The 144,179-nt window shown below is 36.8% G+C and overlaps 1 protein-coding gene across 2 annotated transcripts; it reads left to right on the forward strand.

Annotated features, from left to right (window-relative positions):
- The first annotated feature begins 9,497 nt into the window (after positions 1–9,497).
- LOC131066831 (eukaryotic translation initiation factor 4E-2) lies at positions 9,498–100,525 on the forward strand. 2 transcript variants are annotated; one of them, XM_058001692.2, is made up of 6 exons: positions 9,498–9,735; positions 9,810–10,044; positions 28,515–28,686; positions 28,802–28,903; positions 99,965–100,030; positions 100,157–100,525. In XM_058001692.2, exons 2-6 carry the CDS (start codon positions 9,818–9,820, stop codon positions 100,205–100,207), a joined length of 618 nt encoding a protein of 205 aa, XP_057857675.1. In that variant the 5' UTR covers positions 9,498–9,735; positions 9,810–9,817; the 3' UTR covers positions 100,208–100,525. The 2 variants fall into 2 exon arrangements, with proteins under 2 accessions (XP_057857675.1, XP_057857674.1); XM_058001691.1 differs by having other exon boundaries at positions 9,503–9,735; positions 28,778–28,903.
- The last annotated feature ends 43,654 nt before the right edge of the window (positions 100,526–144,179 follow it).

Here is a 144,179-nt window from a genome sequence, read left to right on the forward strand (position 1 = left end):
TTTTTTACTTAAATCCAAAAAATTGGCATACTTTATCAATTTTAACACCTTCTAAGGTCGAACAAAAATTCAAATTTCACAAATCCATATTCAAATTTCAAATTTGCAATTCAAATTCCATTTTCCTTCCTTTATTAAATTTTCTATGCATGTATGGGGTGAACATTATTCTTGTTTGATCATTAATGAATATGGAGTTCTTATCTTATTTTTCTAATTCAATTTCAAGTTACATTAAAGATATTCATGATGTTCCCTTTCATACATATGATTATAATTTAGTTCTCCCTTTCATTCATAGATATGATTTACCTTCTCCCAAAATTGATCTCATTAATGAGGGCACATTGGTGAAAAAAGGGAATATGGACACTTCTTTCAAAGATCTCCCTCCTAAAGATGAATCTTTGGATATTTGTGTTCCTTCTTCTCCTAAAAATTATCTCGCTCATAAGGAATATTTTGTGCAAGAGGATAATATTATGGCTACTTATCCTAGTGATACCATACCTTCTTTTCATGATATTCCCTCTAAATTGGAAGCATTAATTCCATATGATAGTCCTTTTTCTAATGAGTGTCTTGAACATAAAGATACCTTAGAACAAGAGGATGATATTATTTCTCATCATTATTCTCTCTCTCCCAAAAATCAAGAGCCTAACAAAAATCAAATCAATTCCATTTATGTTCCTAGGAAACCAAGAATTCTTCCTGATTATCATGTTGTGCCTTACACATATACTAATGAGGTAGTTGATGAGAACATAAGTGAAGCATCATATTCTTTCTTAGTTCCTACAGTCCTCTTCAATTCAATCAAATACCCCATCTCCTACCAATGAATTTCCTAAAGAGGAACTCTTAGAGGATGATTGGGGGTCCTTAGATTACACTCCTACCTTTTCTAGCAAGTATGAGATGCCTGAATTTCACATTCCAAATTTTTCTCTTAACACAAATCTTGAAATTGATTGGGCCTCTTTAAACTTCAATCCAATTCCCCCTAAGAGTGAACCTTCTTTTGAACATACACATGGATGCAATGGACAAATGCTTGAATGTGAGCGACAAAATCATGAGAAATTATACTTTCCTTTGTCCACATCTTCTTCTTCTCCATTGTCTTGTAAACGCACACCTTCTCATTATAATTTTGAGTTACAACAAGAAAATGTGTTGACCAATCTTCTAAATTCCAAATCCATATCTCCTCTTCAACCTAAAAATTCTCAAAATTCTTCTCTTTGTAAATATCATCAAATCCATGGCCATTCTACTGACGAGTGTCAAGCTTTGAAAACACAAATACAACATTACATTGATTCATGCGTGTTAACCATAACATCTGAAAATCAATGGCACATTCATCATGATCATTTAAAATAACATTCAAGTTTCTATTATGTTGCTCCTCACTATGTGACATAGTTAGCCTAATTATTGGGGGCTCTTTGTCATTCGTGGTGGTACAATTTCAGGTGCAATCATACTTAGTGAGCAATGTAATAGTCTATTTATTCTTGCCTCTATTCTTGGGGAGAAAGAATAATCCTTTTCATCTTTCTAAGGTTTCACTACTTTCTTTATGGGGTGCATTATTCATAAACTTGATGTCCTTTTTGGCATGGTGTATTCCTTCATGTGAGTGCATCTTTGTTCCATGAATGGGATCTTCTCCTTGCTTGAAATGATACATCTATTATGAATAATCTTTATTTAGATAACCTTTGTGAACCTTCTTATTCTTTCTCTCTCTTTGACAATTACCTCTTATATTGTGTTATTCATAACTTGATGTCCTTTCTGGCACAAAGTATTCCTTCATGCGAGCGCATGTATGTTCCGTGAGTGGGATCTTCTCCTTGCTTGAAATGGTATGTCTATTATGAACAATCTCTTCTTAGAGGATTTTTGTGAACCTTCTTCTTCTTATTTCTCTCTCTTTGAAAAATTACCTCTTCTATTGTGTTATTCATAACTTGATGTCCTTTCTTGAATGGAGTTATCCTTCACATGAGTGCATGTTTGTTCCTTGGTTAGGATGTATTCCTTGCTTGTGATGGTATATCTTTTATGAGAAATATCTCTCTAGAAGCTATGTAATTCTTCTCATTGTCCTACACTTGGGGGGAAATTATCTCTCTCCCTCTCTCTTTCTCTAAGGATCCACTTTTCCCTATTGTGTGGATGGTGTGAGCTTTATTACTTGATGTCATTCCTTGTGAGAAATTGTTGGTTGTTTGCTCAAGGATTCTTTTTTATACAAGAGGTGTAAGTCCTTGATTACAACCTCTTTTCCACTTGGTAATTTACATCTATGATAAATTCACCAATCCCTCTAGGGGATAAAAGTGAGTCATCCCTCATCGAGAATCCCTTTCACCTAGGAATAGGAGGAAGGATTGCATGCTTGTTCTCTTCTTTTCTTTGTTCTATAAGATGTTATATTTTTATAAGACAGGTCCTCTTGGGGGTAGATGTCTTTTGAACAAAGATCTCTTCTCCTCCAAGGATCACCTTTACACTTACAACAAGACATCTCTTTTCAACTATCTTATCCTTGCTTGAAGAGTATTCCCTCTCTTGCTTGGATTTATGACATTGTTTCAAAACGAATATCTTCTTTGCGATGAAGGTAGGTATCCTTGTTATTATTTCCTTAAGATATCAACATTAGTCTATGTTGGCATCTTAAGGGGGGGGCACCCACACTGCTCCTTTGCACTATACTGCTCTCATGCATTGTACAGTGGGACATTCTTGGAACCAGAGGGCGACATCTAAGAGCAAGGTGTCATCACTTTTCTTGTACAGTGGGACATTATTGGAACCAGGGGGAAGCCTCTTCGAGCAAGATGTCATCACTTTTCTTGTATAGTGGGACATTCTTGGAACCAGAGGGAAGCCTCATAGAGCAAGATGTCATCACTTTTCTCTTGTAAAGTGCGTCATTCTCAGAACCAGAGCACGTACTCTTAGAGCGAGATGAAACCACTTTTTGCAGGCTGATTATTCTCGGAACTAGAGCACAGACTCTTAGAGCAAGATATCACACCTTTCTTGATACTTCTACTATACATTCTATACAGGTTGTAGCATACTTGAGCATAGACTCCTATGAGGTGCTTTTAACCTTACTTGCACACACGCACTTAAGGTTGAGTAGAATTAATGGTGTTCTCACTCTCCTCCCTTACATGGATCACCCAAACAGGCTCTGGGGGATAGATTTCCATGTCCTTCTCTCCATGGATCACCTAGTTTTAGGGCTGAGATGTCCATGGTTTTTCTCTTGTTCTCCTTTCTTCTCATGGATTACCAAAGTGTGTATTCATGTACCCTCTCTTCTTCCTCTCATGAACCCATGGTTTTTCTATTGATGGTTCATGGATGATGTCAAATTTTCTCTTTTATGTGATCGCTTGTGTTTATGTGATGGAATTGGTCTTTATGCCCTGATCAGTTGTTGAGACATCTGAGTATCGAGGTCTCTTCATCTAGTTGGTTTGTCGTCTCGTGTCTTGTCTTGTTGCGTGTCTTTTGCGCTTTATTTTTGTTTTGTGTGTCTTGTTCCTTTTTGTTTTGTGTGCTCTTGCATATGTTCGAGTGAGTTAAGATCCTAAGATTGGGGGCTTTGTTCCTCTTGATTAGTGATGTCTTATACTCCTTGTGGTATTGCTCTACATCTCTCTCTTTCTTCTACTTTACCGATAGTAGTGGCGTAAGCCATACTCCCATTAAAGTGGGGGAAAAATGCAGTGTCATAAAATTGTGCCTACTACAATTTAACCACATTTAGGTCCTCACCTCAGTGACAACATCTTCTTCCCCAACCAAGACCTATTTTTGCATTTTCACCCCTTGCTCCCTTCATGTTTGAGCCTCAAGATAGCCTCGGGACCCTATTCGGGCCCCAAGATAGGGTAGGACAGAGGCATGTCCCCCTTGGATAGGGGTGTGGTGCCCCGGTCCCACCCTCTTAGGGTGGCCCCAAGATAGGTCCCCCGACCCTATCTGCATTTCAGGATCCAAAATCTCCCCGATGTCGGCCTTTTATGAGATGAATTAATCTTCAAGAGGCATGTATAAAAGGGAGTTGGTTTTCTCATTTGCATAAGAAGGGATGGGAGGCAAATTTCAAGTGAAGGAATGATAAGCAAGCATAGGCGAAGATATACATCATCAAGCATTCAAGCATTCAAGTCTTCTTCATTCATCCATTGGAGCCATATAAAAACATTCATTTGAAAGTATGTCTGTGTGTTAGGTTTTTTTCATGTTACATGCCATTCCATGCAACACTTGTGATTACATTCAAGAAGAAAATAATTCATCATCAACAAGTTGCAGATCTACATGGTATACATTTCTATTATTTACATTCAAGCATTTGCAATTACTTTCTTTCAAGGTTGATTCCTCAACCGGGGTTCGACTGAGCCAAACCCCTATCCACAACCCCCTTTTCCTCTCTTTTCTATGTGTAGGTTGCAGGTGTGCAGCTATAATTGCAGGTTTGGGCTTCATTTGCAAAGACATAAGAACCCTTTTCGTTTCGCAGATTTTGTGGAGGACCATGTACATTCCTGCCACGGTCCCGACAACTTTTCTCCAAATTTGCAGGGCAAATCCATAATAATCTAATTAGCTCAAATCCAAAGTTACAACACGAACTCGAACTAGTAGCTCTTCATTTCACTCATTTTCTCTCTCTTTTCCACATATTCAACGAGTCAACTTTCTCATTTACAAAAGAGGGTAAATCACACTTCAACCCTTGCAATCCACTTAGAATTCACATCCTTGTTCCCCTTGGATTTGGATTTAGTGGATTCAGCCCCTCTTTTGAATGTAGAGTTCCTCCAAGTGAAAATCATCCTAGTGCCTTCCTTTCTCTCTCATAGGTGGGGAGTCACTAGGATCCACTGATGACTCTTGGAGTGCTCTGTCAAGAATTTCCTTATTGTATACCAAATTATGAGTTAATTTTGCAATTAGAACAAGTTCATTGACACATAAGACTAACTTCACTATGTATGTAACAAGTTGGATGTACCCGAATAACTTTATTCCACTACTCCTCTTGAATTTTATCAACATATTAATCCAGATAAGGTGGGCTATTGCTTCCAAAATATCTTTTTCAATCTTTTATTCTTATTTTAGCCATGGCTTGCTCATAAATCCTATGAACTACTTTATATTTGTCTGGAATTCCATGTTCCTCTATCTTAAGCTAAAGATTGGCCCTACACACTTTGTCAAAAGTTTTTTGAAAATCAATAAAGTAATGGAAAATTCTCTTTAAGTATTCCATATTTTCTAAGGCTAATGCAATGATCGATAAAGGAGTGTATAGGATTAAATATGACTTCCCTTTGTTCTCTCTCCCTCTTTTAATAGCTCAATTGCATATTTTACTACATGCTATCATGCTTTTGGAAAGATTTTCTAGAAGAGGTTTGACCATAATAGAGTAATAATTAGATGGGTCATTAATATCCTTGCATTTGTAGAGAGGAATAACAACACCAATCATTCACTCTATTAGGAAGTCATCTTGGGTATCGCCATTGAAACTTATTTAGATGTGTGGTGCAAGGATTTTTACCCCCATTTTAATACAACTTGCAACCCATTTATATATTACACTTTATCCCCTACCAATCCCTTTATTCGTTGCTTAATATCTTTATAGAGAAGAGCTTGGGCATTGTGATAATAATGGGATAAGTGCCTTTATCATGGCCCCACTCATAAAGAAGTTTCACATATTTTAACATTTTGACTTCAATGATATTATTTTATATTGTTTTCTTTTTCTTTCTGTCATAGATTCACAAAAATACCTTCAGGGGTTTGTTTTCTAAGAGAAATCAATCATTTCCTCCTTATGTTCATATGTTTGTCTTTTTTGGACTATATCAATTTCTCACAAGCCTTCTTATTTTCTTTGTTAATCCCAACTCTTTCAAAGATCTTTTAATAATCTTGCATTTTTTTTAATCATAACATGGATTTGTCACATAAAATTATTTCCCTTACAAGAATATATCAATATCCATTTTAAAATAGATTTTTCCCTCATGATATTCATATCATGCTTCAACTATGTAATGTTTGAGTCAAACTAATTGACCTATATTTATAAACAATAGCTTACATAAATCCATCTCTCATGAGAATGAATAGTCCATGAAACACTCATGGCATCTAACTGATGCTCATAGGGATAAAGCTATTAAATATCAGGGCAACTAAGAGTGGGGGTGAATCAATTGACAACTTAAACTTTTTCTTCAATTCTTTCACACATTCAAAATAACCAACAAAATTAATTAATGCGGATATAACATGAAAGCACATACACAAAACATATCACACAATGAACACCCGATATAACATTGAAAACCTAAGAAGGGAAAAACCATGGAGAATGTTAGTTCTCAATACATAACACCGGTTAAGGTGATTTTTACAAAAGGTGCCTCACTGTTGGAGGGCTCACTACCAAAGAAAGAAGAATGAAAAGAGAATCCACCATATAATTTGTAATGCCAAAACTGCTTCCGGTGCCACTTAACAACAACACACTTCACATATCAACATTAACCAGATCTCACACATATTCCATACAACAAATTTCTTCTTCATCTATTACTGTATCTCATTTAGATTCAACCTCTTACTTATATCATGTTAGCATTACACTATGTGTTGTCATTGATGTCAAATCCTTTGGTCCAAATTAGGTCCAGATGTGGTATGATGAGAAAAAGTGTTTGATTAAGGTTTGTTGTGCGCTTGGAGGTTTCCCAGTTTCACTGGATGAGTTTGGTATCTTGGAAGATGTTTCTTTGTATTATCTTTAGGTCTAGATTGGTTTGGAGCTCAAGGACTTGGACTAGATATTGAGGTTGTATAACATGTGGATGTATTTTGGGTCCGGCTTTGGTGATGTATGTAGCATGTTGATATGTTCAATGTGGAACAGTGTGATATGGTCACTTCTCATTCCTTCCCACCACCAGAATGTTTAGTGGAGACCTATTTTAGATTTTTGTCACAACTGACATTGAGAATTATGATTTTCGAAGACAACATTTATATGAATATAATTTGATGAGTTGAGATATGGCTTTTTGTGTTGAAGACATGCAAGATTGAAAGAATCCAATTGTTGTGTGAGTATAGTATTGTCGATTGTTGTTGGAATTAGTTCCGACAATACAAACTGTGGTTTTGTGGCGGATTCTCTTTATCTTTCTTTCTTCATCGGTAGTGAACCCACCAACAGTGAGCACCTTAGTAGTGAGCCTTTCAAGGAAGTGAGCCCGCCTGTAGTGAGCACCTTGTTAGTGAGTCACTCTTTGTAAACATCACCTTAACTAGTGTCACCTTAACTGGTGTTTATATATTGAGAATTAGCATTCTTCGTAGTTTTCCCCTTTTTGTGTTTCCCACGTAAATTTTGGTGTTTCTTGTGTCTAATCTATTTTTTGCATGCACTCACTTTTTGATAATTTTGTTAATAACTTTGGATCTATGTATTAAGGTTAAAATAAAATTTTATTTTCAACCGATTCACCCCTCCTCTCAATTTCCCAAATAATCAACATACTATCTCCAAACAACATAATCTTCTAAGTCAGCCAAACAAAGATCCAAAAGTAGGTCAACACTAAACATTTTGGTGGTGGGAACCATACCAAAACACACATCATCAGTTAGATCAACATGTTACATCCATCATAAATATCAGATCCACATTATGACTCAAAGAGTCATCACTCATTCTCGAATTCCAAATTGAATCGGACCCAAAATAACACTACCCAACTTAGCAACAAAAAGAATGGAACCAAGATACTCATGAATACAATCGATCAATATCATATCCGATAAGAAGAGAAATTCAGATCACCATCAACTCAATCAATCTGCACTAAACAACAACTATAACACATCTTTTAAAGCACCAAAGATTCCAACAATGCATCTTTCAGATCACCAACATAAGAGACTAGTCTCAAACCAATATGTTGACATCAATGACAATCATTAATGACAACCATCAACATCTTATTTGCATCAATCTCCCCCCTTTTTTATTGATGGCAATATCTATCAACAACAAACAAAACTCTCTTCGCATCAAAAGATTAGCGTCTTTGCACATCACATTTCTACATCTCATCACATCTCTCCCCCTTTGACATCAAGGATATAGGAAGGCATAACTCCCCCTATGAAAATTAAATTTGCTCCCCCTAAGAGGAAGCACCCAAGCACTAGTCCAGATAAGAATATTCAAGCATTTCGCCAGACTAATGCACATCTGAATGTACATCAGTTTAAATTGGGAAGGGGTAATACCCCTAAATTTTTTCGAAGATACTCAAAAGTATCCTTACACAACGCCTTTGTGAAGATATCTGCAACCTACTCTTTTGTAGGTACATACAAGCTTAACTTTGTTGTCTAACACCTTTTAGAGGGCTCACTACCCAAAAAGGCTCACTGCCAGAGGGTTCACTGCCCATAAAGGCTCACTGTCGAAGAAAGAAGAATGAAAAGAGAATCCACCACATAATCTACAATGCCAAAACTGCTTCCGGTGCCACTTAGCAACAACACACTTCACATATCAGCATCAACCAGATCTCACACATCTTCCATACAACAAATTTATTCTTCATCAACCTCTTACTTATACTGTCTCCAAACAATATAATCTTCTAAGTCAACTAAACAAAGATCCAAAAATAGGTCAGCACTAAACATTCTGTTGGTGGGAAGGAATGAGAAGTAGACCATACCACAACACACATTATCGGTCACATCCATAACAAATATCAGGCTGACATTATGACTCAAAGAGCCGTTACTCATTCTCGAATTCCAGAGCGAACCGAACCCAAATAACACTACCCAACTTAGCAACAAAAAGAATGGAACCAAGATACTCATGAATACAATCAATCAATATCATATCTGATAAGAAGAGAAATCCAGATCACCATCAACTCAATCAATCTGCATTGAATAACAACTATAACACATCTTTCGGAGCACCAAAGATTTCGGGAACACATCTTTCAGATCACCAATATAAGAGACCAATCTCAAACCAATATGTTGACATCAATGCCAATCATTAATGACAACCATTGACATCACATTTGCAACAAAAGCATCAAGACTTCTTAAGAGGTACTCATCCCAATACAATCATGACTCAAATGTAGATGGATAACAAGCAAAATAGACTCGATCTTATAAATAACTCCATAATTAAACATAAATAAAATAGCAATTTAAATGAACTTGATCTTATAAAAATTTCATAATTCATAATATTGAGATAGATGACTTTCAAAAAAAATCTTAACAATTTATCCCTAAATTTAATATAGACCATTCATTCTCATGAAAAGAAATGAATTTATAAAAACCACTTGTCATGAAAATAATCAATAAATTTCACTAAATAACTGAAATTCTTGAGAGAGCACTCAAGAGTCCTAAATCGAGCACTCCAAGAGTCCTAAATCCGAGCATTCGTCAATAGATTTCAGGTTTTTAAGAAAAGCATTTTAAAGCCAACACGACGATCAAGTCATTTAGTGGAGCGAGTAGAAATTTTGCAGCCTGGCCGAAGGGAATAAACAAAACACGAGGCATTTTTTCGGTAAAGAAGTCATCGAGGCATTTTTTCGAACCACCGGGAAGGTAAGCAATGGGCTTTCAATTTTCATTTGAATGCGAGGTTTTTTTTTCTTTTGTTGAGGGCCTCTATTTTGCAGGGAGGATAATGGAGGATGCGGCAGAGATAGGTGAAGCAGGTGCAGAGGAAGGAGAAATCGTGGAAGGAGGAGAGAATATTGAAAGGTCGCTGGAGGCAGCGGACTCTAACACACATCCACTCGAGCATTCATGGACATTCTGGTTCGATAATCCAAATGGCAAGTCAAAGCAGGCTGCGTGGGGTTCTTCCTTACGCTCTGTTTACACGTTCAGCACTGTCGAGGATTTCTGGCGGTATGCAAACCTCTACAACAACCCTAAAACTGGACGTTAAGTTTTCTCGCGATCTGCTTTCTTCCTTCGCGTATCTAGGTGCAGACGAAATTCTATTCATTACCAGCCCTTATATTCATTCATTCCTGAGATAACCTAAAGGGAGCTACGTAAAAACGCTGCTTGGAGTTCTGTTCATAGATTCACTTCTCATGGGTTTCCCTCCTTTCTCCCAATGGAGTGAGAGAATCTATAAGAAATAACTGGAACTGCCGATTCCCTTTGATATGGTAGAATAGAGCATAAATCCCTGTTTTGTTTGTAGCCTCATTCAGAATAACTTTCAAAATTCACCACACACTTCAACCCAGACTTGCAGGACCTGGTACATATTTAATTGGGGTCATCACCGTGGCAATAGCTTCACCCTACCAATAGATTATGCCCTTCTGATAAAGAATCCCTTTCTAGTGATTATGAGTCATAAGTCACTTTCAGCTGTAATAAATATCTTCACAATATCACCCCATTCCAAATATCAGCAAAGTCAATAACACCCTCCATCAAGACGCTTCTATCAAATTAGCGTCTTGAAATGCTTCGTTAACACAAATGAATCAACGAAGCCTCAATGTCAACATCTAATTAAGTAGTCATAATCATAGAAAGTTTTAAAACTCGTCACAAAACTTTACAGATCCAATTTTGACTTGGAATTGACGACTTGTGTAATGACCCCTACTGATATTGTGTATTGTAACAAGTGTTTGATGAAATGCCTATCAAACTAGGCAACTTTATTTCGAGCTGTGTTATGATCTTAATATCATATATTCCCAAGTCTAATAAGTTAATCAATTGTGGCATAGTTAACCTTAATATAAATATTAGTTAATACATTAGTCTCTTTTATCTAAAATGAAAGGGTATGTCTTTTAATAGTTAAGCCTCTAAATAAGGATGAGAACTCTCCTCCATAGCATCACATATATTCAATTCATATATTATAATCTAATTATTGAAGGTCACCCCTTGAAGTGGTATGCTATATTTCTGATTTTTACAAATATGTCCAATGAATATCATAACAAAGGGGTTTCAGAGCTACATTTGGGCCAACATTTTTGTTTCCATTATAATTTCCAAACTATTGTGAGTTTGGATCAGATTTTTTCTGGGTTTTGAGGTATGTATTAGATGAGCTCCCAGAGAACTAACTGTCTTTGAAGGTAAGTTTTAGGAGAGCTATTGTTGTTTTGTTGTTTTTCATTAGTTTGCTTTTTATAGGTCGCACTTTTCAGATTTTCCTTTAAAATTTTTTTTCTGAAAGATTATAAAAAATTGGATAGGATTAGTTCTTAGTAATTTACCATTAGACATAGAATAAATCCTTTAATTTAGTGTACAAAGTTTAGTCGAAAAATTCTTTAATTTGCTCCATAGGTTGCAAAGCTTATAAAAAATTAGGAAGGGTTAGTTTTTTAAAAGTTATTGTTATACTTACAATATATTCCTTAATCTAATGATCAAAGTTTGGTTCAAAATTAAACATCAAATTCTCTCACATCAAATGTTTTCCTACCTTAATAAATCTTAAAATGGAAACATAATGGAAGCCATGTCATATTTAGGATTAGAGCAACTTTCTCCACATACAAAATACAAGGACCCATTTTATTTTCTGCAATAACACTGTCCTACTCCCAACCGAATTTCTCAATATTTCCTTTGTTCATTTTGTCAAACAGTTTTCAAACATCTGAGACTGATAAGTTTTCTTTGTTGCAGAATTATATAAGTTTTATTTCTTTGTGATAGTGCAGCGTAATGCGATCTAACTACTTAACACATTCAGTGGAGATAGAATCAATAGTCGTAATAAACTGCAGTTCAATGGCTTCTCAGACAATATGCAGAAGAAACACAACTCTCAGACAAGAAGCAGTAGACTTATAACAGATTCTTGCTAATCAAAAGATAATTATGTTTGAGCAATTACAAAAATATCTCCCAACATTCACTGGCCAAAAAGGAAGAACAAAAATATAATTGCTAACCTTTCTCTGCAAATACCTGTCTGGAAAATGAATCATATAGTATTCAGACTTTCCAAATATTAGTCTGTAACTGAAGTTGCAACGTTTTAGAAATACACAGCAACAGATGAATAATATTTCCTTCCATGACCAGCACAAAGAATACAAAGCCAGTGGTAGATGTAGAATCTCCCTCAAAGTCCATGATTCAGATGAAATCTCTGAATTAAAGCCACACACTGAGCTTAATCGCATAAAATAGAAACTCTGTTGATGTGTTTTTTTAGGACACCTCGAACACAGAATAAAATACTAAGTATTCTATCCTCTCTTGAACAAAGAAATCTTGAATGCCAGTGTGATCAGTCAAGAAGACCCCAAGGTTTACAATGGGAATGATTGACTTAATTGTTTTGGATAGACTCGGGATATAAATGTGATATGTTGGTTTACACAAAGGGACTTACACAGTTGTTCTAGGATTTCAATCAATTTTTTCCTTCAAGATGACTTAGGATTTTGACAATAAAGCACTTTTGACTACTTCTATGAATGCTCTTTGAAATAAAATGCAGAAGGGAGTTAGGTTTAGGAATCTAATTTTAACTCTAACAATGCAAGAAATTATCAATGACTTAGTGAAACCAAATTAAACTTTGCTTCACCATTAGGAACAACTACGCAAAGGTGATGCAATCTTCTAAGGAGATATAACGGATTTTCAAATTGCTCACATACACATTAACACCAAAGATAATGCAAATCAATGATAGTAAAGCAATTGAACTTAAGCATAAATGGAGTTCAGTCTAACCATGTACCACCAAAATAACACATAGGTTCACCAAGTTTCAATGAGTTCTGTATTAACTTCGGCAATATCTCAGCAACAATTTCATGTAAGTCCCTTATTACAAATGAAGTGAGCAATCCTTATATAGAATGCATATTACAAATGAAGGGCCCAGATTGATTTGAAATCAATGGCCAAGATTATGACAACTAAACACTAGTTAGAGTTAGTTACAACCAACTAACTAATTGGTTAAACTTTATTAAAAACTAGCCAATGGCAAATGAATACCTTTCTTGGCACAAAATGTGAGGAAAGAAAACAAATGGCAAAATTCCATGCCATCTAATTCTTCAACAAACTTTCTTCTAGAATGATGTATCCCTTATTGCTTTCTCTAATAGCAAATTCAATGAACCTGGACACAAAAAGATCAACCTCTGTCATTTACACTTGGTATGATATCCAACTTGTATTTAATGACATCCAAGTCATCAACACGTGGCAAATGTTCTCTCCCATTCCAATTCTTGTCCTTGAAAGCTATCCACAAAGAACATGAATGAAGAAGCATTGTTCAAGTGATTTTTCACAGTAGGACTTGTAAATTTAAAAAAGTTATTTTGCACTTTATCTCTCAAACCTTCTACATTCTTATCCTCTTCACTAATCATCTTTTGTCCAAGCATCTTTGCAACTGCAACAGATGTCTTATTTTGAATTCCTTTGATTACTCTCTCTAGCCGAACACAATCATCACCTATCTTCTCAAAGATTTCCTTTTTTGCTATCAATGCACAACACCAATGGCCAAAATCATATATGTCCTTCACTTCTATCACACTTCCATCTATCGAAGTTTGCTTGGGAGTTTCTTTCAACATGCTCAAACATGGAATTGTCTTATCTTGTACAACTAGGAAATCTTCCCACAATTCTACCATACTTTGAATTTTATACATGAATGTAACAACTTTTCCATGTACTTGCACCACTTCTTCCACAAACTTACTGGCTTTGTCAGAAATGCTTTCGATCCATTCCTTTGTTTTCTTTGCTGTCACCCTCATTTTTTCAAAATTCTCAACTCATTCCCTTGGAAGAGATAATGGTGGGACAAATGTCTCATCCTCCTACTGAACGAGCTTCATCAAGTGCTCAGTCAGAGGGAGTGGACCATGTCGAGATGGTTTCTCTAGTGATCAGTTAGAGGACTATGATTCATGGGATGGAGTCCCATGATGTAGGCTGGAAGGCCTTTATGTTGACTCCTAGGTCATGATATTCTTGGATAGATGGATACTTGGTGAGCTTGGAATACACCAAGAGTGATGCAGACTCCAACCTTGTATTTTATGATAGGTCAAAGCATGTGGAGATCAAGTATCACTATGTTAGAGACATGATGGAAAGGAATGCTATTCAGTTAAGATACATTAGTATTGATGAGCAGACGACAAACATTCTCACCAAACTTCTCTCCAAAATAAAGTTGTGTACTTTCAAGGTAAGCTTGGTATGGTGGAGAATTAAGCCCTAGCTGAGATTGAGTCTCAGCATCATTGATTTGTTTGTATTTTTATACTAATGTATTCTTCTCTTTATAAGATGTTTATAGTGTAAACTCTGGTTAATGCATTTCTCTTTGAGAGAGGCTTAAGGTGAAAGCCCTTATCTCCACCTTGTTAGTTTTTAGTGATCAGATTAACAGTATAGAACAGAAAACCAAACTAAAATAAAGCACACACATAACACGCTTATACCCTGGGAAAACCTCCCTCTTGGAGGAAAAAACCCAGCATGAAAGATTCAAATCAGATTCTTATTATGAGCAGATTACATGAATCAGATTACTTATCTGATTTGGATGCAATCTAGGGCAGACTGAACCTAGCATATGCAGCTGTAGTGTGTCTTCAGGGAGAGCATAATATCGACATCAATTGAAGAGGGAGATCATTGAGGTATAGCGCATCACCTTGCCCAGCAAGTTGTCCAATGGATTCGCTCTCTAAGATGCTTGATTCGCTGACTGTTCTTGCATAAGGCTAATCGCACTTGATAAGGATGTTTGTTGTGTAGAATGAATCTTGTTTATATACAAGATTCATGTTCAAGTCTTCTAAGTCGGCCTTAACTAATTTCTTTATTAGAACAGAAAACCAAACTAAAATAAAGCACACACATAACACGCTTATACCCTGGGAAAACCTCCCTCTTGGAGGAAAAAACCCAGCATGAAAGATTCAAATCAGATTCTTATTATGAGCAGATTACATGAATCAGATTACTTATCTGATTTGGATGCCAATCTAGGGCAGACTGAACCTAGCATATGCAGCTGTAGTGTGTCTTCAGGGAGAGCATAATATCGACATCAATTGAAGAGGGAGATCATTGAGGTATAGCGCATCACCTTGCCCAGCAAGTTGTCCAATGGATTCGCTCTCTAAGATGCTTGATTCGCTGACTGTTCTTGCATAAGGCTAATCGCACTTGATAAGGATGTTTGCTGTGTAGAATGAATCTTGTTTATATACAAGATTCATGTTCAAGTCTTCTAAGTCGGCCTTAACTAATTTCTTTATTTTACATATTCACTTTGCACTTTGGCGCCCAATTTGGGGCCTACATAACTTGCAACTTGTGACATGTTTCCTGTTTGAGGCCCAGCCCTATGAAATGCTTAACCACACATTTCATTTAAGCCCAGCCCTATAAACATAAATGCTTAACCACACGTTTCATTTAGGAATACATAATGTGTTGCGTGGGAACATTTATGGGTCCACGCGTTTAGGAAATGGTCCTGTCATAATACAAGATATGGTTATTGGGCCCAGCCCATTACATGACTAATTCACATGCCACATAGAAGAATGGGTCCAGCCCTATTACTTAAGTTGAATTCTAATGTTGCCTTCGACAATCAGAATTCAACTTTTATTTTTCTACCTAGTTACAAAAGCAACACACCCTCTGATATGGTTCATGGTGGAAGTCGTGTGTGACGCCATGACAACATCACGTGAGAGAGTCCGTGATGATTTTCTTGTACTTGTGTGTTTACCCTCTGGATGAGCCATGGTGAATATCATTGTGAGGTGACAATCTCACAATGATGAACACTTGTGCATCTCACCATCATTGTGAGGTGACGATCTCACGTGATATCTATGCACGTGAGGTGATATCTATGGATATGCCATAATGGTTGATATCACATGAGGTGATATCTATGGATGAATCATGATGGTTGATATCACGTGAGGTGATATTTATGGATGAGTCATGATGGTTGATATCACAGTGAGGTGATATTTTTTTCTTTCCACATATGGATGTAGCCATTGTGGTCAATCATCACAATGAGGTGATGTAACTTGTAAAGGTTAAGAAGGATTCCTCCCTAGCTAAGAGGGAGTGTTAATGATGTAGTGTCAGTAGTAATCCTTCATACTGATTGAGACCAAATACGTGAATGGCCTATCAACTTTATATATTTGGTAATTTGATCACTTAGATTTAGTCATACTTCTTGCCTTAGCCGATTTCTAATATTTATATCTATTAAGCAAATTAATGTTAATTAGAGTCGTTATTGATAAGTCATTATTAATCTAATCAATTTTATTAAGCAAAGCAATATAGTAGATGATCGCTTGTTATTACCAATCGCTGTGTTAATGAACAAGCGATAGTGTTATAACTGTTAAAATAATATTAATATCTTCTATAATGGTCATCTTCTATTTTTAGTGGTCATCTTCTATTTTTAGTTGTCGACTCATTTAGCTTTTTAGTTAATTAGCTTTTAAACTTTATTTAGCATTTAGCTTTTTCTTTTTAGTTAATTAGCTTTTAAGCTTTATTTAGCTTTTAAGCTTAATTTAGCTTTCACGCTTAATTTAGCGTTTAGCTCTTTAATCTTTTACTTTAACATTATGTTTTAATTATAGAACATCGTCTTGTAACCTTTATATATACGTGTGTATATCGTTCAATGTAATCATCCGATTATTGAATCATTCATTCAATTTATTTTTCATGGTATCAGATTATTTTTCATAGTATTAGAGCAGGTTGATGAGATTCTTTAAAGTTTGGCGATTCTGGAATATTTTCCAGATTTTTTTAAATTGTTTTTTTATAAAAAATGATTTTTCTTTTTTTAAGGCTTTTTGAGGGTTTTTGGTTTGTGGGCAGGGTTTTTTTTGTAGGTTGAAAATTTTCCTAGGGTTTTTGCAATTTTCGACTGGGGTTTTAACCCTTCAGTTCAAGTCGAAATTTTATTCTGGTTACAGATTCTTGATGGGTTTTTCGAGATCTCAACTGGGTTGTCGTCATATTTTCTGGGTGCACCGTTTTCCGTGCCTTGATTTTTGAGCTGTCGAATCTGCATTCTATTTTCAGATTCTTGGTGGGTTTTTTGAGAGCTTTTTTGGGTTGGTATCAGATTTTTCTGGGTGCCTCGTTTTCCGCACCTCAAATTTTGTGCCAGCAAATTTGCCTTAATTTAAAAACAGTTTGCAATTTTTGCTATTTTTGTGGACGTTGGGATTTTTGCTATTTTTTGGGCACCGTTTATGGTGTTTTAAGTGTGCAGAAAATTTTAATTTTTGGGTTTCTTCCAAACCTCGAAATTCGTGCCAGAATTCTCCTATAGGGTTTTAGTTTTTTCAGCAGCTGCTTCTATTTTGATTTGTTTTAAATCAGATTCTTTTGTCTCTTGCTTTCACTCGGTTGGCCTCGTTCAACCTCGATTTCCATGATGGCATCTTTGACCAACATCATGTTGGAACACAGTCAGAAGTTTAGTGGCCTCAACCACAACACTTGGAAACAGTGCATGTTCACGATATTTGAATATCGTTGCCTTGATTAGATTGATTTAGGCTAGACCTTGTCCTACAGGTCTCAGGGTTTTCACGATTTTTTTCCTGAAAAATTGTCTGTCGGTTTTCTGATTTTTTCCACAAAAAATCATGGGAGGGTTTTCACGATTTTTCCTGAAAAATTGTCTATCAGTTTTTTGATTTTTTCCACAAAAAATCATGGGAGGGTTTTCACGATTTTTTCCTGAAAAATTGTTCACAGGGTTTATAATTTTCCCTTAAAAATTATCTCATCTGTAATCTGTGATATTCGCGTAAGATTTTAGTTATCTAGGTTTTACCCTTTTTTTCCACAAAAACGATGATTTGTAACCTCAGATTTCTTGGTTTTTCGATTTTCTCCTCAAAATCGTAAATTCTCTTTTCGAGGGTTCCTATTTCAAGGTTTAGAATTTTTTCCTTAAAAATTATTATTTGTCATTCGCAAAGCTTGCGTAGGATTTCTAGGTTTTCACGATTTTTTCTTCAAAAATTGTTTGTTGGTTTTTACGATTTTTTCCTCAAAAATCATCTGTAATATGCAAAGTTCACATGAGATTTGTGATTCACGAAGTTCTCTGATTTTGATCGATTTTTCTCCTCAAAAATCGAGCTTTGTTGTAGTTAGTTTGGGTCGCACCTGCCAGGGCGTACATCTGCAACCATGATATCTTTCTGTCAGTTTTGGAGTTGGTACTCTTTTGCAAAAGGGTTTGCTGATTTTTTCCTCAAAATCATTGTTTCAGGCTTTAGTAATTCGTGTGTGCCAGATCTCTAATTTGCGTGTGAAGGCTACATTTGCTTGGATGGCTTTTGGTACTCTTGGTCATTTACATTCTGCAGATCCTGGGAGGGTCTCCGTAGCAGCAAAGTGTTCTTTGCATCTGTGATCATAACACCTGCAGTGTTTTCTGTAGGGTATTGAGTATGATGACCATTAGGGAGGGTGTTAAAATAATATTAATATCTTCTATAATGGTCATCTTCTATTTTTAGTTGTCAACTCATTTGGCTTTTTAGTTAATTAGCTTTTAAGCTTTATTTAGCATTTAGCTTTTTCTTTTTAGTTAATTAGCTTGTAAGCTTAATTTAGCTTTCACGCTTAATTGAGCGTTTAGCTCTTTAATCTTTTACTTTAACGTTATGTTCTAATTATAGAACATTGTCTTGTAACCTCTATATATATTATATATGTGTGTATATCGTTCAATGTAATCATCCGATTATTGAATCATTCATTCAATTTATTTTTCAATAACCCGTCACCCTAGGATACGATACTTTATGAGAAGTCGTATCTCCCTGAGGAGATATGACTCTCGTCATGATATAAAGAACATAGCAATCATAACAGATAAAAAATAGATATATCCGGCAAAAACAAATCTGTGTCAGACCGAATCAAACAGTTCAGAAAGAAAAATTGTAGACCGTGGATATCAGTTTGGTGATAGACAACAGTAAACCAAGTATAGCAGATTGGATTTATTTTAGTGCAGTTCGATCATTGTATTCAAGGTGAATCAGATTGGGTATAAACTATAGTTCGTGGTTCTTTGATATTCTATCTATTCGAATATCATAAGATCAGATCGTATTACTGAATCAGATCGAATATACCTTAATGTAAATCAATATTGCAGAGTGATAGTGCATCAGGTGTAGATCATTATCTGCAGATTAATCTTCATTCGTGACAAAGCAAATTCCTTGTGGGAGTTGTATTCGGTTGTGGCAGATCATATACAGCTGTTCAAACATATATATAAGTCAGATTGAAGATTATATATATTCTATCAGTATCAGATTGTGGTCAAAACATAAATAAATTTTTTAAAATTACCTGCCTATTATAATATGATCAAAACTCAACAATTCTCTTCTTTCAACTGATTTTTCTTTTCTTGCTCTTTTATCAATCTTTCCTTAATGACTTTGACAAAGTCATCTAGATCTTCAACCTCTTGCTTTTGAGTTGTAAGTCCTAAGTCAATTGTCCCTACCTCACATTCTTCAAGAATGATGTCTTCTTTTGCCTTATCAACTTTTGAAACTGCAACTTGCAATGTGCGAGACCTTGAACTATCTCTTGTGATTTTAGAGAGTTTCTTTTCTTTCTTCTTCTCCACAGGTTTACTTATCTGCGCTAGAATTTCATTTAAATCGTGCATTGGTTGTACTTCTACCACTGCCTTCTTCTTCATTCGCTCTTTCAACCATTCAGGTATGGTGGATTGTTCCATGGCTTCATCCAATTGTTTACTTTCTTGAATTCCTTTTAATGCTGAAATCATTCCTTCGTCAAAATCTTCATCTGGAATGGGAATTTTTGGATCTCCCAAATCCTCAACTGGTATTGTTCTTGGTTCAATGAGACAATCCATAATAGGAATGACAATATCCTGTGAAGACTCATGTTCTTGATTTTCTTGTTGAATAGATTCTAAAGATGCATCCACATTTTGCTCTTCATGAATTGGGGATCTTAACTCAACTTCCTTTTGTGATTCATTTTCAGCAACTGGTGTCATATTTTTATCTCTCAACAAGCTAATTTCTCTTACTGATGAGGTACTAGTAGAAGAATGAGTCATATTCATCCTTTGTCTCTTCTGTCTCTCTTCTTCAATTGCATCCTTTTATCCCTTTGCTCTTCTAACTTGAGAACTTTCCTCTACATCTTTCCTTTTCCTTGAATTTTTGCCCTCTTGTCTGCTGTAATCTCTATCAGTGCTTTCAGTCATTTCCTCATCATCAGATGAATGTTATTCCGAATCACCCATCAGTTCATAGGTCAAGGAAGTATTTCTTTCTTTCAATTTGTTGATTGTTTGATCAACTCACCACCTTGTATAATTCATAATTGGTCTCATCGATGTAGATAAGTTTGATATTTTAGGATCAGACCAATTAACTAGAGGAAGTGGCTTATTCTTTTCCTCTTCATAATGGACTTGGGCACAATTTCCATCATCTTCAAATTGATCGGGCACGGGGAAAAACTCATGCTCTAATCAAACTCACTGATAATCTAGACCACATCCTTTTCCTGATCTTGAACTTGTCTTCTACTTTAACCCAGTAATCCTCAAGATCAACTCCGTGCCTATATTTTCTTCCATTTATCATTTTAATGTAATAGTAGGGATCAAAATTAGACCTTGACCTATAGAGAGAGAGAGAGGATAGAATTGCATTTCTTCATCAGATTTCTCAGTTGCTTGCGCCAAAGGACACGACTCAATCATCTTCCCAACAGCGAGAGGAAAAGTTACTCCGGTGTAATGCTTGCTCCTTTGAATTTCGTCGTATGTAGACAACTACCTTGTGACCTCAAGCAATATCATATTATCAGTGGGTTACCTTGGTAGCGTGTAAGGACTTCCTCCAAATCCTTGAACTTGGATATATGTGAATTTGGGAAATTGAAATGTAGTATGAACAAAGCTTCTTCACTAAATCCATAGCTTCTTGTGTTAATCTTTGATGAGTGCCTCCTTGTAGAGTTCTAACAATGTACATTGAAAAGACATTATTTGCTCTTTCAAAATGAGATTTCTCATGTAGATGCAATTGTATGTAGCAATCATACACTGACTTGATCTTTCTTATTTCCAATTATCCCTTTACACATCAATCCTTTGTACTTGTAACTTCTTGCTAGCGCATAGACAACGTATGAACTCATGTAGAAAGACCAAGTTCCAAGTTTTTCAACTGCTCATCCAAATTATCACTGATTATTTAGGCTCAATTTATCGTCTTTACTCCTGATGTGATTTCCTCAATGTAATAAAACATCCATGGTTCAAAATCAAAATTTTGAGGGGTTCCCATGACTCGGTTCAACAAAAGGACAAGATCTCCATACTCTTCGTTGAAATCAATGCGCAAGAGTTTCTTTGGCATCCTAGAGTAATGATTCCTTGGCTTTTCCAACCATTGGCTGTTAATTATCTCCACACAAGATTCAGTATTTGCCTCATAAATCTTCATTGCATCTTCCTTTGATTTGTAAACTATGGACTGATGATTGGGGATTTCAAATGCTTTTTTGATTGCTACTTCACCAAGATATGTTAACACTCTTCCATCGGGAGCCCACATTTTCTTGAGGGTTGTAATGTTTTGCATGCTCTACCATCAGCTCATTGCATTGTACTGCAGGGGGGAACCAGCTGCTTGCACAATTCCATTACGCATCAGTCCTTGTTATTGTTGATGGTAAGCGTCCATCAAGTCCATACATACACTTCTTGAACTCTCCAATGTCTTCATGTCCAATGTTGGTGTCTACATGTCCAATGTTGGTGTCTCCAACCTTCTTCCATTTCGAACTGATCTTGGGGCAAAAGGAGGAGGAGGAGGAGGAGGAGGAGGAGGAAGAAAGTGAAGAAAGAAGAAGAGAGTGATGAAAGTGAAGAAGAAGAAGAAGAAGAAGAAGAAGAAAGTGATGGATAACGCTACATGGTTGCATCGGTATTGTTTGAGGTGGCCTGTTGCCATGAAGAAATTTAAGGATGAGATTCTAAGGTTCGAGATCTTCGCTCTCAGTTGCACCAAAGATAGGGACAAAGAGATGAGTATATGAAATTATTCCGTGGTCTTAAGGATGCGATGGAATTGCTATTGTCTACATTTATCAAATTATTGGCAGAAGCTGAAAAGGTAGAACAAAGTGTGATGAATGCAGATATTTTTGACGTTGCAATCAATCTGAGTCTTGAGTGTGAATGTTGAGTAGGATTTTTTCAGCCACTATTCGCTCATGGAACTCTTCTCTTGTGGCTTTGAATAATTAGTTTAAAGATATCTGGCTCGACAAAGCATGACAATTTCTTTCTATTGTTTTGTTGGGAAGTTACAGTTTTGATCAGTCTGTTTTGGCAAAAAGTTACCCTTTGTCTTTGATGTCAAAGGGGAAGAGATCTTGGTGATAAGGGGAGAAGTTTCTAAGACGAAATATTTTTGTTTTGCCTTCAATGACAAAGGGGGAGATTGTTACACGTGTCTTTGTTGTCATTGATGTCAAACCTATTGTTGATGGTCCGGTTGTTGGTGGTTTGTTTGGCTATTGGTTTGATCTGGATGTACTGTGATGATAGTATGGATGTATTATGGTTCGGTAGTATTGTGATGTAGGTGTTGATGTTTCATGGTACGAAAGTGATGTATAGTAGTATTGTATGGTGTAGTATTTTGCCTAGCAGTTTTGTGTTCATGATGTTTGATTGTATTTGGTTGCTGGTTCAGATGTCTATCTGGATGATTATATGCTACAAAGTTATTTATAAATTGATGCTATGATTTCTAGATGGATTAGGATGATGACATGAGGCATTTTTGGAGGAGCAATGTTCCTTGTTTGGTCCGGAAGTAGTGGTGTTAGCTCTGTTGGTTGTTATGGTGAACAGTATCATAGTTCAGAATATGTGTTTGTACTAGATATGTTTCAGATGGCTTTGTTGATTTTTGCAGAAATGTTTTTGGTAGCTTGATTTCAGATTCCTAGTTGATTGGATAAGTTGATCCTGGGTGACATTGTTGGCTATAATCAGTTCTAGTATTGTTTTAGGAGTGTTAAGAGGAATGCACTGCTTTCCTCGTCTTGATATTGCTTTGAGGATGTTGTGGAATAGTTGTTATTATTCCTAAGGAGTTGTGTTTCTTTTGCGGTGGATTGTTTATTCTATTGTTGGGTCTGGATTAAGATATCTTGCATAAGACAAATTGGTTTGTACCGTTTTGGGTCCGTGCGGTTGTGCATGGTGTGTATAGAATTCTTTTTGGAGGATGAGCCGACATGATGTAGGCCCTTACACAATTTTGTGCATTTTGCATTTGTTGTATCAATTGTTTTGGGTTGATGTTATGTACACGTTACATTTCCTTTTTGGCCGACCTAATGGAGATTATTGTTAATTTGGTTGATATATACTGGACATATTAGTTGTGTTTGAGTAGTAGAGATGTATGATGGATGGATATTTGAGATAGGAAGAAGTATGGTGCGAATGTGAAGCGAAGCATTGGTCCGGAAAAATTGCTAAGTAGTTAGATGAGTATTGATTTGTGAACTGTTATCTGCATATTAGCAGATGCTTTTTTCTATTCAGTTCGATCTATTTTTCATCTTGTATCTAGATAGTTACTTTGTATCTTACCCTAAAGAAGTGATCTTCAGTTGAGCAAGTCCTTCTAGTGTATCTTGCCCTAAGGTAGTGGGCCTTACCTTGCAAGTCTGTCACAGTGAGCTCCCAGGCCTGTGGCCTAAAATATTGTAAACAGTTAACACATTGTGAGATAGAATCTCGCCATGGTTTTTCCCAGTTTGGGTTTTCCACGTAAAAAATCTTGGTGTTCTTGTGTGGATGCACTTGCTGTTTCTATTGTTTACTTTCATGCACATTGGTTTGGATGGATGTTATGGTTTAACCAGTTTGATTTGATCAAGTTTTATTGTATGCTGATTCACCCTTGGCCCTCCTCTCAGCATCTGGTAGCGTTTAACGACATTCTCACCATAGAGAGGATAACTATCTGCGCTTACCTTCTCTAGATTTACAGACTCAGAATTACACAAGACTTTAGACTCAAACAACAACTTTTGACACTAGAGCATTTTGACCAGAGGGCACATGGCCAAGAGGAAATTTGAGTCAACAATCAATAGTTCAGACTGAATTGCACACATAATTGACATCTGTTCCATTATCCACTGTTTCTTTTGATCCTTAACGAGAAGGATAAAAGTTGTTACCAACAAGCTATTCTGATTGATAATATAGAACCAAAAATATTTTGAATTGGCTCCTAAACTAAATAATAGAATAAAAATATGTTCTCACACAAGCAGGCTTTAAAAGATGAATACGTTTCAATGTCCCCCCTCACGGCTCAAGTATGCAATTATTTCCTTGTTACAAAATTTGTTGCAGTAATCTTTCCCCAAAACAGTTACAAACAAAGAGGATTCCAAAAGCACTGATTCTAGAGCAATCTTTAAAATGACTCAAACTTTTGTTCGAGCTTATAATTTTGTTTGTATGTCACTTTGATTCCACACTCTCTTTTGGCAATCAGTTGAAAACTCTCCTGCCTTAATAGATTTCCTGTGCGTGGGAGACCTTTGAAATTTGATAGTTGCAGGCATATAATTGACCAAGCTCCCTCTAAAACAAGGCATGATTTGCAGTAGAGCCTAAATCTCTATTGGAACTCTGCTTAAATGGCACCTTGTCACAACTGCTTTGTGGCCATTTGCTTTCCCCTTCTGAAATTTGAAAGATGTCGTTGGGTAATTAGTTTGAACTTTAAACATTATCTTTGTCCAACAGTATAGATACATTGTTCTTATAGATTAACAGTTGCAGTTGATTGGTAGAACATCATAAATATGCACCATTTGATTGACTGATATTCCACAAATGTCTAGATTATGCCACATAGCCCTTAGGTACTCCTTTGATCAAGCAACTTCAGTTCATTCGATCCTGACTGCAGTTGACGGTCATAAAGCTTTTTGCCTTCAAGATCTACAACTTTGGTAGATTGGTGAATCACCCAAATGAACACCACTTTAGTCGACCTTTATACTGCAATTGATCAGATTGTGACTTGTAGATAAGAGATCTATGGTCAAGATTTTTGAAATACTGGTCAAAATTGCAATGGAACAAGGCTGAATGGACATTATGGCTCTGCCAAATTTTCCCCTTGGACCCTATGTGGCATGATGTCATTTGGTCTTATAGAAATAAAATTCCTGTAGAGTTTCCACAGTCATCCTTCAGCCAATAGGAAACATGCCACATACCCTTCAAATATCCTTCACTCTGCCACTTTAACTCGATAAACAATATGCGTAGTCAATGGTTGAGATGCTTTACCATGAAAATCAATAGTATTAGATTTGTGGAACACCAAATTGTCAGATGGTATAATCTGCCAATGTATAGATAATCACTGGATTGTACCAACTTGTCTGTCAATTGATGGCCCAGATTTGTTTCTTACCCCAATCAACAGTTGTGACAGATTACCAAAGCATTGGGCAACTTGATCTACGAATAGACTAAAGTTCATTTAATTCAAATAGATGGCTCAAATATGCTTCCTTTATGATCAACAGTTGTGAGAGATAATAGGAAGAACCCACTAAAAATCTGCCAATCAGCTGTAAGTCACAAAACTTGCCACATTGCTTTGATGACGGAGTCAAGAACAAACATGTCACCACATACTTATCAGAGAATTCCACCTTGGATAGCCTCAATCTGATAAAACAGTTGTTTGCAGGGGATTGGAAGATATTCATGTCACTGCCAAGTCGATTCACAGATCCACTGAGAATCAATACCCAGTCACCCCCCCAAAGGAAACGAATCACTTACGTGAAGCCAAGCTATGTTAACCAGTCAAAAAACAAACACATCAAAAGGGCATAGGCTAAGGCAAACTTTATGACGTTTACTTAAATTAATTTTGGAACAGGACTTGGTGGAAGCAACAAATGAGAAGCTTTGCATTAGGCAAGGATCATAATCACAACACAAAACCATAATAAAACTATCTGAGATTGGTTGTCAACGGGGCATCTATTTCTAAATCATGAAGGAAGATTAACATCACACTTAATAGAAACAAAATTGCCAAATGTTGGTCTAGATGGTTCCCAGTGAACCTTATCACCATGCCGAAGGAAAAAGTCAGTATTGCAATCACCACCTAGTATTGCTAGCATAGTGGAAGTAGAATGTTTTCATGGTATAAGCTATGGTCAGTAATTTTGTTTACCTTGATTAGTTGTTGGTTTATAGACATTTTAGGAGGGAAAAATAGAAAATAAACTCAACTAAAGAATTGATGTGTGAATTCTCCTCAAATTTGGATTCTAATTTTAAGGCTGAATTCTTGTTCTGTGCTGTAGGAAAGTTTATATCCCAAATCTTCATTTAAATCAATGAACTTTGAACAACAATCTTTGGTAGAGCATTGTAAGATTTTTCCCGGTTATCTGCATCAATGTTTATGTTCTTAGTTGGACCGGTGATGTGAGATGAATTTTAGAGAGGCCTAAAGAAGATTTTTAGTATGCCTAGGCTGAACATTACTGAGGTTCAAAAAAGTTATAGTATGCTTGTCTTGAAAGTTAAAGTTGTGGTGCTAAATGATCTATCTCTTCTATTGACAGGGAACTGTTGTTATTGCCAGAGTTAGTCAACTTTTATGAAGAGAAGATGGGAAAACTATGGTATTGCAAGGAATAATTATATCAGAACCATCATCTCTTTCAAAAGAAAAAAAAATCAATTTCACAAAGATTTGCTTTCTGCACATTGGTTTGCAAATCATGTGGATTTATTACCTTAGGTTTCTCCTTTAATGGAACTTTAGTGATGGTGCTAGGAGTACCGACATATTGTAGAGGATTTGGGGGCATTGGATACATTGCTGTTTAGAAGGGGAATGGTGGAATTATCAGGGACATCCCATCTTGCAAAATTTCTAACTTAGTATATCATTGCAAAATACTCACTTTTGGTGGGGATAAGTGATTAACTGTTGCTTCTTCCTTTTTCTTAGTCCCCGCAAGATATTTCTGTTATCAGTACAGAAATACCAATCCAGAACACTTAAGAAAACATGGTTAAAATTGCTGCTGTGGTAATATTTGCAACTGGGGGATGTACATGGCATGACCAAGCAACGTGGCAAGTGGCATGAAGCAAAGGACACATGACATGATTATTTTCATATTTGAAATACTATACCCATACTTTGTAAGCCATAATCAGACAGTGATGATAAATATTTTTCTTGGATCAACATCTAACCTGTCAGTTGTGTCATTCATGTGTTTGAGAATGAGTTAAGATGCATGATCATAATCACAATGAGAATCGCCAGTTTTCCTGAAAATGGCTTTGGTTCAAAATTTGGAGGGCAAAAGAAACAGTTGTAAACATAATGGACTTATAGATGGAAGCCATTTTATTCTGTCAAGCCTGGAATAGAATAATTTAAAACAGGCAAATGCACTTAAGGAATTAAGGGCTTCTCTGAAATATGACATCCGTTCTCTTTAAGTTTTAGCATAAATAACTGATAGGTAATTCTCCCTATTTAAAGTGGTGGCTACGATCCTCGACTGCCAGGAGATCGCTGGTAAATTTGGGAATGGTGTTCTCTTTTCATGCTCAGATAAATTTCATTTGGTGAATGCTTGGGAGGAGCATAGACCTTGAGTTTGATTTAGCATGAATCTATAGAAAATGAACAACCCTTCCTGCTATCTCTGCAACCTTCTTAATTTAAAATACATTGGATATTTGTTAGAAGGGGGGAGATGGACGTGCTTCCCAGGTATTGGGTGTGCATATCTTCTAAGCTATCTGTTATGTGTATTGTTAAAGTAATTATGCTTGCTTGAATATTTTTTTCCTCTTGGTCAGGAAAAGGCATTATTTGTTAAGGAATTTTTTTTTGAGTATTACCTCTTTAATTATTTCTTATGTGCTAGGGAGATGGTGTTTCATGCATTATGTGTGTGTGTGTGTGTGTGCATACATATGTATATATATCGCATGCTTGACAATATGTGCAATATTTTTTTGAACGCACATTTTATTATGATGCATAATTTATTATATTCAAAGTATATATCTTTGTTATTTATAACTCAGACTGATATATTTGATATTTTTAATTAATAGGCCTTGTCATTCATTCTACACATTTAAATTTTTTTTTTTTCACATTATCAGAGTTATTCTTGTGCAATTGCAGCCTCTATAACAATATAGTTCAGCCAACTAAGTTGATGGCTGGTTCAGATTTTCATTGTTTCAAAGATGGAATTGAGCCGAAGTGGGAGGATCCTAAATGTGCAAATGGAGGAAAGTGGACAGTTAACAACAGTAAAGGAAAGCAAGCACTTGATACTCTGTGGCTCAACACTGTGAGTTACATTTTGTCACCCTTTGCATAATTTAGTCTGCTCTCTTATGATATAGATGTTTCACTTCGAGACTTTGTTTTCTTGGATCCAGTTGTTGGCAATGATTGGTGAACAGTTTGATGAAGGTGATGAAATTTGTGGGGCAGTTGTGAATGTGCGTAATAAACAAGACAAGATAGCACTCTGGACTAAGAATGCTGCAAATGAGTCCGCCCAGGTAAATCTGTGTATATGAGAACAAGTGAATGGGTTTGATTGGTTTTATTGCTGATAATGGTTATATTATAGTATTAATTTCTTGAGAACTATGTGAATTGACTGGAAGTTGGAATGGTATATATTTTCTCCAATTATATAGTACCATGGTATTTGTTTTTAGAAACGGTTGAGACCATCCAACAAGTTGATTTTAATTGGGTAAAGCATCAATTTCTAGGTCGTGACTCTTGGTATTCCATACTTGGCTTCCAGTGTGGAGATTGTTTCTAAATAAATGGATTTATAAGTTTGAACTCTTGGTCTTCCATAGATGGTTTCTACTTTCTAGTGTGGTTGCTTGAAAGGAGCTGATATTAGTCTCATGATTGAGCTTGTATTGGTTTTATGTTGATGCTCGTATGAGCTGAATAATTGTAAACGATCAGCAATATATGAAAAAAAGGTTGGGACCTGTTAAAATTGATCTCTTTCTATTTGATTGGATTTTTATTTTCAAATATAAGTTTTAGACCCATTTGAAAGAGATTTAAATGTTATGTGTAGCTATTGTTCAATTTCTATTATTGTGTTTTGATAATATGGTTTATCTAACTATGTATTAATGGTTTGTTAGTTTTTTGTGTTATAAGAATTAGTCAATGGTTGTGTTCTTCTTGGCAACCATTGGGTTCTTTAAATAGATTTTTTATCATCAAGGAAAGTAGTATGATCTGATTGGATTGGTTTATTTATTGGGCTGACCATCTTGGGTCTACTTCTATAATAACTTCATGTGTGAATAAAGATTTACTTTCGCTTCTTTATCTGGTATGCATTATTAATTCTGTTCATTATTTCAAGTACTCATTTTATTAGATAGGAGAGTAAACAACAAGTAGTTGTACTTTTCTCATAGAAGTTTATGGTTACAAAACCTAAGAGAGATCTTTGTTTTTTGGTCACTTTCATTATTGGTACTCTACCTAGAGTTGCCTTTTTGAATCCTAACTAGTGTGACAAGGCTCGGCTTCAGCTTGGACTTGCCAAGCTGATTTTTGACCCAGACTCAGACTTGGTGTAAACTTGGCAAATTAAAAAATCCAAGGAATTAAGAGTTTTTTAAGGATTTAAAACTTGTTTCATGCACCCTCTAATAAATGAATCTTAAAGACACAATAACCTCATCAAATAGAAGCTACTTTGATCACATATAGAAGTATACATCGATCACATAAGTATAAATGCAAATTTTAGCTAAGGAAATAACACATTTAGATATGTATTTATTGTCAAAGACTCAAATGGATACAAAACTCATGAAATATGAAATCCATGGCATCAAATGTTTCAAACAAATATCAAAACAAAACCTATAAGTTTATGGCTCAAAGGACCCTACATCACTCATCCCTCCTACGTGGGCATATAAGATAGGTCTTGGATGATGCTGCGACCATGATATCTATCTGTGTCTCAGTGACACTCACACCAACATCCAAGGTGTCTACATGTGCTCTATTCTCCTCCTTTGTCATGGCTATTGCTTTTGCCTCTCTATCCACTTGGTAAACCCAATCAAGGTCCTCATCACTAAAGATAGGATCCTTAGCCTCAGGGATCCAATCTGATTGTGGATCGACCTCCTCTAGTGTGATGGGTGACAAGTCATTGCCCAAAATCTGCCTGTGGTGAAGGCGAAGGTTGTAACGAACATAAACTAGATCATTCAACCTCTATGCTGACAATCTATTGCACTTCTTGGAGTGTATGTGCTTAAACATACTCCAATTGTGCTCACAACCTGAAGCACTATACTTGAATTGCTATCCTTTGAATGTCGGACACCTTAGCACCAACTCTTTCCCACCAAGCATCTAAGAAGAGAAAAAATAAAAAAGCTAATCTCATCGTCCAAATTTAAGTTTCAATATTTCATGATATTATAAAACGAAAAAAATTAATTTTTAAGCTTAAATTATGCCCTTAAAAGACTTTTACGTGGCTGCAATGTCAACCGAGTTTCCTTGCATATATCTTGTGCAAAGAGATCTACTTGTACAAGTCTAAAGATCTCAATCTCAATGGTTATTTGTGCTCGGACACTAGAATCATGCATCATCTGCTCTATGACTATGTAGAGACCACTCAGAATTTCCTCCACCTTGGAATGTTGGGTTGAGGAAATAAGCAACTGCATGTAGGTGAAATGCACACAGAAAATACTAGGGGGGGGTGAATCAGTATTTTAAAACTTTTAAAAAATGAAACCTTATAAAATATAGTGTGATGGCCCTCGATTAGCTTAACAAAGTGTAACAATCATTTAATTAATGATGTACATAATAAACTGATCATTAATTTGTTAATCATATGTTATTTTTTTCTAAATGCCACCTAATGACAGATTTAGTAGTAACAAGCATTGTTAAATATTAAGTTGACTAGGGTGCCACGGGAGGGGTGCGATCTGTCTGGAAGAGACGGGTTTATTTGCAAGAAGTACAACCCTTCGATGGTGAAGGAACCATATATAATTGGAGTTCTTTCGAATTGGGAGGGGGAATAAGGAAGCTTAAGGGTGGAATTATAAATCATTGAACACCAAGCAATATTAAGGAAGAATATAATCACGTCTGGACTGTACATCGCTCAACCCATACGTACAGTTCCAGCAAGGGAACCGATAAGGAAGCATTCATCGCGAATCAGACAAGATTCGATCACAGCATTCCTCCCTGGCAGAGGAAGATATAGAACTACCTAGACAAATAAATGGATCAAGGCTGCAGGTATTCAAGGGTAGGAAAGATTCACCAGGTCCAAGAGTGAATTATCCAGAAAGATGAACCAGATCGGATCAGAAGATTCAGAACACAGTCCCCATCACTCAGGGAAGAAGCTTCATTGAATTGTCCGGTATTCACATCTAGAGAGGACTAATTTAGACACATTCTTAGTGAATGATTGAACAGACCAAGAACGTTCTCAGTGAGCGTTGAAACTTGATCATACCATTCTTAGTGAATTTTGGAATTGCATTCAGAATATTCTTAGTGAATGTTGGAACTGTATGTAGAACATTCTCAGTGAATGTTGGAACTGCATTCTTAGTGAATATTGGACTCCAATAAGAACAATCTCAGTGAACAGTGAGAATCTCAGAGCGCAGTAGTGGCAGAAATTTGATCTTTCCTAAGGGATTATCCAACAAAGAGCATCCCAATAGGAGGGACATCGCAGTGGTACTAGAGCATAAATCTTGCCAACCTGTGGAGAAAAGCTCATGCAAACCTATCAACGCAGAAGAGGTACAGCGGTCATTGCAGAACAGTTAGCAAATGAACTCAAAACGTTCATGGAGCAAACTAATTAAAAGTTTGAAAGGACCAATCAATTAATCCAGCAAGCTATTCAAAGTATGAACAACAATAATATGAATGGGAGACCCATCCCAAATTCGGGGAGAAACACTCATTCAAATCATTCTGAGAATGAACATATGACCCAAAATTCAGTCCTTAGTCCAACCATGCCTCCATTCCTACCAAGAGAAGAACCCATTTTGGAAGAAGAGGAGCCAGCCACAGACAGTGTAGAAGAACTCGCACCAATGTATGTTGGATTAGATCCTGAAGTACAAAGACTTATTCCCTTTAAGGAGTATTATAAGGTCAAAACTTGGGCCAGTCCAAGTCGGAAAAAAGATAACTCCAACAAAGATCTCAAATTAAAAGTAAATAAAAAGACCCTACCATGTTTTGATGGCTCCAGGAAGTTCATTGCTCGATCATGGGTTCAGAAATTGGACACCTATTTATATCTTAGCCCTATGATTGAGGAGAACACTACGAAGTTTGCCATCCTCCATCTATCTGGGATAGCTCACGATTGGTGGCATCATGGCATCATCACTCAAGGCCACCAAAGTATAAACGCCTATGGTGAATTTACTCAAAAAACCATTAGCAGGTTTGATCAAAAGTATTCTGAATGGTATTTCAAGGAGCTGATTCATCTTAAGCAGCATGGAACCTGTAGAAGACTTTATCAATGAATTCTAAAGTCTATCAGTCATGGTCCCAGACTTATCTCAGAAAAGACTCACTTATTTTTTTCTTGAAGGACTTAAGGACTCAAGTAATAATATTGCAAATCCATTAGAGCCACGAACATTGGAAAAAGCAATACAAAAAGCGATGAAATTGAATCCAATTCTTCAAAGGAAAAATCCAAAAATCTTCCATCTAAGACACAACAAAAATGGGAAGATACAAACAAGGATACTAAGGGTAGAAAATGTTATGTATGCCGAGGGCAATGGAGCACTGGTCATCAATGCCAATCAAGAGAGGAATTAATGAAGAAGGGTTTATGTTTCAGATGTAAAGAACCATGGGGACATGACTGTTGTCATTTTTTGACACCTTGGTCCATCAGTGAGAATTGATCAGAGATACGATTCATGGACCAGTGTTGCCCCAGTTGATCAAGGAGAAAAACAATGGAATTATGAAGTGTGAAGTGTTGTCTTGTCTGGAGGAAGTTCCTTAGTCCTCAAAACCAGAACTCCGGAACCCCAAGGTTCTGAAGTTCTTTTTCTTGCCTTCTTCTCTTCCTCAGAACTCTGGAACTCCGAGGTTTCGAAGTTCCTTTTCCTTGCCTTCTTCTCTTCCCTAGAACTCTGGAACCCTGAGGTTCCAAAGTTCTTTTCCTTGCCTTCTTCTCTTCCTCGGAACTCCGGAACCCCAAGGTTCCGAAGTTCTTTTCCTTGCCTTCTCTTCCTTGGAACTCCAGAACCCCGAGGTTCCGAAGTTCTTTTCCTTGCCTTATTCTCTTCCCCGGAACTCCGGAACCCCGAGGTTCCGAAGTTATTTTCCTCTGCCTCTTCTCTCTTTCCCGAAACTTCGGAACCTCAAGGTTCCAAAGTTTCATCCTTAGCCTTTTTTTTAGTTCCCTGGAAGTCTGGAACCCCGAGGTTTCGAAGTTTCTTCCTTAGCCTTTTATTCAATTCCCTGGAACTTCGGAACCTCGAGGTTCCGAAGTTCCTTTCCTTAGTCTCCTCTCCTGTTCCCCGGAACTCCAGAATCCTGAAGTTCCGAGATCCCAAGCCTAAGTCTTCCCAATTTTGGCAACTTGTGCTTCCGAAGTCTTCCCAACTTCCTTTTGGCTTGCAACACTTTTAGATGGTGTGATCAACACTCAAGGTTTTTAATGCTCCAACAACTCTTGCAACTAGTTTTTTATATAAGGTTGTTAGGCCTCATTGTAAAGGGTTCTCTCCTTGCTGGCTTGAGCTATTCTATGCTCTTTCACTTCTCTTAAAGATTTGTATTTATCTTGCATTTCTGCAACTGTAAGTTTGGCCATTGGCCTTATAATGAATTGAAATCACCATTCTTGCCTTACTTCAGCTTATGTATGTTGTGTATATGTTCTTACCTTCATTATAAGTGTATGTTTGTGGCTTTCTTTCACATATATGCTGTGTTAACCTGTTTCTGGGTGTGACTTGTGGGAGATCTTCTCCCCTCTTGACATTCAACAAGTCCTAACCTTCATATTTGCGTTAAGGTCATTCATGCAATTGAAGTTTGTGCATCTCCTGGGTATTTCAGTAGATTCTTTGTGCCATTTCGAGTGGGGAGAGAAACATCTCTTATCTTGGTGCATCACCTCCTTTCATTTCAAGCATTTCTCTCATCCCGTTTCCTCTGCAAGTTGTTAGGATAGGTTTAGAAGTAAGATTTGGAGTGTTGAGTTGGTTCAACATCTACACTTGGATTGAGAAGGAAGCCGACCTTCTCCAAAGATTCAACCCCCTTGCGCAAGGTCCCACACTTTGGGGTTGTTTCCATGTTTCACGAGGTTGTTGAGTTGATAGCTCAGCAAGGGTGTAAGCTTTTGTGACAACAATGACCATCAATGCAAAAGAGGACAGACACACCGAGTAGAAGAAACTTATGATGAAGAAACACCTAGCAAGAGAGCAAGGTTTAGCACTAGTGAACATGGAACCCTAGCTGTCATATCTCGAGAATGAGCATAGACCATTCATAATCAAGGGAATATTAAAAGGGGAGAAAGTAATTGCCTTGGTAGATGGTGGGGCCTCCCACAATTTTATCAGTAAGAATCTGTTGTGACCTTTTTCACACATCACCCCATTGCAAATGGGGACCCTCCCTTTTTCCTTCTTTCGGGGGTTTTTGTTAGTGTCCCGTGGCCTTCCGCTTCAGTTTTGCTCAGTTTTGTCAAGTTTTGAACGGTTCGAGTCTTAAGGATTGAAAGTCAGTTTTTGCAAACCAAGTGATAACAGAGTCTAGACACCGTCAAAGTGCCCAGAAAGGCCAAAGGACGAAGAACGCAATTGATTTGAGTGAATTCAGACAACTTTCTATTTTTGGAAAGTTTTCTTTTTTGCTTTTTCCTATTTTTTAGGAAGTTTCGTTTTTGGCATTTTTAGCTCGATCTCACAATCGAAAGTTTTGAAGCTTTGACCCAAAAAGCTAAGTTCCTACATTTTAGGGGTCATGGCGCTTCAGATGGGTTACCTAAGTATGGATTTGAAATATCATGTTAATCTGGCTAAAATCGATGAAGCTATCAAATTTTAAAGTTTTCCAAATATTTCTCTAAGTTTGGCTAATCGTGTTTGGTGTCTAATGTTATGTTAGGAACTCCAAAACTTCGCCCCATGATGAGACTCTTAAAGTCCGCCCTACTCTGGATAACATTGGAACATGACTCACAAAGTCTGCCCTATGGAGATGGAGACTCCCAAAGTCCGCCCTATGGATGATGGAGATGGTGCAAGTCAGTCAACAAAGTTTGCCCTCCATGGTTCTCAAGTTTGATAAAATCCACCCCATGATGGAGACTCTCAAAGTCTGCCCTACTGTGGATAACATTGGAATATGACTCACAAAGTCTGCCCTATGGAGATGGAGAGTCACAAAGTCCACCCTATGGATGATGGAGATGGTGCAAGGAAGTCAACAAAGTCCGACCAAACAATGTGGCATGAAGCTAGTAAAGTCCGCCCTCCAAGGTTTCCAAAACCTTCTCAAAGTCTGCCCAAGGAAGTCCGCCCATGAAGAAGGTCCAAGGAGGCAAGAAAGTCCGCCCAAGGTGATGAGTGAGGGTACCTAACTCCAAAAAGTCCGCCTTGTCAAAGTTGAAGGAAGTTTCTAAGTGTTTGGAGGTCATAGCCATGGTGCAAGGAAGCAAAAAGTCCGCCCTCCTAAGATCATGAATCAGAGAAAGTCTGCCTTGCAATGAAAGATTAAGGTTTCTCAAGTTTCTAGGGTTGAGTCCAAAGCAAAAGCATACTCATGTTCCTCTTGAAGTCCACCTTGAGGCAAAGTGTCATCAACCCCTCCAAAGTCCGCCCTAAGGTGAGATAAGAAGCAAGTAAAAAGTGCTTAAGTCTCACAAAGTCTGCCTAAGGAGATGGTAAATGGTGTGTGAACACGACAAAGTCTGCCCTCCTACAAAGACCAAGTGCATAAGGCAAGGAAAATCCACCCCATGATGGAGAATAAGACTCATAAAGTCCGCCATGTGCAAGGAGGAGAGAAGCCATTCAAGTCCGCCCTTGGTCAAGGAATATGGTGCATAAGAGGAACAAAGTCTGCCTTGAAGGTGATGGCAATGGGTCATGAAGAGATGAACAAAGTCCGCCCTCCTTGGTTCTTGGAGTTAAGAAAGTCTGCCTAACCTGCAGGTCTATAGTGCTTAAACTTCAGCAAAGTCCGCCCTGCTGCAAATGAAAGGTCCAAAGATGATAAAGTCCGCCCTGCTGTAGATGAAAGGTTCAAAGATGACAAACTCTGCCCTCAAGCAATGAGACATAAAGATGGATGAAGTCCGCCCAAGGTGGTGAATATAAGATGGTGCCCAACTCTCAAAAAGTCCGTCCTACATCAGCATGTGATGGTTCACAAACTTCAAAAAGTCTGCCCAAGGTGATAAATGATGGTTCCCAACACTCAAAAAGTCCGCCCAAGGTGATAAATGATGGTTCCCAACACTCAAAAAGTCCGCCCAAGGTGACAAATGATGGTTCCCAACACTCAAAAGTTTGCCTTATCTTTGATAAAGGTTGAAATAAGTCCAACAAAGTTAACCTTAGGGTGTGAAGCAATAACAAGAATGGTGCACGAGTCTCCTCAACCCCGCCCAAAGGGAAGGGTCATGAATGTGGCAAAGTCCGCCTTGGAGCTGTTAGGAAAGGTTTTGAAGTCCGCCCTACCTCAAGTGCAAACAGAAACAAGCTTCATGAAGTCCGCCCAAGTGAATGAGAATAACATGGTATCAAGGAAGTCTACCCTTGATCAAGGTTTTGGATGATGGTTGAACGCGATGAATGTTTGAAAAGCTGAACTTTAGATCACATCAATTCATATTTGTGAGGAGTTATCCAGAGCTTTTTACCCTCCTCCCCACAACATGAATTGGCGGTTGAAGGTGGGATCATCATTGAAAGAACAAATGGAGTTTCATGCTAAATTCAGAATTGAAGACAAGTCCACGAGCAAGGTTCGTCCAAGCATAAAGATGGCCAAAATTTGGCTAAGTATGGGAAGAGCTTTTATGACGAAGGCCTAGAGGAATTATTCTCCAAATTCAAGGCACTTGAAAGAATTTAAGATATGAAGAAAGAAAAGTTCTCAGACTTGGTGAAGATATGGAAAAGTTAAATAAATTTCCAACTTCTTGAAGGATTTCATCTCCTGAATAAAATTTAAAGACAAGCTCCCAATCAGAATCAAATGGTGACAAGAAGAAATCAAATTTCTATACTTGGACAATTTCTTCACTCAAATTGGAGAATTCAAGGAAGACATCCAGCGCGCTGAGGTGGCGCCTCGTCATCTTCCAACCAATCAGATTGTTCCAAGTCAGCATGTCGAGGTTCAATGAACCTGACTTATCCAAAAGCTTCTAGAAGGGCACACTTCACAATGCAGCAACCTTCTATTTTCATTGTTGGTTCATATTTAGCAAGAAGGACAAGTGTCCCCAAATGTAATTTTCTCATTGGTCGAGGTGTAAAGTTTTGACAAACCCTAATTAGGGTTTGTAACTTTCAATCTAGGCCCTTGATCACTGTTTGATCTCGGTCGTTCATTGTTTTCTGGAAAACTATGTAAGGCGACCTCTCATTTGGAGAGTGAGGTTTTTGACATATTGTTCCGTGAAGGTCATTTTTCAAATAATACATTGTATGTGCGCTTTCTCTTAAGGTTTTGTAATCTCTGTTATTTGAGTGATTAGCATGGTCTCAATTTCCTCAACACATTAGTTAGAAGTTAATTTAGATTTGCTTTCAAGTTGTTAGAGTTGAATGAAGGATTTGATAAGTATTAATTAACGGTGTATCTTCGCTCATACTTATGATGAATGGATGATTTCCATTTCACTATGCAAAGTTAGTCTGTGCCTATCCCCTTTGTATGCCAAAACTTTGATCATAAGCACAACCCATTGAAGATTGCACCCACTTTGTGTAATTGTCCTTAGTGTGGCGAAGCAAAGTGTGGTTTCCCAAGAACACCTAGTTAATACCGTCTCTAGAATTCATAGGTTTAGATCAACTTTCTTAACCCTATCCCCTTTTCCCCTTTTTGAAAGTCTAAATCCCGAAAAATCCAAAAAAAGAGAAAGAGCTTGAAATTGATCAACAATTATTTTTCAAGAGAGGATAGAATACCTTTGGGTATTTTATTTTAATGTTTGGTAGATGATAAAACGTACACCAACAAAATCTAGTACTAAAAGAAGATTGAAGACCCAAGACTTAAAGGGATTGAATGTGGCATTTGCTAATGGATCCATTGATCAATGCAGCAAAGTCATATCACAACTAGAGATCACCTTGGGTGAACATACAATTAAAGGGGACCTTTATGTTGTAAATTTGCAAAATGATGTAATTTTGGGAATGCCTTGGATAAATTCTTTAGGACGCTTCGCCATGGACAACCCAAATTTGTAGATATGCTTCAAACATAATGGACAACATAACATTAAGGGGCCTGCCAAATGGTTCCCCAAAGGTGGTAACTTGTAAAGGAATGGAATGAATCCTTAGGCATAACCAAGGGGAATGGATTCCCAATGCATGGTCCTAGATAAATCAAACCCTGATGAACAAACAGTCCACATAGATATCCGCCCCATCTTAAGAAAACACAAGAAGGTTATTGAGGACATTCCCTTGGGTCTCCCTCCAAAAAGGGGATTCGAGCATTCCATAGAACTTGAAGAAGGGGCAAAACCTGTATTAACCACTCCTTATAGACATCCTCAGAAATTCAAGGAGGAGATTGAAAAGACTATCAAAGAATTATTAGAAATGGGTCACATTCAGCCAAGTGGCAGTCCGTTTGCATCCTCAGTGGTCTTAGTCAAAAAGAAAGATGGCACTATGAGGATTTGTATATACCATAGGGCTTTAAATAAGAAAACCATTAAGAATAGATATCCTATCCCTAGAATAGATGAGTTGTTGGATGAACTCCATGGAGCCTGATATTTTTCCAAAATTGATTTGAGATCAGGGCACCATCAGATTCGAATGAGGGAGGATGTACCCAAAACAACCTTTAGACGTCACTAAGGACATTTTGAATTTCCAGTCTTACCATTCTGCCTCACCAATGCCCCAACTACTTTCCAATCATGCATGAATCATATTTTCCGACAACTAAGGAAATTCTTGCTTATATTGTTTTGATGATATACTTATTTATAGCAGAACATGGGAGGGGTGAGTGTGGATGAGGAGAAGATCCAAGCTATCAAAGAGTAGCCCAAGCCCAAAACCCTGACTCAATTGAGGGGATTTGTGGGTTTTTGTAGCTACTATAGACAATTCGTGAAGGGATTCTCTAAGATTGCCGCCCCTCTTACATATTTGACAAAGAAAGGAGCTTTCATGTGGAATTACACAACGCAACAGGCATTCAAACAACTTAAGGAAGTCATGAGTTGATGCCCTATCCTCGCAATTCCTAACTTCATAATGCCACTTTAACTTCAATGTGATGCATCGGGAGAAGGAATCGACGCAGTCCTTATGCAAAGGAAGCATCCCATAGCATTTGAGAGCCGCAAACTCACAGAGTTAGAGAAACACTACTCCGTCTATGACAAAGAAAAGTTGGCCATTATGCATGCCTTGGCCAAATTTAGACAGTACCTTGTTTGTGGGAGATTCATTGCCAAAACCAATCACAACAGTCTACAATTCTTTATGAACCAAAAATATCTCAATGACCGACAACAAAAATGGTTGAGCAAAATCCAAGTCTATGACCTTGATATAGAGTATTTCAAGAGAGGCAATAATGGAGTTGCGGATTCTTTGTCCAGACGTCCTCATCTCAATATACCATCATGAGCATTTTGGGGGATTGGAAAAGTGACATCATTTCAGAATACATCAAAGACCCACAAGCAAATGAGATCCTAGAAGGAAAGTTACCAAATGAGGAATACAAGGTATGGGATGACATCATTCTAGACAAGGGCAGAATATTAGCACCACACTCAAAGATGAAGAACAAGATTATGAAGGAATATCATGACAACCCTTTAGCCGGCCATCAAGGGTATTACAAAACATATAAGCAAATCAAAGAGAATTATACATGGAAAGGATTGAAGAAAGACACCCTTAGATATGTATAGGAATGCATGACATGTCGAAGGAATAAAACAGAGTAGACTCACCTTGTCGGACTACTACAACTACTACCCATTCCCAATCAAAAATGGGAAAGTATTTCCATGGATTTTATAACAGGGTTACCCAAGGTACACTGGAAAGATAGCATGTATGTAATTGTGGATAGATTCACCAAGTATGCCCATTCCTTTGCAATTTCCACATAAAATAAGACACCTTTGATAGCAGAGTTGTATTTCAAAGAAGTCTTCTGCCTCCAGGGGTTACCCAAGAATATCATTAGCGACAGGGATAGGAAGTTCCTTAGTAAATTCTGGCAGGAGCTCTTTTGGCTAGCGGGGACAGACCTTGCTCCAAGCACAAGCTATCATCCACAAACAAATGGACAAACAAAAATAATTAATAAAGTGGATAGAAGGGTATCTACGAAATTATGTCACCAGACAACAGACTGCATGGATTAAATGGTTACACCTAGGAGATTAGTGTTACAATGCTACCCACCACATGTTGATTGGAATGAGTCCTTTCAAGGCCCTGTATGGATATGAGGCTATGTTTTTCGGGAGTTTGATCATCCAAGATAGCAAAGTACCAGGTGCACAAAGCTTTGTGCAACTGAGTATAGATATTATGAAAGTCCTCAAAGAAAACCTACAACATGTTCAAAACCAACAAAAGATCTATGCCAATTGGAATCGCATAGAAAGAACTTTTGAAGCTGGAGACTTATTATTTCTCTGATTACAACCCTACAAACAATCTTCGATCAAAAGGAGCAGGGCAGAGAAACTCAAACCAAGATTCTATGAGCCTTACAAGGTTTTGAGAAAGATTGGCGAAGTAGCCTACAAACTAGAACTGCCCGAGAGTAGTAGAATTCATAATATCTTTCATGTATCCAGACAAAAAAGTGTTCTTGGACAGCACGTTACTTCTTGTGCTGAATTACCACCCCTAGATGATGAAGGACAGCTCACTTTGGAACCGAAAAATAATTTTGGATATCAAAGAAAGGAAATTGAGGAATAGAACTATTACTGAGTTCCTAATCAAATGGAGAGGGCTACCGGAAGAAGATGCTACATTGGAGAAAGAAGCTGTTGGAATGCTCGAGGACAAGCAAATTTGGGAAGGGCGGATTGTGATGGCCCTCGATTATCTTAGCAAAGTGGAACAATCATTTAATTAATGATGTACATAATAAACTGATTATTAATTTGTTAATAATATATATTTTTTTCTAAATGGCACCTAATGACAGATTTAGTAGTTGTAAATTTTAGGCAATCAGATATTAATTTAAGCAATTAGATTATAATCAGACTGTGAATGAATAGTAACAGTAATAAAACATGACAAAAGACACAAATACCCTGGGAAAACCTCCCTCTTGGAGGTGAAAAACCCAGCCTCAAAATACAACATTTATTATCTCAAATGTAGGCAATTACAAGGCTATACACTTATCTCAGATTGCTGTTCAATATATCAATGAAGACTGCAGCCCTTATCAACAGCGAATAGCAAGGAGGATCAGCAACAGATGTCTAAGATCAGATGCACACAGTAGGAGTCCTTATTAAGTTCACATGAGGATCTTTGATCACTTGAATGGAGCCCTTATCAACAATGAATACATGAGGAACTTTGACAACTTGATTGCAGCCCTTCTCAACAGCAGATGGTTAGGAGGAGCGGCAGATGTCTGGATCTGATTTGCACAAGAGACCTTGAGATGAACTTTGACAACTTCGCTACAATCAACCTTGAAGAGTTTGCATAATTGCCTTGCACAATTTCACATTAGAAGGATCGCTGCTAGGAGAGCAGATAGGAGAATATAAAAATGATTGTGTTCAAATGACTTCATCTTGGAGTAGTTATATATCAACCTTAGGCGCTAATCATCCTCAAGTCGGCTTGCATGAATAATAATATATTGTTATTGTATATTTCCCACGTTGGACATTTGGGTCCAGCCCAATAGTTATTTAATTGCCTTTCCACGCTTCATTTGGGTCCAGCCCAATAACACATTAAGTTGACTTCCACGTTACATTTTGGGTCCAGCCCAATTTACATAAAAGATAGTACAAGTGTATTTTAATTGTTATTGACAACATTAAAATGCAATAGGTATCCGAGCTAGCTACTAATTCAACACTCCCTCTTAGCTAGGAAGGATAACTGGCATATGTCATGACCCATTCGTGACTTTCATCTTGCATTGCCCGCAAGAGTGAAAGTATAAGCTTCATAGAGTATACCTGCAGTAAAACACATAATTATCATGAACTCATTTCATGATGTCCATCTTGCATTGCCCGCAGAGGATGGATCCACCTTGCATTGCCCGTAGAGGGTGGAAGAGGTCTTACACCTTAGCCTTCTCCCAGAGAAGGATACACTGTCACCTTGCATTGCCCGCAGAGGGTGACTCCACCTTGCATTGACCGCAGAGGGTGGAAGAGGTCTTACACCTCAGCCTTCTCCCAGAGAAGAATACAATGTCACCTTGCATTACTCGTAGAGGGTGACTCCACCTTGCATTGCCTGCAGAGGGTGGAAGATGCAGTCTAAATTGCATCACTAAGATTGAGACTCCCTCTCAATCAATGCTGTGTTCTCCACGATTCCAAGTTTCTCTCTGAAGTACTCAAACTTCACTCGAGCTAGAGGCTTGTTGAGAACATCTGAAACCTGTTCAACAGTGCTGATATATTTTAGCTGGATGGCACCTCGTTGTGCCATATCACGAACATAGTGATAATGAGTTTCCACGTGTTTTGACCTGTCATGAAACACGGGATTATTAGACATTTTTAATACAACTCTGATTATCACAATAAATAACAGTGGATTCCCAAGGTTGTCCAAACAACCCAACAAGAAGTTTGCGAAGCCAAACTGCTTCTCTAGTTGCCACTCTTGAAGCAATGTATTCAGCTTCTGCAATACTCAATGCAATTGAGGACTGTTTCCTACTGGCCCAAGAGATCATAGCGGAACCCAAGCTGAAACAAATTCCTGAAGTGCTTTTCTTGTCATTAACACTTCCAGCCCAATCAGTATCAGAGTAGCCTTCCAAATTGATCACTGTGTTGATTGGATACTTCAGCCCATAGCCAACTGTTCCACGCAAGTATCTCAGGTTGTGCTTGGCTGCCACCAAGTGAACATGCTTTGGCTGGTTCATGAGTTTGGCTAAGTGCACTCACTGCATAACAAATATCTGGTCTAGTGTTAACTAGATACATCAAGGATCCAATCAACTGCTTGTACTTGAGGGATCTGCAAGATCATAATTAGCTGCAAAAATACTCAACTTCTTTAAGTTAGTTTCAATAGGAGTAGACATAGATTTACAATCCATCATATCAATGACATATTTTCTTGACTAAGGATAAGATCTTTGCCATATTTCTAGTCCTAGACAATAACGCATTAGACCTAGATCCTTCATTACAAATTCAGTGGCTAATTCTTGATTATATCTAATGATGAGACTATCTTCAACAGTTAGAAATAAATCATTGACATGCATATAAGAAACAGAATTAGCAGTTCACTATTGAACACTTTTAAAGTGAAGATTAGAATCAACATCATTATTGCAAGATCCTAAACTAATCAAATACTTTGACAATATTCTCATACTAAGCTCAAGAAGTTTGCTTGAGGCCTGTAAAGAGCTTTTCTTTAATCTGCACACATGAGATTCTCTATCTTGATTCTCATAACCTTCTAGTTATTCAATATAGACAACTTTAAGAAAACAGTCTTTATATCTAACTTCCAGCCTGCAACATTAGCTATAGAGGATCAACTATCCAGCAGCAAGAGCAAATGTTTCCTTCTAACTATGAGCTACACATCTAGCTTCATATATATATATATATATTTTTTAAAAACTTCCATATGGAACTCTCTCTTGATTCTTAATATAAAATTGTGGTAATCAAGTCTCATGAAGATTTCATAATATAAGAATCAATCAAGGAAGGCAGCCATAAATCAAGGATGAGAAATGCCAATCTTTTCTTTACTTCACTTTTACGAAATGGACCCATAGCACAATCATTATTATCAAGGCATACCTTCAAGTGAAGAAACCAAGCTCCCTCTTAAGCTTGAAGGCATGGTGATTCAAGAAACTCTTGAAGAGAAGCATCAACATGATTAAATATCCCAATAGAATGAATTAACATGTAAAGTAATTTATCTAGACTTCCGCCATTCACAAAATGTGCCAAGATTGCTCAAAAGGATGTTGTTAGTCTATGATCAACTTCAACCATAGTGTAAAGCTACACAACATTCTAAAATTGTTTTCTATAGTTGAATAACAGAGAGTTAGCTATATCAGAAAACTAAGGCAACTGTATGACTTCAGAAAACATTTTACAAAATCCATAAAATCAGAACCACTCAAAAGGATACACATTGTAGTTGAGCACAAGCGTATGATCGAAAGCCAACTTCAATAAGTTAGATACCTCATTCATCTTAGGTTCCATCATCAAGAGAATACTTACTTCAAAGAATGTAATAGGCAGAATGCTTAAATTGAAGAGATAATGTCACAATGAATATTATGTGAGGATGATGAAAGCCATGACAGGAAATGCATTAGAGCTAAAGGCAATCCTCTACACAAGAGGAGCAGGGCAAGGTTATAATATCAACATAACAAAGAACATGAGAGCCTAATATAAAGCGCTGAAGAGAACCAAGTGTTACACAGTCACAACCCTACATGACAACCTTATCCAAACATAAAACAGAACAAAAAATGCAGTCCATACGGTGTTAAGAGGTTTGATGCAAATCAAGAGACACACCATAAGAGTATATAATTCTACAGCAACAAGACTATTGAGCATTTCAACACAGAGCAACAAGACTATTGAGCATTTCAAGACTTAGATAGGATACAGTGCATCAAAACTATGCAGTAAGATGAAGATAGTAAGGTCAACATTGGGCATAGAGACTAAGTAGGATGTCTATCACACCAATGACTAAGGTTCCATGTTTCTGAATCTCCTATAAATTTGTTCATCTTCTTATTTGAGTTTGTTGTTATAACCATCAAAATACTCCTAGATTTATATCTGAATACACATGCTGAAGTCTTAAGTGCCAAGGATGAATTTAGATCAATGCATCAATTCGGATCATTACATATTCATAGCAAGCCACATCAAACATACTTAAAAATAGAGAGTAGGGCATAACTAACTTCAATAATTCAAACTGGATTAGAACAAATTCTTAACACAAGAACAAGGCTTGAACTAGGGTGATAGTTCCAAACCTTAGGAAGAAAGTTAGGCAATACTAAGATCTGAAAACAAGTGCACAACCCGACATATGAAAGCACCCTTAGATCAAGCAAGTGCACTAGATAAGACACTAATAACAATAAGGTAATCAGATGCAAATCTCCAACCAGATGGACCCTACAATTGAGAATAGAGGAGTGAGAGCACCTGACATCTTATTCTTGCTATCGTCCCATCGATGCCTTCAATTTGTCAAGCAGACATTGTTGTTGAACTTTTTGATTCACGGTGGACTTCTTGAATTGCTTTAGCTCATCCAGATCCAAAGGCTCAGTCAGATCCTTATCTTTCACAAACTGTAACGGACCTTCCCTGATGTAAAATTTATGGCACCTTCAAGTCTGTCCTCCACTTTCAGACCTGTAACCATCTTGCAAAACTAACAAAAAACTGAAAGTAAAGGACAACTAATAATCTGATTATTTAGAATGAACCTAAAGCTCTGATACCATGTTAATTTTAGGCAATCAGATATTAATTTAAGCAATTAGATTATAATCAGACTGTGAATGAATAGTAACAGTAATAAAACACAAGACAAAAGACACAAGTACCCGGGGAAAACCTCCCTCTTGGAGGTGAAAAACCCAGGCTAAAAATACAACATGTAATATCTCAAATTTAGGCAATTACAAGGCTATACACTTATCTCAGACTGCTGTTCAATATATCAATGAAGACTGCAGCCCTTATCAACAGCGAATAGCAAGGAGGATCAGCAACAGATGTCTAAGATCAGATGCGCACAGTAGGAGTCCTTATTAAGTTCACATGAGGATCTTTGATCACTTGAATGCAGCCCTTATTAACAGCGAATACATGAGGAACTTTGACAACTTGATTGCAGCCCTTATCAATAGCAGATGGTTAGGAGTAGCAGCAGATGTCTGGATCTGATTTGCACAAGAGACCTTGAGATGAACTTTGACAACTTCGCTACAATCAACCTTGAAGAGTTTGCATAATCTTCTTGCACAATTTCGCATTAGAAGGATCACTGCTAGGAGAGCAGATAGGAGAATATAAAAATGATTGTGTTCAAATGACTTCATCTCAGAGTAGTTATATATCAACCTTAGGCGCTAATCATCCTCAAGTCGGCTTGCATGAATAATAATATATTGTTATTGTATATTTCCCACGTTGGACATTTGGGTCCAGCCCAATAGTCATTTAATTGCCTTTCCACACTACATTTGGGTACATCCCAATAACACATTACGTTGACTTCCATGTTACATTTTGGGTCCAGCCCAATTTACATGAAAGATAATACAAGTGTATTTTTAATTGTCATTGACAACATTAAAATACAATAGGTATCTGAGCTAGCTACTATTTCAACAGTAGTAACAAGCATTGTTTGAAATTAAGTTGACTAGGGTGCCATGGGAGGGGTGTGATCTGTCTGGAAGAGATGTGTTTATTTGCAAGAAGTACAACCCATCGATGGTGAAGGAACCGTATATAATTGGAGTTCTTTCGAACAGGGAGTGGGAATAAGGAAGATTAAGGGTGGAATTATAAATCAGCGAACATCAAGCAATAGTAAGGAAGGCTACAATCACGTCTGGACTGTACATCGCTCAACCCATACGCATAATTCCAGCAAGGGAACTGATAAGGAAGTATTCATCACAAATCAGACAAGATTTGATCACAGTATTCCTCCCTGGCAGAGGAAGATATAAATCTACCTAGACAAATAAATGGATCAAGGTTGCAGGTATTCAAGGGTAGGAAGGATTCACTAGGTCCAAGAGCGAATTATCCGGAAAGATAAACCTGATCGGATCAGAACACAGTCCCCATCACTCAGTGAAGAAGCTTCATTGAATCGTCGGGTATTCACACCTATAGAGGATTAATTTAGACACATTCTTAGTGAATGATTGAACAGATCAAGAATGTTCTAGGTGAGTGTTGAAACTTGATCATACCATTCTTAGAGAATTTTGGAATTGCATTCAGAATATTCTTAGTGAATGTTGGAACTGCATATAGAACATTCTCAGTGAATGTTGGAACTGCATTCTTAGCCACAATCTCAGTGAATAGTGAGAATCTCAGAGCGAAGTAGTGGCAGAAATTTGATCTTTCCTAAGGGTTATTCTAATGAAGAGCATCCCAATAGGAGGGACATCACATATAGAGAGCAACCATCAAGACACAAACACCAATCTTTTCATGGAAAATCCTTTCGGGTAAAAAATGACGACACACAAAAGCTTTCATTAGCAAATGGGCACCAACCCTGATTATAGAAGTGAGCACCAACTCATAGGGAGCATCAACTTCAAAACGCTGAAGCACCTACTCTTGTCTTTTTCAACACAAAAAATTAGAAAAATACAAAGTTTCTTGTTTTTGGAAACACAACTGCAGATGTGAATCCCTCGACAGCTGCTAGTTCTGAGATGCTAGATATTACAGATAACAGTGCCAACTTCCTCCAATGGACTTCGTTTCCCCTTTGCGTTGGAAGTTCCTCACAATTCTTCTTCTTAGCTGGTAGCTATACATCACATCCTTTTTGGCAACGAACTCTTATTATCTTCATATTGCTAACAATTCAAATATAATGCTTTTATGTATACTATTTCCACACCACCATACACTCAACAAAACGTGGTAATAGAAACCACGATGAGAGCAGAATTTGATGGTAATAAACAATGCCTGATAGTTTTTGAAGACCATAATCCTCACACTTTCTGTTCCAGAAATAACCCAATTGCCTGACACTTCAACATAGAGATAATCACAGATATCACCATGACCAGTCAAGGAAAAGGAAACTGTTATGCTATAAAAAATATGAGATACTTGACTCTTAATTCAAACACCACAAAAATATCAATCTTTATGAAGCTTCCACACGGAAGAAATAAAAACACCACATAAAATATATCCCCATACTCCACGAAAAACACAAACCCAGCATAACTGTTGACAAAGGATAAGAAGGGCGGCTGACTAGAGGATAAAATGGGTTCATTAAAGCACACTGTTACACAGGTTGAAGCTGTTGCACCAAAGAACCACAATTTCCAAACATTAAATACTGCTTCCAGTCTTTTCATGATTCATGCCAAATGGATAATGGAGTCGGCTCAAATGCATCTATACATCAATTGATATTTCCTTTCAAAATTTTAGCCCAGCCGCCAATAATATTCTGTTGCAAATATAAATCGAACAAGGCCACCTCAGGATTCTGCCGTTAAAATGTTCCATTTCTACATGCCAAAAATAATAATAATATTTCACTTGTTGTTTCTACGGCAAATCTTGGGAATAGATGAAAGTCACGGCAGATATTAAACCTTATCATTCCAATAAATAAAAAACCATGACACCTTTAAGGAAAACATTGAGAATATAAGAAATGAAGGTATACTAAATTTGGCCACATAAACCAAAGTTAATCGCTGACCAAATTAATCGACTTTCCTCATCAAATGGTGACATAGGAAAGAAATAGACAAGTAGGCAGCTTAAGCAGACAGTCAACCAGCTCAAGCATGCAACCAAGTAGCTCAAGCAGTTAACCAGACAACCAATCAGCTTAAGTACACAACCAAGCAGCTCAAGAAAACAATTGATGAAAATCTAATGAATAATCAGCAACTTGAAAAACATCTCATTCTAAACTTGATCATCAACATTTAACATCAATGACAAAATATTCAACAGTAGGGGCTTGTGAAGTTGGAGGTGCCATCCTCTATCAATGATTTCCCAAATGGGGCAATACTTATCCTTGACTCCCGCATAAAGGGATCTAATGGCCTCCTTGGCTCTATCCATGCCCTCATATATGTACTTTGTTGCGAGCTTCTGACCATCAACAACTCATAGGAGAACCAATAAAGGCTCTATGAACTGCAATTATTGTGAAACATTAACATAAGTGTGAATGAAAATAAGCAACTAAAATAAAAATATGAATAAAAATAGTGTAGAATTAGATTTACCTCTACAATCTCTGCAGTCAGTACCCAAATTTTTTTTTCACAAAAAATCCAATTAGCCACATCAAACCTTGCATTGGTCTTAGTATATGATGGTGAAGTCCATTCCTCACTAGCTAACATGCGTCTCCAAGCTCCCTTTGCCTGAAGCAAAGATTGTAATATTATAAAATTGGTTGCAAACTGGGTTGTTCTAGGATGATCCATGGAATCTTGTCAAGATCCTCCAATATGAGGTCAAGACAATGAGCAATACAAGGAGTCCAAAGTAATGATGGGTGCCTATCTATGAGTAATCTACCTACAACAACATAATTTGCTACATTATTTGTAACTACTTGAACCATTCTCCTCACCCACCTTATCCAAGATTCTTTCCAAAGATTAAATTTTTTGTGTTTGCCAACAGTATCAATGATTCAATAAAGCATAAGTAAAGAATATTAATAACTAAATCAATGCATTTGAAGAAGTAATCACTTGAGGAAAAAACAAGAAAATTTAGCAATGTTCTATTTCTTTTATTTGTTTAACCATAAGTCACGATGGTGCAACCTTTCTTCCTCTATGTTTCTTGTTACTCATCTCTTGTGGCTTTCACATCATCCACCTTTTGACACAAAATGGGGCCCTTTATCTCCTCATCATTAGGGGCTTTGAACCCTATGCCACAAACAATTATAGCATCCACCATGTTTTACCAATAAGGAGATCTAACACAAATAAATAAAATAAAATAAGTATTGTAAAATTGAGAGTTTAAGTTTGAATTTGACATACCTCTAAATATAAAAATTCAAGAGCAAAGAATCAGGTTATATATTAAAAAAAAGAATTGCCGAGCTGCATGGAATGGAATGGTGTAATAGAATCAAAAGTCTTCAATTGCAATTTTAGCTGTATCATGTTTATTTTTGTTCCAACCCATCCTCCCAAGTGACAGTTGGGAACTTGGAGTAGTGTGTTGTAATGTTCCCATATCCGGGTTCTCTTGCATTGCGGCTGGCACTGACCTTTTGAGTGTGTTAGCATTATCAAAGGAGTTATTTGATGTTTCCAGTGAGCTCAGATGGTCTGGAGGACACTTATGCTATTTTTTGGGGTGATTTTTGACTTTTGGTGTGCTCTCCACGAATTTTGGAGAGAATGTCTATTTATAGTAAGTCACCTATTTAGCTTTGTTTATCATTATTCATTATTAGAATCACTCCAACACAATCAAATTTCGATTCCAATTCTTTCAAATAGTTTCCGCAAAATAGGTGCATTAATGCCTTTATTTTAATCATTTTTCTAAGGTTGATTAATATTATTTAAAATATTTATAATGCACCCTAGTGTTTTAGGTCATCGTAACTGGGATGAAAAGTTATAAATCATAGGTACATAAACAAGGACTTTGCATGTCAAATTATCATTATTTTAATGGAAAGGCCTTTTTCAGAGCTAAAATGGAGTTTTTAATAAAAAATGGATTTTAAATGGTGCTTTCTGGAAGTTTGGTGGGAAAATAGTGTTAAAGGCATTTGAGGGGTTCATTTGGGATTATGCAAATTATGTTACTTGTCTTGGTAAAACCCTTGGGGTTTTGGAATTGAACCTTGTTCAATTCAGCCCTCTGGAGGACAGAAACCCTCTTGAAGAAGATTGTCTATGGTGATGAAAGGTCCACCCTAGTTGATGCAGCGAGATTTGTTTAGCTCCAGTTGAGTCATACAAAGATTTGCAGGCATTGTTTCTGTTGAACTTAATGAATTTTCGTAGAGATTTGCAGGAAGTCAGTGTTTTGGTTTTGAGAAAATATTATTACAAATTTGGTCAAAGATTTGATTTGAGGATGGTTAGGAGTTTGAGCCCAATGTCATATTTTAATCATTGCTAGGGGAATGAGTTACTTGATGCTTCTTGAAGGTGTTTTTTTGACTTAGAACTTCAGATTTAAGAGGCGCTTGGAATATATGCTAATTGACCTATTTGGGAAAGGTGGACATGGAGATATATGATGAGTTAGCATTAGATTTTGCTATCCAACAAGAAGCCAAATTTCAAAAAGAGACAACGTAGGAAAAGACAAAAAGATAAGGGATTTCCCAGACGCATCACTTGCCAATTTTTTGAAGGAGTTGTGCCAAATAAAGGTGAAAAGGAGGGAGTTTCTTTTAAGACATGATTTCTTTGAAGCAGGTGGAGATGATATTTTAAAAGGGAAATCAATTAAACTTGTCATTTAGTAATAATATGTTCAATTGATGCACTTATTGCTGGTTGTGAGACCTGAAGGTTGGTTTATCCTTGTTTTGAAGTCAGTGCAGCTCATCATTTGTTCTTTTGTGGATCTTTGATGACGTGGGTGTGTATTCCTATAGCCATGACATCTCCCCTTGCTGTTCATGGGAATCATTCAAGCAGTCATTTCAAACCTAGAAACTGTTTGTTGGTTGCCGCCAATATACTTTGGGGTTTGGCGTAGGATTGAAGCTTATCCTTTGCTGGGCGTGGTCATTTACATGAGCAACTTGATTGGACTTTGATCCAAATGTACAAAATTTCCAGTAGGCATGGGTTTGATATCATTTCCAGGCATTTGGGCACTTTAGAAACTATAGTAATCACTTCTGGGCATGTGTGAAGAAGAAATATAGTGAGTCCGGACATATTATTCTTTGCTGTTGCAGTATCAGCGTGTTGGCACCTCCAGTTACTTGTGTGAAGGGGCGATATTGGTGGAGTGATCAGCTGTAGCTTGCAAGGAGGTGTGTGGGATTGTGAAGAGCTGTTTGACAGTGAGGCTGATAATTCTGGTGTATCCAAACTATTCTGAATTATATGTGCTCAATCATTCATTGTCATTTCCACCTCTCAACTATGAGTGTCAAAGTTTGAATATAATTGTAACATTGTATCAATGAAATGCAAAACTCAGTAAACAAATCAGCATTATACAAACTTGCATCTCAGAGGACTTACTGAGGAAATTGCACATAACTGATTGAAAAAAATACATTGATCTACAAATAAATGGAAATGTTTGAAAGAAATCCTGCACAGTATGAAGTGGTAGTATTTATAGATTTGGAAAAACAGTGGTATTAGTAGGGCATCCTGCCAGCTTGAGGGGTTAACATGGATCATTCTTAGTTTGCTTCCTGTAAGTGATCAGCACCTATCCATATTAGTTGTAGTATAGTCTTGGTTATTTCTGATGGTATGATGAAAGAATAAGTATCCGGTAGCTTACTGAGAGGGGGGGGGGTGAATCAGTAAATAGAAAAACTGATACAAACTTCCTAACTCAAACTCAATCACACAAAGTAAACTTATCAATGAAATACCACTGTCAAGATCAATACTCATAAGAATACTGGTTGACTGTTATAGCAACTTAATAGTAAACAACATTCAACTTGTAAACGTCAAAATGCTTTATCATATGTCAATACTTCACTTCTCAATGCATCCGGTTATCATGCCTTATCAGAAATAGTTAAGTAGTTAATCGAATCAACAATAAGATCATAATCACTAAACATTCACCACATGACACAAGTATTTATACGTGGAAAACCCAAATAGGTAAAAACCATGATGAGATGGGACTCACAAGAAAATATTTGAACTCTTTTGAAGTTCGTCCTGTTAGGAGCCTAGCCTGTTAAAGCTTTTACAAAAGTTCTGTTAAGAACTGATACTGTTAGGAATCACCCGGTTAAGGGATTGACTACAAATGCCTTGTTAGAGGCAAATACCCTATAAGGAGTAACCTCAGTAGAGGATTTGAGAATCCAATCTAATGGACCACCTTGTTAGAGGATTTAATAAGTAACCAAGCTTGTTAGAGCTTACCCAGTTAAGGGATTTCAATTCTGCTGTAATTGTTAGAAAACAACAAGAGTTTCTTGATCTGTTTGAATAGCACTACATTTGCTTGATCAGATCCATTTAAGCATCTATCTACCTTTACTCAAACTGCAGACTCATTCTCCGGTTAGGCAATCACACACTCAACTGATTTCTGCCAATTCTTGCCAACACCTAAACAAAACAACTTCATCGACCTTAAATACAAATCAATTAGGTCGGTAACACAACAAAAATCTAATCCTCTCATTATCGAGATTACAAACAAGTCGGAACAAGCATGACAGTACGATTACATAGCAATCTCATCACATCAATCAAGAAAACCTCAACCGCTCCTTGATTACCGCTTCATCGAGCTCAGTAACTCATCACGTGCTTTGCATTAGATGCAATACATTTTTCTCCTTCCCTAAACAAACAAACAAACGCGCCAAAACAATTTGAACTTGTCTTAATACAATGACCTTACGTGTCACCATCATTACCGCTCAAATCATAAACCAACATAACCAATTCGACAACCTTAATTGGTTAGGGTTTAGCAAAAACAATTGATAGTTTTTACCGGTTACATAACATAGAAAGGGTTTAACCTTATACACCGGTTTACCGGTTCAACTTACAAACTTACATACCAGTTTACAATAACCTTCACAAAGTTCTTCCTACCGGTTACAAGACAATATCAACAATATCATTACCGGTTCAATTGACATAAATGACAACATAACATATCATTAATGCAATCTTCATGCAATGCCAACAATTTCAATGAGAAAGATGAAGTCTATGCAGGAGCTCCTTACATAATTGTTGCAAAATTTCCAAAAATATGACAAGAATATAAAAAAATTCTTAGAGCATCCCTAGTTGTTGGAACCTTAGTTATCAGTTGACAAGAAAAATGAAGAGTCATCATCAAAGGAAAAAGAGGAGTCAGAACAAATCATTGAGCAGAAACCAACATTAGTTGGTAGGATAGAGGAAGAGGATAAGCACTTTACTGATTTGAATCAGAGTTATTATTACATGGAGCTCATCTCGAGCAAAGGCCTAGTGACTTGGTTGATGTGGATCCATGGCTTACTATTGAACATTGAAATGGAGAGGCACATGAGACTTGGGACAGCCATGGAATCACTGCTGAAAGGTACAAGGAGAATTTTGATTTATGCATCATAACAACAGCTCACTTTCCTTGCATGATCATGATTGGAAGAATCAATTCTTGGTGTTTGCTGAAAGTGAAGTGCAAGTTTTATCTTAACTGGATGATACAAATAGGGTCCTGGAAAACTTAGTTCAGAATTCACCAAGAGGTCACCGTCAAATTGAGCAAATTATTTATCTTGTTGATTTGCAAAGGTTAAGAGCACTATGGATGAAGTGGAATCATCCTACTCACAACAAATTTTTTTCCTTGTCCTTTGGCTTGAAAATGAAATGAAGTTGCTTTTAGGGTGTAGGAGACAAATCTAAGACAAACTTTTAAGTGAATTGTTTTTTTTTGGCTTTTTTATTGTTTTTACTTTACCTAACCATTGTTGAGTCTTTCGATCAAGACTCGCCTAGCCTTGCTGAGTTTGGGGATTCTTGGAGGCTCAATGTGTTTGGCGAGTACCGGCTGCCGTGTCTCCTGGACTCATTTGGGGTTGCCCGCCTTAGGACTTGCTGAGTCTAGGCGATTCTTGGCAAATTGTGGAACTATGATCCTAACTCAAAATTATCTAATTGCTTATATTTTTTGTTGCAATATTGGATATCATCTAAGTTATTCTTTTGGGTTTGGGTTTAGATTACATATGGCAAATTTTTTGGGGGGATGGATACATTTTGAGAACATTGATACAAAAAATATATAGATATTATAAATACTAGAATAAAAGCATATTTGAGCCTAAAAACAGGAATTGAATCTAGATAACGAGGTAACATACATATAATAAACGAAACAGGCATATTTTTTTTATAAGATCATTTGCAGCTGAGCATTAAAAGATAAGATCATGCGCACTCCTTTAAAAGTCCAGATTGTATGTATTTCAACATTAAAAGTTTGAACCCCCTTTGTGTGGACCCTATTGAAAACTCCATTTCATGTCTTTCTCAAGTGGGAACATCTAGCATAAAATCTAGTGAACCACAAAAACATAAAAAATAAAAATAAAAGCCAAAAAGGTGGACACTTAAAAATGTGGTAAAAAGTAAAAGTGCATGTTTTTTATAACATGAAGCCAGTAATTATTTCTTTTCAAGAAAAATGCAATTGGTAAATATGCCAGAGGCTTCCATAAAAGGACAAGTCATAGAGCCCAACAGCTGTATAATTTGTCCACACTAAAAAACCAAAGAAAAAAGTGAGGAGCATACATTTAAAGAAGCAGCGGAAACAGTAATAATAACACTTCCAAAACACCATAGTTTATATGCACGTACTCATTGGCCACAAATAGATGGAGAAGTAGACAGAAGGAGAAGCCTCAGGAATGATGGTCTTCCCACCACATTCTCATTTTTATGCACATACTCATTGGCCACAAATAGTTGGAAAAGTAGGCAGAAGAATGAGAAGCCTCTAGGAGTTCTGGCTTTCCCACCACATTCTTCGTGGCTTGCTAACTGTAATGATACTGTTTGTAGAAATCTCCACTATTAACAGACAAACTGTGTTTGTAGCAGCAAGGTGTTGGATTGTTATATTTTTTCCTATTGTCAAGTGTGATGGGGATTAAAAAGGTGAAAGAAAAGCAAAAGCTAAAATAAAAATAAAAATTGGTGAAATGTGATTTGCAGTCTTTGATTTTATATCACAATTGACAAGTTGCAAGATATGCACCCATTCACTCTCATATTTTGGCTAGTGTTAGTAAAGAGGTTGTTTATTATGGGAATAGGGTGAGATACCTTGTGTAAAGAAAATCTGAAAACATTCTTGTCTTATTGATTGGTTAACATTTTCTTATGTGTTTGGATGCCCTATAAGCTTTGAGCTGCTTGTGAAGAACTTATGCTGAGTTGTTTGCACGAAAGCATGGCAACACATCAATGCGCCATAACCCAATGGGCTTGATGTTATATTAGTTGGTAAAATGATAATGATATGATGCTGACTTGGGCCAGGCAACCCACCATTTGTAAAGAGAGCGGATCCACTTGGATTCAATTGTTTTGATTGATTGCCAAATGAAGAATCAACTTACAAATCTACCGCTATTTCTTTTAGTTTTTTCCTAACTCACTGGTTCGGTTTGAGGTATGTGGGTATGGTAATGTTTTGGGGGGTGGTGGGGGTTGGATATGTTTTGGGTACATCTATACAAAAGATATATAAAAATCATAAATATATACATATTTTTGCCTCAAAAACAGAAATTACGTTATATTTCTTGGTAAAATAATAATGATATGATTCTATGTTGTGCTAGGCAATCCACCATCTTTACAAAGAACTGATCCACCTAGATTCAAGTGTTTCAATTCATTGCCAAATGAAGAATCAAGTTACAAATCTATTGGTGTTCCATTTTTCCTAAGTCATTAGTTTGGTTTAAGGTATGTGGTTATGGTGAATTTTATTGAGGGTTGTGTTGTGATCTTTTCACACATCGCCCCATTGCAAACTGGGACCTCCCTCTTTTTTGCTTTCTGCGTTGGTTAGTTTAGGGTTTTGACAACATAGTGGGCAATTTTGAGTTCTTGTACTTGAGTCTTGGAATTTTGATCATGCCTAATTGTCGTTTAGGGCTTTGAAGTTATAGGATCAAGTGCGTAAAAGTTGAGAGTTTAAATGATCCTAATTTTGTCGAAGTATAGACCTTTTGATTGTAAGCATGTTTTTGAACGTCCTCATCGGTTATATTTAAGTGTCCAAGTGTTTTGGGACCTTTAGGAGTCGTTTTCTCACTCTTATGAGGTTATTCAAGTTGATTTTGCACCTTATCCCGATAGGTTTTCTTGTGTTTCGCTCAAATTTTGTTAAATTGCATAAGTCCTGATGAGTTTTATTGAAAATTCTTATTGTCCAGGTGATTTTGAGTGGTTAATTTGTTAAATTCCTAATGAAAATCCATGTCCTAAGGGTCAAAATTCTTGATGGGAGGTGCCTTTCCCCCCACATTTCCGATGGCCCATGATTTTCCCCCACTCAAAATCCTGACGGGAGAAGAATGTCCAGTGGATTTCCGATGGACCTCTTTTTTCCCCCATTCAGATTCCTAATGCAAGGTGATTTTCCACCTGGAGGCATAAATTAGACTAATGGACCTCTTTTTTCCCCCATTCAGATTCCTGATGCAAGGCAATTTTCCAACAGGAGGCAAAAATTAGACTAAGTGTTGTGGAATCCTCTTAATGACCCACATTTTTCCACTAGCAGTGCAGATGACTTCAATGCGGATAAAATCCATGTCCCTGATGATGATCGATTTTCCACTAGAGCTATTCATGACGAAATTTTGAGGATTTCAATGCAGATAATCATTCCTGACATGAGGCGAATTTCCACTAGTGGCAGTTTTGACGAAATTTGATTTGGAAAGTTGTCCAGATAGGGGTCGATTTTCCCCCATTGATTTTTTGAGCTTAAGTGGTGAAGTAAGTTGGATTTTTGACTCCAGACATGGATCGATTTTCCCCTAGAGGCTTTTTCATGCTATTGTGATGAATTTTTGTTGGGATTTTTATCACAATAGAGGTCGATTTTCCCCCAAGTGCACAATCTTAAGTATTTTAGTGATTTTTATTTGGATTAAAAATCCAAATAAGGGGCGATTTTACCCCAAAGGTCAATTTTGATTCAATTTTTGAAATATTTTAAATAAATTGACCCAAATTTAATTGTTTTTACATGTGTTGACGATTATTTAAAAATAAAAACAATTATTTAATGACTTGCAATTAAAAATTAAAAAATAAAATATTCCCAGGCAAGTCGATTTCCCAAAACAAGTGTAAAGGTGCAAATGTTTTATCCCACATTGCTTGTGTGGTAAAAACTCAAGGCAAAAGCATGTTTAAAAAGGAGACCAACGTTATAATAATATTATATTTGCCAAGTGTGATTGCTAAGTTGCTAACTTGAGCGATTTTCTTCAGCTGGGTGATTTTGGTGAAGTGTCTACTTGACACATTTGGAGCTGAAAGTTAGTTTTGTTGTTCATTTTTTGCCTATTCCCAGCTGGGCGATATTTCTTGGCAGCCATTGGAGCAAGTTTTTGAGAGAAATTTTCAGATTTGGGAGGTGGTGCCACTTTGCCAAGTTGTGTAATTTTTATTGGGAGGTCATTTTCCTCCATGTTTGGTGATTTCCTCCATCATTGTTGGCTGCCATTGCTGAGTGTCGACCTTGCAATTTTCAGACTTGAGTTTTTTTGCTGGGCGCTATTTGACCTCCATGGTTGACTGGGAACACAGTTTTCAGAATTATTCTTCATTGCCCAGCCCTTCCACACTTAAGTGATTTTGCTTGGGGCTGATTTTGTGAAGTTTTTGGAGCAGTTTCAGACCTTATAGTCGCTTTTGCATGTCTGGGACACCATTGCTAAGGGTTGTCCTTAGAAAATCCTTCATTTCCAGCCACTTGCCAACTTGGGCTATTTCATTTGGAAGTCTTTTTTGTATCATTTTGTGGCCATTTTCTGAGTTTGCCACCATTGTTAGAGGTGCTGGTAAGTCTGAAACCTTCATTTTTAGACTTGTCTTCAGACTGAAAATTCATTTCCAGTCCTATATTTGTGCTCAGATTTGCCCATTTTTGCCTTGGGAAAATTGTTTTTATTCCACATTTGCATTTCACATGATTGCAGCATGATTTAAGTGACTAATTTGTAGAGTTGCAGGTTGGCTTCAGACTTACTGGCAGCCATTGTTGACGTGGGAAAGGTGTCTTTAGACATTTTTTGAGTGAAAATCCTACTTTTCACATCTTTCCTAAGTCATTTCCCAATCCGGTATACTCCTTTGCACTCTAATTTTGATGAAATTTCTAAGTATAAGGAGGTTTCTTCAGACTTTATTAAGTCTGAAAATTGATGATTTTAATGAATATCATGAGGGTTTCATACCCTAATCTTGTCATACTTTTATTCTATTTTCAGGATTCGTTTAAAATAGGGATAAAATTCTTGATTTCCATCTCTAAAATTGTCTAAATAATTAGGAATCAGAACTTTCCAATTCTGAAAATAGTTATTGGGAAGATTTTCTGAGGTTGCTAACTTCCAGCTTTGTATAGGTGCAATGTCGAAGTCCGGAATTAGCATTCGGAAGGAACAACAAAAGATAGTTGAGATTGGATTCTATCCAGAATCCAAGATGTCATCCGGATGGAAGGAGATTACAAACACGAATATGCATTTCCTGAACGTGGAGCAGATGCGGCAGCGGATGTTCGGAATTGGAAACTAGATTCCTTCTCCTACTTACGCAAACATACAGTGCAGCGAGCTAGTCTTTGAGTGTGCAAGATGTTATGATCCCCACTCTCGAATGATCAGGACTATGAAAGGGGTCACGATTGCTTTCCTTATTGAGGATGCGATTGTTGAGGTGTTCGAAATTCCACGTGGTATAGACATGAAAGACAAGACAAAAGAAGAGTATGAAGAGAAGTATAAATTGAAAATGGATGTGTTCAAAACTATAGTAAACAAGGAATGGATGATCGAACCAAGGGCTCATCATTCCAAGGCTCCCAAGACACTCATGTGCACAGATTTGAAAGAGGAATATAGCGATTTGGTATTCCTACTTAATTGAGTGATGGGTTCGTTGCAAGGTGCATTATATTATGGATGGATGTTCTATTTTATCCAGGATTGTCTAAGGGGAACATTGATCAATTAGTCAAAAATCATAAGTGACAATTTGGATTTTCAGTTGAGGAATGTGGAGAGAACCAAATCATTTGCTATTACTTCCTACCTTGTGTATATACTTGCACACTTTGTCACTTATAAAGGATTAATATGCAGAGGTGAAGTCGGGAATGGACAAGGGCAGTACAGGAGTTATGAATGCTATCCACAGTTGAGCATGTATAGAATCGAAGATTATAAGAGTGAATGATGCATTCACTATGTACATTACAAGGATGTTGCAGGGCGAAATCCACAAGAGGTTGTCTAAGGAGGCAACAAAGTTGATTGAGCAGTACGGATCATGGTACATACAATTTCCCACTTTCACATACCTGAGGATTCATGGATTTCAATCCAAACCTTACAGGCTTCCTAGGTATCCTACAAACATAATGATATTACTTGAGGTGGCGAGACAACTTCTAGAATATGATTCCATCAGAAGGAGAAGCATAGAACTGGGATGACATTTCCTATTTCAGTAGGGAAGACATTGGAGGTTTGTTATTCCATCACTGCAGCTAACACAGTAATTGAGAAACTTGCATTCTACCGTCTTGCAACATACAAGAAGAGAGCAAGGTTTAATTCGCATAAGAAAGTTGGAAGGATTAAGGGAGATAAGTTCGTACACAAGGTAAACGTAGAGGATTATTGGGCCAACCTAATGGACAAGCAAGCAGTGAAAAGAAGAATGTGGTCCAGAATGTCTGTGTATTTCATGAGGTGTGAACTTTTCCTCATTCCTAATAAGATATTGGATGACAAGGATCATACACATCCACAATATGAGAATGAAATGAAGAAGGTGATTCTATTGCCCAATTGGTTAGAACAAGAAGTGACAGATTTAAGTGTATTAACGAGAGAAGTCTTGAGTTTCTCCCAGATGGGTAGACAATCAGATGAACAAGTTAGTTGATATGGGTGTTACCTTCACATATGAAAAGATGAAACAGGAGGAACCCTCTTTCGAAGATGGTCAAAGGACTATCAGCAACATAGGGATTCATGCGGATGAGGAGAGTCAAGCCTCCAAGCGAAGGAATAACACACCAGGAGAAGTCAAGGCTAGAGGGAAGAAGCAAAAGTTTATCATTCCTTCACCTCCCCTCAGTGTCTCGTCAATCAAGGAAAGTGAAGTGCCGAACGGAACAAGGAGTTTGAACAATGCTCCAACATGGTGATGTTACTAGAGAGTGTCCAGGATTTGTGTGCCACAGCTACCTCTGCTCCACCTAATGAAGATGATGATCAGCCGAGATCTCCTACTGTCCTTTTAGAGGTCAGTTTTGGGAAGAATTTATGTGATTTGACTAAGAATAATCCTGATGATGATGATGATGATGATGATGATGATGATGATGTTATCTTTGCATTGAGGGAACTTGATTGAGAGATGTGACTCGATGATGGTATGGAGATGGCCGCTATTCCTGATTTGCTGATGAGGAATATGGAGAAAAGTAAGAAGATAGTAGAGGTGCAGCCAATTGATGACATTGATGACTACTTAGCCAGGAGCAACAAGGAAAAAGAACCAAAGAAGGTTGAGATTTTGTCACGTATAACTAGAGATGAGACTGGCATGCAGATTGCATAGGTGGTTGTTCCTGTTGAGGATGTGATGAAAGATGTTGCTACTCCCATGGATTTCCAGATTACTTTAGTTGCCCTTGATCGTACTACAAAAGAGAAGGAATTCCAGGAAGTTGGTGATACTCTCAAGGCAATCAATGCAAGGTTGGATAGGGAGACAGAAGAAAGAGAAATATAAGGAAGAAAACATCAGACTTAGAGAGTACATTGTAGGGATAAGGTGTGAGAATCCCACCCTTATTTGCCCTATTGCTGTTGATCGTGGACTACATGTAGATTATGAGGTAGCGAGAGACACTCTCGGAATTGGAGAAATGGATTGAAGATGCGAAGAAACAAACGGATGTATTCCTTACTCACTTTGTCCAGGCTTTTGATAGGACAACCGTGCTCATATTCAGGATACAGTACCTAGAGGGGAGTTTGGGAGGAATTTCGACCTATTCAGAAGAAGACTATTCCACGCCTCAGAGTATTGAAGAGAATTCCTATGTCCACATTGATCATGGAGAATATTGTGCATAATGGAGACAGATACAATTTCCATGGTTGTTATTGTTCATTAGCCATGAAGAAATCTACTTATGAGCACACATAAAGGGATTGTGTAGAGATTGAAGGATCGACTCATGAGATCCAGTCGAAGATCCTTGCCTCAATTGAGGAATTATTGGGAGTGGATGTCAACGAAGCCTGTGGTTTACACTTAGCAGAATTGAGAGACAAGATGAAGTTCATGTACTTCAATTAGTTGGACCCTTTGAAGAAGAGTCAGATGGATGACTTAGTTTCTTTGTTGATCCATGTCCACAATTCGCAGAGGCTCATGCCAGATTGGGAGAACACCTTGGATGCTTGCTCGGATGCATTAGACATGATTGATTTGCAACATGATGCCTTATGCAACATTTCCATGGAGGAATTAGATTATGTATTAGCTAGATTCTTGGAATATATTGTGAGAGAAAGAGATGCAGGACAAAATCTTCTAGAAGATTCCCTATTTGATGACTAGGTGTCTTTCTATTGAACCATATGTTGGTGGCTCCATTTTTGATGTAAACCCTAATTAGGGCAACCATAGGGCATTGTTGGCATGATCTTGGCCCTTTATTTTGATTGACTCTTGGCCATCCATTTTGTTTGAGACTCTATATAAACCCCAGTGTCTCCCATTTGTAAGAGAGTTTTCTGAGAATTGTTGGTATATGCTACAGATTTGAATATAAATCATTGTTCGAATTGATGGTGATTTTTGTTTAAACTGTTGTCTTGCATTCAAGGTTTTCAATTCCTCCAAGATAGATTAGAATTTGCTTTCAAGTATTGTTAGATTGAATGAAGAGATTTGTTGAATGCATTTGTGTGGAATCCATTTAATGCATACAACTAGCTTCTTGTGGATTGTAAGTGTGCCTTGCATGGTCAACTTGAAATTTATATGAACTTATTTTCAATTATTATACGTCCATTGTTATGCATTAATTTGAATGGTACCAATGTTTGATGGTAATAACTTGAACATCTTTGAGATATACCTTAGATGATTCCACTAAATTTGTTGATCACTTCTTGCATTCTAGGTTCTAGAATAGAATTCCTTAACCCTATTCCTTTTTGCCCCTTTTTTTAGGAATCTTTGTTAGAATAGTTTCAAGAGCTGCATTGTTAAATCCTAAGTTATCAGCACATCTATTCCACATTCATGATAAGCAAAGTTGATATGAACAATTGCGTAAGTCCCCAAGTGAAAACAACAATTCACTTCGACCATTGAGTTACCCACTCATCAAGACTTGACTGTAGAAACCTTGGAATCATTTTAGTTGATCTTACCCAAAGTTTTAAAACTCGGACTCGCCACGGACTCGGCAAGCCAAAAATTTGGACTCGGACTCGGACTCATGAAAGACTCGCGAAAGACTCGGCAAAAAAAAAAACGTAGTTCTACAAAAAAACATAAAGAAATTAATGCATTTAGAGAACATAAGAGCCATAATTGAAACATTACACGTCATATGATCTACAAACGCGCAATATTTGAAATACTAAATCTAAATACCCAGATTTCTTCAATGCTAATTTTGTTGTTATATGGAGCCTAATCAGACTCGGAGGTTAAATTTTCACTACTTCCATCAGCGCAGTTTCCCCCTATATTTTTCGATGGGGGTTTGGGGGCAGCGCCCTGCGAGGCCAAAAATACTTTTATTATTCTATAAAGGTGTTGGGTGCTATTTTTCTATTGGCCCACGTCCAATTAGGGTTACCCCTTAACCCCCAAAAAAGTCAAAAAGGGGGGGACACGTCCCCGTGGAACACTGTGAAAAGCAACCCTTCATGAGATATTTCACTCCCTCAGTTACGCCAAATGAAGGCAAAAAAAAAAAAACAAAACTCACTTTTAAAGCTTGCGTGACGTTTTTTCTGGGTCGCGCGAGTCCATCTGAAAGACTCTCAAGTCAGTGCAAAAGACTCGTGAGTCCTTCAGATGGACTCGCCAGGCGCCAGGACTTGCCTTGCGAGTCCTTGGCGAGTCGACTCGTGGTGTGGCGAGTCCACGAGTTTTAAAATTATGATCTTACCCTTAGCGTCTGAGGTGATTTTGTTCAAGAGAGGGTAAAGTACTTTGGTATTTTATTCTGATGCTTGCATGTGCATAAAACACACATCAACAGGTTGGATATGTTTTGTTTACACGTGTACACATTTTTTATAAAAATGATAAATATATTACATATTTTAGCCTAAAAATAGGAACTAAGTTAACCACATGACATACATATAATAAACAAAATAACCACAAATTTTAGTGCGAATTCCACAATCCATATCAATATCATTTTTGTGCTTCTGGATTTGATTGTGTATGAATTTTTTGGATCAACGTTTGAAGTCACACTCTATGACCCATCATTAGAATGAAAGAGATAATGATGGATCACAGAGTGTGACCCGAAACATTGATTCAAAAATTCATACATGGTCAAATCCAAAAACATAGAAATGATAAGCATAATTTATTCATAAGATTACATGTACCTAGATATTTTCAGTTGAACACTCTATATTTTGTTTACCAAACACAATTCAGAAATAAAAAAATTATCATTAGAATAAGAAAAAATTATCTAATTACTATTTAATATGGTTTTTAAACAAGTCTCACTTATGTAGTCCCACAGGGTAGCATGGTTGGTTAAGGGCTTTGGGTTCTTCCCATATAGGTCCCAAGGTCGACTCATGCTGCTTTGAAATTAACTGGTGGTTGAGGCATTGGGGCCGAATCGGTCACCTCCTGTGGACTAGTCTCACCTCAACTTGCCTCTTCGAAGTCCCCATCTTGGTAGAAAAAGTAAGACCAAGGCAAGGACTGAGGAGACGCTGGGTTGAGTTGCTCGGTGGGTGAATGGAAAGATCCTGCTAGGGGATACCACAGGGTTACCAAAAAAAAAAACCAAAACAAGTCTCACTTATGTGGTCCAATCTATGATGCCACTACATGCATTTTCATTTTTCTTAGTTACATCAGTAGAGTTTATTGACATCTAGCCTAATCAAAGTTCTTATTCTTGTCTCTCTTATTATCACCAAAATCCTTCTCACCAATCTAAAATCATGCTTATCAAATGTTATATGCATTCTTGTATCATTCAATTGAGAAACTAAAACTAAATTTATAGCTGATTCAAGAATATCTAAGAGAGATGGTTTTTTACCTTGCACCAGTGAAACACAATTGTACATATACTTCTCATGACTACTAAGAGAGATGGAGCACAACTATGATTTCCATGATCATCTCACTTAGGTTTCTATAACTACTTAGATAATCACTTGGCCTAACTACTTAGGTAATCTCTCGGCATAACTACCTAGGTAATTACTTGTCATAACTACCTTTTTGGGAACAAGTTAGGATTTACCTAACTTTTACAAAAGTCAAGCCCAAAATATGACTTTTATTAAGAAAGCATGCAAGTCATATTACAACAATAACAATCAAAATTATGACTTGTAATCATTTCAAGCCAAAAACTATACAAATGTATTACAGTCATTTCAATCTCATTCTGCATTTCCTCTCGGCATCTTCGATGAAGTGGTTTGAGCTGAAGTTTGATCTCGTTGAAAAGCAAACTTTGCCTTGAATGCTCAGAAAAACTTGATGGCGGGGGTGCCTAACTTGTTCTTAGGGATCACAATGTTAGTCATTCTCAATTTCCGAATACCCTGACTCTTATGAATACCATCCAATTCAAATTGCATATCAGGTAGATGAGCACTAAAAGTCCTTAAAGCCATAGAGATGTCACTTGACGTTTACATTGCGTTCATATTGAAAACTTCTTTAGTAAACAACTCTTTGTCAACCATATCCTGTAAGTTTTTCTGTACCATTTGGATTTCATCCATCAAAGATATATTAGGAGTAGGACAAATTGAGAGGAGCTCATTCTGACTTTTTTTCTTTACTTGATCACAAGTTATGATAAGCTTCTCTTCTTCTGCTGAAATTTGACTAATGATTATCAATTTCCATTCAATGCTTTGGAGGCAGGATTCTGACTGGTTTTCTTCTACATCTGGGAATATTTTTTCAGCTACAAGGACATTGGCTTTCATTTCCATCATTTCTTTGACATCTTTAAGGATCTCTTTCCAAACTGCTTCCTTTTTAATAGTACTTTTCAGTTCTTTTCCAACAACTTTCCTGATTCCCACCTCATCATAAATTGCTTTAGCTTTTCAGATGCATTTGCTTTGACTTTTTCAACCCATTTCTCAGTTACCCTTCCATACGATTGATATGTATGGTTATTCTCTATAACTTCTCAGGGCTTGTGGTTGTAGATGAATGGTCCACATCTAATGGTAGAGTGGTTGTATCCACAATGAACTTCAGATAGGAAGTCAAATTCTGTACTTGTTTCTTCAGTTGAATTTGAGTGTTTCTCCTTCTCTGTTCTTTGTAATAACTTTGTGGCAGACACTTGAAGATTATGGATATCACCATCGTGAGTCAAATGACCAAGGTCGACCCTAGTTACATCAAAATCATCTTGTGTGGCTTCATTCACATTTTTTTCCAAAATGGGTTGTGCAATTTCAAAGCACATATTCCCTGACGTAGTGTGTTATCAATCTTGAATCAACCTTTATCTTCTTTTGCTTCTCAGGCCTTTGAAACAAATTGGAAATCATATTGAATTCAGTAACGATCAATTCCACCATCTTCCTTTTGTTTAATAAACTTTGTTCTATCCATCATGGAGAAGGATCTTGTGAAGAATCTAGAATATCGGTATGTTGAGAATATAAATGGTGGAGTAGAAACATGTTCAAGAACCTCTTCTGTGGGGAGGATTGTCTTTGCTAGAGATGGGGGCTGTGTATCTAGTGGTGGAGTCCACTTCATGCGAAGGAGAGACCATAAGGATATAAGGAGACATTGTAGGTATAGGCTCATTAGCTTCAAGGTTGTTCTAAATCTCCATTGGGTCCTTTGCCTTCACTTCCTCTTGAGTAGAGCCCATTGGCTTTTGTTTAGGTTTAGGCTTTTCGTTTTCATCTTTGGGTCATCACTACATGTGATTTGGAAATTTCTCTTCTTTGAAGAGTCTTGGTCACCACCATCCCCTTTTAACTTTGTTGAGAACTATAATTTGTAACGGGAGATTGGAATGGGGTTGAAGAGGAAGTACCTTCTTGACGATCACTTATTTTCTTTGGAGTCTCTTTCTTACTTAATGGTTTTGCTGTCATTTCTGGTATCTTCTTCTTAACTGAAGCCTCTAATCTATTGAGTATGAAAGTTGTCCTTTAATTGATCTCTTTTACCTTTGTATTTGCCCAATTGATGGCTGGGCGGGGTTGAACCTGGGTCTTTTCAAAATAAACAGGATCAATTATATTCGATTCATCATCAACTATCCCATTTGTATCCCAATCAAGTTTGAACATCATGAACATATCTTGGTAACTTGAAAGGGTAACCATTAAACCCTCCTACTCATAGATATGTGAACCTTGGGAATTGAATGAATATGCTCCCATATGTGTTAATGAGTGTTGTTGCTTCTACTGAGATTCTGAGTGATGTATTACCTTAGAGTTCCCTCACTGCAAGCATTGTGAAAGTGTCATTGACTTTTCTGAAGTGCTTTCTTCCAATTGCAATTGCGGGTAAAAATCATACATCTACGTCGTATGGTCAAACACACCTCTGGTGCTAAGTTCTTGCCAAGCCTTCATATTTGCAATTGCATACACAAGGTAGGGAGACATATGGAAGTGTTGGTTTGTTTGAAAATGAATCAATTGATCATGCAGGCTATCACTGATGAGTCAGCCCCAATCGATGAATTGTTTTCCTCTTGATATGATAATGATAAAGAGGTACATCCATATCTCAAATTCTGTAGAATTCCTTCTTCTCATCAGCCGATGAAGCAGTATTATTACATTGGAAAAATCATCATTGAAAAAAGAGCGATGAAGCATCTTGGGAAGTTGAGATTTTCTACCTCTAGGTGTCAATAACCAAGTTCTAGCCAAGTTGTTGAGACACTTACTCTTGTTTGCACTAAAGTATTTCAAGGCTATCTGTTTGTCAATGCAGATATATTGTTCCCTAATCGGGAACCTAAGAATAATCCCAATGGAATTCTCATCTAGCTTAGCTATCAACCTGCCATCGATTGTTTTGATCTCCCTAGTTTTAGGATTATATCCCATCACACATTCCAACACTAGGTTGAGGCACTGAATGGCCATTGGGAACCCGACAGCATGTGCTAGCTCACTCACAAAAGTCTAGCAGGTCAAAGTTGACTGGTTTTCTTCTATCATCGATCTCCAAAAATCTTGATGTGCCAGCCCCAATCGATGAATTGTTTTCCTCCTGATATGATAATGATAGAGAGGTACATCCATATCTCAAATTCTGTAGAATCCTTGCTTCCCATCAGTCGATGAAGCAGTATTATCACACTGGAAACATCATCAATGAAAAGAGAGCCATGAAGTGTCTTGGGAAGTTAAGATTTTCCACCTCTAGTTGTCAATAACCATGTTTTAGCCAAGTTGTCGACACACTCTTGTTCTGATTGAAGTACTCAGGGCTATCTGTTTGTCAATGCAGATAAATTGTTCCCTAATCAGCAATCTGAGAATAACCCCAATGGAAATCCCATCTAGCTTAGCTATCAACCTGCCATCAATTGTTTTGATCTTCCTAGTTTTAGGATTATATCCCTTCACACATTCCAACCCTAGGTTGGGGCACTAAACGACCGCTGGGAACCCGACAACATGTGCTAGCCCACTTGCAAAAGTCTAGTGGGTCAAAGTTGACTGGTTTTCTTTTATCATTGATTTCCGGAAATCCTGAAGACTGATATGACCAAGTTTTGTATCAAAGACTTTTGGATGAGTAGTTTCAATCATCGAGGCAAACTCGTACCCTTGATAATAGTATTTCATGATGTGGGCTGTCAATGAAAACTGATATCAAAACTTTTTGCTGATTATGATGAAGTTGATTTGGCTTGAAAAACTGTTGTGGGGCCCGTTTGCAATTTTCCGAACCTTGAGTTCACCAATTACTTTTATTTTATTGCCTTTCTGCACTCTGCTTTTATGCATATGCTTTCATATATTGTATACAACAACTGTTCACATTCTGCAATCATTTTCTCTTCAAGACAATATCTCTTTTAAGCAATTGAAGCTATTTGTATATATTTTCACCTCTTGCATGTATTTTCAGCATGGTACTTACTGTTAATTTTAAGCAATCAGATGTTAATCTTAAATAATCAGGTTATAACAGAACAGTAACAGCAATAAAAACACAAAACAAGACACACCAATACCCTGGGAAAACCTCCCTCTTGGAGGTGAAAAACCCAGCCACAAAGTACAATGGGTATTATCTCAAATGTAGGCAATTACAAGGCAAGTGTGCTTATCTCAGGTTGCTGTTCAACCAGCAAGATAGCAGATCTGAATTCCTCTTTATATGATAATGGAGATTGCAGCCCTTATCATCAGCATCAAATTCGCTCAAGGCAAGTCTTCATTAGCTTCGCAAGATCTTGATAGCATCACCTAACAGCCAGCCTTCACACAATGGATGAGGAGCAAGCTTGCACAAGAGAGAGAGAGAGATCGCCAAATGTTGGAGAGTAGATTACATGTGTTGACAGCCTTAAGAATGATTCACCTTGTATATAAATTGATTCATTATGCTGAGCAAATGACTTGCTTATATACTTGACTTGCGGTGTCAAGTCTCAAGTTGGCTTGCCTTATTAATTTAATAATAATATTATGTATATCGTCCAAATAGGTCTTGACCTATTAAGACGTTATTGCTTGATTGCCTTTACCACACGCTACATGAGTTTGGGCCCAGCCCAATTACATAATTGCTCAAAATACATATTGGGCCTACCCTATCTACAAGTTACATTCAAAATAGGACCACAAGTTACATCGCCCAATTAGGGTCAGACCAAATTACAAGTTACATTTATAGGGTCTGTCCTATCCACAAGTTACATTATATATAGGTCTTGCCCAAGCAAGACATAATTACAAGTTACATGGATTTGGGCCCAGCCCTAAGTTCGATTTACATGATAGATAATACATGTGTATTTTAATTGCCATTGACAACATTATAATACAATAGATAGGTATCTGAGCTAGCTACTATTTCAACACTTACAGCTGCTACATCTAATCAAAAGGTTTTTAAAACTTTTTCACAGCCCATTTTGAAATCACTGTAATCATTGCATTTAATGTGATGTCATTTTGAAATCACTGTAATCATTGCATTTTATGTGATGTCATTTCTTCAAGGTAATTTGTCAAACATTCTACTTGCCTTGTGTATGCTTCTATGTCTTACATGCGTATCAACCAGAGCACGTGTGATTACAACTAAAATATCTGGCAAAAACCTGCATTCCAATATTCCCTAATGGATAATCACATGTGTCCCAAACCTTCAATATTTATGAATATTATCTGTTTCTTACACGGAAAGCATGTATGACTTTATAAGTTTTTATCCAATTGCATGAATGTTTCGATCTCCTTATTATTCAAACCCAATTATACCTACCCACTTTTGCATAAATGTTTTGCAAGGAGAAAACAAGTTTCAGCATTTTTAAGATCTGACTAGAAATAACAGCATTGGTCATTGGAAACAGTCAACCTAGATTCATGGATGATCCACCGGTAGCAAGAAAATATGTCTACACAACCACCATAGGTTTGAATTTCGCCTTAATAATAAGGTTTAGGGTGTTTTCGAGATAGCCTTCATGGGCATTGCAATGTCCCCTTTTATATGGCCTAGAACTAAATAATTTAAATTATGTTTTAATTATTTGATAAGGTCTTTAATTTCTAAGTGACCACCTTTTATATCAATAAGGGCCACTTCATTATTTCCCAAGTTAAAAAGTTTAAAATTATAAGAAGGGGAAATTTGAAGAGAAAAGGAAGCTGAAAAGAAGAATGTGAAGAGTCTTTCAGAGGATTATAAAAGAGCATCGAGAGGCTTATTAAGGGAATGTTGAGTTAATTTTTCTTCTTGATTGAAACCTTCGTGGTTCTGGAGATTGGAACTTGATCCATCTCAGTCTCTTGAGGACGCAAACCCTCTTGGGAAGATCAGTTTCAGTAGTGAATGTATCCACCCTAGCTGATGTTGGCAGAGTCACTTCAGATTTTGCATTAGTTTTAATTATTGGAGTTCGATGAAATTTGTGAGGTTTCCGTAGAAGATAAATTTCCAGATTTTGGAACACTGGTTATTCAAATCTTATGCAGATTCAAGAATGAGAGCTGAATGTGGAATATAAGGTGCACAATGTTTATTTTCTGATTGCAGCAAACTGTTTCATATTGGTATGTGTAATTTTTTGAATATTAGAATCTTCAAAATCAATTCAGTTTTATATATTTCTGTTTATTTCTTGCATTAAATTAAGCCTTTCATCTTGAGCAATATCTATCTTGGCCAAATCTGAAACCGTTTGACAAAATTTTTGAGAAGATAAAGTGAAAATTTTGGGAAGATTTCTATAGGGGATATTTCAGTGGCATTAGAGCTAGTTTTCCTGCCAGCCTGTGGGGTTTCATGAGTGGCAGAAAAGTGCAGCTTGGTTGCCTCGTTGGATTTATTATGTAGATAAAATAAGTTCCTGTTCTGATTCTTATAATGGTATGGATATATTGAGTTGAATATATTCATTCCTTTGGCATGGGAGTAAATAAGAATGCAGTGGTTTTAAAACATCAATTTCAGTCTACTTGTGCAATCCATATTGCTGGGCTTCAGGTTTTGTGGTGAGTCAGAGGAAAAGAAGAAATTTTGATTATTCATAAAGCCGATTAAGTATATGATGCTGCAAGTTTATGAAGGAAAACTCATTCTGAATTAATTGGATGATTATTGTTTTGAGGCAGATCATTTTATGAATGATAAAGGAGCTTCTATTATATGCCTTGGTGTATCGAGTTTGAAAAAAAGGTTATGAGTGATAAATTCATAATCTAATGTTTAGACTTTGGAAAGGTGAACTTGAATATTTCTGTGGAAATTGGCTACCCCCATTTTTACAACAATTGGAAAGAAACAGAAGACAATCATGCGTAGGAGGTCATTTAAGCTTTACAAAGGATATATTGCTCTCCTTGCTTCTGTTTTTTGAGGAAATTGGTCAAGTTTATCTGGAAAATCTTTCAGTGGTTCTGGGAATGTGATTTATAGGGTCAAGTGTCTTTATTGCTGTAATTTCTTGGGAATGTTTGATTTATTCGTGGTAATGTATTATTGGCATCAAACCGCTACAAATTAAATCTTCCTTCTGACTTGTGTACATCTAGAGGTCCGAAAAACATATTTTCAGGAAGATGTAAGGACATCTTTTCTTTGGTACCAAATATTTCTAAGCTGTAGTTAATTGTTGGGCAAATGATGGTAATAAATTTGTGGTGACCCTTGCTGTGGCTTCTTGTGCCATAACGTCACTTTGAAGGAAGTGGTTTCTGGAAGTTTTCATTGCAGAATAAGAGAATTCAAAGGGAGGTAGCTACCATAGTTCAGGTATTTTTGTTCGAAGGAAATGATATTATTTGAAAAATTTGTTATGCTGGCTTTACTTTTTGTATTTTGGCATTACCTTCCACATGAGCTGCTTCTTCTCAGTGGTTACCAATTCTTCTTGGTTCGAGTTGTCATAAGCGTTTCTTTGATCAAATTAATTAGCGTGGAGTTTGGAAATTATTCTTCGTTATGTATTTTGGCCGACTCAGTGAATTAACCAGGATTAGAAATTACTGAAGATTATATCTTGGTCGTGAGAAAGTCTTAAAATGTTTCTCGGTTGCTAAAGCTTCTTCTCCACTCCAGCATATATTCAAAGAGGCTTGCTTAGTTTTTTGGTTTTATGGATGCAAAATTATCAATGTGGATTTCTTTCCTTGCGTAGGGTGCTCTTGTTGAGTCGTGGTCGTGTATTATACCATTGTTGTTCGCTCAAAACAAAATGTGAATCGTGTGGGTTCTTGATGTAAGCCATCTTCAAGAAGAATCGATTCCATTGTGAATGGAATCGGGCAAGGTTGAGGATCGACTATGCATACCTGTTTGTTGAAATCGATTATATATTCTCCCAGCTGTGAATAAATTGTTGATGAATGAAATTCCTTACATTAGGCACTGGCATAGATGTGAAAAGAAGAGGAAAGGACGAAAGTTCTTAATTAGCATCGACTCTTCACCAGGTGAGTTCTACTTCTTAAATAGAAACGTCTCTTACCTTGCTGCGTGGAAGAAGTTGTGTAAAGGGAATTATATAAGGATCGCAGGAGTCTACGTTGGTGTGAAAGAGAATACATTCTGTTAAAGCATCACTTTTGCTTCTAAGCCAGCCGATATCAATTCCTAGTGGCCATTATTGAGGAAGTTGAAGATGATAATTCTGGCATTCCGGTGAAGTAGTTCAGCATTGCGTGGATTCATATTTCTCCATTCCTGACTTACATTTCAATTACAGGTTCTTTTGTTGGTATTTTGGAATTGTGCTATATGAGAGATTAAATAGAAGTTTTGCTAACCGTAGAGGCTCTGGTTTTTTTGGCTGTGATGCATCATAGCCCTTATTGGTGGAAAGATATTCACGTGTTTGGGTAATGGTTTTATCGTATATCCAAAGATGAAGGGAATCATGGCATTTTCTTTAAGCTTCGAGAGTCTTTCTGAGTTTGTGGCTTGTTTCTAAGTTTACGCTGGAGAAAGGAATACTGTTGAATTCCTGTGCAAAGTTTTTAGTAAATTGCTGAATTGAGTTTGACGATTGGAACACTTTTGTACAGAGGGGTCCCTTGCTATGTGCTATATCTGAGGACTTTGAGGTTACTAAAGTTCCAGATTGCGTAGATGTTCATTGATTTCTTGCTGAAGAGTAAAGTTTCAGATCTATATTTCATTCCATCTTGGCATGGTTACATTCTGTTAGAATCATGGCAACAAAAGATATAAAACAATTGATGAGATCACTCTGTGATGTTGGTAGCCTTCTCAGTAATCAATTTCAATTGAGTGATGTCTTGAACACACCTAAAAAGGTGCAAGACTGTTAGATCTTTGTTGAGCAGTCACCTTCTGAAGTGATGTAGATAGCTCTAACTCCTACAGTGACCTCCCTAAATCAGCACAAGTTGTTTAAGCATTCAGATGAGGAGATTAAGTTGAATCTTAACTTTTGTTAAGGTGAGATCATGAGAATTTTGGTACCTATAATCCCTTATGATGACCCAATGAAGGAGGTATTGCACCTGATTGTAGATAGGTTTCAAGACCTTGATGACATCGAAAGCATTCATTATTCAAGAAGGATTGCCACACTGAAAAAATTTGCAGATATCAGAGTGAGAAACCTTCTATTGAACTTGGATTGCAAGATCTGATCTACAATATGTTTTATCATTTCTTGGTCATAATCAGGAGAGATCATGATAAAGAGGTTATTGCAGCTATGGAGATGATAATGGTCTTGTTTATAAATGAAAGTGATGTTACATCCCAACCTATTTCATCTATGCTATTGGCTGTTTATAAACAAGAATGGGTTACTTCTATCGCTGCTTATAAGTTGGTTGACAATATGTATAAACAATGTGAAGAAAAGCTGATACCTTTATTGTATAAAGAAGAGCAGATAAATGAAGAGGGAATCAATTCAGAAGTTGAAGAGAATACCTTGTATCATGATGATTGTGTAGCAGATTTTCAGAATGTTCCTTCAAATGTGCATGCATCTATACATGCTAAGGATGAATGCAATGAAATTGACAAAACATCAACATTGAATTCACATGCAGAGCTATCCGGTGAAGTTGATACAAATGCAAGAATAATGGATGAACTTGCTGATGATGGGCATAAAAATTAATGGTCTCAAATCAGCTAATAATAATTCTTTCTTTCATTTCAATGACATGGGAGGTTTTTGGTTTGGTTTCCAAACCAAATCAATGGAGAAAGATTCTAATGTTGTTCTTACGTCTTGCATTGAGGATGGCATTGAAGGAGCTAAACTTGATGGTCTAAAGCATAGACCTAGTAACCTTGATGATTTGAGTTCTCAGTTTTCTGTTGAAGAGGAAAGGGGAGAGGCACAACACATTTGTGACAGCCATGAAAACATCGTTGAAAGGTATGAGACTAATTCTGACAGCAGTTCATCTTCCTTGTTTGATCATGATTGGAGAAGCAAAGTTTTGGTATCCGCTGAAGAAGAAGTGCAAATTTTATCTAGAGTTGATGGAACACATAGGCATGTGGAAAGTTTAATCCAGAACACTTAAAGAATTCAAAAAGAGCTTAACGTTTCCCTTGCTGATTTGCAAAGAATGAAAAAAACTATGGAAGAAATTAAGACAGCCTACTTGCACGTGATCAATGATAGAGATATGGCTACTAAAATTGCAGATGAAACCTTCATTTATACAAGAGAACAAAGGCTAAATTAATAGATGTTCAAAAGGCCTTACAAGAAGCAGAAAATCAGATTGTTGTCACTAATCATTTCAGGGAGCAAGAGAACAAAGGAAGGATCGAAGAGATCAAGGATGTAATTAAGGAAATTGATAGCCTACAAGAGACCTATGATATGCACCATTGCTCCAAAAGATCAGACAATAAAAGTTTGGACCAACAGGGACATTGGTATAAGTTTGGAATTAAGGATTATCTTCAATTTGTTTAATATCCCTTGTTTGAGGTTTATGCTGATGTGACTCATGATATTCCACTCTTTGAGTTGGATGATGGAGTTCCTTCTAGTTCCAGTGATTAAATTGAAGTCGAGCATAAGATTTGGGACCCAGGCGCAGAGTCTAGCAGTATATTATTGAGACAAGATTGAAGTTGTGGGTCAGATTCCAGTGATGCTACTGCTGTCCACTACCTAATCGATTTTCGCATGACTATTGTTCATGACATACAAATGAGTGTGATTTCCTCTTCTAATCAACAATCAAGTATTGAATGGTTGAGCTTTGTTGGTAGAGTTCATGGATTAATAGATTTTGAGCCAATGTTGGCTTTATGGTAGCTAATAGTCAGAAAATTTCCAAGTACAATTCAGATTTTTCCATCCACCACAATGAGTAATGATTTCTGCAAATGCTCCATGGTATTGATATTCATGTCTCCAAATAGCACTATGATTATTGTAGTGTGTTGGGTGAGTTGGAGTACCCAAAACTTCCTTTTTGACATCTTGAGGGAATATTTTGAGATTTCTATTCTATGGTTTAGTAGATTTATTTTGCTCAAGAATGAGTTTGACAAAGCTATGTACTTCATTGAGATGCCTTGGTAGGATTCGTTTCATAATATTTATTTCAACCCTTTCAGGTATGTTAGTTTGGATTTTGAGTACTTCTTGGGGTTTTGGGAGATGAGGATGCAAATTGGGCACACGAGTCAGACTATTATGATTAGAGTGGTGCAACATTAGCATGGTGACTTTTTTCTAAGACTGACTTAGAATTCAAGGATCACATGGGACTGCAGTTTAGTAGTTGTTGTGAATAAGTTGACTCTTGATGACTTTCGTGAGCTTACTCCTATGATGTTTGAGTTCTTCAAAGGGCAATTTCTTGAGGAGTTGACTGAGTTTGTGTAGTATTGGATTGCTCTTCCTATAGGTGATGTTCAGGAGATCTCTTTAAATGACTTTCAACAAGGCTATGTTTTGAGTAGTTGGCACTACATATCTCCTAGACCATGGGACCTAGGAATTTCTATGTTGAATGGATTGCATGGCATTGGATTGCTTCACAGTGTAATGTAGTTTTTGGGTTCAGTCACAATATAACAACACACTAGATTTTTTTTTTTTGGAGCATTCCACATATACATTTGGGATCTTGGCATTTGCTTGTAGGTTCAAGATTGCTTAAGGGCAAGCAATCTTTGGGAAGGGAGGATTGTAATGTCCCCTTTTATATGGTCTAGAAATATAATTAAATAATGAAAATTATGTTTTAATTATTTGATAAGGTCACTAATTTCTAAGTTTTAAGTGATCACCTTTTTTTTTTAATTAGTAATTCGTGTATTATATTTATTCAAAAAGAGATATACATTTCAAAATATCAAGCCCTCAGATTTGCATATTGAGCAAGTTCAGGTTATCCCTTTGCATCCCTTACATACAAAATTACGAAAAGTGCATTCCCCTTTCCCGACTACACCTATGGTATATCAACATTAAAAAAAAAACAAAAAAACAGGGCCTGTTCCGCCACCTCCTAACCCTCTTCCACCACTGCCTTGCCTTTCTCATTTTTGGCCACCATTATCACTGCATTTTGATTCACGATCTCTGGGTTGACTCGGCAACCAGAAGGCTCTCCTTGTAGCAAGACTTAAACTGTCCTCACCCTTCTCTTTCCGCAGGTCATCCTCTCTTTCGCCTTGGAGGTGCAGACTTAGCCTTCAGTGTCCAGTAGTTCTCGTAGGGCCCCAATTTAGCTTGCTCCAGGCAAGTCTCCCAAGCAATCACAAACACAATGTATTGCTTCACTCCTTGCATCCCTATTTGGGCCGTTGCCCTCCTCACTTGTTACAATTCGCACTCCATAGTAGGAACTGCCTGAGGGGAGAGACAAATTCACTCACATGTATCCATGCCCCTCCAAGGCATGCAAACCCTCCAACCACTCTTTCTTCACACATTTGTTCACCATCGAGCTTCTTGGTTCCAATTCCAGACACCATGCCATGAACATAGATGCAATGTCCGCATTAGTGTGGTATCTGAACTCCCCGTTCAGGTATTCCTCCTCGAGCACTATCTTCACTCTCGTGATGAAATTTCACTCTTCATAAGCGAAGATATGGATTAGTTTGTCATCTGTTATGCGCCCCCAAAACGCCACCTACTGTTTGCTTGTCTGCAACCCATTTTTCCAACTCTGCTTGCTCACTCCACCTTTGGTTTCACCAAGACGCCAAACAATGAATATGCTAGGTCGTGTCTTGTGGTTTATAATCTACATTCGACTGTCCTACATCTTAATACATATTCTATTCCAAGATGGAGATTTTTTGATTTGCGGATTCATTTGATCTCATATCATGTCAATTTCAATATGCCATCGCTAATTGCCACCATTCATCTCTGCTGTTTATCCACGGCTCATCATTCCTTGTCCTACCACCTCATCTGCGCACTGATCCTATTTGCTTTCTTAAAGTTGCCACGCTTGAGAGCAGTGTACTACTTCTCTCCTTACAATATTGTTTTAAATGAGTTGTGAATCCTCTCCTTGGCTTAGCTCTACTTTGTTGTCATCATCCCTGCCTCATTCCACTTAATCTCACCTTGTTGATATCCATTGCTTCCTTTGCTTGTGCATCTGCTTCCTGATTTCCCTCTCTCAACGTGTGAGATATTTTGAATTGTGGGAAATCATTTAATATTTTAATGATGATCTGAATAATCTATCAATTTGCCAATGGGTTGCCTCCCCTTTCAAAATCGCCTATGTTATTATTTTTGATTCACCCTCCAACTGCAAATTTCTCACCTCGAGCTTTTTGCCATTTGGACAACCAATAGGGTTGCATTAGCTTCTGCTAAGTTATTGGTTGTGACTTCGAGGCCTTGTCCACACTTTGCCGAGATCGTGCCCTTATGATTTCTTGCCACACAAGTTGCACCTGATTGACACAGGTTACCCCTTGTCGCTCCATCAAAATTCACCTTAACCTAGTCTTTATCCGGGGGTTTCCATTTAATACTGTGTCTCTGCTTTTCTTTAGGATCAACCCTAGGAAGCCCATTAACGGGCTTGAACTTAATCAGTGGCTGTTGGGCTTGAATTTTGTTGTCAAGACAACTGTAGGGCTGTTTACTCAAATCCATCCTTGAGGCTGTTGCATTTACTAATTCCAAAATGGATCTTTCTATCCTGCTCCACAATCGCTCTTCTTCCTCCTTTTCTTGGAAGATCCTTCTGTTTCTCTCTTTCCACACCTCCCAGATTAAAGCTGAAGGAGCAATCTTCCATATGCTTGATTATACTGACTTATCTCCCCAACATTCCTAAGCTTGGAACCAACTTAGTAGACTTCTCGTAATAGGAGTGACCCATTCAAGCTTTTGCAACAGTCTCCTCCAACAATTCTACGCCACCGAGCAATGCAATAGAAAATGAGTTGATGTTTCAGTTTCCTTCTTACACATTACACACCTGAATGGACTTGTAGACCGTAATTTACTTATTCTCTCCCTTATAGCTAGCCATGCGAAGGCTCTTGCTTTCTGTAGACAATCTTTGCTCCATGAAAGATGTTGTGGCCACTGATTACCCATTTGCTCTTGGCACCACACCAAACAATTTGATCTTCTTCACTTGTGAGTTTGATAGTTCTAGATTGTAGCATTTCTCTAAACCTGAGTTTTGCATCACTTGACACAGCCTTAGATCCCCAGGGTCCTTCCACTTTCAGACTAGAGCCCCAAACTTGTCCTCTTGGACTAAGAAGTCCTTCACGTACTTACCCCACCTAGTCTCCGTGACGTTTCTGATATCTAGCCATGTTCTATCTGAATTTAGATTTTGGAATCCTTCCCAGGAATTTGGCTTTCCTCCCATTCCCAATTCTCCAAGTAAGATGTTTCGTTATCACCTCCCTATAGTCGATCAAGAAATTCCATATAGCCGATCCTCTAGGTGGGTTCCTAATTGTCAAAATTCTTTCTCTGCCTTGTCAATCTAGATATTTGTTTACAAGTATATAAACCCATTTTTGACATGGATTCTTATACATACTCCATAATAGCTTTGCCCCCATTGCTTCATTACCTAAGTTCCACTTCCTTATTCCTGCAACACCTCTGTCTTTCTGTTGACAAATTTTGTCCCACGACAACAGAGGAATCTTGTCTTTATCTCGATTGCCATTTCAGAAGAATTTTCTCATCCCTTTCTCAATTACCTTGATGATTTTTTTTGGAATTCTTAGACATGACTTAGAATATAAAGGGATTGCAAACACCATTTATTTAAGCATCAAAATCCTTCTTGCCGATGTTAGCCATTTGCTTTTCCACCCCTCCATTCTTTCTAAGCAATTCTCAATTAATTTGTTCCATAAATTCAACTGGCAAGCACCTCCAAACAAGGGGAGACCTAAGAATTTCCCAGGCAACTGGTCCGCTTGGATACCCAATATATTTGTTATTTCTCTTTGAATATCAACGTTGTATTGAAACAATACATCTTTGATTTATGTCGGTTCACCGCTTGTCGTAAAACTTTGCAGTACTTGTCAAGCGTACTACGAATGATCCTAGCTTCACGAATCGTTGCTTCCTCCATCAGTAAAGTATCATCAGCAAATTGGGTATGTGTAATCGCTTCCTTGTTCCTTGCAATCCTGACACCTTTCCACCTGCTTGAGTCCTTGAGTTTGGCTATCATTCTACCCAAAGCCTTTGCTAAAATGATGAATAAAAATGGTGAGAGAGGTTTGCCTTGACGGATGCCCCTTGAGGTCGAGAAGAACCCTTGCGGACTACCATTGACTAAAACCAAAATTCTTGATGAGGATATACTGCTCTCTGTCCACTCTAGCCAAGGTTCACAAAATCCAATTTTTTTCATGCCCTGAAGGAGAAATGGTTTGTTGACATGATCATAAGCCTTTTGGATATCCAACTTGGCCAACATTTTGCTTGTCTTTGCCTTTCTGATTGAATGGATCGCCTCATGTGTTGCAATGATTCCCTCAACAATGGATCTGGTGGGAGTGAATCCGCTTTGCTCCTCTGATATGATGTCGGGAAGTACAATCTTCAGCCAGTTGGCCATCACCTTTGCAATGATCTTGTAGGTAGTGTTGCACAATGATATCGGGCGGAAATCATCAAAAGATTGCACATTTTCCTTCTTCGGGATCAATGCAATGAAAGTGTTATTGATTGCTCTGGATATGTATCTTTTCTCCCTCACCTCTTCTACCATTTCCCATATATCCATTTTCACTATTTCCCAAAAGTTTTGGAAATTAGATGGAGGGAAGCCGTCTGGGCTTGGAGCCTTGTCTCCCTCCATTGAGAAAAGTTCATTTTTTACTTCATTGAAACTTTCTGACATAAAAACCTATTGCCTGCTCCGTGATTATGGATAGGATGTGGTTTAGGACTTCATCCAAGTTTTCCGCCAATGCATTACCTTCTGCTGTCAACAAATTCTAGAAGAAATTCATTGCCTCATTGATATTCTCTGACCGAGCTATGATATTGCCTTCTCCGTTTTTGATCTGGAAGATTATGTTTGATACCCTTCTAGCCTTTAATCGAACTGTGAAAAAATTTATTCTTGTCCCCTTCTGGAAGCCAACATTCTTTGGACTTTTTGCCTCTAGAAAGTTTCCTCCTGAGCCAACATTTCTGCTAGTTTTGAATGTAATCTTTTCTCCTTTTGGAACTCCACTTTCGTCATTTCTCTTTGAATAATTTTCTCTTTAATTTCTGCCAAGTTGTTTTCTATTCTGATTTTCTTTGCAAATATGTTACCAAAATGAGTATGATTCCATTCCTTAAGTTTTCCTTTTAGGAAGTGCGATTTCCTTACTACTCTAAAGGCCTTTGTACCTTTTATCCTGGGTGCATTCGACCACCACATGGCAATCAGCTCTTTAAAGTTTGCATCTCACAGCCACATCTTCTCGAATACAAAGGGGCATCTAATTGGAACATTGCCATTTTGTAACAAAAGGGAGGTGTGAAAGTGATCCGAAACAGTGTAGGGAATAATAGAAGCCTCCCATACTGTAGAAGAAAAATTCCAATTTTCTGACAAAAGGAAACGATCAAGTTTCAGTACAATAAGACCATCTCCTACATGTCTATTCGTCCATGTATAACAACCATTCTTGAATTTTTGATCTATTAGTGTATTCCCCTCTATGAAATTCTTGAACAACAAATGTTGGTTGTTATGACCCCCCAATGCCACCTATTTTCTCCGAGGGACTTCGAATTGCATTAAAATCCCCTCCCAAAATCACACGTTTATATCCTACTGGTTTCAAAAAGTTAGAGATTTGTTCGCATACCTTTTCTTTCTCCCCTCTTGATGTCAGGACATAAACATTGATCAGGATGAACGCGTTGTTGTCTTGAAAGCTTCTTATCTACACAACTAACCAATTTCTATTCAAGGCCAACTCTTCTCCCTTGAAAGAATGCAATCTCCAAAGGCTACTTAGGCCTCTTGATGCTCCTTGAGCATCCACCATTGAACTTTGCCACATCCTCCATTTTTGTTGAAACTTGCTTTTGTCTTCTGGTTTGATTTTTGTTTCCTACAACATAACAATGTCCGGCTTTGCCTGATCAACTCCTCTTTTGATCAGGCAAAATTTGTCAGGGGCTTTGCAGCCCCTGATATTCCACGATAGGATCTTCATTGCCCTCTAGGAAGGGTAATGCCCTTCCCGGATCTCAGCTTCCGCTGTCCTTTCGCACTGCCTGCCATTTCTAGTTGTGTTCTTCTAGATTTATTTCCTCTGCTCTTTTTCTCTCCCACATTGATTTTGCTTGAAGAGGCCAATGATTGCTCAATGGTCCTTACATCACTAACATCTTCCTCCTCTTCCAAATCGAAGGGGTCATCTTCCTCCATCTCTGTGCTTATTACCCCATCAAAGCATATTTTCCTTGGAGCAATCCTAAAAGGGGACGAGCCATCACATTCCGGCCTTGGAGAGCTTGGTCTGATATTGCCTCCCTCTACATACACATTTTCTGTGTCCTCATCCTCTCAACTTCTTTTCTTTTGCTGTGATGGGATTCTCCTTTGATAGGTTTTGCTAGTAGAACTTGCCTCTAACTTCTTTGATTACTCCATTTTGTTTCCCAACTCCTTAAATGACATTCTTCCCAAAGTTGAGCTATCAATGATCATCTCAAGATTATTTGTCTCCTCTAACGGGCTCAAGATTGTTGTTTCATTTCGCATCGCCCCCATTTCCTTCCCATGTTGCATGGCCTCTTTCCTTAAAATTTAGGACTTACCCTTTTTGGATTGTTTCCTGTTGGGACATTCTGTCTTTCTTCCTTTGCCTGTCTCATGGGCTCTGATTTTTTTGACTTCCTACTATTGCATTATCAGTTTCCTTAACTTTCTTTGGATCTTTGATTCCTATATCCTTTGATTTGTCAATCTCTTCTCTACTCTACTAATTTGCTCGGTCCTCTGTGCATTCCATACCCTCTTTCTCCTTACCTTTACTGCTTTTGAAACACTCCTCGGCTTTATGTCCATTGCTCTTACACTTCTGCAGGTTTCTACAATTTTTTTGACTTCAATCTTCTGAACCCAGATACCTTCGTCCGTGATTAGTTCTATTTCTTTCAGCAGTGGAGGGATTTGTCGCCACATGATGCAGATTCTTGTGTAGATGCTACCGTTTGTAGCCTCTACTTTCATCTTCTTTAATGAATCTCCCTAACTTATTTCCAATATCTTTGAGGGTTTCAGTTTCCCAATATTCTCTTGGGAGATTAAAGAGCCTTACCCATTTGGAACTTCTTCAATCTTGGCTCGAAGAGGATCGAGATTCGGTTCCCACTCTTTGATATACACTCCCATCCCATCCATTAGGAAAGGACCCCCTCAAAGGATGTCTTCTTTGCTCCTTTTATCCCAGCAAATAACCAGGAAGAATTTGTTAGGAAGAGATTTAATGATTATTTCCTTACCCCAGGTCTCTTTCACCATTTCCTCACTTTTGGAATAGCCAGCCAGTCTCCTACCCACTTAATGAGAAGTCGTCTATCCTTCAGGAAGCTCACTGAATCCTTCCAACCCTCATCTTCAACTCTAATTGAGATCCTTCTTTCGTTGTCCACTAGGATACCTTCTTGACTGCCCCCCGCCTTTCTGTTTCCATGTTGTGGCTGCCATATTTTCTTTGCGATCTTGTTGAAGCTTCCTTTGCGGCCTGTAAACAAATCCGCGTAACCCTTGTTTCTCAATGGTGATCGATTCTGCCTTAGCCTTTCTTGTTTCATCCCACGACTTCAATACCATTCCGGATTCACTTTCTGATCCTCCCAAATCCGCTGCGGTGGATTCCATGGTAGCCTACCTTGCTGCGTCCTGTGATTCCTTCCTGAGAAATTAGATTGTTGTAGAAATCCGCGCCTCTCCATTCCTTTTAAGTGACCACCTTTTATGTCAAGGACCACTTTATTATTTCCCAAGATAAAAAGTTCAAAATTATAAGAACGGGAAATATGAAGAGAAAGGGAAGTTGAAAAGTAGAATTTGAAGAGTCTCTTAGAGGATTATAGAAGAGCATTGAGAGGCATATTGAGGGAATGTTGAATTTATTCTTCTTCTTGATTGAAACCTTCGTGGTTCTGGAGATTGGAACTTGTTCCATCCAAGTCTCTTGAGGATGCAAATCCTCTTGGGAAGATCAGTTTCGGTGGTGAAACTTCCACCCTAGCTGATTTTGGTGGAGTCACTTCAGATTTTGCATTAGTTTTAACAGTTGTTGTTCGATGAAATTTGTGAGGTTTCCGTAGAAGACAAATTTCTAGATTCTGAATACTGAACTTTCAAAGCTTATGCAGATTCAAGAATGAGAGCTGAACATGGATCATAAGGTGCACAATGTTTATTTTCTGATTGCAGCAAACTGTTTCAGATTGGTATATGTAATTTTTTGAATATTAGAATCTTCAAAATCAATTCAGTTTTATATATTTCTGTTATGATTGAAAGGGATATGGTTGATGGTAATTTCTATTTCTTGCATTAAGCCTTTCATCTGGAGCAACATCTATCTTTGGCAAATCTGAAACTGTTTGACAAAATTATTGAGAAGATAAAGTGAAAATTTTGGGAAGATTTTTATAGGGGATTTTTCAGGCATGAAGTGAAAATCAAATGAAGAATTACTGAGAGGAGGGAAGGGGGTGGGGGTCGGGGCGTGAATCAGTAATTCATAGTCTTACAATAAATTTTAAATACATGAAAGAACAGAACGCACAAACATAAAGATGACACAGATTTTATCTCGTGGAAAACCCTTTCGGCTAGAAAACCACAGCACTGAAATCTTTCATTAAGAAGAATGGGCTCCAACCTTTATACAAAAAGAGCACCAACTCTTAAATGAGCACCTACTCAAAACTCCAGAGGCTCCAACCTCAAACCGAAAACCAACTCAATAAGAAACACTCTCTGTTTTAAAAAAAAATTCAACAGTAAGCTCACTGTTTTATACAGCAGTGTATAAAACCCTCAGCAAAGCATTCATCTCATGTAATTTTGACAGTGATTCGAACTTTGACATCATCATCAAAAGGACTGAAGAACCTCACATCAAACATATTAGTAATGATCATCCTCTCTATCAGAATAAGTGATTATTAAATTCTGTAATCACACAGATAACTTCCACCTTGCTACCACAGCATCTCATATTTTTGTGTTACCAGTCCTTAGGCACTCAAGCAATGCTCCAGCACATACCATTCTAAAAAATAACTCCCTCCATATATTTTTTTTAAGATACTGAACATCATTGCGATTTCTATCTTATACTCTTTTGTTGCACACCCCAAATTTTAAAAAAACAAAACCACTTCATTGATGCCTCTTCAATTTTTTTTTTATAAAAAACTCACAACCTTCTGTGTAACCTTCAACAAAAAAAACGTATATTCTGAGACCAATCAAATACGATAGGCACCTGTCATGAGATTATCGCCACTTTTTCATAATGCGCATGAAAAATTAAATGCATATATCCATCATATAATTTTTAACTGAAGAGACGGTTTTTTATATATGTCTATTTGAATCATCTCCCAAAGTTAATAGCTCGATGCACACTTAGCCATGATATCGTCAACCCGAAAAAAAAATACGACCCAGCAATAATACATATGATATTTGGCGAAACTTTTGAAAACAGCCAGACCAAAAAAAATCCGGCTCCAACAGGTGTCATACTTGTCTATAACAAAACCTTAGCAATAAGAAGTTCGCTGCACATAAAAAAACGGATTCAAACCAAATCATCCACATCATTCTTTTTGAAAAAAAAGCTGTCATAAACTAGCATCCGTTTTTAATGAAAGATTTGTCAAGTGTGATTTCCTGTTACAAACTTATCTTTCGCCAGAGAGAACACATAATTGGAATGCAGAGCTTTGCTCTGAAACAAGAACAGAAGGTGTTATCTTAAAAGGCTTTATAACTGATTTCTGTGCTGATTGCATAGCACAGTGTGTATAGACACTACCTCAGCATGTCGACACTAACACGGGCCAAGTCGACATAAGGAACAAAAAGAAAATACAAACTTAGCTGCTAAAAAGACAAGGCACTTGTTAGCTGAGGAAATATAATACATGGCCTGAACAGAAGTCCTCTTGATACACAAGACAAAACAAAGAGATCTTGTCCAGATCAAATACAAAAAGTACATGCTGAAGCTGACAGCCGTGAAACACACAACTTTATCAAAACACAAAATTCTTGACATCAATGACCATATACTTCAACGTGAAGGTTGACCATTAAACCACCTATTGATCAATTGTGCAGTGCAATTATTTGATTGAAGCATGTACGATCCTCATCCCCTACATAGAACATAAACAAAGCTTACAATGCTAGGAATGTTTAGGAGTGCCTCATTCATTCAAATATTTTGAGAGTTTCCTTTCAAAATCCATTTTTTGCACTTCTGCAATCTTTTCATTCCATTCCTTATGAGGACATCTCTGTAAGGCATTTTGTGAAGCATACATGTCAGCCCAAACATTTCCAACTATATCATCTAGCAAAAATATTCATCATTTATGCCTTGATGAATGTCCATGCATTGTCTTTGAATCTCCCATTCTAGCATAGGCACAGAAAGTGATGGCAAAGGTTGTAGAATTTGGTTTGACAACTGCCAACCACATTGGCTCGTTTCTAAAGCTGTTTCAAGAAATGTATAACGTGCATATCCTGCAATCATGGCATTCCATGCGATGCTATCTCTTCAAGGGTGTTTGGCAAAGAGTTCACGCACTGTGTCTATGCTTCAGCAATTTGCAAGCATGTCTACCATGAGCTTCCCTGCTAATTGTATTTGTTTGATATTTCCAAAGCTGTTTCACAAATGTTTTTCGTGCTTACCTTGTTTGAGAGCTTCAAACTGCATTCCATTTCACATTTATAACGTTTTTAGGTCAGTTATAATAACTAACTTGTCTATCAGCTTCTTCATTCAAAATGCAAACTTGTCAATTAGATTTTCTAACAGTTCTTCCTCATTCGGTGGGTTGATGATTATCCACAAGTCTATATGCATTTTGTTTCACTTTGGCAACAAGGCCAAAGGGCCTATACACTATATTCATTCATTGGGGATTTGCATTATTACTAGAAGTTGGTGTTGATGTGTTTTTTAGGCACAATCAAACACAGAATAAAATACCGAGGCATCTTATCTTCTCTTGAATAAAGTCTCTCAAATGCTATGCTTCACGATCAAATGAGACAACTTTAAGGTTTCTATTGTCAAGTCATGACTCGTGGATAATCTTAATGGTTGATGTGATTGCTGGTAATCCAAGGGGACTTATGTTGAATAATTGAATGCTTGAATTGCTGGAACTTAGATTCTAACTACTTGCTTGGAGAATAAAAAAAGAGTAAAAAAGATGGGTTTAGGAAGACTACGCTACTCCTAAGAATGCAAGAGACAATGAATAATCTTTGGTGAAACCCCACTAAGTCATGCTTTGACATGCAAAGCAACAACTCCGCAAAGCTTAGTGCAATCTTCTAAGGAAATTAGATGATTTTCAAATCATTATCAAGCATAGACATCATTAATTGAATGCATATCAATGATTGAATAACAATTGAACTTAAGCTTATTCAAGTATTTTAGTTGACCACACAAGGCGACTTTGCAATCAACACACTACTAGTGGTATGGATTAGGAGTTTCACTATGAATCATGCACAACACTCTATCATTCAACTAATCAACATGAAAGCAAATGATTGAGAAGTAGAGACCATGCGACTTGTTGAAATGACAAATTAATTCACCATAGCTTCAATGAAATCATATGCTCTTTACAACAAGCTTTTGGCAACAATCTTTGCCTTCTCCTAATCTAACTTCTATTCTAATTGCTAATTGCTACTAAACTATTCTTGAGTTACTAACTATTAACTTGCTATCAACCTACTATTATCTTTTACAAATGAGAAGTGAGCTTTTTACAATGAATGGCTTAGATTGATTCACAATCAATGGCCAAGATTACAAGATGAAAACCCTAATTAGGGTTTGTTACAACAACTCCCTCTGGCCAATGAAAAATCTACATTTAGGTTCAACATTGAATGTGAACCAATAGAATTTGAGGGAAGGTGGCTCAAAGTTTGTGCCTCTATACGATGAGTCAGGTGCATTGTATCTAGACATGCTAATGTGGAACCTCTTGATTGGCGAAGAGATGACTAGGATGCTACCTCAACTTGCATTTGTAGACTTGATTCATCATCATGAATGAGTATTGAGTAATATCTCTTGATACTCAACATTATTCAGTTTTCTCAATGTGATGATGATCGATCTTTCCTTATTCATGATCTTAATTTTGTCATTCCTTAGTGTCGTTCTTGACTTCATGTTGGGGAATCCTTGATTTCTCATCACTTCCTTGTAGTGCGAATCTTGCCTTGATATTTTCTTGTTGCTGAATCTAAGTTCTTCATGCTAATGTTGTTCCTTCTTGATGCAACATTGTCCTAATCTCCAATTCGCCTCCTTGAAGTATTTTTAGCTGTCTTTCATCTGACTTTTCTTCCATGTTCATCATGACACAAATTCGTCCTTCTTTAGTGTAACTCTCGAATGTTGCAATCACCTTGAATGCCTTGAATTGGATGAAGTCTTCATGTTGCTGACATGCTTCCCCATGTATCAGACCTGAAAAGAAAACATTTATGAATCAATAATCGTATGTGTAATAAATAATACAGCACTTCCCACTCTTGCTACATCCTTAATCATGCTTCTAATCAAAGGAGATGACTAATAATACTCAGGAAACTCACTGTGTGCTGAAGGTGTATGAATGAATTTGCTATACACCTGATCAAATTCGCTGCACTTCTGATCAAGTTCGCTGTTCTTATTATCAAATTTGCTGCCCTTAAGATTGAATTTGCTGCTCTTATGATTAAATTTGTTGATCTGCTCTTTTGGAGAAGGAATTTGCTTTGTTTGGTTGATCAAATGACTAATTTTGACTTAGCTTTTATAGGTATGCAAGGGAAAAGATGTGTCCTTTCAGTTCTTAGGCTGACTTGATTGCTTTAAATAAAATTAATACTGTTTCCTAAGGGGACCAACCTGATTGCATTTTAACATTTTTCATTTTAAATTTGAACTCTTTTGGCGCCAATAATACTTGTTCATGCCGCTGCTTGGTGTGATCATTGTTAGGAATTCAGACATTTTGATGAGCAAAGGAAGTGGGATTGCTCCTCCAAGAGGGCAATGGAAGTGGATTAAACTTGCTATCTCCAGTTTGCTCTCATCAACTTCTTCATTAATTCGTCCCTTTTCACCAATTCATGCCCTGTCAATGAGCAAAGGCTAGGTAGTATTTAAGGTGAAGCATAAGAAATTCTTAAGGTTTCTTCCTCCATTCGCCTAATCTTATCAATTCTCCTTCAAAGAACGCCTTGCATATATATCAAATCTCTTAGGGTGACAAGAAAAAAGTTGTCTACTAGGCCTGATCGCTGGTTAGAAGATCAAAATCATTACTCAACAAAGGCACTAAACCGTAATTCATGAAGAGCAAAGACATTTTGTACCTCTGAGAAGGCAAAGGAAGTCATGTTGCTCCTCTCAAGTAGCAAAGGAAGTGAGGTTGCTCCTCTAAGAGGGCAAAGGAAGTCAGGGCACTCCTCTAAGAGGGCAAAGGAAATTTTCTTATACCTAGCCAAATTTTGCCCATGTGACTTACTTCTCCATAAAGTGCAATCAGACCTCTTGGATGGCAAAGAAATTTTTTTATACTTAGTGAAGTTTCATCCAAGGGATTCACCTCTTAAACCTCCTCGCCTATCTTGTTCAAATTAACCTTACTTGATACCTTCCATTCAGTCTTTTGCCACTATAGGCTTTGATCAATTGGGTTGATGACCGCACATTAACCTTATTCACTCAAATGCAAGAGAAGGAATGCTACAAGACATCAAATGCTCATCCTTGATCAAAAGGTTTTCTATGTTGATCGGGGCTTCTATGAGGTAAGGAAGTGACAGTCAATGCCTTGGAAGAGCAAAGGAAGTGATTGTCAATGCCTTGGAAGAGCAAAGGAAGTCACTGTTAGTGACATTGAAGAGCAAAGGAAATTTTGCTATACTTGTCATTTCGTCCAAGACACCTCATCTCACATCTCACAAGCCAATGATGATGATCAAATGGAATAATCATCATATAATAATTCATTTCCTAGGCTTTGACAATTGACCAATTTCGCTAAATCAAGAGAGAGAGACTTGATTTGATTTCCTCTTGGACACCTGAGAAACTACACCTCCTCAATACAAAGGCTAATAGCAAAAGACTACCACTATCCTAGAAAGCAGAAAAAAGTGGGGGGTCCTCATTTGCAATGGGGCGATGTGTGAATATGTCACAATAGTTGGTAACTTGACCAATTTGACCAAATTTATATATTTATTGTATGAAGGAGCTTTCTTGGCGACCTTTTTAGATACTTTGGGAACTTTGTAAAATGACTCGTTCGAAATTAACTTTCAATATCCAGTCTTTTAACGCCGATTTAACAAAATATGGTAGGAAATTATAAATGTCCCGATATCCTTTCATTTCTTCTCCATCGATACTTGGCAGGAAATTATTATCCATAGGATGCGAACTTATAGCGAAGTGCTGACAAGTTTGCACCGCTTAAGTTGGTGATTTGGAGGTAATTATGTAATGTCGCGGGCCTATACAGAGGTTGTCTGCCGTACGTTGGAGTGGTCTGAGTGAACCCGTATGGTGACTGGCGTCACCCAAAGGCTTGATGTTGTACGGTGATTGGTCACCCGTACAGTGGCTGGGAAGGTCATATGATGGATGTTGTCCGGCTGTACGGGGTGTACGGTAGTGGCCGTATGGTGGGTGAATACCCGCCGATAGATGTTTGGCCGTACAGGGTGTACGGTAGGGGTCTGTACGATGGATGAATACCCGCCGAGTTTCGCCCTCAAAGCCCTCTGGATGCTTCGTCAGTTCGATGTTGCATAGAGGCGTGGAATGGATTATTGTTATGCCAGACACAAGAGACTCAGATGCAGATTCAAACATACAAAGAGAAATTATATTGATAAGATTTGCACAACCGATTACACACTCCAAATAGAAGCAGAATAGGGTGAGGGATGAATCCCACCAAAACTGCAGATACCAAGTAGGGAGGGTCTTTCACCTCCGAAATGGTGGACAACAGAACTCCAACTGGAATTCACACAAACAAGAAAAGATACCAGATTTGCATGCCTACGACAATGACTAACTTGGCCATATATATGGGCTCCAGGAAGTTTCCCGAAGGGTTACAAACGGGCTGACATAACTTAAAGTAATAAAATAAAAAGGGGCCCAAAAGATTTTATTATTAAATTTAGGGCCATACAATAATTAATATTATTTAATTATATCGGGGACATTACAAATCCTCGCTGCCCAAAGATTGCTTGCCCTCAAGCAATCCATCATCAAACGGTTTGTCCCCTGCAGAGATCCAGGGTCCCAAACCAAGCACGAACACCAATAGTCATATTTGAAATCTCCATGCCGCAACATGATTGCGTGCATGCACATGGAAGTAAGCGAGAAGAGTAAATCTCCCTCCAGCTTCCGCTGCTCCACTCTGATATAATTGTTTCCATGCCCGGAGTCGCCAAGATCCCTCTAAAGCCAATCATCAAACACATCGATGCCCAAATCCCAAGCTATCATGCCATCATCCCAATTAGTCCTTTCCCAATGATGGTTTGGAATCTCAAAACTCATCTGCAATAGGTTCTTCTTATGTAGATGCCGCTCTTCCTCATGGAAGAACAACTCGGCCACTTGAACTACCTGGCATCTGGTGGAGATGGCAAAGAAAAGGGCATATTTGGTCAAATGATCTACCATGACGAAGATGCAATCCTTTCCTTGTACTATGGGAAGCTCGGTAATGAAATCCATCGAGATTCTATCCCACTTCTGGTTGAGGATTGGCAACGGCTGAAACAATCCAGTAGGTAAGGTGTGCTCGGATTTGTTCTTCTGGTAGGTGGAGCATTCATGCATGTACTGCAGAACGTCGTTATTAAGGCCCTTCCAAGAAAATTTGTCTGTAGATCTTCAGATATCCCGGATGGCTGGCCAAGGGAGAGTCGTGTATTTCTTTCAGAATTCTTTCCTTCATCTTGGACTCCGACAGCAAATAGATTTTGTCCTTGTAGTAAATGATGTCGTCAACCACCTTGTATCTGTCATCCTGCACTTGACCATCCATTAGCTCGCACGCGAATGTATTCTTGGAGTATTCAACCAACAAATGTTCCTTCCAATCCGTCGAAATCTGGGATAGAGAACATATGGCAAGCCTTCTTGTGAGGATCTGACAGAGCTCTTGCTGACTTCTTAACTCCCTCAGCGCATCTATCAATCCTTCACTTGGTGCCATGATTTTCTCGACAGGTTGGCAGAATCACCAGGTGTGATACCACTGTAATGTCCCGGGCCCGTACAGAGGCTGTCTGTTGTACGGTGGAGTGGTCTGAATGAATTCGTACGGTGGCTGAGCCGTACGGTGACTGGGGTCACCCGAAGGCTTGGTGTCATACGGTGATTGGTCACTCGTACGGTGGCTGGGAAGGTCGTACAGTGGATGTTGTCCAACCGTACGAGGTGTATGGTAGTGGCCGTATGGTGGGTGAATACTCGCCGGTAGATGTTTGGCCATACGGGGTGTACGGTAGGGGTTCGTACGGTGGATGAATACCTGCCGAGTTCCGCCCTTAGAGCCCTCCGAATACTTCGTCAGTTCGATGTTGCATGGAGGTGTGGAATGGATTATTGTTATGCCAGACACAAGATACTCAGATGAAGATTCGAACATACAAAGAGAAATTATATTGATAAGATTTGCACAACAAATAACACACTCCAAATAGAAGCAGAATAGGATGAGGGATGAATCCCACCGAAACTGCGGATACCAAGTAGGGAGGGTCTTTCACCTTCGAAATGGTGGACAACAAAACTCCAACTGGAATTCGCACAAACAAGAAAAGTTACCAAATTCGCATGCCTACGATAATGACTAACTCGACCATTTATATGGGCTCTAGGAAGTTTCTCGAAGGGTTACAAACGGGCCGACATAACTTAAACTAATAAAATAAAAAGGGGCCCGAAAGATTTTACTATTAAATTTAGGGCCATACAATAATTAATATTATTTAATTATATCAGGGACATTACAAATCCTCGCCGCCCAAAGATTGCTTGCCCTCAAGCAATCCATCATCAAACGGTTTGCCCACTGCAAAGATCCAGGGTCCCAAACTAAGCGTGAACACCGATAGTCGTATTTGAAATCTCCATGCCGCAACATGACCGCGTGCATGCACATGGAAGTAAGCGAGAAGAGTAAATCTCCCTCTAGCTTCCGCTGCTCCACTCTGATATAATTGTTTCCATGCCCAGAGTCGCCAAGATCCCTCTGAAGCCAACAATCAAACACATCGATGCCCGGATCCCAAGCTATCATGCCATCATGCCAATTAGTCCTTTCCCAATGATGGTTTGGAATCTGAAAACTCATTTGCAATAGGTTCTTATGTAGATGCCACTCTTCCTCATGGAAGAACAACTCGGCCACTTGAACTACCTGGCATCTGGTGGAGATGGCAAAGAAAAGGGCATATTTGGTCAAATGATCTACCACGATGAAGATGCAATCCTTTCCTTGCACTATGGGAAGCCCGGTAATGAAATCCATCGGATGCTATCCCACTTCTGGTTGAGGATTGGCAACGGCTGAAACAATCCAGTAGGTAAGGTGTGCTCAGATTTGTTCTTCTGGTAGGTGGAGCATTCACGCATGTACTGCAAAACGTCATTCTTAAGGCCCTTCCAAGAAAATTTGTCTCGGATTTGTCTGTAGATCTTCAGATATCTCGAATGGCTGGCCAAGGGAGAGTCGTGCATTTCTTTCAGAATTCTTACCTTCATCTTGGACTCGAGCACCAAATAGATTTTGTCCTTGTAGTAAATGATGTCGTCAACCACCTTGTATCTGTCATCCTGCACTTGACCATCCATCAGCTCGCACGCGAATGTATTCTTGGAGTATTCAACCAACAGATGTTCCTTCCAATCCGCCGAAATCTGGGATAGAGAACATATGGTAGGCCTTCTTGCGAGGATTTGACAGAGCTCTTGGTGACTTCTTAACTCCCTCAGCACATCTATCAATCCTTCACTTGGTGCCATGATTCTCTCGACAGTCTAGTAGAATCACCAACACAAATACCACTGTAATGTCCCGAGCTCGTACAGAGGCTGTCTGCTGTACGGTGGAGTGGTCTTAGTGAACCCGTACGGTGGCTGAGCCGTACGGTGACTGGGGTCACCTGAAGGCTTGGTGTCGTACGGTGATTGGTCACCTGTACGGTGGTTGGGAAGGTCATACGATGGATGTTGTCCGACCGTATGGTGGGTGAGTACCCGCCGGTAGATGTTTGGCCGTATGAGGTGTACCGTAGGGGTCTGTACGGTGGATGAATACCCGTCGAGTTCTTCCCTCAGAGCCCTCCGGATACTTCGTCAGTTCAATGTTGCATAGAGGCGTGGAATGGATTATTGTTATGCCAGACACAAGAGACTCAGATGAAGATTCAAACATGCAAAGAGAAATTATATTGATGAGATTCGCACAACAAATTACACACTCCAAATAGAAGCAGAATAGGATGAGGGATGAATCCCACCGAAACTGCGGATACCAAGTAGGGAGGTTCTTTCACCTCCGAAATGGTGGACAATAGAACTCCAACTGGAATTCACACAAACAAGAAAAGATACCAGATTCACATGCCTACGACAATGACTAACTCGGCCATATATATGGGCTCCAGGAAGTTTCATGAAGGGTTACAAACGGGCTGGCATAACTTAAACTAATAAAATAAAAAGGGGCCCGAAAGATTTTATTATTAAATTTAGGGCCATACAATAATTAATATTATTTAATTATATCGGGGACATTACAAATTACTTCAAATTGATATTTGAAAAAGACTTCTGAACTATCATAGAATTGCTGATAATACTTATTTTGCGTTTGCCATCCTTTCTTGGAGAATAGAACTTAGCGACTTGTGCAAAACCACCAATCAATAGCTTTTCCCTATGTCAACAGCGTTTTGAGAAGGTTTATAAACTTAATAAACTTATCTCTCCTACTACCTTGAAGCTTCAAATCTAGAAACCTCCGTTGTCTTTAATCTTGCATCAATTGCATTTCAAAAATTTCTATTCCTTTGAAGCATTCAGTCAAACATCTCACTTGCATTGTCTCAAACCATATAGAATATCTGATACTTAAAGCTGTGGTTCAACTGAGTATGCTTGCCAAATAATTTGAAGTCATTGACTAATGATCATGTGAAAGTTGCTAAATCTCTTTCACCAAGCCCATTTCTGTCTAAATCATTACATTCCATGAGACGAAATCTCATTCAAGGAATATTGTTGATCCACTCGCATACCAAGTATATGTTATCGTGCAGAGGGAGAAATGATTTGTCTTTGCTTTCACATTTTGCGATTAAAACCCCGAGAGCTTGTAGGAGAAAAACACTGATAACTTTTGACGAGTTTAACCTTTTGCCATGGAATTTTGCCAAGATGACCAGAATGTTATGATGAGAAGAACCCAAAAAAACAAGTATGTTTGAGTTGACAAAACATTGATTTTAATCTTGTAATCTGTAAATTGGGTCTACACAAAAAATGGCCACATTGCTTGGAATAGGATCAAGATTAGTTCCATAAACAGGTTCAACGAACTAAGTCATGTTTTTAAAATACAATCGGTTTTGCACTTTTCATCAATATGCTGCATCACTCTTAGAACTAGAGAAAACTTTTTGATTCATCATGGCCATAAGACCTTGACGTCATCATCACCTTGCAACCAGTTGGTTTTTGTCTTTGACTTTGGGGAATGCCTATGGACAACAACCAGGAAACGCTTAGGATGCACACTGGTCAAATTGACTCAGTAATAGGCTCTTTTGTATGTTGTTTGAAAAATTATCAGTATAGTTCAAAAAAGGGGGTAACAGGCAGTTTTCTTAACTATTATTTTTCATTTTGGGATGATCTTGTTGTGGTCTTTAGTGAGCAGTTTGCAAGTAACATTGACTTCGATTTTCTTGTTCATGAATTTGCTAGCATCAAGAGATGAGAAAGAAAATTAGCTTTTGTTTTTAATTGCAGATTTGCAGCTGTTGTTTGCAACATCCCAAGGAAAGGAGCTTTGAAGTATCAGTATGTATCAACATGTTTTGTGAAGCATTTAAGCCTAGCATGTGTTTGCTTCCAAAGGAAATGAAGCCTACACATCTTCTCCAAGCTTGTGGGTGGGCTGGCATTCTTGAGGAAACTAGGCAAGCTTCAAACGTTGTAACTGGACACTTTTCTATGTTGATGTTGACAAGTCAAGTGACTTGAATGAGATAAACTTGAGGGTGTCTTATGTTCACGATGCTCAAATCAACATTGCTGCAAGTGCAGGAAAGGTGGACGACTCTACATCACAGGGTAGCTTTGTTGATAAAGATGAAAATTTGGATACTAATTTTTAGTTTGAAGAACTTGCTCTTGAAGATGGTTATGCTGAAGACCATGTAGATGCATATGAGTGTTTATTTCTTTGGTGTGAGGCATGCTATTTTCTCCATGCTGATTGTGCTAAAAAAGAGTTACGAAGGATGGAAATTCAGGTAGATAAGGGAGATGAAGAAGCTTTTTATGAGCCTGATTTTAGCAGTGAATATTGTTCAGCTAGTTGCACTGAAGAGTACACAATGAAGAGGCAAGCAGAAAAACTTGGTTCTTCACATGAGGTACATTGGGAGCTTAATTTTTTTGTTGATTGCTTGCATGGAAATTTGGAAGATACAGGTGATTCAAACATGGATGAGTGTATTCACATTTATAATGAATATGCATGGTAAGGGTTTGGCGCCATTGCTGACTTGTGATTCGATCTTCCTTGCCTTCAAGTGCTTCTTGCTTATCCAAGGTTAAGCTCCTCCATGCAAGTACTCTTGCTTGCAAATGTATGTTGAAATGAGATGGTATGGTTGACTCAACATGCAAGTCACACATGCTCCCAAACCTTAGAAGCTGGATGGAGCTGGCAATGTGCTAGAGGCAGAAGTGAATGATGATCAAATGATGCAAGCCTTTGTTCTATAAGGGGCTGAAAGTTTCTAGTGATTCCAAAGAATATGTAGTTTAGCAAGGGGTCTCCATAGTTTTCTCCTTGGTTGGTAGGTGTATTTCAGGAGATTTCATGAGTGTACACTGAATTTGCTTGGCCACATTTGCTGGTTTGATTGTATTGGGAGGTAGTTAATTGTACAACACTGTAAAACACTGCAAAATTTTTGCAGTGATCTTTTTATTGTAAATGAGATATGTTTGACTGATAGATCTTTGAAGTAGATCAACTGAATGTAAGTTTTAACTTTTAACTATTGATTTTGTGATTTGTATGCATATGCAAATTGTTTTTTCAGTTTTAGTCCATACTTGTGTTTTCAGTTTTTCTTGAAAGTATTAAATTGTTTTGTCCAATGGAGCAGGCACTAGTTTTGGTGGTAAGATATAAACAAACCTCCAAACATTAAATTTAAATACATCTTGTTTTGCTATCCATGATAGTAGATAGTGTAGGATAATTTTTAGATTTCACATCCTTCCATGGCTTGGAGTGCAACTCATGCCATACCTTTTGTGAGTATAAAACTGATTCAGTATGCCTTCAACTTGCACTAGTATGAGAAACATAAGGAGATTTATATATAGAAATGCAAATTTTTTTAATCTTTAAGTGCATGTACAAGAATTTTATTATCTGCTTGTTGGATGTCCTGTAAGTCTCGTTGCAGCCAATATTGACATGAACTTTGTGACATATTTAGGGATTTTCAATAGATTAGATATGGTTGCTGAGAACCTAACTTGTGTTTAAACACTCTTTACTTGTCCTGTTAATGACCTTAGCAGATACCCCACTTGGTCTAGCAGAGCCCAAATAAGAAGAGGTTATCCACTTTTATGTTTTATGCATTGGCATATTGTTCCCACTGTCTGATTATAACTGCAGTCCATCACCTTAAGTTGACCTTCCCTAGGATTAGGTTTTACTGCTGTTCTTTAGGATTTGTGGAGATGGAACATTGAGACCCAACACATTCAAGGACCAATGTTGGAGGCGGGACTGGCTGGTGTTAAATCTTTGTGGCTGCACACAACACCTCTCAATTGCAACTTTGCACAAGGATGACACAACCATCATGTGCTTGCTCATTTTCACATACAGTTTGGTTATGACGTCCATGCCCCCCAGCAAGTTTCAACCTCTTGCTAATGCTTTAGTGTTGTTAATTCACCACTTTCAGAGACCTTATAGAAGTAGTTGGCTTTCATCTCACTACAGTTTAATGGCCATGACTACCAAGAAACCTCTCTTGAGCAGCTAGAGTGAAAACTCTCCCACATGGGAAAATTAAAGAATGCCTCTGATATCACGTTCTCTGTAGGTGAGCTATTGTTTATTTCCAGTTTCCGTTTCTTTGCATTTTCTATATATGACAACAATCTTCTATTGATGAGGATTTCAGGGGTATTAGATCTTTATTTTTTCTTTGATGGTTTGTACTTATGATTTCTTATATAATGATTGAAGTTATTCCCTGGGTGATAAATACTGTATAATTATTTGTATAAAATATACTTCATAGCTGCCAATTTTCTAAAAGCAGAGCGTATACATTTTCTTGCAGATGAGCATTGGGAAGCAATTGAAAGAGTTCCTTGATTACAATGAAAAAATGGGATATATGTTCCATGTAAGTTAGAGTTTATTAAATGTATTTTTTGTTTAAATGTATGCAGTTAGAACTGTCTTTTCTATTTGAAAGAGGGGTGACGAGAATATAAACTGATTTCTCTTTGGTATTGTTTGTACTCTTTAGGATGATGCCAAGAAGGACAGAGCGGCCAAAAATAGATATAATATATTATAGGACATTGTCATTGGGTAGCATGGATATACTTAAAATTTACAGGTTACAAGCAGCATTTTAATGCATGTATCATGTTTTGAAAGGCCATATATTATATCTTAATAAACAGGGTTTCATGTTCAATTTTGTCCTTATTAAGTAAATTACCCACATTATTAAACATAGTTTCATGAGTTGGTTTTGTGCCGCCTCAACAAATTGTAAGCAAAATAAATGGATTATGAACATTATGAGACTTATGTTTCTTTTTAACATGTACACACTTAAAAGAGACTTGAAGCTAGTTTATTTTGAATGTGAACTATTGCTTTTGGAAAATGGTATTATTTTAGACCTAAATTCTATTGAATCCCTTTGATGTGCATGTTTAAAGAGAAGTTAATTTCAGAACCATTCATTTTGTTAGTTTCTATCAGAAGTTTATGCATTCTAAATGAGAGGTAGCTATAATGTAGCTTCTTATAACCTGTTTGAAATCAAGGCCACTTGAATATTTATTTTATGTAGCAGTCGAAAGACTTGTGTAACTTTATAATAATGGGGATTGAGCCAGTCTGTGCATGCCAATTTTGCAAGTTTGAGAAGATGGCTGCAGTCTAATTAAATATTTCAAAATTACTGTATGATAGATCTGATTGGCAAGATATAATTCCTTAAGATAAACTGCTAGTTGTAATAATTTTGTAAGGAAATAAATAATTAATGTTTTCAGCATTGCAATTTTTATCAAGGCAGGCATATGATGTCTTTACATGTGATATATAGCCTATAAAATGGTCCATCTTGTCCATAACTTTATTTTGTTTCATTTCCTGAGTGACACTTATCATTGATTTTTCAGTTAACAATATTTGAAACACCATGTTTGTTTAAGCTTGTATAATTCATATATTTGGTGATCTGTGGACAACTGTCCAACTAATTTGTGATTTCCCCATCCTTGACGTAAAAGCAATCTAGCATTAAACACGTATGATCAAGGTGTGGCAGACCTTGGACACTTCCAAGCAGTTAGCTAGTAGTTATGAGAATTATACATAGAATTTAGAAGTTCAAGTAGTTAGATTTGCATATTCTTGCTAATAAAGCCAGTGGCATTAGGGAAAAGCCAGTGGCATTAGGGAGAAGATAAAGATGAAAACTGAAGCGACGATACTATCAAGGAAAATTCTCTTATTTATAAGACTCAACGATTTTCGTATCTAGCATCTTCATAAGACATCAGGTAAAGCATAGATGGTAAGAGGGAATGTTGATATTGTTTACCATAAAGATCCATAGAGTTCACCAAGATCATCAATCATCGCTGATAAAGAAGAGTCGAATATTGCATTCAATGTTTCCATCGAACAAAGATGATTAACAAGCATAAATCCTTATATATCAAGAATTCCATAAAGCAATGTATCAAACGTACAGGGTCAGCATCAAATATCATATTAAGTAATCATATTATATCGAGCCTAAAATAACAAACAACATTATTGCCGGTAAGAGATGAGAACAACTGCTGTTGACTAATCATGAATTAGTTATCTTCCATGGGGTGCGGTTGGATATATTGTTAATTCAGTTTGTTTGCAAAGGTTATGACATTGAGATACTTCTCACATCATGCCTCCTCCTGACATATTAAAGAGAAAACCTTCATTCTTTCAAATCATTGGTTGTTTTCTATTACTTATTTACATCCTTTTTGGATCGCTCTATTGAGCAGTAGCCTTCTCAAGGCAAATCGGTTGCATACATCCAAAGACAACAATCAGGAACAACATAACCATTGCATACTTCCAAAGAATTATTAGAAACAACAATTATACCATCATCTCTATAAGCGATAAGGAGAAGATCTATAGCATAATTTACACCGCTAAATCTGAGACAGCAGGGATGACTCCATAGCATCGAAGTGACAAAGTTTACATAGTGAAGAGAATTCCATATCAGGGATCACCATTGCATAATTCTCATATTCAAACTATATATATATATATATCGCTCTTCAATTTAGAATATATCAATTATCATAAGTAGTATCATCAATATAAGTTGCAAAATATCCGATACTGCATTTTATGTGTGTTTGATTAGAGAGAAGTCTCTTGCAATTGAAGTTATTAGTAAATAGTCTCAAAATCTTAAGAGATTAAATAAGGGGACATTACATAATTTGCATCCATATCGGAGTAAACATGATATGCTTGTTGATTGTTTGATTTCTATCTTTATTTTGTGTTTGTTTTACAAAATGAAGACTATGAAATGAACATTTGATAATAGGATCTAAAAATGTTTAAAATTAGGAAATGGGGGTTATGTCTGAAATACTAAGTTTGAAAAAAGTGGTGATGTGTAGGTGGGGGATTGGTGATATGGTGTGTTTGGGATGAGACGATGTACTCAAATTTGGAGACAATGGAGAGACAAACACATACTATTGTACAATGGGTCAATGTCTCAGTGATTTAATCATCATCCCCAAGTGTTGTGGCAAACTCATTACCCTATTGGTAAAGCTCCTTTAAATGCAAACCAAGTTTTCACCTCAAAGTTCTACTAAATTTTCCTTTATGCAATAATGTTGTTGTCCATGAACAAGGGTAGAGAAAGCAAGGAAACTTATCTATCTAAATCCGATCTCCACCTCCATTTGCAAGGAGTCCTTCCCTCTCTTAACTCTCATTTCCTCTAAACACTCCACATGAATTAGCTAAAAGGAGAAGTTTGTAACACCCCACTCTTCTTTTCCAAACAAGATATGAGGAGGCTTTAACCTCAAATCCTTGGATGGGATTGTGAAACTTGTCACTCTGCCATCCACTCCTCCATGAGAATATTTTCCTCATCAAAGGGGGGGACATACACTTGGGCACCCCATACCTATCGTTACCACCCATAAATGAGTTACGGGGATGGGTTTGGTACTTTCAATCCATCTACCCCCCTTCAATCTCCAAACTTGCTACTTTTATTAATGAGGGTTTTTGGAGGGTTAAATCATGCACTGGGGATATTATTATGTGCCAATAGGTCTCCCTATCTCAAAGGTATAGGCCTCTGGGGTTTATTTTTGCACTTTAAATAAGGAAAATGATCCAACAAGTCTCATCATAGACTTGTTCAATGGTTTATTTGAGTTTTAAATGCTCCCCACAAATCATAGTTGAATTAGCCTCTCAATAATAAACCTCACAACCTTAGTCACCAAAAGAAATAACTCTATTACTTTCTATTTCAAGAATGGTTAGATCTACCTTCTCACGAAATCTTTCAATTTTTTCTAAACGGTTCTCCCCGCTCCTAATGGTATCATTACTTGTCAACAAATTACCAACATGATCATAAGTAACATAGCATCTCACATTAATTGCTAGCTGAATACCCTTAATTTTATCTTTTACAACAATCTATTTATAATTTCAATTCGTATTCCATACATTATGAGTTCATAACACTATCATGATATTGATGATAAAACATAATGTCAAAATGAAATTCAAGAATATTGCAACAAAATCACATTATTTATCACCTGCATATAAAAAAATAGGAGAAGAATATAAAAAAATAGGGTTTTATTAATCACACGGGAGACAAAGTTTTGCATCCTTATTGTCTTATTTTCAACTTCATCTTGGAAGTCATTGAAGTTCGAGAGCATAATTCTTATTTTCAACGTCTTGATTTTTGTTTGAAATCACATATTTTTGAGCAAATAGGATAAGCCTTTAGAGGTTCCATTTAAAGGATTTTTTTTGAAGAGGCTTAGATCAATCAAATCAAACCCCATGAGATATAACCCCTCTAGTCTTAAATCATACCTACAATGGAGTCTCGCACCTATCAAAATGCTAACATAAAACCACACTTTCTTTATGTTTTGGGGGATCAAATGAATTAATATAGAAGTGTTGTTTTGAAATTATGCATCCCTTATTATAAGATTTCTAAAAAGTATAATTTTGAACATATTTCATTTGATTATTTTATCTATTTTTAATTTTTTTTTGAATATAGGTTTTTCACCAAACATTAAGGTCTTTGTTTCACACATCTAGAAAAATAAAAAAATAGTTTTCTTTAAAAAAAAATATGTTCCTTATGGATTGATGTCTTTATTTCAACACAATAACAACAAATTAATTCAAATGCATATAAACAAAGTTATGTGAGATGACATACACCCCTGTCCAAATTATTATTAATTTGGCTTTGAAAATTAATTAAAAAAATACATGGAATAAAAAATTATGAAAAAATATCCATGCATTAGATATTATTGTGACAAATCTATATTTAGAAATTTAGATCTTAATTTGTTCTACAAAAAAAGTTATGTATGATGACATAAATGTCACTAAAAATGTTGGTTACTATAAAAAAAAACTATTGATAGTTTCAAAAAATATTTACAATTTATTTATTTATTTTTAAATATTTAGAATGTGCACACAAAATCTCACAAATCCCTGGTTTACATAATCTTCAAATTCTTAATGGTTTAGATGTTATAGGTGTCCAAAAGTGAAGATATGGTAAAAAATGTTGATTTTATTGTCCTGTTTGGCCAAAATACGCGGCTCATTATCATGGGTTGACCCTATTAATGTTAAAGAGATGATTTATTGTTTCTATTCGAATTGTTTCAAACTACATGCTTCACTTATTTTCATGAGAAAAATTTGCTATATTTTTCCATCAATTTTTGGTAATCATGAATTCACATGGTTATTTACATTCATTTATACATGTTGCTATAGTACTATACATTATTGAATATTTTCACTACTATGGTAAGCAAGCCTAATTGAGCCAACTAAGGATTATATCTTGGCATTTTAGGCTTTCATTACTAATATGAGTTTATGAAATAATAAGATTCAAAGTTTATTTATTGATGGTTTGATATCACTAAAAAAGTGTGTTTTAAAATGTTTATTATTCATTTTTAAATTTGTGTTAGTATGTACATGTGAAATTATTTTATTGGAAAATTATATTCATCTCATCACGTTTCTCAGATTTGTCGCTATCTCCATGAAGTACCATTTACAAAACATCTATAAAATAAAGGGAAATTCAAACGACCCTATCGTTACTCATATTGATGATCATCATGAAAATATTGAACCAAATAGATTAAGACAGTTCACTGGATGCAAGGATTCCACAGGGGTTATATTGGAACACATTTTAACACACAAACTTATCAATAACTTTTGTTAAAATCATGAACATGACCACACATGATTAAATAATTGCATGCTAATAATCAAATATATGACCATTCTATGGACATGTTTCATTAAATTGAATAATAACTTGAACTTCAACCTTATCCACTTTAGATTTTCTATAATACTTTTATGAAACCACAACCAAAATAATGGACCTATATCATTCTATACATTTAAAAAATATATATTTTAGATTAGTTTTATGTGATTTATATGATGTGCACAATTAGTGTGCAATTTTTAGGATTTATTTGCTTAAAAAAAATCATATTACATATATATAATAAGAGAAATACACAACTTGTAGCATTACTTTAAGCCATCTTTCTACAAAATAATCCTTAAATATTAAGTGGCCTCCTTTTCTTTTGAAACCGAGAAAAACTAATCTTGGATGAGATGTTGAAAATAGTTGTTACACTTGAAATTTGAAGGCATGGCAAGAGCAAGAGTTGTAGTGCTCTAAATCTACTTTATAAAGTAATAATTTGTTTTAAAAATGGTAGAGATCGAGTTCAAATAGTGGGAGCACACAAAGTGCTCCCGCTTTTGTGAAAAAATATAACAATCCTCATGAAGCTAGGATAGTCCTAGCGAGCCTAGGATAATGCAAGATAAAATAGATCATAGATTGGATTTAGATTACACAAGGTCGATGTATGAGGATGATATGATAGATTGAGAAGAGATAGGAGTAATAACATAATTTAAAAATCTTTTATAACAATATGCATGAAGATTGTAGTTGAACTCATATTCAATTGTGTGTAATATTACATTGTTAATATGTTATTCATAATTTTTAAATAAGTATAGGTATGACTTGAATCTATTTGAAAACATAAGATAGTCCTATTGAATACATGATAATCCTAATGAACCTAGGTCAGTCCTAACAAACCTAAGACAATTTTAGTGAATGTATGATAGTCCTAATGAACGTAGGATAATCCTAATAAATGTAAGACATACACAATGAACCTAGGACGATCCTAATGAACCTAGTAGAATCATAATCAACCTAGGACAATCCTAATGAACATAGGGCTATTCTGATGAACCTAGGACAATCCTAATAAACCTAGGACAATGCAAATCAACCTAGGACAATGCAAATCAACCTAGGACAATGCAAGAAAAAATAACTACAACAAAGACTACATAGTGTAAGTAGAACAAGGATACTCTAATTTTAAGAATATTGTATTTGAAACAAAAAATGAAGATAAGTCAAGAAGCAAAGGAAGTTGAAAAAGCAAAGAGTGTTAGGGTGATCATAGACTAAGTAATTTGTTTAGTTATAGACTTAGTAATCTATTTGATAACTTAACAAAAGTTGAGAAAGAGCAAAGGAAGTAGAACACAATCCAATTTTGAGTACTTGTAACCATGCACTTATTGCATCAACAATTTAAGCCAGGTTGACCAAATTTAAGTAAAGTTGACAAAATTTGATTATTGTTCAAGTTTGACCTAGTCTTTGATTTGTATAACCCTTTCTAAGGGGAAACTAAGGAGACATTACACATACCATTTGGGTTATAAAAGACATATGAGACTAGGAAATCAAACATGATTTCATTATTTTCTTACAAGTATAACAAATTTTTAAATTGTCTATTAATGTAGCAAGTGATTCCAATAGAAAGATATAAGTACTGCTGCAACTTTAGGGTCCTCATACATACATCGCTTGGGGTTAAGTAAACTATGAGAACATTTTAAACCATTTAAGCTACTTATTTACAAATAAAATATTTATATAAATTGATCTCCATAAGGCTATGAGGATAATTTTGTTGCATAATATTGATGACATAAATCTCTATGAGTTTTCCATGGAATTATTTGATTTTTAGTAGTGTCAACATTTGTTAGCATTGCTTCCAATATTGAGGCAAGGGATAGGTGATGTTGGTTTGATGTTCAACCCCTCAATTTTGAAACTAATTTAGAAATTGCAACTTTGTTTTGTTCTAGATGCCCTAACAAATCCTCTTTGGCTTTGTCCAAGGTTTGTTGGAAGGGTTGGAGGAGGGTCAGGCATCTTATGGTTTTCCTTTGGCATTTCATCATTCAAATTTGGTTGTAGCCTAGAGTATATAATTTCTTATTAAATTTAAAAAAAAATTAAATTGATAAAAAGCAATCCGTTTTTTGAAATGCAAACAAAATTTAACTCTAATGCACAAAAAAAGATCACTTACCTCTTCTATGACATGGCATTGTGAAATTAGTTTTTAAATGTCCAAACCATGCATACATGTTTTGCTGGGTTGAGGGTGAGAAAAGATTTACATAAAATACAGGCCATAGATGTACAAAATGGGCAAGGTTTTATTTTTTATCTTTACGCTAGCTTACATACATATGCTTATTAAGAAAAAAATATACATGTTTTTTATTCAAATAACATGTCATGTTATGGCTTGTAAAATTTGAACCATAACACAAACATGCTATTTGAATTTCTTAATAACACGAACATGTTTTCCTCATTTTTGGGCATTTGGGCACTTTTTTGTGCCCCATATTGGGCACATGTTGCTACCCTTAAAATGTTACCTTTTCATAAAATTTTAAAATTTTATTTAGTGGAAACTTAGCTGACAATTATGTGACTTTTTACTAATTTATAGAGTGGAAAAATCATGAAAAACAAAAAATTGAGCATTTTCCCTCTAGTTTATTTGAAAAAAAATAATCAAATTTGGATGAATGGATGAGAAGAAAAAACCAAAAATATTATACATATGTAAGTTTTTAGCCAAAAAAAAGGAAGACAATTGAAAAATAAATTAAAAATAAAGAGAAAGTTGTGTCATCAATAAGCTACGAGAGGGTTTGATGTAATTATGGTATTTTTTAACTCAACATTGAAAGACATGCAAAATTGTCAGGGAGCACACACAAGAGTTAGTCAATTTCTTATAATTTATGGAAAACACATCTTTGGGTGTTGACATGCAAGTCCAATCATTTAAAGATGCCAAAGGAAAATCCAACCCTAAGGGTTAGAAATACAGAAGGCAACTACAAATGTTCATGTTATAATATGCTAATGTTATAATATGAGCATGCTATAGTGCAAGCACATGCCCATGTTATGTCTATCATAAAATAAAGATAAATAGTCTCCTTCTATCTATATATTTCCCCTCCCTCCATCCGCCCCACCCCTTTTATCTCTTCACTCATTTACAACCAACTCTAATGGTAAATAGTCATTATACTTATTTACCAGGCAATATTACTCTCTAGACCCCCATTAGGAAATAGGATCCAAACACAACTAAAACAAAACCTCTGAATCAGGAAGAGGGAGAGGATACATTATCACCTCTCTCTCTCTATGAATCTCTATCTCTCCCCCCTATCTCTTTCTCTTCATTTTCTCATTATGGTGATCAAAGTGGTGGACAAGCCCCTCCATACCCCTCATTAGGAACTAGTTGTTAGGATTAACGAGTGTCCCAAAGATAATGAGAAGGGCGGTGAATCAGTATCTAATCGGTTTAGAGAATATTTAACCTTATTAAGTATTTTGCATTCCAAAACAGTGTACCAATAAACAAGAATTAATGCAGTAAAGAGGAACAATAAAGACAACATAGAAAACACACCATAAAACAAGATGTTTAATGAGGAAACCCGGTGTGGGAAAAACCTCGGTGGGATTTGTGACCCACAATATTCACTCATTGGCCAATGAATGGATATTACTTACAATGTGATGCTTGCACATGCAGGAAGGCCAACTGCCGAGAGCTCACTGCTCAATCTACAAAATGGAAGTCTCACTAACTTACTAAATGGATTATGAGAATCCAATATAATGTACTGCTACAATTCAACATCTGCTATGCCAGGTTCAGTACCGGTTTAAGCTCATACTATAACCATAAACCTTATACAAAATCTGCCTTAATATTCACTCATCACTTCTACCATATCCATCATATGTCCATCTCAAAATGATTTACAAGATTTCATACATATATGAGTCTATTACAATATGCCATGTCATCTTTACAAAAAGATATTTACAATTAAATACAATAAACAAAAGTTTGTTCCTGTCGGCTGGAGTGCCGGTATGTATTGTTGCCGTTGCAGGTGAAGAGTCTGTCGATGCCGGTGCTTGCTGGTGGTTTACCAAATGAATGCCGGGTGGCTGCTTGAAGGTTGCCAGTAGGTTGCCATCAATGACAACACCATGATTTCTCACTAGAGTGTAGAATGCCAACAATCTCCCCCTTTGGCATTGATGGCAACACTCATGAGAAAAATCCAAAAAGTGAGGTCCAAAAATTTACCAAAAATGTGTGCTCCCCCTGAGTAGATGATCTCCTCTGATTAGCCATTTTTCTCTGTCCACTACTCCCCCTTTGACATCAATGACAAAGGTTGTCAAAAATTGTCAAATGAGTGCAGAATTTCACCTTGAAGTTTGTAACTGGTTGGTTACAATCTAAAATATGTCGGCCAAAACCAAGTTTAAACTCTGTATGAATCTGTTGTTGTGCTTCATGGTTGCCTCAGTTCTTTGGATTGTACTGGTGAGATGATGCATATGCTCCTCCAGTGACTTTTTCCCTTGAATTAATGCCTTAGAGATCTCTTTCCTCAAAGAGATAATGTTGTCTAATTTAGGATTGAGTTTGTGCTTAAGCTCTCTGGCATTTGCCTTGATCCTTTCTTTCTCTTTCTCTAATTTCTCCATTTTTGAGGTTATGATAGAAATAATATATCCTATATGAGTCCTTGAGGATCAATGATTTTTTTTGTAGATCCATTAAAATTTAGTTTAGTGAAACATGGAGGAGGGGGTTCCATTTTATGTGTTTCTTGTTTTCATTAAAGGGAACATGTTTAAGAGGCTTCTCTTGAATGGGAGTGTAATTTGTTTCCACTCCTTTACAAGATTAGAATCCCATGAAGTGAAAAGGGATATAAGACTTTTTTTTCTTGGTGGTAACTGCTTTAACATTTTCTGAAATGGAAGCTTCAATCCATTGAATTACTTTTTCAACCAATTGAGAGTGCCCTCTAAAAATCCTCTTATTTCTTTCCCATCATAGACTCCAAATCAAAATCAGATGAGATACTTTTGAAATGATAGCATAAAATAATTCTTGGTGAAGCAAAGGCCAACTTTCAAGCACATCCTTGAGAGAATTTGGAAGTGGGGCCGACCGATTTAATTTTTCATTAACCACCCCAACAATTTTGAGAGAATTGACAATGTAGGAGGAGATGATTAGATGACTCTACTTCAAAATTGCACATTACACAATTGAACTCATAGGTGATTCCTAATTGAGGAAGGCAAGTGCTAGTAAAGATTATTTGTTTCAAAGCAAGCCACGTGAAGACCCCTACCTTTGGGAGAACAACCTCATTCTAATAGAATGCAAACTCTCTTGAAGAATTTGATGCTCCTTGGAATCTTAGATACTCACACCCCTTTTTAACATTATATGAACCTGTATTTGATGCAACCCAAATCAAGAAATCTAACTTCAAATTTAAATGCATATCCCTCTAGAGCAATTCTAAGAGGAGATCCTTTTGATCATTAGGAAATGGGGGTTTTGTAAATATTTTCATTTGGATTGAGTAAGATTATTTGGTTGGTGTTGGTCAATGTAGTCTTTGACTTTCATTCTCCAGTAATTTTGAAGGACTTCTTTAGCTTGTGATAATTATTGAATATTTGCTAAAGGTGGCTGGTCATTCCATGAGTCTTCTCAAAACATAACTTTGCTACCATCCTGAATGATCCAAGTCAAAACGGGTAAAAATCATTTCTCTACAACTTTGACATGAAATTCCACATTTTTGATCCTTGAGGTGGACTTGCAACTATGAAATTTTTCCTAGATCATTCATATCAAGATGTTTTGCTTGAATTATTTTTTCCCATTTTGAAGGTTTTAAACACATATTCCAAATCAATTTTTCTCCAAGTGCTAAATTTCAAGCCTCTAGATTATGTATTCCTGATCTGCCATTTGACTTTGAATGCAAAGGTTTTTCCAGGAGACTAAAGGTATTTTATGCTGGTATCCATGTTTCCTTTTCACAAAAAAATCCTTATTTTTTTCTCTCTATATTTGATAGAATTCCCCTAGGTATTTGAAGCATTAACATAATATATTTTGGTATTGTTGAAAGCACTAATTTGATCATAAATTTTTTTCCTGCAAAGGAAAGTCATTTTCTTTACTAGGAGGAGACTTTCTTTTGAATATAAGAGGAAATTGTAGATCAGTAAGAACTCTTATTTACCCTAGCAAAGAATGAGATTCTAAGGTATATTACATGGTATAAAATCTAGTTTAAAGCCTAGATATTTCTATAATCTACTACTGATTAAAAATTGAGTATTTAAAAAGAACACCTTGGATTTATGAGATTTTTTTTTTCAGACCTATTATAGCGCAACATTTGTCAAGAGTTGATTTGATTCTCTTTACATCTTAGATTTTTGCATTCCCAAACAACATTATATCATCTGCAAATAGAATGTGTGTTGTTGATAATTGTGAATTTGGAATAGGTATTCCTTTCCTCTTCAAGTTTGAGTGTTGGAACTTCATATATCTACTGAGACCTTCTGCAAGAATAATAAAAAGGAATGGGGACAAAAGGTTTCCTTGGCACACTCCTTATGTTGAGTAAAATAAATCACATGGTTTTCCATTCACTAGTATTGAGAATTTTTCCCCTAAGATGCAAGATAGGATCCATTTACACCATTTATTTGTAAATCCAAATTTAATAAGAACTTTGTGAAGAAAACCCCAATTAACTCTATCGTCTACCTTCATCATATCTAATTTGATTATCATTGTAGAGATGTTGTTTGTGTGAGCTATGTGGAGCATCTCATGTTATCTTAGAGATCTTTTTGATTGAAATAATTTAAGCTAATTTTAAAGATATAGCCTTAGTGAAGAATTTGCAAATGGTATTGCAAAGAGAGATTGGCCAATATGTTGCAAAACAAGGTGGATTAAATCCTTTGATAATTAGAGAAATGAAGATTGTGTTGAATTGTTTTAACATGAAGCCATTCCTTCTAGATTCTTCTAATGCCCTCTAGATGTTTATTTCCACAATATCCCATCAATCGTGAAAAATAAGGCGGGAAAGCCACCTAGTTCTGGTGCTTTTTTTGTATGAAGAGAAAAACCATATTTCTAACCTCCTCCAAAGAAAAGGGTTTGAGAATATTATGATTATCTTCTTCAAGGACCGACTATGGTATACAACCCAATACCTCATTTACTACAAATTATTTATCTAAGTCCAGATTACTATGGGGGCAACAAGTTTGAAAAGAAGTGTATTGCTTCTTCTTGGATTTTACCTTCCTCTATAATTTGATTGCCTTTTGAAGTCTTAATCTGAAAAACAACATTGCTGTGATTTTTAGTTTTTGTAGATAAATGAAGAAATTTGTATTTCTATCCCCATGTTTTAACCATAACTCTCTAGACTTTTGACACTAGTAAGTCTCCTCTCTGGAAAGAATCTCCTTGAGCTCTATTTTTAATGATTTTGGTAGATCATATGATGATTGAAGTGATCCCATTATAAATAATCCCCTCATTGATTATGTAAATTTTTTGTTTAATATTTGACCTTATCTTTTAAAATGTTTTTGAAATGAGTCCTATTTATTCCTTAATGAAGCTCATTTTTTTTATAAAGTTGAATTATTATGAAACTTGGAGTGAAAGGGACATTCACCCACCACTATTTTTAGAGTGGCAAAAATGTTGGTTCTCTAAGCCACATTTGTTCAAACTTGAAATTGGATTAGATTTTCTCTCAACCAATAAATCTAAATAAGAGATTTGAAAGGGGTAATGGTTTGAACCTATAAATGGAATTATCTTTGAGGAACAATCACCATTTTGAAGAATCTAGTTGAGATTATGAAAAAATCTATCAAGTCTCTCTGGAATATAAAAAATATCCTTTCTCTTGTTTGTCCATACTACCTTACCATTTGAAGGTAAGCAAACATATAATCTATTAATATTCACAAAATAATTAAACTCTTTAATAATGTTTTTTGGTGGGATAATACCTCCTTGTTTGTCTTGTAGGGATACAATTTTATTTAAGTCCCCTCCTACAAAAAAAATGTCATTTTGAATTTGGTCAAGCACCATCGATAATGAGTCGCATAAATTGTTTTTGTTAGTTGTAGATGATGGACCATATACATTAATAACCATAAATGTGTGATCAAAGTGTGTTACTATATTAGCATCTAGTTATAACTTGAGATTATTGAGGTTACTTGCATTTTTTATGTTTTTCATAGAATAGCTAATGATCCCAAAGCTCCCATTGAGGGAACTATTAAATATTGTTGGTATTTCCAACCTTTGAAATTTGTCTGTCCTTGAGACATGGGTATGTGCACAAAGATGGTGGTCTGAAAAGTGGACACCATCCAAAAAAACCATGGAAAAACAAGCAGTGCGTACGTGGTTATAAAATTTGAAATCACCGCGTACGCGCTCAGATCCGTTGTTCCCGAGCCTAGAAAAGGTAGCGCATACACGCTGCTTTTAGGAAAAGGAGTGCATACATGCTACCTTTAGGAAAATGAGAGTATATGCAGTACTTATAGGAAAATGAGTGCGTATGCACTACTAAGCCCTAAAGGACCACGTACGCGGTACCTATCAAAAAAAGTTAAAAAAAAAATAGGGTCTTATTTTCTCGTGACAGTCACGTTCTTTCCCCATTTTCTTCACCAAACTGCGAACGAGGTGCCTCATTTCTCCTCCAAACCGTGAACGGGGTGCCTCATTTCTTGTTCGGACTCTATGGATCAAGGTTAGATTTTGTTAAATTTTGTCTTTCTTTCCCATTCAATTTTTTTTACGTTTTGAATTTAATTTCATTAATTTTGATTAGGTTTTTTCATTTTTTGTTTCAAAAACCATATTATTATAATCCACAACAAGAACAACAAAATGCACCTCCTGAAAACCCATAAGATACACCCCCAATTCCTCCTTTTGACCGCACACCTGAAACACATGAGCAATTAATTAATCAATTAGGGCAAAATACGTCTAAAATCAATAGACTGATAGATAAATTGAAAACATCCAAACTTGAGCATCATAAATCCCTCGCCATTAGCCTAGAAACATTAGCTATTAGTGCCATAGCCATTTCCACACAAATTACAAAATAGGGAAAATTTTAGGGATAGGTGTCATCAATACTATGCTGACGGGTTATCATACAAGGGAGTCAAAAACAAAAATATTTGTAAACAACAAATATGTGCCCTTTTTGTTGATCCTAAAACTGGCCATTCATTACTTCTTAATGCAAAGAGGTTTCCCATACATTGGTGTACCAATGTGTAGATGAAGAATATTTTTTATCAGAGGTGGTGGATGGTCTTTGATGATCCACCTTGTAATAATTATGAGGTGCCATTGTATTTTTTGAGAAAAGTATACTGTGAGTTTGTGCTCAATGTGCGACCAAACTATTTTGACATGAGAGAGTTCTATGGTAGAGGTGGCGGCTCTGCCCAAGATAGACCTGGAGCCCATAGGCGAGTAGCCCTGGAGAGTCGTCGCCCCCTAATACCCAAACCCAAGGTGCATTAGGCTATCCCAGTAGAGATGAAAGAGTCGATGGAGCTACAGACTCTTCAGATGGCTACAATATTGACTGGTGCCATCATCCAGCATGGGATGTCGTTAGCACACCCTATTGTACTGGATGATGAGCCATTAGTTTCTCCAGGTGGCAACACCGAGCCCATTCAACATATGTGTGTCAGTTTCTCAGGGATAGATGGTGCAACCGGTGCAGATGGATCCACATCTCATCCGTGCACAATTTGTGGGAGTAGATGTCAAGCCCGCACCATTGAGGATTTTGCGCTGACAGATGAGTTGATGGACATGGTGTTTGCCCATCAACGACAGACATAGGTGTGTTGATTTGAATTCATAGCATTTTATTTATTAGTCACTTTAAATTTGTAATTACATAAATGAATTTTCATTTATACATCAATTTAAATTGAGACAAATAATATGCATTTAAGGATGCAACAACGACATCCCATACTCCTCCCCTAGTTACTATAGCTGCAACTTCGATGCTTGAGGTATAAATTTTGTAACATGTTAAAATAGAATAGTACACTTTGAATTCAAAAATATTACAAGATTTACTAACTATCTGTAATGCTTGGTCCAATTTTTGGTTTGTAGGTGTTGACAGGGGACCAAATGTCCCAGATTGATGACATCACGCTCTAATCGATCGATTTTGGCCTACAAGGCTATACTGTATCATATTTTGTACAACCCTTTTTATGTATTGTTTTGATGGAATATGCAAGTCATTTCATTATAGATTTTTTAAATTATGTTTAATACATTATCTGTACTAATATCTCATGTTAATTTTGTTTTTTTAGGGTACCCCCTCCATGTCTAGGCCTCATCCTAAGAAAAAGAATTCCTCGAAGATACCAAAACGTGGGAAGAAGGTAATTGAACACATTTTTAGTTCTACAATTGTTTGAAAATGTTGAAATCAAGTATTAGTTGGGGTTTGTAGATTGATTAGTGTTTTTTATCTATTTTACATGTACATCGACCATTGAGCTATGTGGATTTGTTGAATGTACTTGATTCGCCCGTGGATCAAGAGAGGGCGGAGGTATGCATCTCTTTACTTTATTTTCTTGATTTCATGATTATATGCATGCGTACATGTGAAATTGTGATATATTACAATCTTATAATTTTTTCATACATGAAATATCCATAGCTGTTTCATCAATGGCGAGCCCTCCTCCGTGCACTAGAGAATCATCTCAGGATCCAGTACACTTTTTTTTGATATATTACATTAATTGTTTTTTACCTACAATACTTATCATTATATTAATTGTATTTAATCTTTGATCATTTTTTGTATAGGTGATAGCGACAGTTTCTCCATCGATGGTGAGCCATCCTCAGTCCATTGGAGAATAATCTCAGGCACGAGTACATCATTGTTCTCTATATTATAGCTTTTAAGTGTTTTTGATATATTTATGTAAGTACATTGTATTAATTGTACATTTAATCTACAATAGACCCCTTTGCGGTACGGCCATAACGTGGATCCTGATGAATAATGATGAACAATAGATACCCCAACCGGTACTGAGAGGGGGGGGGGTGAATCAGTACAGACAAAAACTTTCTCAACAACTTATCTAGTTAAAGCAATACCAACTGGTTGTCACCATTACTGAACTTAACCATAGTAGTATCGGTTAAACACAGTAAGACATCAAACACCATAAACTGATAAGTCTAAACACTTCAAATACAATCAATACTTGATATCAACTTCACCCATAAACATATGCATGTGGTATACTAGTAATACCATAATCTATTAACTTTGCATGCATAATCATTCAACCAAGTAATACGTAATCATCACATGAAAAATACATAACACATAACACATAACACATAACATAGATTTTTCATGTGGAAACCCAAATGGGAAAAACCACGGTGGGGATGAATACCCACAAGGTTGTTTTTGAACTCTTTTGAAGCTCGCCCTATTAGGAGCCTAGTCCGGTTAAAGACTTCACAATAAGGTTCTGTTAGGAATCGATCCTGTTAGAGATCACCCGGTTAAGGGATGGCTATATACCCTGTTAAAGGTTGAAACCCTGCTAGAGGTTACCTCACTAGAGAATTTGAAGAACTCAATGATATTGAGTCACCTTGTTAAAGGTTTTACAATAAGCGTGTTAAAACTACCCAGTAAAGGGATTTTCCAACTGTTGAAATGATTAAAAGACAATAGGTAAAACTTTTGATCTGATAACAACACTACATGCCAAGGCAGATCCTTTTCATTTCCTCTACTTTGCAATCACACTCTGCAGTTTTCCTCTTACTGGTCTGGCAAGTATCTCATCACTCGGATACACACAACATTTGCCAACAACTTACAATAACAAACATCATCAACCTTATAGACATCAGTTAGGTCGGTAGCATAAACCCTAAACCCTAAGCATCTTAGGTTTACAACATAGATGGTCCAATCCTGACCGTCCAAACACATTGCATAGAGTATTACAATTTCAAATAGATCACAAGACAATCTGCATCGTTCATTTTTCACCGCACATGGGAATTAGTAACCCATCACTCTCTCTTCTCATACTGCCAAGAAGAATGATCATTCTCGAGGTAGACATTTAATGCAATCGATCTTCTCATGCAAGATCCTCAAGGAAATCCTTCATGCACACAAGGTTGACTTGCCACCTCGATCTCATTCACATCTCTTAGGTAACTCATCATAGAGTATCACCGGTTGCATCACATAAGCGAGATTGCCAAATCGATAACCCTAGAGCTGAGACTACCAACCGATTAGTCACACTTAGTGAAACCTTGACACCGGTTTACTGCATCTCTTCCTACCTCTTCATACCGGCTCACTTGAACTTATTGACATCAATGACAACATACATTATCATCATATCAATATGCCGGTTCATCATATGCCAATGATATCCAACAATCTCCCCCTTTTGCATTGATGGTAATACTCAGTGTAACATTGCAACTGTAGACATCATAGACCAGTGTATCTTCATCATCAGATATCTTCTCCTCCATACGTCATAGATCTTCTCCTTCGTACATCATATATCTTCTCCCCCTTTGACAACAATGCCAAAGTGGAGGCACAAGCTTCCAAAATCTACTATGCTGCTCCCCCTAAGGAGTAGCATCCTTCAACACATCAATCCTGAAGAATTTGTCACTGTAGTACTTGACTGATGCAGACCACACAACTTTAATTGATTTCATGAAGGGGCAGAACCCCTAATTCACCTCTCAAAAAGGTAAATGTGGTCTTCGGTAAGGGCTTAGTGAATATGTCTGGTAGCTACTCCTTACTGGAAACATGTTGTAGTACAACCTCCTTATTCTGAACTTTCTCTCTCAAGAAGTGATATTTATGCTCAATGTGCTTAGTTCTAGCATGCAATACCAGATTCTTGGAAATATTTATTGCACTTGGGTTATCACAAAATATATTCACCTATTCAGATACAGGTACTTTGAAACCTTCCAATACATGCTTCATCGAAATTGCTTGAGTGTAGTTCATAAATGCTGCCACATATTCTGCTTCAGCTGTAGATTGGGAAATACAACTATGCTTCTTACTTGTCCATGATACTAATCTTCCTCCAAGAAAGAACGCTCTACCAGTTGTGCTCTTCCGGTTGTCCACATTACCTCCCCAATCGGCATCGGTATATACCTTGAGATTATAGTCACCATTATATGGATACCACAATCCATAATCAATTGTTCCTTTTAGATATCTAAGAATCCTTTTGACAACTACCACGTGGGATTCTCTTGGACATTTATGAAAATGAGCTACTATGCCTACTGCATGAGCAATATTTGGTCTGCTGTGCACCACATAGTACAACTTACCGATCATTGACAGGTACTCCTTCTCATTCAGTAGTGCTGAATCATCTTCCTTAGTCAATTTACAACTAGTCACCATTGATGTACCAACCGGTTTGCTTTCCTCGATGCCAAAAGTCTTCAATACCTCTTTGACATACTTGGACTGGGTAATAAAGATACCCTCTTTCATCTACTGAATGTGTAAAGCAATGAGGAAATTTATCTCTCCTATCAAAGACATCTCAAACTCTTTCTTCATTTCATCTGCAAACGCATGACTCATTTTATCATCTCCTCCAAAGATTATGTCATCCACAAACACTTCACAGATCAGAATCTGATCACCTTCTGATTTCAAGTAGATGTTTCTATCTTCACTTGTTCTCTAAAATCCAATCTTCACAAGATGAGAGTGTAGTCTTTCATACCATGCCCTAGGTGCCTGTTTCAGTCCATATAGGGCTTTGTGTAACCTGCACACCATGTCACTATCTTCTGATAAGGCAAACCCTTCTGGTTGCACTATATACACTTCCTCTTCTAAGATTCCATTTAGAAAAGTAGAATTCACATCCATCTGATAAACCTTAAATCCCTTAAATGCTGCAAATGCAAGTAGCATTCAAACACCTTCTAGTCTAGCCACAGGAGCAAAGGTTCTCCATATTCTTCTCCCTCCTCCTGAGCGTATCCCTTGCATACAAGCCTAACCTTGTTTCTTACAACTGTGCCTTCTTCATTCAACTTATTCCTGTAGACCCATTTGGTACCTATGACTTTTTTATGTTCTGGTTTGGGCACCAAAGACCATGTTGCATTCTTTTCTATCTAGTCTAGCTCCTCTTCCACTGCTTTAATCCAGTCTTCATCTGTAAGAGCTTCTCTGGAAGCCTTGGGTTCAAATTCATAATTCATGCAAAAGTTATCCTTCACTTTTCTTCTTGTGAGTATCCATGCTTCTTTATCTCCTATGATTTGCTTTGGATCATGATGCAACTTCACATATCTAGGAATGACTCTAGCTTGATCTGCTAGCTTTTCTTCTTCTTCTTGTCTTACTGTAGCTTCTACCGGTACAGGAACACTGAGATCTTTACAAGTTTCCTTCTTAACTGGTTCCCAAAAGGCTATACTCGGTTCATCTTCCAATTCTTTGCTGCATGTTTCCTCAGGGGATTCATCAACCCTGACATCGATACTTGCAACAATTTTCTAAGTTCTATTGTTGTAGCACTTGAGAGCTTTGCTCTTAGTGGAATACCCAGAAATATTCCTTCATCACATTTTGCATCAATTTTGCTCAAATGCTCACCTCTCTTGATATAGCACTTACTACCAAACACTTTAAAGTAACTCACAGTGGGAGTTTTCCCAGTCCAATACTCATAAGGAGTTTTATCTTTGCCTTTCTTGATGAGTACCCGGTTCATAGTATAGATTGTAGTGCTCACCGCTTCTCTCCAAAAGGTGTGAGCAACTTTTCCTTGGATCAACATTGTTTTAGCCGCTTCAACTATAGTCCTATTGTTTCTTTTTGCTATGCTATTCTGTTGTGGTGTCCTTGGGGAAGACAACTGCCTCTTGATACTGTCATCTTCACAGTACTTATTGAATTCATCAAAAGTGAATTCTCCTCCTTGATTAGTTCTTAGGCATTTTATATTTTTACCACTTTCTTTCTCTACTAATGCTTTGAAAGATTTGAACTTTCCAAATGCACAAGATCAAGTAAATTTTCAGCTGAGAAAGACTTACCTTTAAAAGTTGAGGAAGACATCTTCCCAAGTTGACATTCTCTGCACAAAGAATTCTCAGGTTTGTTCAGCAAAGGTAATCCTCTTACCGCCTTGATCTTACCAACTTTAACAATGTTGTCAAAGTTCATATGACAGAGTCTCCTATGCCATATCCAACTATCATCAAACTTAGCCATTAGACACCGACTTATCTTGGCATTCAACTAAAATAGGTTACCTCTGGTCTGCTTACTGGTGGCAATAAGTTCACCACTCTTCCCAATTATACTACAGACTCCACCTTTGAACTCCAGAACTAGTCCTTTGTCATTCAACTGAGCAACACTCAACATGTTATGCTTAAGACCTTCTACCCAGTAGATATCATCTGCACTGCTCTTTCCATTCAGTGAGATGGATCCTTTACCTTTCACCAAGCATGGTGCATCATTGCCAAATCTGACAACACCTCCATCATATTCCTCCAGAGACATAAACTTTCTCCAATCACCAGTCATGTGGTGAGAACAACCACTATCAATTATCCACTCATTAGAGTTGTCAATGTGAGAGACAAGAGCTTTTTTGTCAGACACTTCTTCCTTTACTTCTACAAACACTATGTCTTCATTTTCATCATCCTCAGATTCTTCATCAGTGACACCTTCATCCACAACAACTAGACAATTTCTTTTATTTCCTCCTTTATACTTTCTAAACCTCTCTGGTTTATCCTTATTGTCATTGTTAGGGCAATTAACAACTATATGTCCTATCTTGTTGCAAGAAAAACATTTTAAAGGAAGTTTACCTCTATATTTTCCAGTTCCCCTCAGAAGTCTTTTAGCAAGAAGAGATTCAAACTCCATTAGAATATCTTCATCATCCATATCTCTGCATTGTCTGGATTCATAAATGGTACTAGTATCTTTTCCTTTTTTGGATGGTACAATAGATGCTCTAAAGGCTGACTCAGTCTTCTGAAAACTTCCATCATAGCTATTCAACTCATATGCAGTTAACTTTGCAATGATAGAATCTAAGGATACCTTGGTTTTATTAATAGACCTTAGTTCTTGGATAGCAGCAACTCTAATTGCATAGATTGGTAACAATGATCTAAGGAATTTACTAACAATAGTGGTGTCATCAATAGTTCCACCAACGCTTTTGATATAACCAACCACAATCTTAATCCTAATGCCATATTACTGAATGGTCTCACCTTCAACCATTCTCATATCCTCAAATTTACCTCTAAGGATTTCTACCTTAGCTTGCTTTACATGCTCATCACCACCATAGATGTTTTCTAGTGCATCCCATACATCCTTAGGTGTGTCCTTGTCTTGTACATAAATAAACTCAATATTTGACAGGCTGCTGACAAGGGCTTCCATGAATTGCCCATTTTCCTAGATCTCTCTCTTCTGATCATCAGTCAGAGTGCCAGTGGGAGTCACATAGGCATTCTCAACATAGCTCCAGTTTTGAGCACCCATATTCTTGATGTAAATCTTCATTCTGTCCTTCCATATCTTAAAGTTGTCTCTATTGAACTTAGGACCTTCCCTCTTCATCATTACAACATGATCTTTTACCTCAAGCGGTTAAGCTTATATCACCGAGGACCTAGAGTTGCTCTGATACCAATTGATGAATAATGATGAACAACAGATACCCCAACCGGTATTGAGAGGGGGGGGGGGTGAATCAGTATAGGCAAAAACTTTCTCAACAACTTATCTAGTTAAAGCAATACCAGCTGGTTGTCACCATTACTGAACTTAACCACAATAGTATCGGTTAAACACAGTAAGACATCAAACACCATAAACTGAGAAGTCTGAACACTTCAAATACAATCAATACTTGATATCAACTTCACCCATAAACATATGCATGTGGTATACTAGTAATACCATAATCTATTAACTTTGCATCCATAATCATTCAACCAAGTAATACATAATCATCACATGAAAAATGCATAACACATAACACACATATTTTTCACGTGGAAACCCAAATGCGAAAAACCATGGTGGGGATGAATACCCACAAGCTTGTTTTTGAACTCTTTTGAAGCTAACCCTGTTAGGAGCCTAGTCTGGTTAAAGACTTTACAATAAGGTTTTGTTAGGAACCGATCCTGTTAGAGATCACCCGATTAAGGGATGGCTATATACCCTGTTAAAGGTTGAAACCCTGTTAGAGGTTACCTCGCTAGAGGATTTGAAGAACTCAATGATATTGAGTCACCTTGTTAAAGGTTTTACAATAAGCGTGTTAAAACTACCCGGTAAAGGGATTTTCCAACTATTGAAATGATTAGAAGACAACAGGTAAAACTTTTGATCTGATAACAACACTACATACCAAGGCAGATCCTTTTAATTTCCTCTACTCTGCAATCACACTCTGCAGTTTTCCTCTTACTGGTCTAGCAAATATCTCATCACTCAGATACACACAACATTTGCCAACTACTTACAATAACAAACATCATCGACCTTATAGACATCAATTAGGTCGGTAGCATAAACCCTAAACCCTAAGCATCTTAGGTTTACAACACAGGCGGTCCAATCCTAACCGTCCAAACACATTGCATAGAGTGTTACAATTTCAAATAGATCACAAGATAATTTGCATCGTTCATTATTCACCGCACATGGGAATCAGTAACCCATCATGCTCTCTTCTCATACTGCCAAGAAGAATGATCATTCTCGAGGTAGACATTTAATGCAATCGATCTTCTCATGCAAGATCCTCAAGGAAATCCTTCACATGCACAAGGCTAATGTGGCACCTCGATCTCATTCACATCTCTTAGCTAACTCATCACAGAGTATCACCGAGTGAATCACACAACCGAGATTGCGAAACCGATAACCCTAGAGTTGCGACTACCAACCGGTAGTCACACTTAGTGAAACCCTAACACCGGTTCACTGCATCTCTTCCTACCTCTTCATACCGGTTCACTTAAACTTATTGACATCAATGAAAACATACATTATCATCATATCAACATGCTGGGTCATCATATGCCAATGATATCCAACATATCCTTTTAAGTATGTCTTCAAGAAAACTCCTAAGAGTGACAAGGAGAGGAGAGAGAAGACATTAGCTCCTAGATCAGTCGATGAGGTAATCTACATTTCAATTGCAAAGGAATTATAGGTAAATTCACAGTTATGTTGTTAATTGTGAACTATTTTCTACAAAAGAATTCTAACTTGGCTTTTGAATTGTGGTTTTGCAGCTGTCTATAGAGCCGCGTATTGCATCAAAGAGGCTTGATTTTGATGACCCACCACAAGTTTAGGATCATATAGTGTTAGTTTTGGTCATAGAATGACCAATACATGTAGATATATTCTTTATTTTTATTGTATATCGATTTGGACATGGCATATGCCACATTTTTGTAATACTTGTATTGACTTGGAAGACATGCCTTTTTTTGATATATATAAATGTTGATATTCGATCCAATAAATGTGTAATGAGTTCAATATTTTGTATTCGTTGTATTTTGTGGCTGTCCTTTTATAAAGTTAATTGATCATTTGCCTATGTAATCAAGAATATGAATATAAACAACAAAAAATTATGATATAAAACAATGCAATCGTGGAATATGATTTGATTAAATTTCTAAAGTGTTGAATTAACCCTACAAAAATCCTTGTATTTAGTTCATTATTGTGTATTCGGTGTATTTGGTGGTTGCCCGTTTATAAATTTAAACAAATATTTGCCTATGTAATCAACAATATAAATATAAACAACAAAAAATGACAATATGAATATAAACAACAATATGTGTTTGGTGTGAGAGCACCCTCACGCTCGCAATGGTCAAATTTTGGTTGTCGTGTGCACAAACTGACGTTATGAGCATGTCCAGGTGGGAAAGTTTATGCTAGGCATTCCCCTCTCATGCATCCCAAAGCGTCAGAACGTCGAGAGTCATACCCTACCGACGTGATCTCTCAAGTGCCCCGAGTCCAAAAAATTATCAAACTTTGACTGACTGTTTCTTCCAATCTAGGACACATATGATTGATGCATTTAAACTCATGGGGTCACATGAGGCTCCTCTACAATGGCCTCTCTCATTTTTTGACTACTTGGAGCCATTTTCAATTGGTAGCATTTTTTTGGCTGCTGTAAAAACCGTCAGTTGCATGCAATGCAAAGTTGTAGGATTGGCTATAATTGATTTGGTTCATCGTGTGCACAAAATGACGTCACAAGCACATCTGGGTGGGTAGGTTTACGCTAGGCAAGCTCCTCTCGTGCATCCCAAAGCACTGAAACATCGAGAGTCATACCCTACTGGCGCGATCTCTCAAGTGCCCTGAGTCTAAAAAAATGTCAAACTTTGACGGACTGTTTATTCCAATCCAAGACACATATGATCAATCCGTTTGAACCCGTGGGGTTGTGTGAGGCTCTTCTACAATTTACTATCTCAGTTTTTGATGACTCAGAGCCATTTTTAATTGGTAGCATTTTTTCACCTGCTGTAAAAATTGTCAGTTGCATGCAATGCAAAGTTGCAGGATTGGCTAGAATTCATTTGGTTCATCGTGCGCACAAATAGACATCATGAGCATGTCTGGGTGGGCAAGTTTACACTAGGCATGCTTGTCTCATGCATCCCAAAGCGCCAGAACGTCGAGAGTCATACCCTACCAGCGTGATCTCTCAAGTGCCCCGAGTCCAAAAAATTGTCAAATTTTGATAGACAGTTTCTTCCAATCCAGGACACATATGATCAATCCATTTGAACCCATGGGGTCACATAAGGCTCCTCTACAATGGCCTATATTATTTTTTGACGACTTAGATCCATTTTTAATTTGTAGCATTTTTTCGCCTGCTGTAAAAACCGTCAGTTGCATGCAATGCAAAGTTGCAGGATTGGCTAGAATTGATTCGGTTCGTCGTGTGCACAAACCGATGTCACGAGCACGTCTGGGTGGGCAGGTTTACACTAGGCATTCTCCTCTTGTGCATCCCAAAGCTCCAAAACATTGAGAGTCATACCCTACTGGCACGATCTCTCAAGTTCCTTGAGTCCAAAAAATTATCAAACTTTGACGGATTGTTTCTTCCAATCCAGGACACATATGATCGATTTGTTTGAACCTGTGGGGTTGTGTGAGGCTTCTTTAAAATGGCCTATCTCAGTTTTTGATGACTCAAAGCCATTTTCAATTGGTAGCATTTTTTTGCTTGTTGCAAAAACCATTAGTTGCATGCAATGCAAAGTTGCAGGATTGGATAGAATTGATTCGATTCATCACGTGCACAAACTAACATCATGAGTGCGTCTAGGTGGGCAGGTTTATGTTAGGCATGCTCCTCTCGTGCATCCCAAAGCACCATAACATCGAGAGTCATACCCTACCTGTGCGATCTCTACTCAATCTATGACCCCTATGACCCGATAATGACTCAAATAATTCTCCATGATTATACAAGAATAAAAAATTCTCATGATTGACCTTATCATATCACATAAACTCAAAACATAGACACAAAAATTAGTCACAAAACATTGTCACATATTATTCAAAAAATTGCCTCTAAATATGGTCAAATCAACTCTTGGCTATTTGAATATACAAAAAAATGTCTTACAAATCATTTCATGGGATTTTATACAAAATTTGGCATTACAATATGTGTGATTCAGTTCATCACCATTTTAATATACAAAATTTGACATCTACATATGTACAAATCAACTCATTGTCATTTAAATATACAAAAATTATGTCCGTAAACATGTAAAAATCAGCTCATGGGCATTTATATATAAAAAAAATGAATATAGAACAATTCGTCGATGATATATACAAAATTCTCAAAATCATTTTACTTTGAATCGTAGAATCAATCAAGTGAGCCTTCAGGATCGACTCTAACCCGTATTGTGTCAAGTATTGCCTCATGGTCAGATTCATGAACTTTCCATAAAATCTTGTTATGAGCTCTACCATGATACTTCATCAAATGAATATTTGTTGCAACAACAAGCTTAGAGAAATGAAGAATATGTCTGTGTGTTTCAAAGTCCTCAAACAACCAAACATTAGAATTATTGATAGGGTATCTCCTAAGACAAGTTCTTGTCACGACAATAGACCCTATTGGGTACTCAATACCCTCTCTATCAATGATTGTGGTTGTCAATTTTATTTTTTGGCTCAACACAACAATACAAATAGTAACCCGCTCCTTCTTCATTGTTCTCTTTTGCAACAACTGCATTCACATGACCTGCATTTTATAAATTGTTAATTAATACCAAAAATAAAATATTATGTACAACAAAATGAACCAAAAAGAATACTTGCAAAAAAATTAACTCAAAAAATCACCTGAATCTACTAGGTCGAATACATGGTCAAAATCCACTGATGTTTCCATCTGGCTCAATTGTAGTGCTTTGAGAATTTGATATGTATAAATGGGAACCAACGGTCTACAAGACCATTTGTCAACCCACTCTTGTGATTCACATTCTTCCCACAAACAATACATGCATGAAGAGAAAAAACATACCATATGTCTCATATAAATTACCAGTGAACTTGAATTTGAACTCATAAATGAGTTCATGTCACTTGATCCTGCAACTGTACAACAATCTAGATAGTTATCAATGTTAGATTCAGTGATCAACCAAAAATATTTATGAACCATTGACGTACCTGGATTACCTGGACCCATCATAGACTTACACCATCACACAATTGTTTCTGCATCTATCAATTCAACACCACCTTCGTACTTCAATTCTTCTCTAGCTAGGACTCTTTTTACACATACTCTTGCACCACCATGCTTTCCCTTACCATGTCCAGCCTTAGTGAAATTCCAAAAATGTTGTACACCACTTGTCATATGCATCCTTGTCAACCAATAAAACATCCTTGCATTCTTGAATTGTCTGGTGCAATTATTTGACCATATTAAGTGTCAGTTGTATCGTATGTTCCTTTCCCTTAAACTAGCATAGAAAAATTTAAACCATCCTTATACAAATTGCTATGAATGAGTATGATCATCACTTATGTAGAAGTGATACTCTCTTACAACCTTTCTATCCTCCTCTGTGCTATCTGCTATGTGTTTAAAAATAGAAACTTGTGTAGAATGATAATACAAGATTGCACTTCATTTTGAGGTTGTAGTGTATAATTTTTAGCAAAATCAACGATAGAGACAATGGTGCCAAGAGGAAATGTGTCTACATAACTTGAATTGCTCATCTAACCATCGAGCTCTATGTGTATGCATTATGTACTCATAAGCTAGTTTCTCTTGATATTTTTTCGTAAATTCAGCTACACATATATCATTTTTCACTAGCTCACATCTCTTCAAATCTTTTCCATCTTTAACTCCATATGTGTCTATCTTGTATTTTCCAAAAGAATCCAGTTTCCTACGAATTTCACGGGTGCTCTCCAAATGTACTAAATGTCGCAAAACACCACATATAGCACAAAAACCTTCCAAACAAGGCATCTTATAATAAATGCAACCATCATGTCTATTACATAGCACACTTGAAATAAATTCTCTTACCGACTTAGGAGGTGCTTGTATATTGCATTCCTGCAAAACATCGTTAGTGTGCAAAGTAGAACAAATATGACAAAAAATATCATAGTGCATGGAAAATTAAATATGCATCCTACAACAACACGTGGTGCGTACATGATTAATCTTAATATAAAAAGGTTTTTCCATTTTAAAAAATCTTTGAGAAATTCTTATTTGAGGAAACTTTTGAAGGAATCTTTCATAATATTTAGTTTGAGTCATATCAAAATAGTGTTTGGCATGTGGCTCATGATTTGTAGACCCGATTCACCTTCTAACAACATCTCTTTGGTTGGGCGAAACTCTTGTGTTGTCATGCCAAAGTTTTTCAATTAATGTTCTTAGTGCATCAACAACAACCTTGTCTTTGCTTGGTAGTCTAGCCGAGAATACCCAAAGAGAGTTATTGCTAGGTTCCTCTATTTTTTCTCACCTCTTTAATGCTTTACTTAATGTTGTTCTACTAATGTTTAATGACTTACTTGTTTTGCTTATCAAATGATCCTTTTTTATTTTCCTGCTCATTATGGTTGATCTAATGACATGTCAAGTAGCATTAGAATCTTTAGTACATGATTTTGAACCAATAGATTAATATGCATCAAATAGATTTTTGACAATAGTTCTTTCACTGTTACTTTCAAATTATCTTAGGCCTAGAATTTTCATTGTCTCTCTAAAATTCAAATTTTTAATCATTTGAACAATTAATTGACATCTTGCGGTTTGATTTAAGTTTTCAAAATAGTTTTTCCATATTATTTTAACCATTCTCCTACAAGTTCGTTCATTCATTTTATTGGGCATTGGCTTGAATATATTCTCATCAATGTCAATTAGATACATTGGTTTCCTAAGAATGATTCTAGGAGGTGTTAACATCAGTGCATTATGTACATTCAATTCATCAAATAGAGAAGGTGTATGTTCACCATTTAATTGATTATTAAATGTGGTATCTTCTTCAATTGCATTAGGTTCATACGGTAAATCAAATGTCTCTTATTCAATTGCATGAGGTGCATTATGTTTGTTTGGTAAATCAAATTGAGATGTTGAGGATGACATACCTTCTTCTCCCATTGTTCTTATGTCATGTAATTTCTTCATACATTGCCTTTGTCTTTTCTTTTCAACCTCTCAATGTTCCATCATTCCTCGCTTGCTCTTTCCCATGGTTGATATCGATTGTCCTAAATAGAATCATATTACATATATGTGTAAACACAAGTTCATAAATAAACAAATAACCATAAACATGCATCTTATCATTATTATTTTTGAATCAAAACTATTAAACAATCACAATAATATTGACAAAACTAATAAGAACAATTCAATCATTTGAAATCATGCAAAAACAAAAAATTCACTTACTTCTATGTATAAAATAGTGATAGAAGTGCAGACACAGTTGCAGTGGGGCCTTCAATGACCTCAAAAACTTCTTTTGAGGCTGTTGAGGCTCTTGGAAAAATAAAACTATGTATAAGTACCTTGTACGCGCTATATTAATAACCGCGTGCGTGCTGTTAGTCCATAAAATCTTGGAAAGCCCAACAATATTTTTTTTTCCACTCTGTACTAATAAGTAGCACATACGCACTTCTAAGCCTTAAAAATGTTGGCAGGGCAACAAACTAATAGGCTCAGTACCCCGTACGTGCTTACAAGTAATAAGTACCACGTACTAGCTCCTATGCCTTAAAAATGTTGTGGTAGGGCAGTGAACTAATAGGTTCAGTACCTTGTATGTGCTATTTGTAGTAGAGAAAATGTGAAGGAAAAGGGAGGGAGGGAGAGAGAGAGAGGGAGAGAGAGGGTGAGGGGGGAGAGAAGGGGGGAGGGAAAGAAGAGGAGGGGAGAGAGAGGGAAGGAGGGTGAGGGAGGGAGGGAGAGAGAGGGAGAGAGAGAGAGGGAGAGGGGGGAGAGAGAGAGAGAGAGAGAGAGAGAGAGAGAGAGAGAGAGAGAGAGAGAGAGAGAGAGAGAGAGAGAGAGAGAGAGAGAGAGAGAGAGAGCAGGAGGGAGGGAGGGAGATGTCATACCCTAAAAATGGTCACCAAGGTCCTAACCAAAGACAATTAAATCAACTTTGAGCACACAATTAATTAATTCTTCAATCATCAAATGTCACATGGCAAGTGAATTATTCTATATTAATTAAATATTTATTTATTTAATTAAATCATTCCAAGTAAATCATTTTGATCTATTATCCTATTTAATTTATGAAATATCCTTGCATATTTAATTAATTAATAAATTTGTCATTTAATCATTAAAAAGAATTAATTTATCACAAAAGAGGAATTAATATGCAAAGCAAGAGTTAAATTGAAAATAAAATAAAAGAATTGAATTGAGAGAGAAATCAAACTTAAGATATTATTTTTTCTTCTAAATTGAGAACTTGAAATCAGAAAAGCAATTAAATGAATTTAATCATTCTCTAAAATTGGAACTCAAAGCTTTTGAGAAAAGAAGTTCAGTTGCATTTAAAAGACTCTTTTCTTGAATAAATCAAAGAATTACCTATTTTTATCTCAAGTGCATGGAATTAATTGAGTTATATCTCTAATGCAAACTCAAACTTCTTTTCTGAATGCATTTCAATTAAACTATAATTGGAATCTATCTCAAGGTTAATTGAATCTGATTTCTCAATTATTTCAGTTATCCTAAATTGTACTTTTTCTTGATCTCTCTTGTGATTCTCTATAAATTCAAACTTCATCTCTCATTCAAAACACCCTGGAGATTTATTATTATTATATAGTTTTTGCTCTAGAGTCATTGAAGATATTGTGCTTGCTTTTTTTTGAGATTATTGCATCTTAGTTTAATTTTTTTTTGCATATTTTATGATTGCTTGAATTCATATAGCTTATTATTCATCCATCTAGCATAATCTTGCATCCATTTAGCTTAATCTCATACTCATATAGATTAAATCCTTCATCTTGGTGTAGTCTAGTCACTAGTATTGCTTATTCAAATCTGAGAGCAATCTTAAACTCGCATCTTTTAGAAGGCAATTAGTCAATTTGTTATGGTTTTCATATTCATGCTTATATCTGTCTAACCATATATGTAATGACTTAATTGAAGTGTTGTGTCTTGCAGCTTACAAACTTATTCCACTTTTTCACACACACATTTCTGGCGCCCATCGTGGGGCTGAAGACTACATCTTTTGGCCTCAGAGACTAACTTTTTCTTTATTTTTCAGATTTTCATCCATACAATTTCTGCGAATTATCGTACGAGTTTTCCCACAGTGTCGAACGACAAACTGCAAATATCGTACGAATAAGTGATAATTGTCGTACGGTATTCTATGTTTCTGGGTTAAAAGAAAATTTCTTTCTTCAGGCTTTCTCATTCAATTTTCATCATACTAACACTGACCCTGGCTTGTTGTTCGTCTATCTGAGAAATTTTCACAACCTAATCAATTTTTGTAGAATGCTTGTCGAAGAATATGCTTGTCAAACAAAGACAATATGACTACTGATTCGTTGTCTTTGTAGGTTGCCTGAGGAGATTTGTGCAAAAATTGTGTATTCATTAAATTCATTTTTAGGCACCTAACTTGCTATCTGGTTAATGAACAAATCTATCTTTTGTGTTTTAAGAAAATTCTAAGAGGTAGGAGAGTATGCTCTTGTCTGCATAGACAATTAGAAATATAGACCCTTGAGGCATATTTTTTAAGTTTGAGATTTGTATATCTTTAGCGGGCCTGCCCTCCCGAGGAGCTAATAACTCGAAGCCATTAGGGCTGGTGAGAGGGGAATGACTAAACCCCAAGTAGTCCAACCCACTATAAAATAAACGTAATTTGATGAAAATCAAGTCAATGATAGTGCTCAGGAATAGCTCTCCTCTGTACCTTCAGGTATATTAAACCTTGGTTTTCAAGGTTGGCAGGCCTGTTAATTGAGTTTATACCTTGACGCGCCGAACAGATCCCTTACTAGTTCCAATTAAAATTAGAAGCTACTCGGTTCACCTTCGAAAGGGGGGATAATCTTTGTGCAAGAGAGAAAGTAACTCTCCCAAGATACTTGCCATTTCTTGCCCCCATTAGCGTTTGGAGTCGGCTAATACGACATTGTGAATCCATTGCGTGAGACTCAATAGCTGTATTTGCTATTGGGTGTGTACCTAAGTTTGCAAGCAAATATTTTCTTCTCTCACCAATTTCCATAGGGTTAGTGTGCTATGATTGGAGTCGTTATACATATTGTGTGTTTACTGTGTTTCCATCCCTAGAACTAAAACTGAAATACCAAAATTGGAGAAAACAATAAACAAATCAGTAGTCAAAATTCTATCCATGTCAAAAACTAGTCTATCCTTGTCAAAACTCTGTCCGTGTCAAAACTAGTCTATCCTAGTCAAAACTCTGTCTATGTCAAAAACTAGTTTATCCTTGTCAAAACTCTGTTCGTGTCAAAACTAGTCTATCTTAATCGAAACTCTATCCATGTCGCATACTAGTCTATCTCAGCTGTCCAAAAACTTAGTCCATCTTAAAACTGGTCGTCGTTAGTCATTAAAAACTCAGTCTGTCAAAAATTTTGTCTCTGTCTAGTAAACTGTCGTACAAGTCTTTTGATTTATCGTCTTGCTACGTACCTTCTGTCATACGAAAGTTCATCAGGTCTAATAGTTTGTTGTTTGAGCCTCAGTTTTGTGTCATGCAAAACCTAATAAACTGTTGTCCTGCTTAGTGAATTATCATCTGGTCTCTGATTTTGTGTTGTACGAAACACCATTGCATTCATCGGTTTGTCATCTGAGGCATACCCATCTGTCGTACGAGCCTAGACAACAACTCACACAAAATATTGCTAATATCATCTTAGAGCTATTAAATTGTCGTATGGTCCTATAAAACCTGTTGTACGAATCTCTAATTTTGTCAATCCAAAACAATCAAACTTGCCTAAAATAGTCTACAGTGAGAATAAAATTGGATATCATCATTCCGAGCATAAAAAAATCTGAATAGTGCACTTCTGCCTTAGCGTTGCACGATTTTGTCGATCATCTTTCAGCTAGTTTAATCAACCATTTATCAAACTTGAGTCACTTAAATAACGTCATACACATGATAGATCATTCCTGAAACCAAACTGAGTCTTAGTCAGTTCTCTTAAATCAAACTAGGTAACTTAGATAAACATCTTACACAGGATAGATCTTTCTTGAAACTAGACTAAATCTTAGTTGCTTCTCTCAATCAATAGTTAAACGAACAACTAGTTTTGAATTTGATCTTGACTTTTGCATCACAAACAACTTTAGGTCACATTAGTCAATAAAAATGCCTATTCAAACCAAAAGTTCTCATAAGAAAGATGCCGAGGGAAAAGGATAATCCTTTTCATATCAAAATAATCCATTTTACGTAAAGGATCCTCTCACTGATAAACCTTCATCGTCAGATGTCCCAGTTTATGATCAGTCCTTGTCTCCCACCATATCTGGAACAAAACAAGAAAAACAAGCTGCTAAACACAAAACTTATGATGATATCGGTATCCATGATACCAACACTGATTCCTCATCAAGTGAATCGGAAGCCTCTGAACCTCCAGAAACTGATATACCGAAATGTCAAAAAGATAAAGATTTCCAAAAAATGATGAAGGTTATCATGGCTAGAGAAAAAGAAGACTATTTTCTAGAACTAGAAAAGCAAGGAGCTAAACTTCCTACTTGTTATAATGTTGAGGCCCTCACCACTAAAGAGGAAGAGACACCACTAGCAATGGTAAACAAACAATTACAAGTGTTATGAACTGAGATCACAGAACTGAAAAACAAGGATAAATCACCAAAACAATATTCTCTGGACACAATATGCCCATTTCCATTTGACAAAAACATTTACATGCCTCCATTTCCTTCAAGAGTGGAGATCCCAAAATTTAACAAATATGATGGCAACTCAGATCCCAAGACCATATCAGAGAATTTTGTGCTTTATGTATGGAGTTCATGCACAAAAAAATGTATCTCATGCACCTTTTCCTGAGAAGTTTAGGGGGGAAAGCTATGGAATGGTTCTCAAGCCTACCTATGAGAATAAAAACTTTTGAAGAATTAATCCAACTATTTCTACAACAATGCTCCTATAACATTCGTCACACAGTCACTATGATAGAGATTTGCAATACCAAACGGAACATAGGAGAGCCCTTTCTCACTTTTCTCCAAAGATAGAGAAAGATGTTCTCTAGATATTAACAACCTATTCCAGATTCTGAGAAGATGGATATCCCAAAATTTGACAAATATGATGGTAACTCAGATCCCCAAGACCATATCAGAGAATTTTTTGCTTTATGTATGGAGTTCATGCATGACCAAACATATCTCATGCACCTTTTCTTGAGAAGTTTAGGAGGGAAAGCTATGGAATGGTTCTCAAGCGTACCTATGGGAATAAAAACTTTTGAAGAATTAGTCCAACTATTTCTACAATAATACTCCTATAACATTTGTCACCCAGTCACTATGATAGAGCTTTGCAATACCAAACAGAAAACATGAGAGCCCTTTCTCACTTTTCTCCAACGATGAAGAAAATTGTTCTCTAGATATTCACGACCTATTCCAGATTTTGAGAAGATGGATATCTTTGTCAACAACTTAATCCCTGAATTGAAATACTGTATCCAAATGCAAGTGCACCCTTCATTCAACAAAATGGTAGATAATGCCCTCATGATGGAAGATGTGCTTATAAAGAAAGGAGATGTCTCACTTTGGAAAGAAACACAACAAGCTTCTAGTTCCAAATAAAATAACAAATATTGGAAATATGACAAAGACAATAACAAAAATATTGTTAATGATGGAGTGGTAGACATTGTAAAAGCAAAATCAAAATCCATGACATTTAACTTGGCTAGTGGCACGCAAGCACTGAAAGCAGCTGAAACCGTAGCACAAAATCCCTTGTAGAAAGTAAAAAAATGATTTAAAGAGAAACCTTATCTCTCAAAACCGAAACGCAACTTCACTACTCAAGAGGAATCATACGAATCCTCTTTCAAAACTTTATTGGCAAACAATTTGATAACCTTACCAGACAATTCTAGGCCATATGATCCGGAAGTTAAATCAAAATGGTGGAGAGAAAATGAATACTGCGACTACCATCGAAACAAAGGTCATAACACAAACAATTGCACGAAGCTTAAACATGAGATTCAAGATCTCATTGATGCTGGCAAAATTGTTGTTGGAAATCACACAACTAATGTTGATCACAAAGCTTTCAAAGATCCCTTACCTATTTATGAACAAGGTGATTTCTCAAAGTCAAAAGGAGGTGCCAATGTTAATTACAGTTATACCAACAATGACAATGTGATCAACATGATTGAGTCTTCCCAACCTGAATATTGCAATATGATTATAATCAAAGATAAACAAAATGAATCACAAAATGTAAATGCTGTGACCCGTGCTCAAAAGAAAGTCACTCTCCGAGGAGCTAGTTCTTCAACTCTTTGATAAAATGACGTCAAACTTACCAACCTCATCAAACAAACAAAAATATACAAAATTTGATAGATCTAAACAACTAACTTCATCATCATCCTCTTGATATAGCATTGTTAAACAATTGAAAAGAACAAATGCTCAAATCTCCATCTTTGAATTGATCAAAATCTCTTCTGCTCATAAAGAGATCCTAGACAAAGCGTTGCTCACAACTAATGTCCAAAAAGATTTAGATATCGATCGGTTTCAATCTATGGTGGGTCACCTGACTTCACCTCATTATCTTACTTTCTCTGAAGAAGATGACAACTCGCTGAATCACCCACATAACTAGCCATTGCACATTGAAGCTATGATCCATAAACACTGAGTTAAACGTGTTTTGATATATGGAGGCGTTGGGTTGTATATTTATACCTATAATCTGCTTACACAACTGGGCTTTTCTGAAAATGTCATTGATTCGGCCAAGAAAATAACAATTAAAGCGTATGATGAAGAAGAAAGAACCTCTAAAGGTCTGGTACTGTTACCAATCAGAGTAGGACCTATAGAAAGGGATGTTATTTTCCAGGTGCTCGATCTTCCTCTGTCATACAACATCTTACTGGGAAGACCATGGATTCATGAAATGAAGGCAGTTCCATCTACATATCATCGGTGCTTAAAATTTCCTTATAACAGGGTTGAAGTCACTATTCTTGCTGATACAAACTCCCCTTGTAATGCATTGACAAAGAGTGATGATATCTTTGTACCTCATGATAGAGAAGCCTCTATAGCTGAAAGTTTAGAAACCTTGATGAAGGACTTAGAAAAGAAATTAAAAATCATAGATACTAGCATGGATGGATACAAGGTAGAACCAATACTTTCACTCATTTCTCTTCCTCCATTACCCAGACAATCAGGAAAACCATCAGAGGTTATGAAGCTACAAACTTCTACTCCAAATGTCATATATGACGGTCTCTTTGTACAATCCTCTACTTCCCTTGCAGATGAAATAGAAGAGGATGCTATTCTCAAATGGATTTTCAAAGAAGATAGTGAAAACAAAGATGTAAGACATGGTGATATTTCCCCGACACAGTATGGTCTAGGATATAAAATGATTCAATGCATGGGATATTCAGGTACTGGTCATCTGGGAAAAAATCAAGAAGGTATTATTGAACCCATTCATCTGCAAACAAATTCTACAAATGGCAAAGCTAGATTGGGATACAATGGAAAGACATTAGACCAAAAATATGCTTCTAAGTCTAAGTGGAAGAAAAAGACACCGCCTTCACTAACACAAGGAGTAAACACTCAACTTACTCAAGAAGAGTATGAAAAAGAACAAGAAGAAATATCAATCAAGAGAGAGGAAACAACCAATGATCAAGTTCCAATGGTATCAACTAAAACATTACAAGGAGTAGAAGTCCCAGAGGATATGAGAGAAGAGGTAGAAATAATCAAGGAATTGTTTGCACCGCTGAAAATCCCAGTCACATACACTTGTAGACAACAAGTGGATGATTCAAAAATGGACTCAAATGAGTATGAATGGGGTGCACATCATCTCTTAGATACATCTAGTACAGAAAATCCAGAATACTCCAATGATATCACAGATGAAACTCAAGAATTGACATGCTTAAAGCTACAAACAAAGATAGAAGAAATCAAACTAAAAAGATAGGTAGACTATGAACGAAAGCTGAAAGAAGGAAAGACAAAAGAAAATTCTTTACCTACTATGTCTCTCTCTAATAGGACAAAAAAAATCAGGTATGGCACTACACAAGAAGAATTAGAAGCTACAAAAACAGAACTAGTCATTAGTCCAGAAGAAGCTGAATGGAGTAGAAGACATAAATTCATAGAACCATCAAGGTTATGTCAACAAGTATGTCAGATACAAGTGATAAATGAATCAAATCACGAAGGAAATTGAAGCATCAAAGATGTAGGTATTGACACTATACATAAATTCACTCAATCACTTGAAGAAAAGTCATAAACTTCCTCTTATGACTTTGATGACTCCAACAACAATCCTATTGATGATAATACCTATTCAGCATCAAAATTTGACTCCTCTATCATGGATGTCAGGAATCTATCTACTGATCTTGTTACTATCAAACCACGCTATGTAGTCCAGTCTGGCATAGAAAATGGTGCTCCAAGTAGGTCTATTGGATTTGGTCAACTAAATATTAACGTGTACTTCAATAATCATGTTGTAACTATTCCTGGTTTTGAGACATTTACGTAAGGTAGTCTTCTAGAACTCAACTTTTTGATTTGAAGCTATGATGATAATACCGTGAACTCTCTCGAGCCTCTCCAAACTTTATCCTTGGTACATCCTGAACTAATTGACTGTAGTCTCCAAAACCAACCTATGAATGTACCTATCTTTGCTAATGACTATACGTTAGCTTACTACCTCAATGCTGTTGAACCAATGGACTCTTCCACCAGTGAACAAAGTGAGAACATGACTGAAATAGATATCAAGTATCTTAGTCACAAAAATCAAAAAAAGAAAAATAAAAGATCTGATGGCGAAAACAACATCGTGGCGGTGTTAGAATCCAAAAGAGAAAAAATAAAGGATGTACCTAAGGGTGAAAACCTCCATGAGGCACTTGAAGGTGAGATACTTGATATACTGCCAAGTCATTTTACAGGAAAGGTCTTCTATATTGATTGAACCAACTCAGCCAGCAAATATTGGGAGTCAAGAGACACCACATATCATCCACTTAGCTCAATCATTATCAGCACAAGAGTTGAAATATTTCAGCAATCTCTTCCTAGAAAAGAAGATCAACTTTGCATGTACATACTCTGATATGCCAGGTCTAGATCCCGATCTCATCATGCACCATCTTTCTATTACACTAGGAGTTAAACCAGTCAAGCAAAAACTCCGCAAGATGCACCCTCATGTGGCACTATTAGTCAAAGCAGAGCTAGAAAAACTGCTAAAAGTTGGATTTATCAGAGCTATAGACTACGCAGAGTGGATTTCAAACATTGTACTTGTATCAAAGGCAAACAGATCTATTAGGTTTTGCACTGATTTCAGGGATCTCAATAAAGCATGTCCAAAAGATGATTTTCCATTGCCTAACATTGATATGATAATGGATATGACTGTTGAATATGAGATGTACTCACTAATGGATGGATTCTCCGATTATAATAAGATCAAAATAGCTACTAGAGATCAAGAAAAGACAACTTTCACTTGTGCATGTGGAACCTTCTGTTGGAACGTCATGCGATTTGGGCTAAAGAATGTAGGAGAAACTTACCAAAGAGCATTAACTAATATCTTTCATGATATGATGCATAAGAATACAAAAGATTTTGTTGATGACACTTTAGTGAAGACTATGAAGAGATCCACACATATTCAAGAGCTAGGCCTTATACTAGATAGAATGGAAAAATTCAAGCTCCGACTAAATCCTAAAAAGTGTGCATTCGGAGTGACATCTGGTAAACTACTTGTTAGGGGTCCCACAAATACTGAGAGGGGGGGGGAGTGAATCAGTATCTGATCGATGATTAGAATTTATTTACTTAAACATAATCAAGTATATCCACATGAAAAGTACACCATAACACAAGATGTTAACAAGGAAACCCGATGTGGAAAAAACCTCGGTGGGATTTGTGACCCACAATATTCACTCATTGGCCAATAAGAGAATATTAATTACAATAGGGGCCTGCACATGCAGGAAGGCCAACTGCCTAGAGCTCACTGCTCAATGGGAAGTCTCACTGACTTACAATAAAGATTATACAAATACAATACCTTGTACTGCTTTAAAATAGCATCTTCAATGCCTGATTCAGTACCGGTTCCTGCTCTGTTCTTTACATATACCCCTTGACCTATGTTTCGCACATTAGGTCTGCCTAATATTTTCCTTAATGCTTCTACTTCACATTCTTCACACTACAAAATGTCTACAATGATCTCTTTTATATATAAGATTCATTTTACAATTTGCCAAGTCGGCTTACAATAATAAACAAAATATTATATAACAAAAATCCTGTAGGCCTCTGTGCCGGTATACTTCCTTTCTTCTGTGCTGGTGCCGGTGTCCTAAGTGCCAATGTAGAGTGTGATCTGCTGATGCCGGTATAATGTCTTTGCCGGTGCCATAGGATTGCAAGGTTTCCATCAATGACAAAACCTTCAATCACATACAATGTCTCATTGGAGTGTGCATATGCCAACACTACTTGGTTATATTATTTCAAAGAAAGGAATTGAGGTTGATCCTGAGAAGGTCCAATCTATAATGGAAATGCCACCTCTAAAGAATATCAGTCAAATGAGAAGTCTACAAGGACGTCTCTAGTCAATTAGACACTTTATTTCTTAGCTAGCAGATAAGGCTCAACCTTTCACAAAAGTATTAAGGAAAGGGGTAATCTACAGCTGGGATCAGGAATGTGAACAACACCTTCAACAAATCAAAGAGTATCTATCCAATCCACCAATATTGATGCCACCAATTCAGGGTAAACAATTCATCATATACATATCAGCTACTAATTCATCATTGGGGGCACTTCTAGCACAACAAGATGAAAATAAAAAATAGAGAGCTATATATTACATCAGTAGAACATTGGTGTCTTATGAAATGAACTACACTATAATAGAAAAAGCATGCTTGGCATTAGTCTTTGCATCACAAAAATTAAGACACTACATGTTAGCACATTCCATCAAGCTAGTAGCTAAGATTGATCCACTCAAATATCTTCTCAACAAAGAAACACTTACATGAAGATTGGCTAAATGGGTCATGGTTCTTACAGAGTTTGATAATGAATATGTGGAACACAAAGCCATCAAAGGACAAGTAATTGTAGATCAACTTGTTGATGCTCCACTTGAAGACACTCAACCGCTGCATATAGAATTTCCAGATGAATCAATAATGCACCTTACTCAACAATCATGGAAGATGTTCTTTGATGGGTCTTTCACGCAACATAGTTTCAGTGCTGGAATGCTTTTTATTACTCCTCAAAAGTATTTGAAACCAAAGGCTTATAAGATTATTTTCCCTTACACAAACAATATTGCAGAGTATGAAGCTCTGGTAAACGGGATCAAGCTGGCCATCAAATGAAAGGTTTTGGAACTACACATCTATGGAGATTATCAGCTAATCATCAATGATACATATCAGACTTGAGATGAGAAATTGATGCCTTATAAGAGAATGGTGGATAATCTCAAGAAATATTTTACTTTTGTGTCATTCCAGCAGATTCCCAGATCAACAAACAGAGTAGGAGATGCTATGGCCACCTTGGCATCTATACCAAAGTTACAAGAATCTAATTTTTGCTTTGAATTCTTGGTGGAAGAGTTACATTACCCTATCTATCATTCTCCTGAGTCCTAGATGGTCTTCTCTATTATCGGACATGACTCATCTCACTACAACCATATTTACTCTTATCTACGAGACCAAATTGTCTCAAAAAATTTAACCCGTAATGAGAAAAGGAACCTAATCCGAAATGCTTCATGGTACATCATCATCACTAATGAACTATTTAGGCAAGGTTTGGATAGTACTTTGCTTAGGTGTCTAGAAACTGAAGAGTCCCAATGTGCATTATCGGAAGTCCATGAAGGTATTTGTGGATCTCATTCGAATGGTCTTACTTTAGCTCAAAAAATACTAAGGGTTGGCTACTATTGGCCAGACATGGAGAAAGATGCTATAAAGTTTTCTATAACTTGTGAAGTGTCAACTACATGGGAATCTCATACATGCTCCAGCAAGGGATCTCAAATCCTTCATTACACATTGGCCTTTTCAGCAATGGGCCTTTGATCTCATTGGTCAAATATATCCTGCATCATCCAACAGACACAAGTTTATCATAACTGCCACTGAGTACTTCACTAAGTGGGTAGAAGTGGTTCTGCTCATCAAAGCAACCGATAAACAAGTAACTTTGTTCATCCTTAACTATATCATCTACAGGTATGGGATACCTTCATCCATTGTGACTGGCAATGGATGAAAATTCAAGAATAAAGATCTAGACGAGCTTTGTGAGAAATTCAAAATCAAACATGGTCATCTGTATATTACCCTCAAGGAAATGGACAAGCTGAAGTATCTAATAAAAACCTGTTGACTATCTTACACCGAATAATGAACAAATCTGGGAGGGATTGGCATCTGTAGCTCAATCCTGCACCATGGGCTTATAGAACAAGTATCAGCACACCTATTGGGGCTACACCTTTTTCTTTGGTGTATGGGTCCGAAGCATTATTACCTATTGAAGTGGAAATACCATCTTTGAGAGTTTCTTTGCAAGGTCTTGTTATTGATGAAGACTATAGAATATCTAGATTGTAAGAACTTGAGTTGCTAGATGAACGTCGGCAAGTGGCGTTTGATCATCTGAGAGTGTATCAAAAGAGAATGTCTAAAGGATATAACAAGAAGGTTCGACAATGAGAATTTCAGGTTGGCGACCTTGTTCTGAGAGAAAATCCTAAAAATTGATAGTTTCGAGACAACAAAGGGAAGTTTGAACCCAACTGGCTGGGTCCCTACATCGTTACTGTAGTCTTTGTCTCTGGTGCCTATCAGCTCTCAACATTGGAAGGAGAACAACTCCATGAACTGATTAACACCATCCACTCGAAAAATTTCTCCACTTAGTGTTCTCTGCTCCAACAACCTGTACAACTGAAAAATGTCCTGAAAAAAAATCTAAAAATCATAAAAAGTACTGAAAAAAAAAGAAAAAAAAGAAAGGAAAAATAAAAAAAATAAATCTTTGCCAAGCAGGTGATACCTGGCAAAATGACGCCTCTTGTACTCAAATTCTCCATCTATCAATGTAACGTTGGCATTTCCTTCTTTCCTGCATCTTTGCTTTCGCTTGTACATATATTATAGTTGCTTTTGTGACATCCTGGTTCTTTTAGAACCCTCATGACTTGAAAATGATCAATGTCATAGTCTTAGGGTAATCAACTGAGCAAATTACGTGTCCTAAGAAGTATCAACCAATTCATCATTCTGTCAGTGATACCCGATCATCCAATCTGAGTCAGTCACCTGTCTCCTAACTATTGAAGAGTTATCACTGAGTACACAAGAAAAACATTACTGAAAACAATCACTAAACAATTTGAGATATGCATGAAATATTTCTTTGTGTGTTTTCTTTTATATTGGTTTTCAATTATTATTCCCTTTAAGTAACTCAAGGAAGTCTATCTTGACTAAGAGGAGCAAGGATTGGGGGCATAATATTTTCTTTGTTTTCTGCTTGTAGGAATGATTCTGATGATCTCGAAACATCTAATCAACTGGGTGTTTGTGATAAGAGCCTTCACATCAAGGTGAAATCACCACACATACCTCGACTCCACTTATTTGTATGCTACAGGGAGGTTGGCATCATTTCTTTGTCTATTTTGAGGGAATTTCTTTAAATGTGCAATCCGGGTCCATGCGTAATCTGTCCAAGGATATGAAAAGAAAAGGGTCATTGCGGACAAGATAATTAATATTGCACATGAACAGGAAGGAACTCTAATCTGTCTGCTATGTTTGTAAATGCTCAGTGATGAATATTAAGCATTCCAAATCCAGTGACTAGTTTAAGTTGCATTCATTTTGTATTTTGTGCATTTCAAGTGATTTATGCATGATAACAATAATCTCTTTATCTTCTGAATGAGAGTTTGAAGTTTCATCATTTCTAAGCTAAGTGGTTTCTTTTTCATCATTTCTCCGATCAAGTACTTGTGTATTGAGATGTTAGCTACATACATATGCATCTTATATATATTCATACATTCATTTGCATTCATATTATTGCATAGAAAAATAAGTTTTTTTGCATTACTCATTATTCATTTTCATCATTTATTTGCATATGAAAAGAAATAAAAACAAAAAATCATATTCATTTGCATTACATACATCCATACTGAACATATTTGCATACATATAGAACAAAGCATATAGAAGAAACATCTCATAAATCAATTGACACAAGTACAATGAAATTAAATCAAGATCTCGTATATATAATCATTAATATCTCAGGGTACAAGTGATATAATTGTCATATACAAACTCCCATTGGAGCAAGAATTGTATGGGCTACAAAAAATGGGGCATCTAACAAAATCTAAGAGCTATAAGAAATCTATCTCTTTGCCTCTCCCTCATTGCCAAGTGGTGGAGGAGGTGGAGCCTGCTGACCGACATCCTGTCTCGGTGCCCAA

The sequence above is a fragment of the Cryptomeria japonica genome, chromosome 11, assembly GCF_030272615.1.
Source record: "Cryptomeria japonica chromosome 11, Sugi_1.0, whole genome shotgun sequence".
Classification (NCBI taxonomy): domain Eukaryota; kingdom Viridiplantae; phylum Streptophyta; class Pinopsida; order Cupressales; family Cupressaceae; genus Cryptomeria; species Cryptomeria japonica.

Coding starts and splice junctions, on each gene's coding strand:
- LOC131066831 (XM_058001691.1), top strand. CDS start 9,818: ATGGAGGATGCGGCAGAGATAGGTGAAGCAGGTGCAGAGGAAGGAGAA. Junction 10,045..28,514: donor ACTGTCGAGGATTTCTGGCG/GTATGCAAACCT, acceptor GTGCAATTGCAG/CCTCTATAACAATATAGTTC. Junction 28,687..28,777: donor ATACTCTGTGGCTCAACACT/GTGAGTTACATT, acceptor TCTTGGATCCAG/TTGTTGGCAATGATTGGTGA.